General features: G+C 40.4%; 1 protein-coding gene across 3 annotated transcripts; it reads left to right on the top strand.

Moving 5' to 3' along the window:
• Positions 1-20,412: 20,412 nt before the first annotated feature.
• SEPT7 (septin 7) lies at positions 20,413-98,879 on the top strand. 3 transcript variants are annotated; one of them, XM_027665005.1, is made up of 15 exons: positions 20,413-20,700; positions 35,693-35,697; positions 38,363-38,465; positions 72,511-72,617; positions 78,627-78,727; positions 79,345-79,479; positions 82,426-82,543; positions 84,255-84,347; positions 85,540-85,636; positions 87,660-87,711; positions 88,498-88,623; positions 92,776-92,796; positions 95,546-95,681; positions 97,166-97,305; positions 97,857-98,879. In XM_027665005.1, exons 1-15 carry the CDS (start codon positions 20,697-20,699, stop codon positions 97,894-97,896), a joined length of 1,278 nt encoding a protein of 425 aa, XP_027520806.1. In that variant the 5' UTR covers positions 20,413-20,696; the 3' UTR covers positions 97,897-98,879. The 3 variants fall into 3 exon arrangements, with proteins under 3 accessions (XP_027520806.1, XP_027520807.1, XP_027520808.1); XM_027665006.1 differs by lacking the exon at positions 35,693-35,697 and adding an exon at positions 22,624-22,625; XM_027665007.1 differs by lacking the exon at positions 92,776-92,796.
• Positions 98,880-141,330: the final 42,451 nt, after the last annotated feature.

Genomic DNA, 141,330 nt, shown 5'->3' with positions numbered 1-141,330 from the left:
ATATAGAATATAGAATATAGAATATAGAATATAGAATATAGAATATAGAATATAGAAATAGAATATAGAATATAGAATGTAAAATAAAATAGTTCAGCTGGATAAGACCTAAAATGATCATCTAGTCCAACTGCCTGACCACTTCAGGGCTGACCAAATTGAACATGGCGTTAAGGCCTTTGTCCAAATAAATGCCTCTTCAACAGGGACAGGTGTGGGGCATCAACCATCTCTATAGGAAGCCTGTTCCACTGTTTGACTATCCTCTTGGTAAAGAAGTGCTTCCTAATGTCCAGTCTAAACCTTCCCTCCTGTAGTTTTCAACCATTCCCACAAATCCTATCACTGGATCCCAGGGAGAAGAGATCAGCAACTCAAAGGATATGCCTTCCTGCCCTTTCACTGCCTTTGGTGCCCTCCTCTGGAAGCACATTTGGGGCCCAGAACTGCACACGATGCTCAAAACGAGGTTGCACCAGCACTAAATACAGTAGGATAATCATCCATTTTGGCCATGTGGTTGTGCTGTGTGTGATGCACCTCAGGAGTTTTTCCCTCTTGGCTGTCAGGGCACACACTGCTGACTCCTACTGAGCCTCCTGTCAAACAGCACCCCCAGGCCCCTTTCTAGGGGGCTGCTCTCCAACCACTCCTCTTCTAGTTTATACTTGTGCCTGGCATTACTCTGTACTAGGTGCAGAATCTGGCATTTCAGGTGGTTAAATTTCATCCCGTGAATCATTACCCAATGCTCCAATCTATCCATATCCCTCTTCAAGGCCTCTTGTCCTTCAGGACAGTCAATGACACCTTCCAGTTCAGTATCATCAGCAAACTTGCTAATGGTGCATTCAATTCCTGCATGCAGATCACTGATAAATACATTGAACAGAACTATCTCCAGGACTGAGGCCTCAGGAACACTGCTGGTGGCTCGTCTCCATCTAGATGTAGCCTGATTCCCAACAACCCTTTCAATTCTCCCCTTCAGTCAGTTAAAGGTTGAGTAAACAATATGCATGTTGCAATCTTTTTTTTTAAAAACAAGCTTTTTTTTTTTTCTTTGCCAGATGAATTTCTATAGCAAATGTGTGTTCTTCACACTCTGTCTCCTCAAATGATCTGAGTTTCATTTCAGTCATGACAATTACATCATCCCCTCTCAGCCAAGTATCACTGGAGTGTTAGGGAGGGAAATACAGTCATTGATGGAGTTGAACCCTATCCTGTGGAAAGCTGAAAAGAGAAAGATCATTAGTCTGGCTTAAAGCAGCTACTGAATGTGAAATCACTAAAGCTGCAAGGAAGTATGTTCTGAGATGTTCCCATTTGCCTTTGCGGAAATCAAGAGATACATAGCTGCATGGTGAACTGGTTAATGCTCCTGAAGAGTTTTCTGGAGAGTTTAAAAGATAGAATATTCCCATATTCCATCTTAGAAATAGTCATGGGGATGGATGCTGCAGTCCAAGAAGCAGGTTGGATTAAGATGGAAGATGTTCCTTCTATCTTACATCCATACATGGCTTCATGGGTTCAAACACTGATCAGAATTGAGCATTACCTGAATGCTGATATTCTTGATACTCTCTTATATATAGTCTCTCCTTAGCAACTGATGGAAGGAGGGGAAAGTCGTGATTTCCTTGAAGTGCTGTACCATCTGTCAGCTCTACTAATCTTTTCTTCAAACTTATTTTGAGTTAGCTTCTTTTCTCCTTCTGACATTCACTATTCACAGGCTTGGCTATAGTTGGATTATTGTTATGTTCAGTTACAGATTATGAGGTATGTATAACTGTTCACTTTAGAAATCTGAGGTATCTCATCAAGTGACATCCCATTGACGCAAACATTGACAACTAGTTTTCCACAAGGGATGTGAAGCAAGGAAGATAACCAGCATGACCCTCTCAGATATTTCTGCAGGCAGTGCAGATCGTTTTCATCTTTAGCATGACCCCACTGATCCCAGATAGCTTCTGTGAAAAAGCAGCCAGATCTTGAGTTCATTTATGCTGGGAGCTGATGATAAACCTTGCAGACTTCTACCAGAGATTAAGAGGACTATATTGCACAATGGCCATAAACCATGCTAAGAAAAGTTTGTATTCCTGTGAAAGCTGTGAATTACTGAATCTGACATTTTCATATTTTTCTTGCACTTAAAAAAATACAATGCAAAAAATATTATTCTTTTATATTTAAATGTGATTCTTTTATTGAGTAACATCTGGATTATGTTTGGGAAGAAATTATGCAGCTTTTAAAATCTTGTGCCTGTTTTATTAATTTTAGCTTTGTGCAAACTCTTTTTTTGGCTTTTAAATTTTCTTCTTGCTGTCAGTAGGACTTTATTTTAGGGGTTTAATTTTCTGGACTTCCCTTCTGCAGTCTCTCCAACAGAGCACTAATGCTGAAGAGGTTAAAATGACAAAGAAGGCACATCCTCATACAATCAGGATGCTAAACACAGCTGAGCAAAGCAAAGCAAAGTGCAGATGCAAGACAGAAATAAAATATGCATCAAACTGAGAAGGAAAAGAATAAAGAAGCCAGTATGGCAGACAGTGAGAAACTAAACAAACACATTCAAAACACAGCCCACGAGGGAAGCAAACATGCACCAAGTATAATATGGAAGGAGAAGTCAGACTTGGGCCATCCCCACACATTGGCAGCACATGAAGAGAGTCAGCAAATGCAAGCTGTATGGGTTTCTCTGCAAACAAAGGCTTGATTTTCAGAAATGGAATTTTCTTCTTCCCGTGAAGCAGCAGATCGCTTTGTAAAAGTCCACCTCTCTAAAAAGTCAAGACAAATACCAGAATGTGGTTTAGTGTTTTGTCTTCTGGGGAAATATTTATCCACACTAACTGGGGGTAATTGGAAAGGAATCGTTATAAATTATCTGTGGAACTTTGAAATTTATCTTTTTTATTGTGTCATGTTCTGGCAGTCAAGCAAAAGTAAGTTAATGTTGGCAGTTCAGGAGGAAAGCTGGAACAGGAAACATCAGGAACAGCTAATGCAGTGAATAGCTACTCACAGCAAAATTTCTAATACGTGGATGCTACACATGCACCTGGAGCAAGATGTGCACATGTATGTCCATGTGCATGCACACCTCCGCCATGCAGGCACTGAGGAAAGAGGCAGAAAGACTGAAGAAGCAAACAGCCTAAGAGCGCTGAACCCATGTTCACACATGTTAGACCTCTGTACCAAGCCCACCCACAATGAGCCCTTTTTGTTCACTTTGCTAGTCTTGAAAAATGTGACAAAGAGCCCTGGCATGTGGGAAAAAGCTAGTGGTTTGCTAAAGCTCTTAGGAGTTGGTCTGCTTTTTTAATCCTTTGTTAAATGTGCTCGCAGCCCAGACTACATCCCTTTTTATGTTTTGCAAATTGAAATAAAAATAAATAGCTAAAAGGAGCTTGCTGGCAAATTTCTTTTATCTATGTGTTGTTATAATTCTGCTAGCAAACACGGAGTTTCTCAGAGGAGGATAGTCAGGGCTCAGGCCTTAAAAGAAGAAAAAGCAGAAATAAGGGAGCAGGGAGCTACATGGTTTGCCACCAGCCCAACATCTATTACTAATATTGTCATCCAGAGGCAGTGGTGACATATTATGAGCTCAGGAAGATCTCATACATCACATAGATGGAACTAACAAAATTTAAAAAGATGTGTCATTTTAAAGGGTAACGAATAAAGATAAATGTGCCTTGTTCCATGGTCCAGAAATGAGCAGATATTCAGAATGGGGAACTGAATAAACCTATCATTTCACATCACTTTCAATTCTTATACCAGAATTTTCACAGCCAGAGTAACTTAATGGGAAAGTGACACAGGTCACCAATGTAGTATAAAGCTGGATGTCAAATGATAAGGTAAAATCCTCAGTGGCTGTAACATTACAAAGTGTATCAGAGGCTTGCGCTTCCCTGAAGCCAGTGCTATCTACAAACAGCTCTCACAGCATTTGCACTAGGGGAAGTGCTGAGGCAAACAAGGCAAAGCTAAATGAAGTTCAAGTAAAGACCTGTTGCCATGGGGTGGAAAGGTTTAAGCACAACAGACGCCTCAGCTTGACAACATAAATTCTGCAAGGCCTCAAACAGAAATGGGCGATTACTGCCTTATGTTCCAGCTCTAATCTTAAATTATAGGATAGTTTCCTAATGAGGGGGAACATTGCTGGAGACAGCTGTGGTGGATGGAAGGGAACACTGCTATAATTACAGATCCTTGCACATCGGTGACAGAAGTTCCCAAACGCCAAGGGGAAACACCTTCATAATGTTTGTTTTTGCAGAATCAAATAACATTTTCGATTTGCAGTGGAATGGAAACATTTGAGTATGTAAGCCTTTAAACCAGATTGCAGCCCTACATGGTGCATGTTAGGAGCTGGACTACATTGGCAGAGGTGAGTTAGTGTGCTGGGATCTTAACTCAGACTGGAGTATGATAATGGTGGTCAACTAGAGAGAAAACACAGAAAACAAGGAGACAAGTCTTAGGCAGAACATCTGATATGGTAAAATCAAAACAAACTTGTTCTTTTCTTTAAAGATGACTGCTTGCAAGGATGTTGAATGTTTCATACACTTTCTTATAACACAGAGCATGTTAATGGAAAGACTGAGAAAATTATTCTTGATTTAATACATTTTTTTTTGCCTTTGTGAGCTATATAGAGACAGTGGTTTACAACATGTGGTCTGCAAACTGCCAGGGTTCCACAAATGACTTCCAAGGGCTGCAGCAGAGGTAACTAAAGAACAACCTGCTGTCTAGACCCTATCCAAGGATCTGCCTCTCTCTGGCAAAGTTTATAGAAATCTACAGGTGAAGAAAACTCAAACCCACTGCATTTACACTATTACTATTACATGAAAAGAAATGGATACTTTTCCAATTAGTACTTCCATGGATGACTCAGCTCCCACTGGCACGATACATAATTATATTTTCGGAGTATCTTTGCTTCAGCCAGTACACAGAACAAGACCTGGTTATGTAATGAGTAACTGTTCAATGATTTGTGTTCTCCTGGTTGTTTAATGGGGCTTCAGACTTTACTGTGCTGTATACTTTTGCTCTGAAGGAAGAATTGTTTGTTCCAAAGGTATTTATTTATTGGCATTTAACATTACAAAATCTAAGGATTTCACAATTTTTTTAAAAAAAAAACAACCTCTGAGGTGAGTGGACAAAAAAATGGGAGAAAATATAAACTAATTTAATATGTGAGATATTAAAACTTGAACCTTTTAAGCACTTGATGTTTGGGATTTTTTTTGTATATACAGAAAACATAGCCCCCACTGACTTTAGTTATAGCTCTGAACACAGTGCTTGCTCACATCAGGAATCACACTGATCACCAGGGAAATTAGGAGCTTCCAGGTAAACATATACAAAGTTTGCCCGGTATGCAAAGAGTTCTGGAGCAGTGGGACAGAGTCAAGGCAGCATTTAAACCCTGGGGCCATTTATCCGCACCACATCTTCTCCTTGCCCTCAGCTTTAAGTCCTGTACCTCTGATTTATCCAGTCCTCACCTCCACTCAAGTAAACTTCCCACTCAATCATTATCTTTTTGCACAGCAAATCCTAGGCCCTAGCAAATCCAAGATAAATGGACCACAGACATCAGCCCCATGTACAGCTTGTTGCTTGGACCAGCACTGTTACCTCTCTCCCTGTCTCAGCATCACTGTCCCCACTGCCTTTCACCATCCCAGCCAGGTTCAGCCCCAAGTTCTCCTTGCGGGTACTGCCCACAAGGTCCCCCAGCTCTGATGCTCCATTCCAGCTTCTGCCTCGCAGTTTACTTCATCACCAGTGTTCTCCTACTATCTCTGATGCTGGTTTAAACTTTTTGTCCCTCCTCTTGCCACCTCCAGGACCAATTTCTACTGTTCTGAGGCTCCTGCTTTGCAGCAGCTTCTCCTTCCTTCCACAGTGCCAGTCAGGGGATGCTGGTTGGAAACCAAGCTGTACCTCCCTCTCAATTCAGATCTCAATATTAAATGTGACCTGCCACAGAGCCTTGTAAAATCTGTATGGGGGAAAAAGTTATTTTAAATTTGGACTGGAGTGTGCTCAAGACAGACAAATCATCAGGGAGGTTAGCTGCTAAAATTGTGAATGCTTCTGTTGAACATTTGTGAATGACAAACATTCAAGGGCCTCCCTCTGCCTGAGCGATCTGTGGCTGGTTTGCTGAAGGAATGTAAAAGAGAGAGCCCTTTCAGCAAGACCACTTCTCCCTCCTCCACCCAACCCTCCTGACTGCAAAGGCCAAATCCTCATTCCAAACTCCTTTGACCTGAACAAGATAGACATTTGTGCATACACTTTAATCCTGTATCTGAAAAGTACAGCCATGCATATGTAGGTGTACCTAATAGAGCCAGACGGCTCTGAACAGCTCAATTCTAGGAGCTGAATTCAGAAGTTATAACTGGCTGTAAATAAGGCTTTGTGAGGTGTGCAGACAACTTTAATAATACGTGGAGTCACCAGCCTCACCTACAATAACTGATTTCATTTCGAAAAATCTATACAAGAACTGTTTTGGTACAGCCTACAGTAAACAGGCTTTTGTTTTATCCTCGTCCTCCCCATGTTAATTGTGACAGGTACAGCCTGACATCATTGTAATCTGGGAAACAGATAGTTAGAAGAGGAATTGCAGCCACACCAGCACCTAGCTTTCATCTGACTTCTTTTTGCTCTTTGATCTCTTAGCTGGCTAATTAAGAAGCTTGAATCAGCACCCTGCCAAAATATGTTGTGCCTTATTCCCTACCTGTGGTACTCACGTTCAGTAAAAAAGGTATTGCTTATGAGTCTTTTCAGCTCTGTTCATTTAGGTGACCATATAAATGTGTGCTGTGTTCTAATATGGACCCTCCTCTTTTTTCATTTCCTATTTTAAGATGAATTGAGGGGGGAAAAAATATAAGCCTTGACATCACATTTTGCAAAGGAAGCAAATGTGCTCCTCCCTAAATCTAAATGAATGGCCTTTTAAGGTGACTGCTGAATTAAATTCCTGTATGATGAAATCAACAGGCATGAGAAAGTTCTTATTTCCGAAAAAGAAAAAAGCTGCAGGGAAAAAAAAAAGAAAACCAACAAAAACCACCCAGTATGTGATTGCAGGACTGTGAGCTGAATAGGAACTGTTTACACCGACTCCATAAGGATACTTTACTCAGCTTTGGTAGCTTCACAGGCTGAAGGGAAATGGGGATATACATATTCTGAGCCTGTTAAGCTTCCCTAATGTAAGACATGTGCATTTCATTGAAGTCCTGAAATACCTCTCTAAGAAGAAAGATGATTGAAACCCCAAGCACATCTTTCTGTTTATCATACATTACATATTTCTGACATACTTTGAGCAGTACTGTATGCAGCCAACATCAGTCTTTATATATATATATATGCTTGCTTTATATATATATATATATGCTTGCTTTATATATATATATGAAGCTAGAACCTAGTTTCTGTAAAGACCTAAAATACCCTTAAGACAGAGTAAAAATAATCTCATTAGGGGAATGGGACACGTCTGGACACTCTCAGGATAGAAGCTCTACCCAAGCACAGCCTGTCACTTTAGCCTTGCAGGGGGAAATCACAGTGAACCAAACCACCATGAAATACAAAAATTAATCAGTATCCCTGCAACCTCAAAAAAAAAAGAGTCAGAGACCTCCATGAAAGCCATAAATTCCCTTAGAGCTCAGGAGGTCACTAATGGTTGATTAACACTACTGAAGCACTTTTCTATAATTTTTCACAGGGATATTGCAGAAAGACAAGAACATTATGAACATGAAATCTAGCTCCAGGTTTTTTTCCTCTCCTTATACCTGCTGCCCCAGTGTAACTCCAAAACCTGGGTCTGCCTCAGACGTTCCTCCATGTCTTCCATTGTTGGGACTTCTCTTGTGGTTGGATTGTTGATAGGAATATGAGCTTTAGGGCAGGACAGGTCTCGTTAGGTGTTGATATTTTTATTATTATTCCATTACCCAGACTTGCTTTAAGTAAGGTTAGACGAAACAGTGGTAAAACACTGATGTCTTATCTTAATTGTTCTCTGTGTTGTTACAGGCAATGGTGCTACTCCAGAGATAACTGAATATCAGGGCAGGGTGGTTCTTTTAGAGAAGCCTAGATCTGCAGGAAGGAAGGGAATGTGACACCTCAGTACGGATTTAGTTTTAAGATAAATGAAGCAGAAAGCAGTGATTTTCCTTTTTTGAATGTAATTTGTCCTCCTATTACAGATTTACAGGTAGTAAATTAGTTACTTGGACAGTTCAAACAAGGAATGGAGAAGGAGCTGAATGAAGGCTCGAAGACCTTCCAGAGGCTCGTCAATTCTATCACAACAGGCAGGGGAACACTACAGTCAAAGCTACTTTCTATGTCATAATCTGGAGCTAACTCTGAACTGGATGTCTCAGCAGGGGATGTGACAGCATTACATTTCAACTTCTCCTGTCTTCTTTGCTCTCTGTCTACTAAAACAGTGAATTCTGAGTTTTGGGCCCTACATATGTCTTATCCATAGCAACCACAACACTTCCCTCAGATTTGCTAAAGTGCAAGTCTTTAATTTAGATCAAGGAAGATAGATCTTCCCCCGATTCTCTAATTCTGAGGTTGACTGAAATTTAAAAGTAAGCATCTTTGTCAGCATCAGGGCTTCCTGATGGCCCTTCCTATCGTAAAGCCTCCAGACACTGGCTTAGTAACCCATGACCTTTGCTAGTAATCAGTGGGAAAGCGCTGAAGAAAAATTGCTGAGTGATGACTCACTCTACCACAGTTTGGTTGCTTTATCATTTTCTAGCGCTGCTGATGGGAAGATATTTTCTATTGTGAGAGGCTTGTTTTCCTGCTGCATAGAAACAATGATCCATAAGGATTTCCTGAGGAGTGACTTCTCCTTAGAGTAAGATTTCTTGTCTCTTAGCCCCTGGAAGACTAATTAAATTACCCATCACCCAGTCACTTATTACCTTCCTGTTACCTCTTGCCTTTTCAATACCTTCTTTATTGCAGAGGATTCCTCAAAGGACACAGGCACTGGGAAGCAGGGTATGAAAAATCAGAGGACTCGTGGAAGGCAGAGTGGGGGATTGCACATGGAAGGGAGCAATGCTGTGGGTTCAGTCCTGGCTCTGCTGGCCTTTGGTGTGAACTCCAGTTTGGAACAGCTGACCCTGACGAGGGTCATGACAGAGGGCCTCTTCCTTCTCTGATCAGAAACAGTGCTTGGGGCTTCTTAAAAAAGCAAAGACTTCACAGCAGTCGAGGTTTATCTCTTTGGGCAGAAGGCCCAAAGCCACTACATTCTTCTCCTTTTATTTACAGCCTTGGGTGAGGACTCCTCTCTGATGGTCACAGATTGTAATGTTTCACTGCAAGCACAGCTGGCTGTTTTGGGCGGTTTACACGCAGAGCTGCACCTGCTAGACTGGATGCTAAGAAAGGAGATGTGTTCTGAGGGATACAAAGAGATTGTCTGATCTGTGATGGATTGCGTGGCCCGAAGACCATCCTGTGTGACCTCCTGATGGTGAATATTGGTAAATATGTGTGTGTGTCTTTAGGTTGGTGGGGTAGAAGAGATGTCAGTCACACTGCATAGCTAGCTATTGTCCCTTTTTCTGCTCCCAGGAGGCCGGGAGAAGCAGCTGTACTGCAGAGATGCCAACCATCAGGAAAATACAGCAATTGTTTTATGAGTTTAATGCTATTTATCTTCTACTTTATTTACCAGAGACACATGTAATTCTTAGTGAAAGCCAGTTTGCTGAGCAGAAAAGTCTTGAACATTTGCAAATGTGTTTTTCTTATTAAATAGAATTGTTATGTTTTAGAAAATTTAAGCTTTATTAAAAAAAAAAAAAAACAAAACACAAACAAGTGAAGGTGGAGAGTGAAGTATCTCCTCAGCTCATGCTGAGAGAAGACAGAAGCAAGTAATGGAAAGTAGGTCAGCCAGGTCTCATCTTCTTTTTCTAATTACTTGTCCCAGCCAGAGTGGGGCCCCCATTGCCCTGGGAGCGTCTGGTCCCGGCCCCAAGGGCTCACATGCTGAAGGGTGAATGGTCACTTTGTGTAACTGCATCTGAAGGAGTTCAATCGCTGTTTCCACGCAAACGGATGAAAGCTTCTGGCTGGGTATTTGCCAGCACAGGTACTGCAATCTCCTTCGTGTTTAGGTACAGGTATCTTAATGGCTGTGACCTCACAGTGAGCACTGCCAGCCTCTGTAGCAAGTGGAATTAATGGCAGCATAGAGGCCTGCTGTGGAGCAGATAAGAGGGATCTAGAAAAATGACAGAGGCCAGACAGCATTAGATAAATGGTGGTGAGAAAGCCTGTGTTAATAGCAGTAATGCAGCTGTGTTTCCTGAATAGAAAGCAAGAAATTCCCTAGTGTGGACATACTTTTCGTTGGCCAAAATGCATTCCAAATTCCTCAATAGTAAGGCAGGAAGTGGTAAAATCCATCAGACAAAATGAACAATGTGTTATTTTTTCCAATATCAAAAATACATTTTAAGTCATAACTATTACAGAAAAAACATTTTATGGCCAATCAGATTTATTTTTTTCTGCCATACTAAATTTTCAGTCCAGATCAGTACTTTACCTTATAGGTGCATAATTCAAAAGTACTCACTGCTCTTTTGAATATTTGGACAAATAGAAATTGTGTTTTAGCAGTTTTCCAGTCAAGTTGCCAAAGAGAAAAACAGAATTATGATAGGCATGAGTTTTGTTCCTTGTGTAAACAGCTGGATTTATGTAATTTCTGATTTAATTTTGTCACTTTGTGTGATTTTGTTTGGTTTACTCCATGACTGCTGTCAATGTTGACTCTGTACCACAACAAGTCTACAGCTTTTTACCTAGCTTGCCTTGGTTGGCCATTCTGAAAACCTCCTAGCAAGATTTCCTGTTGCCTCCATTTTAAAGGAGTTCTGTCTTTTCTCCAATGAGTGGAAGTTACTAAGACCCACCAGCTGCTGCTGCCTGAGTTCAGTCAGCAGAGTAAACCTGCAATTCCTTCCAGCTTCTTTGCTTGTAGATAGAGAGGAAGGAGGATGCTAACTTAATAACTTCTCCCCATTGTGCCCCAGAGGTTAGGCACCTTGCCATATACAGACGTTATCAAAAATGGAATCATTTTATAAATAAACTGTGAATTAACAACAGTCTGGATAAATGTATGCTTTGGTTCAAGACTGATGTATTCCATTCTTTGAGAACATTCTTTAAATAAACTGAATATTTTCATTTTGTACTTTGTTATGATTTATCACATTGTGGTTTATTTAAGTCTTTCAATGCTCTCTCTTCCATTTGCTGAACTTTAGACATGGAATTAAAACACGCTTGACTGCACAGTCTTCCTTCATATTTGAAGAAGAAGCCATGTAGCTATCACAAAGGATTAAGACAACCTACATTAAAACCCTGTCACTTTTGCAACTGCATTTATGCAACAAGACAACAGTAGCTAATGGGTCCACCTAAGACATTGAGTTGAACGGACAATTTTTTCATAGCTGTGGTAATTATGAATACTCTGAAAAGGGCTGCTTTGCCGGTTGTAGCCCTAGAAAATTGAATACTATTCTCTTGTAGAAAATGCTCTGCAAGTATTCAGCCATCTTATTCAATCGCAAGCCATTACAAAAAACAGTGAATTGTTTATTCATTGGAAGTTTATGCACATACACTACCTCTTTTGAAAGTCTATAAATACTGCTTTAGCCTGCTTTCTGTTGAAGGCACAGGCTCAAGCTAAGAACCTTTCTAAAGGATGACTTCTCCACTTATCCACTATGGACAGCCCATAGCACTAATAGATACATAATCATAAAAACTCAATGATCTCCAGCTCTTTCATATAGGATTCCAACACCTGCCTTTGCTCTCTGGACTTAGGCATAACAGTTATGGGGAGATCCACCCATCTGCAGGAAAGGGTTTCTTTTGGGGGACATCCCCCAAAACATCAGGACCAAACTCTAAAGTCTGTCCAAACCAACTTTTTCAAGAAGTAGGGTTTTCCAGGAAAGAATGTTAATGATATTGAGGTATCTTCACAATAAAACTCCTTCTGGTGTTACCAAACATATCAACTTCCATTTGGTATTTAGTTATGCCTTAAACCATTTATTTACTGTCTAGTAATGATTCATATAACTATATAGGGCTGCCAAATGAATTCCATTACCATGGGGATATTTGCAGACATTTTAAATAGTTGAGATAAATACAATAAACTAGAAAAACACTAAGAAATAAATTGATATAAAATGGGAGATCACTGGCTTGCAAATTGGAATTCAATACACTGAATTTTCAGACCAGTTAGCCAACACAACAGTAACTCCAAAAGCTGCTTAACAATATGCTACAGCTATTCTTTTTGCAATAAATTAGTCAAAACACTTTTTAAAGAGGGGAATGTTGGCAAGTATTTGCTTCCAACAAAACTGAACCCTCTTTTGATAACATTCAGTTCTCCAGCTAGGTATTCAAAGAAATAAAGAACACCCATCAACTAGCATGTAAGTATCATGTCCAATAGACTATTTCTATCACAGTGTCTTTGGTGAAGATGAATAATATCTGAAAAGAGGCATGGAAATAGTAGTAGAAATAGTAGTATATTCGTAAAATGCAATTAGGCATTCCAGGTATAGCTATCTATACATATATATATAAACACACATATATATGAAATGGTTTTATTTAGTCTATTATAAAACAGAGGTGTTCCCATGCACTCCATAGAGCACAAGATTAACTATCAAAAACTGCTATCAGGGTATAACCAAACAGTATATGCTTCCCATATATGTGACCACAGTTTTTAACCATGTTTTCTTACAGGCATTCCATTGGACTGTTAGGGGAAAAAAAAAATGTGTTGGCAAGGGGTTTAGAAACAGCCTGTGTAGGAAGACTCCATGCTGCCAGTTAATCCAAGAAGGACTCTTCATGACCTCATGACCCAGAAGTTGTTTCAAAAAACATATCTACGATACTATAAAAATAACCCCAACCTTAATTTTTCCACACTAATGCAGATTATGTATTTGCATTAAAATTTATACACTGTAAGGAGTGTGTCTAAAATTTGGCTCTGTAACAAGCACATAATTTCTTAAAAAACTCTCTAATACTTTACCTTTCTGTTATTACAACAATACAAGAACTTTCCTTGTCTAGAAGACCAAGGATATGTCTTGGGTTATGCTAATGGATCTACTTTGAAACAAGCTCTTGAAATATTCTTGGCTTATACAGTGGATTCATCATCAAAAAGACCATTATCTTCCATTATGAATCCCAAATGTCTACATAACTGATTCTTTCAGAACTGGGCTCCCTTTCTAGTATTGCTTGCTCATCATAGCAAAATCACTAAGTACTTTACTCCTTATGTAAAATAGAGTTCCTTTCACTCCTGATGTGAAATATGTTCAAAATTATGCAATTCAGAATACAAATACAAAGAAGTAATCTGAATTAATTTTCATCATTTTCCTTGATCTACGTTTTCAGGGGTTTTTTACCTCATTATGCACCAATAATTTAACTGGATTGAACTATAATGTATTTTGAGTATTTCTATACTGTTACATTCATATTTTAGCTCTTTGTGGTTTTTCTTACAAAACATAGTTTCGAGATTTTTTCTGTGTACAGAGAGTTGTCTGTTCGAGATTGTATAATGCTTTAAACCAATTGCAAAATTTCCACTGTCATCAGTGGCAGTAGCCTTCAGCTAGTCCCATGTGTAAACAGATGCTAATCTCACACATGGTTTAAAAAAAATAAAAAAGAGTTTGCGTTTTACTTTTTGATAAGTATTTTATATCACCTTTTGTTTCAAAGGACAAGCGAGTAGCTCTACTGGATTAACTGGAGCTATATGCACAGGTGTGTTCAGCTTAAAGGCTGACACTAGATAAACTATCACCACAGCCCAAATGACAGGTACAAATAAGTCATCCTCCAACAAATGCAGGAGATAATTATAAACAAACGCAGGAGTGAATCATAAAAGATTGCATTCATTGGTTCTAGCAAGGGCTAGGGTTCAGCAACTGGCTTTAGGTTTGAACCTAAAGGTCAAATGCACAAGGAATATCTGAAATTGAAAATGTGATTGAGTATCCAAAGTTACTTTCAGGAGGCATAGGGTTGGTGATCTGGTGCCGAGGCACCAATAATTTTGTTTAGACAGAGTAGCTGCTCAGAAAAAAAACTAGAAGGATGATCTAACTACTTTGGACAAATTATATGTGTTTGTGTGGTAGATTAGAAAGGAGTGGTGGTACAAGTCCTTCTCTCTGTGAAATCCTTTGCTCCTAATGGTTGTGACAAGCAATTCGTTTATGTGCCAGGTGCAGTCTCAAAGAGTGGATCCGGGAGCCAAGTCACATGCCGGTCAGAAGGGTAAGTGCAGTGCTGGTGTCAGGACCTGCCTACCCAGAGGGAGCAGGGTCCAGGCTGGTCCGACTTGCAACACAAAGGGAGAGACTTGTTGCTTTGGAATGAGTTTGGAGAGGACTCCAGACTGTCGGTATCCCAGTAAGCATATCAGAAGCTAGAGTCACATTTTCATAGGTAAAGGAAAGAGAACAAAGTGATAAAGTGATTAAAATGCCAGTAAGTGGCACAGTCTACAACACTTGGGTTCAGTTGTTCAGCATCTTTACCCGAGGCCTTGATATGGCATACTGCTACCTCAAGCCTAATGTCAAGTACTAGATGTACTGTTGCTTTAGTATTTGCAAGAACAAAGCCCAGTTCAATGTTCCTAGGGTGAGGTAGATGTCCTTTAATTGAAAGAGGACAACTGGAATGTGCAAAGCCAGAGTGCTGGGACCACAGTGGCACAGGGTACATAGTACTTCTTTGCCATCAGAACCTGTTATTGACTTTACTTTTTATAGAAACAATGTGCTGATATGAGTGAAGAGAAAAAAGAGCTGACTACTGACTACAGAATTGATGTTTCCATTCATTCTGTAGTATTTTACTATTATTTATTCTGTAATATTTGATTTATTCTGTAATATTTTACATCTGGAATTAAAAAAAAACCCCTTTGTCTATCACTTATGCAGGAAATTAATTTTAAGCTCATTAATTCATTTTAAGAAAAACTATTTTTCTTCTGGAAAGCATAGCTCCTTTCCTGGAAAAAAACCAACAAACCAACTAATAAAATGTCACATGTCTAAGTATTTTTTTTTTCCCAATCTAATATGCAAAGTATGACAGCAGTACCTTATTCTACACTAGGAAGCACTTGCTAATATAAATAGGCAGTAAGCCCAGCTCCCCAAAGGCCTCGCTCTCACAGCTGTGGCAGTGTGAGCAGACCCTTCATGCCCGTCAAGCTCTGCTCAGACACAACCGCTCATCAGGGTATGCTCGTCTGCAGCACTGGTTATTAATGATTACGCATCTGGGAATACGGAAAGCCTCTTAAGGATTTACTGAGACCTGCCCAACCCCAGTGGGGTTTACTTATTAACAAATAAACAAACGGAGAACTGGAATTACAGGACGTGTGCCATACACTATCGCTTTGCTCCTGGCCATCCGATCAGTGGCCGCTACTGCCTGCAAGCAGAGGGCCGGAAGGGCGAGAGGGGCCTTTGCTTAGGGCTCCGACTCCCCGGTGTAGGAAACACATTTTTCGATCTGTCAGCTCGCCGTCTTGCATCTGTGACAGTTGTACAAACAGCGTTGTTAGATAGTGCGTTTTTCAAATAGTTTAACGCTCCTGGAAGCCTACTGTGTTTCCCGACCCATGAGTCTCACATGGGATGAAGGAAACTGCCATAAAGGTTGTATCTCACCTCACTTAAGGAAGTAATCGTTATTGGTGTGAGAGCATGGCTAAGGGTTAGGCTGCCTTCCTGCTTCTGCTGATCCATATTCCCTGCTACACAACTATAACTGCACAAAGCAACCATTTTCTACCTTAAACAATAAGTGCATGTGTGTGCCTCTCACAAGGATCACATCATTGGGTCGTAATCTATCAAAGCCTCTTTCTTTAGATAATTGAAGTAATGGATGTATACCAGGACGATACAGTAAACACACTACAAAACAAGAGATGTTGTATTTTTCCCGTAGCAATTGTTCAATAGAAGCCTGTGTTCATAAGTTTTACAGCGTTTTATAAGCATTTGCTGATGAATGCGTCTCTTTCTTATTGTTGCAGAGCACTTTATTTTTAAAGAGCAAGTGGCAAAACTTAAAAGGGGGCCAAGAGGTGTACATTTTATGTTGCTTCATTTGCATATCTGTAGAATAATCTTGTAGGTGGCAGCCAAAGAAGACAGCCATGATAGCAGCAACAACAATAGTTAGGATAGAATCATAGAATGACCTGGGTTGGAAAGGCCCTTTAAAGATCATCTAGTTCCAACATCCATGCTGTGGGCAGGGACACCTTCCACTGGACAGGGTGGCTCAGAACTCCATTGAACCTGGCTTTGAAGACTTTCAGGGATGAGGCATCCACAACTTCTCTGGGAAACCTGTTCCTGTGCCTCAGCACTCTCACAGTAAATTTTTTTCCTGATATCTAATCTACACCTACTACCTTTCAGTTGAAGCCTTGTCCTGTAACATGCTCTTGTAAAAAGTCCTTCTCTATCTTCCTTGTAGGTTCCCTTCAGGTCCCGGAAAGCTGCAGTCAGGTCACCCCTAAGCCTTCTCTTTTCCAGGGAGAACAAACCCAGTTCTCTTAGCCTTTCCTCCTAGGAGAGGTGCTCCATCCCTCTAGTCGGTTGGTGTGCTGCTTGTGAGTTTGCAAGGGTTTTCTGTTTCATGACAGCCCTCCTCTGAATACGGAAAAGCACCATGAATACAGGCCTGACTCTAGAAACCTTTATGCAAACAAGTGGCCCTACGGACTTGGTATGTCTCCAAATAGGAAAGGGCTGATAGACAAGATGTTGGGACCCAATTAGATGTGACACTAGATGCCTCATACTACTGTTATCATGTGTATTGCTGTTTTGTTAGGCAGTTTCTTGTGCTAGTGAACAAAGTGAAAAGGCAGCATTTACAAAAAAATCATCCAATGTAAGGAGCAACAGATGTCCAAGAGGCAACATAGTACAAGGACTAAAGACATTTCTGGTCAGCATGACAAGCAGTGGTCAAAGAGTGGTCAAGATGGTGGTAGCCATTATTGCAAATCTGAGATTTAAGGGTGGGTTTGAAGGAGGATGCTGTGCTCATTATTCACTGTCGAGCATCCTCAGCCCCCTATCTTGCAAGAGCTACGCTGTTTACAGGAGCGAGAATTTAGGACTTCACCCAGTTGGTGTAATGAAACTGGTCATTTCAGCAAGACATTGCTTGGTACGCACAGATCTGCTACACTTGCACAGCAGCTCCAAAGGACGCTGCATGCATTGGACTCACTGAGCCAGCATGATTCAGTCTGGAGATGTATCACGTGCCCTACAAACCCAGGAGGTATTTGAGTTGCCATGAAGGAGCAAGTCAGCGGGCTACAAGCGCAATAATTCCATTACATCCCATGCTGAAGCTAATGATATGTGCAAATTCACCTAGTGAGTCATGTCTGCTTGCAGTAAAAAAAAATACAAAAACAAAATAGTATTCCTATGTCTCACTGGCAAGAAGAGGCTGAAACTGGCTAGGCTGGTTGGGAACCAACCTGGCCACAACCCTAGTTAGGAGATTTTCTAAATAAGGTGAGTGGGTTTTGTTTCTGTATCTGAAGACAAGAAGGACACAGATGGGGTTGAATTATGGCAGGTAGCATCCTACCTTTAAGTTTGCAAAGCTTTTTATTAATTTCACAAAAAGCAGGCCCAAAATTGTGTCTTCCATCTTTGAATCAAATAAATAGAATCTAAAGAGTCCTGAAATTTACTTTTTGAGTTCGGTTTTTTAAAGTTCAGTGACATACTTTGTGAAGCCTTTTGCTTTTGAAGGAAGAACAGCACATGGCTACAGCAATGGAAGAAGTTTTGATTTATTGTATTGTATACACAGAACGCAGTATTCTTCAAACCTCAGGGACCCATTTGCATTTGCTTTATTTCTCAAAATGAACACAATTTTGCAGAATCTTCCAAACCCTGTGAATTACTGTATGAAAAGAGATACCCCCCCCCCCCCACATACACTGCTATTCACAACACAGAAAAATGGGACATTAACCTCACATAAAACCCACTGGCTTGCATCTTGCTTCCTTATTAAGCCTGTGCCAGTTTTGCAGTAGATTTCAAAGGTGCAAGCTCACTTTTGTTTTTCCAGTGATCAATCCACATAGTAATGTTTTGCTTAAAAGGGAATCCCACAAAAAGCATCACTCCTTTTTTGAAGGTATCCCCATCAGTTACATACTTTTCTCAACATTACATGTGTGAAAACCAAGATAAATGTTTTTGAGCAATTTGAAGCCCTTACTATAATAGAGAAAACAAGTATTATTCATATTGTTTGTTTTCCCACAATGTATTTTTATGGGAGAGCTGTGGGGATCATATTTTGTATTCAGCGAATAACTTCTGTGGTGTAAAATGTCTCTTTCTGGTATTCAAATAACCACGAAAGCTATGTAGCTGTATCTCATTGCCATGGACATTACCACCTAAACCAATTAGAGTGAAAAAAAAAAAGGTTATTTCTTACCTCATCCATTGTGAAAGACTCAGATTTATGAGATAACATTTGGCAGTCCTGTGACCAACCATAACAAAAATCTCTTTCCCTTGGGCACCCAAGAACCACAGTGTATTGTAACAGTTCCAGTTCTGAAACAGTGCTGAACCACATTGTGCAGGACTGCATACCTTTCCGAAAAGTTTATGCATTTTCCTTGTTGTCATAAAAAGTATTTATCAAATGCCCCCCCCCCCCCAAAAAAAAAGTTGGACATTAGATAGGAAAGAATCAGATGGATGGAAATCTATGAGAAATGAAGGCAAACTTAGTGTCTTCATTGTTGCTCCTCTCAGCCTGGCTATGACTACCTACAGAAATATTGCGTTATTGAAAATTGTCCTTTTGCTGCTGAAATGAAAATTGCTTTTTCTGTCCTCCTAGAACCAGGGCACGCTGTTAAGATGTACTTTTAATAATGCCAGCAACAAATTATATAATAAACAATAAATTAATGTATTTTTATCTTTTTGCCAAATATATTTCCTTATTAGAGAAATGCACCGTGCCTCTTGTGAAAGAAAAGGCAAGGAAAGGATCATACTCGAAAATCCCTAGCACAAAAGAAAGTATGTTAAGTTTCAAATCACACATCATAAATACAGGTCTCCAGTATTTCAGTTTGGACATAAAATATCCCAGAGTTTAAAGGCTCCAAAGATACCTGTCCCAAATATAAAAAGGAAATACAGTAGTGAGAGCTGTATTGGAAAAGCCAAAAGGCATTTTTCTGCCTCTTTTGGAGTCCATGTTTTCCAGTGTCATTTCTTTACAGCAGCGGGCGTTTATCCCGGCTTGCAGAAGCATTTCAGAGGAGCAAATTCACGGTCTCAGGGACGTGCTAGACCAGCCCAGGCGGTAGGGCTTGTCCGTGTGACTCCCAGGGCGCCGTGCACATCCCTTTGGCCTCCCAGAAGGATTTTACCTAGTGCCTGCCAACAGCCGCGTTCAAATGGTATTTTATTTTCATATTTTTTTAAGTGAGTTCTCATTCATTGCGAGGAACTTAGGCACCCAAGGGTGACTTTATGAGGGGGAGCAGAGGGACGAGCGCCTGCCTGTGCCCCGCAGTGCCGCAGCCCGAGCGCTCCCCGAGGAACAGGGCGGCTGTGGGGGCCTCAGGGGCCTCGACTCCTCTCCCCAATCCCGCGACCCCCTCTCCCGCTGGCCTCTCCCTACGCCAACCGCGTGAGCGGGCGGGCGCGGGCAGCGCAAGGCGCCGCAGCGCTCAATGGGCCCCGCAAGGCGCGCACGGAGCAGCGACGCTCCGAGAATCGCCCCGGCGCAAGGCGGGGGCGGTGGAACCGCCTCGCCCAGCGCGTCAAACGCGGCCGACATCTTTGTTCCGGGCAAAGCCCGGCCCGGCCGCCGCTGGGATTTCGCGCTGCCTCGGCGTGCGCCCGGTTTCAAAATGGCCTCCGAGCGGTGCCTTTTTTCTCCGACGCGGAGTGCGAGGAAATAAGAGCGAGACCGACCCCGGGCTGGGAGGGGCGGGGGAGAGACGCGGGCACCGCGCTGGGCGGAGGGGCCGAGCCGGAAGCCGCTGCGTGCTCGGGGAGGCGGGCGGGGAGCGTGCGAGGAGCGGGGCGGAGGCGGCGAGGGAGAAGGAGGAGGAGCAGGCGGAGGCGGCGGCGGGAGTGGAGCCGCTAAGTCCGTCCGGCCGCCGGAGCGGGCGCGCGTAGGCGCCGTGTGCGGAAGGGCCGCGGCCCCTCGGCGGAATCGGCGTAGGGGGCGTTGGAGAATCGCCGGCGGGTTGGCCGGCGGGAGGCGCTCGGGGAGGAGGGGGCGGCCCGCTCGGTGCCGCCGCGGCTGAGGGAGGCAGGGCGGGAGGACGAGCAGCCAGCCGGAGCCCAGCGTCAGCAGCGGCAGCCGCACCGCCGCCGGCCAGCGCCATGGGTGAGTCTCCAGCCCGGGGCCGAGGCGCAGCGGGGGGGCCGTGACAGCCCGAGCCCGCGGCTGTGGGGTCTCCGCGATGGGTGGGCTGAGAGGCGGCGTGGGGGGGGGATACAGCGGGCACCGCCGAGCCTCCTATCCCGGCGGCCCCGCCGCGGGGCCCCCCGTCCCTCTGGCCGCCCCCCGCCTCCCTCATCTCCTCCGCTTCAAATGCGGCTCCTGCCCCCCTCCCCGCCGCCTCTCCCCACCATCCCAGCAGTCACTTCCTGCCTCGCCGAAATTGTATAATGCCTGCGCGGGGCTTGGGGAGCCGGGTGGCGAGAATGCCGGAGATATTTCTTCTCCCTCGCTTTTCTCCCCTTCCCCCCTTCTCCAACCCCCCTCCCCCCTTTCTCCTTTTGCGCCCAAATTTGGGAGGGAGGAATTTGCTGCTGCAGGAATTAAAGCAGCCTTCAAATATGCGAGAGAGGAGCGGGTGGGACTGGGATCGCGGGAGGAGGGGGAGGAAGGAAGGGGGCGCCCGTGCGCGGGTGGGAGCGTGTGTGGCAGCGGGAGCCCGCCGGCCGCCTGCCCGCATCGCTGCTGGGCTCTCCTGCTGCTTCTCCCGTGCCCCCCCCCCCCCCCCTTTTTTTTTTTTTTTTTTTTTTTTCTTTTTTTTTTTTTTTTTCCCCCCTCCCCCTAGTGCGTTTTTGGAGGGCTTTATGCCGCTCGGGTCTGGCTTTTATTGGCTGGTGGCCGCCTGCGCGGGGCGGTCGCCCACGCTGCCCCGCCGGCCCAGCCCCTGCCCTTGCAGCCTGGGAGGGGGCCTCGAACGGTCGTTTTTAAAGCAAAACAAAAAGTAAAAATTACGATTTATGAATAGCTGCCCTGGGAGTCTGTATGAAGTGCCTTTTTAAGCGGTTTCTGTGCGATCCCTTCGCTTAGCGAACCGGTCTTGCAGAATAAATTGGAGGGGTGCTTAGCGTTCTTAGTGTTTCAGGAGGGTGACTGGGAAAAAGGGCCTTTATGCAGGAAGATTTTTTTTTTTTTTTTTAAACGGGCGACTTAAGGGAAAGTGGCTAAACTTATTTTAGCATGAAGTTGTTGGCTTCACGCTGAACCAGTTATGTGTAAATGTAATTCCGTGAAAGACAGCGTTCAGGAATCTTCTGCGTGCAGTTTGTGTCGCCTCCTGCAGATGGAATATCGGTGAACTGAAGACTGTCAGAACTGCCCATTCACTGAATGGTTTTTTTTGGCCACTGGACTCTCCCTCTGACTGACAGTGGCTTTAGGTTATGTTCAGTGAAAGGAAGGCTTCCATATACAGATATACCTATGGTCTGTATTTATATCTGGACCAAAAAAATGGGTTTGGTCCATGTGAATATGCAGGCTCAGCTCCCATCAAAGTGAGAAGGGTCACTGCTATATCTCCATTAAAAAGTGGGTTTTTTGTTGTTGTAGTAGCTTTTCAGTGCTAAATGATAATTTCTGACTAGAACTTTACTGAGATACCAAGCTGATATGATTGTGGAGTATTTCTCCTTTATAATTCTGTCTCCTTATATTTTAAAGTTTTTGTGTGCTGAAATGTTAGGAAATAGGAGAAGATGTATTTTTGTGTAATGTTGAACATCTTTCACTTGATACCTGCTTAGTTTGCGGGATTACTCGCGTCTTTGGCTGTTGAGTTGTGAACACAGGAGCAGTAATTGATCCTGGCTTTGGATGACTGCATTCATTTTTTTGAGCTGACTCGTGAATAACAAAAACCAATAAACAGAAATTTTACTTAGGAGAGGAGGTTTCAAGCAGCCATTGCATTAAAGGTGAATTACTGTCTTGTCTGTGTTGAAACCTGAATTGGAATGCAAGAGCATCACCTCTTCCGTGTTTGCTACTGTGTACTTAGTCATTTTGGGATTGATGCAGATGTACCAAGAGCTGTGCTGTCAGTCCGTGCACTGGCAGCAACTCACTGCTTTTCCTTCTGCTTACCCATAAGGACAAGCAACTCGTCTCAGTTAAAACTGTGCCTCAAATGTCTACTCAGTGCAACAAACGAATGTGTGTTTCTGTATTATATACGGACAGAAACTTAATTGTTTATCTTATGCAGAAATAAAAGATCAGTTTTATCTGCTTTATAAGCTAAAATACAATAGACTTGCTTTTTTTTACTTCAGATGTCCAAACATGCTCACTAGAACTCTTCATTTTTTCTTTATCTGGCTTTTAGCTTAGTGGTACTTATTCTCTTTCATGGGGCAGGCTCATGCTTCTTGTACTTTATTTTCTTAACTTCTCGTAGCTCAATGATGCTGCGGTGATGTTTTTAATACTACCTTAAAATACCCATTAAGACAACAAATAGTTATAAAACACAATGGCTGCGGATTCAAAACCTCATTTTAAACACAAAGTCAGTGAAGAAAAATTTGCCTCGGAGAAGGTGCAGGAAAGAGATTTCTCCTCAGAACTGTACTGTGACATACATTTTTAGCTTTAATTTATTGCCAGACTGTTCACTTAACCTGTCTAGACCAGAGATGCGTATGTATGAGCGACATTCTATTTTCTGTAAGTTGGTGCTCCAGCTCCTGAAATAAGCTAGTTAATTGCAAATGTGTTCTCTGTAATTAGAATGGCATTTAGTCACCATTTAAGTAGTTTAGTTAAGCCTCGTTTAAATTAGTAATTCAAATTTGGGGTAGTGTTAAACTGTAGGCGGTCACAAACTATTCCCTAGGAGGGTTTCAACGTCTTGAACTGATGTTTATGGAATAGATGTCTTGCAGAGGTGGGGACGGTGACATAAGTGAGGTAAAGACGTTTCTCAACTGCTGGGGCCAGGAACTCGGTTCACAGAAACCAATGATTTCCTGTTCACCTTGCCAGAGTGAGTTTCACGTATGTCAGGGATGAGTCAAATTGGGCTTTCTTTGCAGCCCAGGTTTGGTGGTTGCATACTGATAGCTCTGTAGTGTCATCAGGTACCTGTTTTCCATTTTGTGGGGGTTTTTAACAGGAAAGAATCGAAACAGCATTTACTTACATAACTTGTAGTTTTGCCTTCTGCTGTAGTTTAATGCAGCTGCCCTGTAAAACCAGGTGTTTGCTGCATTGCATGAACATGGCTGTGAAACTACTGTAAGTTATGGCATCCTTACTTCACATTAAAAATCAAAAAGCAGCCAGTAGGCTCATAAGAACTTCTGAAGACAATATGTATCCACTTTCCCTTTGATAGAGTTTGAGCTAGAGCAATGTCCAACACACGCCTGACTAAACCTCGTTCTGATGTACATCCTGGACCTCCTTCCCACAGAAGCCACTTAATCTTGTGCTTTTTGTGCATCGGTGCCTTTCCACACTTCTACATGTGCCTTACGGGAACCTGCCAGTCGCATGCCGACTTCAGTGCTGGGCTGGTAGGGCTGCTGCTCCGAGCAGTGCACTGCCTGGCAGCCCTTCTTAAAGCCACTTAGGGGGAAGAGAATAGTTCTGTATCGTATTTTCAAACGGCTCTTCGTGTGCCGTTTTCATGCCAGATATCTGTCATTTAACGCAGTGATAGTTCAGCATGCGTTTGCAAATAATTTTGGAAGCAGTGTTGCAGAACAATATCACTGTGGGTGTTACGTTCAGAAGCACTTAAGCAACTAAAATAAAATTGAATTAATTTTTAGTAGCGCAGAAGATTTAGAATTTTTTTTGTCAACATTGGAAATAACATCTCAAGATAGTACTCTTTTTTTATAGCTCTTTTTTTCCTCTCTTTACACTTAATAGTAGTGTGCTTTTTATTTGATTGTTTTTAAAATCTGAATAATAAAGGTGTTGACATAAAACCACGAGAAGAACTGATTAAAATGTTAGAGAGATTTCTTCCTCCTTTGACCCACTGTAGCTTTAGAGGGATCAATATTAAGATACAGCATCATGCTTTGGTGTGACATTTTTAAAATAGAGCTTTCTAAATGGAAAGATTGCATCATACTCACAAAATATGTGAGACCTGAGGAAAGAAAAAAATTTACTTTAGATTGGTCTTTTATTTGACCACAGAAAAGATCTAAGGGTGACAGTGGTCTTAGAAGTGTGTTCTTAAAGCAGAGAATAAGCCATGTGAAGCTTTTTTTCGGTGCTGTGGGGTAAAGCATGACAGGAACAATGACCTGAAAGAAAGAAATACAAACTAGGTATATAAGGTGTGCTCTTTAGCAGTGTTGGTGAGTGTTGAGCTACAAAGTAGTACTTTATCAAATTCCAATCAAAACAATCTTATTGTATGTAGAAATCACTCTATCGTACAGTGATATTATTACAAAGAGACCTTTCAGAAAGGCAGCTGAAGTAATTGATGGCAGGATTTCTGGAGTGACATTTGTCTGAGAAAGCATCGTAGGTCATTGCAGTTGATGCAATGTAAGATGTCACGAATGTGAGATTGTCACTGTGTTATGAGCAGGTAGATTATTAGAAGAATAATGCATGAAATGTTACCTATTTTTATATTTTATACATTAAAAGACCATTCATGTAATGATTCATGTTGAACTCGTAATAAAATGAAACTTGACCTAGTAAGGTGGTCAAAGTTGACAAGAATGCATAAGTTAACATTAACATAAAGTTTAAATCAAACCTTTTTTAATCTCATCTATGTATAATTTTTTCACAGTGTGCAGGAAATTTTAGTGTACCCGGCAGTATCCTCTGCTTTCCATTTTGTTCTTTCTTAAGAACCTTATCATGCAATTTCATAGCTTGCAGTGGTATAACTGGATTGCAGTTGAGAAATCCTGTCTTGATTGTGTGTTTTTTCTACACACAGTATAGAAAAACCTCCAGTGTTCCTATACTGGTGTGATTAGATGAGCTTGCTGATGTAATGGAAAGTTAACCTTATGGTAGTTTTCAGCTGGACATGTGAGCTAATCTCACTTGTTCGATGTACAGTTTTCAGAAATGGTATGAGGGAAGCCTGACCTCACCCCTGATGGTCCAGTTGCTGTGTGAGTCTGTTGGCCAGCTGCTTGAGAGGAGGCAACTCTGCTGCTCTCCTCACCCTCATGGCAGTGCCTCTTCAAGCCAATAGTGAGTCAGTTCATGGAGCTCAACTCATGGGAACTGCCGGCTTTTTCTTCCTCAAGGTTATTTTTCTTTCTATTAGTTGAGCTCCCTGAACCTTTCGTATCATGTGATCACAGAAGTGTTGGCACGGAAAAAGAAATACAAGTGGGCTCTAGGCAAGAGATGGAACTTCAGCCGATCATTTGGGCAGTAGGCACATCCACACAGTCTGAGTTTAGTGTCTGCTTTAGACTGGTGTAACATGGCGCTGCTGTTCCCACCCAGACACTGAATCTTAACACAGGCTGGAAGTTTTTGTTCGTGTGCCCAAGGCAGCAGAGATACGGGGTAGTTAATCTAGTTGTACAACTTGTTTATTTCCACTCTACCAGTGGTTAAGATAGGGAAGGAGGAAAACTGTGTCCTGTTGCAGGAATTAGTGCTAGTGGTTAAGAATGCAGTACTCTCCTCTTGGTGCTGAGCTGGTGACTTATCTAAGGATAAACATAAATGGGCAAAGTTTAATGGCTCTTGTTTCAGCAACTGTGACTCCTTGAGCTCTGAATGGCTGAGGTGACTTGGTTTTTATTATCTGCTGTTGCATCGTTGCCCGTGTCATTTATGGTAATGCTGATATTAGCATTGGGACTTTCCAGAGTGATTTGCAAAATAAAGCACTGACTAGTGATGGCTGCAGAAATCTAGCAGTGCAGAGGGTCTTTTAGTCCTGACCAGATCCTAACTGTTAAGAAATCTTAAGTAAATTGAGATACCAGTTTTAGCTAACTTCCTGTCATTAAAAAAAAAGGCAGTTGTGAGGTCTTAAAAGCTGTTGCTGGAGAAAGGTAATTTTCTGGAAGCTTTCTGATGACAGAGATTTTTCTGGCTGTGTGATCTTACCAATACTCACTATAGTTTTTTAAAACAAGAATGTAGAACTTAGAATATATGACTCAAAATCAGTTCTGGATGCCAGCTTAAAAGTAATTTAATGTCTTCAAGTTTGGGATAGTGAAAATTTCCAGAGTAGAAATGATGCCAAGAAACCCATCTTATTTCTCACCCTCCCCAGTTTATGGAAACAAACACTTCCTAACTGTAGTTAGTAGAGGTGTACTAACAAACTAAGAGATTCAAGATTATATTAGTTTCTTCTTGGGAGGCTTTGCCAGATGGTTCAAAATCAAGATCTGAGTAATCCCTTGATGATAGGTAAAGGGGAGCCATCCTGTTGCCTTCTTCTGTGTTATTTTTTAGCACTTAGTTGAGGGAGAACTTGGAGGAGAATAGTCTGAAAACTGCTGCAGTATGGTACTGGAGTTCACAGTCACCTCCTACTGTTCAGCTGTGCCAAATACTGACCTTCAGTGCTCTTATTTGCAATTCTGGGAGCATCTGCAAACCTGTAAGTTTTCAGAGTGATGGAAAGAACTTGCAGTTTCTAAGTGAGTGACCGAAGCAATGAGGAAAAAGACCTTAGAGAGACAGGGGCAAAAACTAGAGTATGTTGTTGTTCATTGTACAATTGTGGATTGTGAATAAAAGGAATCTCCTTTTCAACCAGTTAAGGGAAAAATGTTCAAATGTTGCAAGTTCAAAACTGTGCTGAAGACTAGATGGTTGAAAGGAAGAGAAGGTGGGGTAATGAGTCCCCATCCTATAAAAGTTTGGTCAGGAAAGCTGAGAATTTCAGCAGGGAGTTTTTCTTTACCAGCAGTTTCAAATTTAGCAAGTTAACCTTTGAGCTGGGTGGTGGTGTTCCTTTTCATGTTTTTAACTGGGACTCTGTAGAAGGTCTTTGAAATTTGTTGTGTTCTGAATCCTGGAACAGTTGAAATTTTCAACTGGTGTGTTCAAAATTGTATCAGTGCTAGGTATTTTATGCAGACCAAGTTAAGTTATTTGAGTGTTAATACCTTGCGAAGGGACACTGACATCTTGTTTGTCCAAACATCTGCAAGAGTTATTTGGAGAAGACTTTGAAAGTGATGAAGACACAGCTTCTGCAAAGAAATGTTCAAGGATGGCCTCTAACATGATTGCTGAATGATTTTCACTTGGCCCTGGCTTTGTCTTTGGCTTCTTGCCTGGCAATATTCCTGCAAGGCATCCAGTCACCTTAGGTAAAGGTGACTCCTTTTTTGGTGCATTCAGTTCTTTGTTGCTGTGGGCAGCAGCAACAATCTGGTTTTCTTCTTGCTTTGAATTGTGTTTCTGGTTGTGAATCTTGGCCATTGAGTACTCTGGTGTGGCAGCTAGGTATGCAGACGATTTAATTCCCACTCTAAAATACAGTAGGGCTAATCGTGCAGTAGAGCTGCTCTGCTGGTATACATATTTGACCATGTAATGCGTGCTCTTCACAGCCAGCTTCCTCACTAATGCCAAAACCAAACGTACTTGGGAAGTTGGGAAGCCAACAGCTTTGGTGCTGTTAATCATTGGGATGGTTTGCTATCCAGCTGTGGTTTCACTCCTCGCACTCCTTGGTTTTGTCATCCAAGGCGATTAGACTGCTGGTGTTCTGGATGCTTTTGGGTTGCCTTCCTCTTTGAGAAATGTATGCAGTAACACCAAGTTAAAAATTAAGTCTTTGACATCGAGTAACTTAAATAAAACCTTAGGGTTTCTGACTGCCAGCATGTAGTACAGATGAATGGTAGTTATACCAATTCTGTATTGTAATAGTCTTAATATTAAACCTGGTTGATAGATTTTATTTTCAATATGGACTGTTCTGTGTATCAGTTGCTATTGCAACCTGCAGGGAAACAATCTTAAGTTTTACTTCCTATCTTCCTTACATAGTAATTAGAATGGAAGCTGTCTTTCTGTGGAATCTCTCTAGCTTAAAAATAAAGGTAATTAAAAACAATGCAGCCAGCCAGCTGTGGTTCAAAACATATAAGTTTAACACATGGAGAGGTTTCTAATACTTGGCATAATTCTTTTATAATAGCACCTGTGTCTTTTTTTAATCTTCTTGATCTCATTAGAATTCTTTATATTCTAAATACAGAACTCATTGTGGAAATAGTTAAAAAGAATTAGCAATTTAGTAATATCCCTAAGGAGGTCTCTCAAGGTTTGATGAACCTTGTAGTAGAAGTATTGAAACATAAAAATAAACATAATTTCAGCATATCATGAAAATTCAGTTTATAATTAAAAAACCTAAATTATGTCTCTTGGTGTCATTAAAATATGCTTTCATGGGGGAAAATGGATGCTGTGGAAAAACACCTACTTTGCTTTGACTTACAATAAATACGGTAACTTAACTTTGAGCTACCACTATGCTTCTTTTAATGAAAAAAGGTGTTTTAACTGATTCATTGGTGACACCTTGTTAATATGAGATAGCCTCAAGAGTTATTTTAATTTTGTCCAAAGAAATTGCTGGTTTGATACCAAAGACTTGTTGTTTTCAGAAGTACTTGTGTTTCACTGTTCTGGGGTACTAGTTTGCTGCAGCACAGAAGGGGCACGTGTCTTAAAATTTTAGCTTAAAACATCTGTCTTGGTGAAACCTGCAGGACTTCTGAAGGTTTCTAGAAGTTGGAGGGTGAGGTGTTGAGCATAGAAACTAGTATAGGAAAATAAGAATATATGGTAAAACAGATGACTTCTGCATTGGAAGGAGTTGCATCCACCATACAGAAATGTATAGTAGAAGCCTAGTTATGTCAATTGAAAATTGCCCATGTTAACAGAAGCACCAGTGATGAAATACTGTAATTTTTCTCTTTAAGGGGAACACGCTTCACTTTGACAACGTCAAACGTTCTTTAGTAATTTTGCATGAGTGATTCACCTTTCATTAGCATTTCTGCACCTACATGTTAAAGAAATTTTACTAGATCTGATAGTAGCCCTTTAGGCTAGAAATGTAATAATGCTATTTCTTGTGCTGCCATCCTTACAGCTGCTTGATGAGGAAGGAGAATGGGATATGCTACTAGGGAGTTCACTTCTGCTGGTATTCAAGGCATCAAACAGAAGGAAATGCAGCGTGCACACCTGCAAATGCCTTTTTCGGAGTCCCTTGGTTGAAATACTGCCAGTTGGATTGCAGGACCAATTACTCTTCCTGAAAAATTCACTCCTGTGCTTCGGCATATATAAGATGCCCTGTTACTGCTGCTTCACCTAGAGACTGGGGGTGGGAGTCAGTTGGTTTGCTTTTGTGGTGGTTTTTGGTGGTTTTTTTGTTTTGTTTGGTTGGTTGGTTGGTTTTTTTAATCACCACCAGCTGACTCTTTGAGTTAACTGATCAACCTGCAAATTCTGAAAAAAATGCAATGTTAAGGTGAGCCTGAAGGAACCGAAAAATGTTCAGCAGGATATGGCAAAGGAACTAAATGATACACTGTTTCTTAATACTTACTGTGCCTTGTTGCTTTTTTTCTACTATGTTTCCAGTGCTAAGTGAGACTCTTGAAAATGGTCTCCATGTAGAGGCACTGACCTGCTTGGGGAGGAATTTCCATTTCCTTAAAAATGTTTTTTCAAACCCATGGTTTAGTTGGTTTCATAGGAGGTGAAATAGTGTGAGATAAAACTGTCTGAAAGATCCCACCATTTTGGTTTTGATTGATAATTTTTTTTTAAATTATTTTAGAATCTTTTATTTACGTGTCTTTTGGAAAACATCCACAAACTAAATTGACAAGAGATATGTTAAATGTGAAGTGGAATACAGATACTTCATTTTAATTTCTGTTGGAGTTTTTTGTTTGTTTGTTTTTACTTTGTAGTGGATTTTTGTTTTTTTCCTTGGAGGCTTTGTACCCGGGAATCTTTCACAGTGTCTTTTAATTTTTTTTTTTTCTTTTCTGTCTGTCATCTTCAACCCTTGGTTCAGTGTTTGTGGTGGAATAAACATTCAGGGATGGCAAAACTGAGGAGGAGGAGTTAGGAAGGAAGATTAACAGTCTTGACAGACACACCAAGTGATGTGTGGCTGATGTGGGATCTGGTTCTGTTCCTGACACGAGGTCCCAGCTGCCATTTCATTTCGACCCCTACTTTATAGAGTGGAAGATAATCGGTCACTTTACTGTCAAATGTGATTTTGAGTTATATGCAAGTTGCTTTGTGATGATGGGTTTGTGTGCTGCTTTCTGCAGGCAGACTGAGGCTTTTTTTGCAAGCCAGAATAAAGGGGAAAATGCACAAAAAAGACAGGCTTGAAAAATTGTATTCCTGTACTTATAGATTTTATTTAAAATGCACAAAAAAGGTTTACTTCATTTTCAAGGAATTGCCTAACTAATTCTAGTGGAGGTTGAACTATGACAAAAAAAATTGTTGATATATGTGGCTGGCCTGAATATTTTGTGGAGTCATCATGGGTAGAACTTTTGATATTGTATGTTTTAGTTATGCAGGCCTGCTTTTATAGTTCAACAACCTTCCCCCCTCCCTGCCCCCTTCCTCCTCCCATCTGTCTATAATTAGTTTTGTTTTTCTAAATAGTTAACTGACTTCTTTTTCCTGTAGTTGTCTGCTTTCTTGCGCTTTGGCTGCTCTAAGAGCTGCAGCACTGGTTGGGTTGGCTGTAGCTGCAGTGGTCTGTGCACAGTTACTGTACACTGGCTCTGAAGGCTGTCAGATCTCTTTTTAACAGACAAGGTTTACTAGTTTGCCTGCTACATCCTCTTTGTTTTTCTTCAGAGTTTTCTGCTTTCCTCCTGGACACGCTGCCTGTAGCTCAACAGGTGGATTATGCTTCTGCTCTTTCTGGTCCTTGCAGTGCAGAATCCTTCTTGCAGAATCCTGTTGCTCTTAGATGTCACTCATGTTTCAGCACTATCTTTAATAAACTAGATGATAGCATCTGGCATGGGAAAAGACCTAAAGCTCACTCTTCACCTATACTCACTATGCCTAGTGACATTTTGAGGAATGGTTAAATTTGAAATCCATTCACTGGATCACTGCTTGAAATTATTGGTTACTGACTTAATCACCTTGGTACTAGAGACTGAAAGAGATCCCCATTTCTTAATTGTGATTATGCATTGAAAGGATTTTCTTTTTTTTTTTCTATCCTTTATGAAAAATATTTTTAATTTTTTCAAATGTAGGCCGGGCCCTAGGTTCACGCTTGGAAGCCAGATTATCTTATAAAAGCAGGCTGCAGCTGATGCCTGTTTGAGGGAATAGGAGTGCTCATTTCCTTTCCATCAGTGCTAGACTTCTACCGTGCAGATTATAGCAGATGTTACTGACCCAGCAGATATTCTTATTGTACTTTGAATAGTGAAAGGACAAACGTATTCACAGATATTCAGTTTAACTTTACAAGTAGGTCTGGTGAGCTTCACCTTTATATTGGTATTTCCATACATTTTAAATGCAAAGTTGAGTGGAGTTTTGTTTGTTTGTTTTCAGGTTTGTTTGTTTGTTTCTGTTTTAAAATATAGATTGTGTATATCCTAATTTTTTTTTTGTTTGTTTTGGTGGAGGAAAGAAACAAAGTTAAGATACTGTGTATTATATTAACAAGTGCTTATGGCTTGTAGTAGAAGCTTGACTACACTAAATACTGCTACCCAAAGCCACTGTTTGAAGAATGCAGTAACAAAAGCTGTCGGTTGTAAGACATGCAGTTGCTGTCTGCCTCTGGGATATGGGAGGACAAGATGGGGATATGCATAAGCTGTTTGTTTTAGGTATTGCCTCGATATTGACAACTGGAAAAAATGCGGAGTTTGTTAAACTGTAGCAAGCTTTAAGGGGTTTTGAAGATGTTGGGAAGGCCTTCTTGGCAAGTTCTGGAGGCTTCTATGTACTGATGTGGAGACTTCAAACAACTAGCACTGTTCAAGACATTAGAAAGGTACCGTGTTAGGTATAGTGCAGGAAATACAAGTACAGTGTTCATAGACTAGTCTTTCTATGTAAAGCTACAAACTGTATCCAACTTATGTCTTACTCAGGCATAATGGTAAGACATTGCATAGAAGTACTGTGGCTGGAGTGTTTGCAGAAATTTAGCTAAAAGTTCCAAAAAGATGGTTTTAATGATTGAAATCATTGTTAGAGCAGGTGCAAATTCTTATATTTTGGCAGCACTGACATCTTTTCAAGGTAAACTATGTATAAAGAAAACTTACCCTGTGTCTAGGTATCTTACCAGATCAAATTGACTCCCTAGCATATGTAAATTCTAGCATATGTAAATAAAATCCCAGTTGCAGCTGTGTGAAATAAGTTAAAAAGATCACCTTTTATTTTCATTGTTGATGACAAGAAACATTGCTGTACTATGCCTAATGCAATGAGTATCTGTGCCCTTTCTAATATTGCTTTATGTTGGGGTCAGATTTCAACAATTTTTGCATTCTATGATGCTTCTGGATATTTTTAAAAATAGTGTTTCCTTGAAGGTAACTAGGGAAAAAAAAGGTGTTGTGTTTCTTTCTCTTAGAGTAAGCTTGGTTGAGAAGCACTAAAGCCAACTTTGATTGGAAAGGACAGTGACTCCCTGATGTCACACTGCTTTTCTGTTTGGTCTTCTTTTTTTCTCTCCAACTGTCTTCATTAATATTTGCTGCTGGTTTGGCTATGTCAGAAATCCTTGAAGAATTTTCGTAACATCATGTTACAGGCTGCTGGCTGCTACCAGTGCACAGCAACTGCACTTACCCGTGTTGAGTGTGAGCTGAGCTCTCAGGTTGCACTTTGTAGAGGTAAAAAATGTCTTTAGCTCACCTTAGACTTCCATCTCCTCTTGATCAGAGGGATCTGATGTCAGGCAGTGGATATTTTATGCCAGAGACTATCATCTTTTGGCCCAGATGGTAATACTTGAAGAATGACTTTAGATTTATCATTCCTGGACACAGTCATGCCAGAATAAAGGAGAGATGTAAATTATGGTCTCTGGGCAAGAACAAAGATGATAGACAGGCTTGAGAGAAAGAAAAAAAAAAGAAAAGAAGACTTTTTTTTTTTTTAAATTTTTTTAAATCAGTATTCTTCCTTAGAACTCCTTGGAAAGCCGCTGATGTTGGCTCCTTTCTCTCATTTGCATAGTTAGAGCAGCTTACTGCTGGCTATTTTTCCATTGATTCAAATGATGGGTCTAAAAACACCAGCTCTGCAGCTGGTTTGTGTGGGCTGTGACATTTTGCTTGAGGGAGATCTACATTAAAATAACTTTGAATGCACAGAATGGATGCATCGAAGGTCAGCTAAGGCCAAATTTGTGATTATTTGTACGGCTTGCTTTCATTTGTGCTAGGTTAAAGCAGAGATGATGGACAACTACAAGAACCAGTAGATGTTAGAAGACTTGATACAAAATGATACTTGAAATGCAGTGTAGTGAATACACCTGATATTATTAAATAAAGTGATACACGTGGACTGCTGTCGTGCTGTATGCTCTGTGATAAGCTGTGAGCATTTTTTAAAGCTCAGGAGCAAGGTCTTAGGCCTGTGTACCATTCCCAGTATGATCAGCTCAGTACTTGGCAGGAGTCAAATAAGTTACATGTTGGGGGTCAGTAAGAAAGGATCAGAGTAAGAGATACCACATGATCCTTCTGTGGATCTGTGAGTGTTTTGCCTCTTGGATGGTGCGTGTGGCTCTCACCCTGGCCTCTCCAGAAGAGTACAACGCTGGAGCAGTGTTATGTAAGAGCAGCAGAAGCAGTCAGAGACACGAAATGGCTCCTTTTGAATGAAGTATGCTACATTATTAAGGCTGTTTTCACCACAGATACTACCGTGCAGCAATAAAGCTAGCAGGAGGTAATTTTGAAATTATTAAGTCCTCCCTTTGGCAATGTACAGAGGGAGTGCTTGCTGCAGGGACTTTTGTGGATGCTCAGTTTTTATGATGCTAAGAAGAGTGTGCATGGAAGAGGAATTGATCAAATTATATTGAAGTGCAAAAATACCCCAATCTTAAATGCTAGAGAGGTGGATTTTTGGTTACTGTGGAGGTGTTTCGAGAAATATAGCTCTCAGTTTATTCTGCATGTACTACCTTAGATATATGTTTTTGGCCACTGTTGAAGACAGGAACTTTGGTGTGGCCCATGTGGCTGTTCTTTGCTGAGATGATGGCTTTGATCTTTGTACCTTTTCCACTCTAAAATAAAAATATTATGCAACAGTGTGGTGAAATGAGATTCCATGTTCTGGTGAGCACCTGTGAAGGAAATAAATACCCTTGAACCCATTACAGATTCAGGTAACATATAGCAGAGAAAAAGCATGCTGAATAATTGAGTAAAAAGAACTATTGAATAATTACCTGTCTTGATCATGAAATGGTACGGAGATCATGTAGTATATTACTATGAAATTAAACTGTTATATGTATAGAACAAACTAAATTAATGTTACTAACAAAGTAAATTCGGGGCCCTACAAGAGAGCTGTAGAGGGACTTTTTACAAGGACGTGGATTGAGAGGACAAGGCGGAATGGCCTTAAACTGACAGAGGGTAGGTTTTCATTGGATATTAGGAAGAAGTTGTTTACTGTGAGAGTAGTGAGGCACTGGAGCAGGTTGCCCAGAGAAATCGTGGATGTCCTGTCCCTGGAAGTGTTGAAGGCCAGGTTGGTTGGGGCTTCGAGCAACCTGGTCTAGTGAAAGGTGTCCCTGCCTGTGCCGGGGGGGCTGGAAGTAGATGACCTTCAAGTTTGCTTCCAACCCAAACCATTCTATGATTCTACCTAAAACACTGTGTCCTGAGCACAGTAGGTGGGAAGTACTGTGGGTTACTTTGGTCAAATGTAAGTAACTTTTCTTTTCTTTTCTTTTTCACCCCACCCGTTTCTCTTTCTGGATCGCGGCTGCACCTGAATGGACTCGTTGCTGCGATGGCTCAAATTCATCGTTTTACTGGACTACTTCTGGATGTGTTCTGTTGATACCTTCCATACTGGAAATGATGGAAACGTGTTGTTTACAAAGTAGCTGTAAGTATTACTTTGATAAAGATGTTTTATAGCTATTGTGGAAATAGAAGCAGCATTAGATTTTTAGTAGGTGAACTAAAATTGAGTTTAAGTGGCAACTACTTGCAAATCAGGAAGGGGTAAAAGTTAAGGGGAAGCTGTTGTAATATTCAAAACATGAGATCTCGCTTGACACTATGATCAATACAGCAGAAGTCAATTCTTTAACAAAAAAAGTACTAAGTTCTAAAAGCTGTTGCAGGAATTGAAGAAACCCAATTCCTAGTTTGTTCTGGTCTGTTTAGAAGTAGCAAGTTATGAAAATATGCAACCATTTAAAAAACAGTATGTTGAAAGCTTCAGTTTTAATTGGTGTGCCAGAAATATGAATCTGATGTCCATCCTCAGTATTTTGAACAGCTCTTTCCTGTGGAGTATAAATGCTCCCGTTAAATACAACATTAATGCCCAGTGTAACGCTTCATACATCTTCATCTTTCTGATTAGTAACATTTATATTTCATTATCTAAAATTGTGGCTGTAATTGCTGTAGACCCACTTAACAGAGCAAACAACCCAAAAGTTGCCATCTATTCTCTTTTACCATTTTATACTCGATCTAAAAGTTCTTAGGAGTAAAACTATCCTAAATGTGGAGCTGTATATGAAGGAGAAGGGAAGAGAAATAACAATAATTCAGAACAATAATTACATGTAAATCAATTCTTTTAAGCGAAAGAAGCATTAGCTAGAGTTAATAAGAGGGTGAGCTGTTTCTGGTAAGCATGACACACATTAAAAGGTATGTAGATGTTAAAAAATGCAGATGGTTGACAAGTAGAACCATAAGGAGTGTCTGACTGTGATTAGATATTTTACATCTGGTAGGATGAATAGCAGTTCCATATCCTTAATAGTTATTAAGGACCTGCATTGTTAAGGAGCTCTTTAATCTTAAAAAGCACCAATCTGCATGTCATGTAATATCTGAAGTACTGGCTGCTCAGAGTTTTAGACTGTGATAGATTCCATTCCTCACATGTAGTTGTAGTAATAGATTGGAAAATTAAAACAAATATTTGGATTTTAAATTCCTGGCTGATTTTTTTTTTTAATGTTTTGAAACCTTTCAGATGAGACTGTTGCTATATTGAAACAAAAAACATCTTTGAAAAAGAGTTTCTTGATGACACCAGGCAAAGATTCCTACATTTAGAGAAATAATAGTGTTTGTTGCATTGTGTGTATTTAAACTTGAAACTATAACTTAGTCTTTGTAGTGGTGTAGCTTTGCTTGCTACGTAGTTTGTTTGCCAAATGGAGAAATCAGTTATGTGACTTTAAGCAGAGAGTCCATTGATTGGCTGCTGGATTGCAAAGAGACTAGTTGTTTTTGCATTCAATGCTTTAAAGGGGACGGTGGATTTATATGCATGCAAGGAAGGTTTGCTTTAATTAAAAAAAAATTATATTTTTTTAATTTAAAGACTATGAGTTATTACTGCATTAAGTTTGTTCTGTCAGTTTTAGGAAAAAAACCCATTGAAATAAGCATGAGTCAACCATGCTTATGCTTAAACATGAGTCAACCAGACTTGAATTAGCTATGCTCTATTGCATACAGTAGAAAAATTTGTTAAAAGTTATTTTTTAGAATTCCTCCATCCTCTTGAAGATAATCTTAGGGAGTGGAATTTCAACTTGAAGACAGCACTTTAGCTGTGTGGATGTATATAACTCTCTTAAACTCTGAAACTGAGGCAGTAGCACCATCACATCACATCCTCTCAACTTTGTGTGGGCATAAAGCCTGAAGGCTGAAATCATTGCTCCATGAGAGGCAATGCCTTATGTTGCTTTAAGTAGACAGTTGTCTCAGAAAGAATCTCTGTAAAATAACTGTCTTGTCTCATAAGACAATCCTGAGACCTGCTGTGATAACAAACACATTTCTAGGACTCTGCTGGAAGAGTGATTTAAAGGTAGCACAGTTGATCTTTGGAAGATCACTGGCTCTAGTACAGTGAGGAGGAGGCATTTTAAGCACTTCCAGCATTTTCATTAATGTGGTGAGAAGAAGTAGCAGCTAACATCCAGAATTCTCCTCCTGTTTCATAGTAGAGGCAGTGTTTTGGGTAACTTCTTCACAGTACAAGGCAAATGAAGTTTGTTGCAGGGCCTACTGCGTTGATGGAGTTCTGGGTTAAGCCTGAAGGCATCTGCTTGTGTGAGCCAGAAGCAGGGGGTGTCAGGTTAGTCCCCATCATACTGGGGCAGTACCACCATGACTAGGAAAGCTTTATTCTTGGTACTTGCCTGTATTTCAAATGGGCATTGGTACAAAGTTGATTATACTTTAATTTGTTTGCACATTCACACTCTTGGGCTTGCACAATTGTAATGTCGTAATTGTACTTGCTCAAAATACTGTTAGAACTACTGTGCCAGTTTTTTGGCTATCCAGTCAAAAAAAATCAATTTTCCTGATTTATTGCTGCAGTTCATTGCACTGTCTTGAATTTAAGCAGCTTAGCTTGTTGCGAGGTTGGGTAGACAGCACTTTTCTACAAATGTGAAAATGAAGTTAGTGTTTAAATAACTAAAAAAACCCAAAACAAGCCAACTAAGAATTCACATGCTTTTCTTTTAACTTTTTTTTTTTTTCCTAAATATTTCTTGCTTTAGCAACAGAAGAACCTTGAAGGATATGTGGGGTTTGCAAACCTTCCAAATCAAGTTTACCGGAAGTCTGTGAAGAGAGGATTTGAATTCACACTCATGGTAGTAGGTAAGTTTTTCTTTGAGTAGTGATCATTGGAAGTATTTTATTGTAGTTCTTAAAATCTGTGATGATAATGTAAATGTGTTTTGCATGGTCTCATGAGAAAACATGGATCTTCCCCTACTAGACTAGAGTGGTTAAAAAGAACATGTTATCTGATGTGCGAGTTGATGAGGAGAAGAATAAATAATGAGAACTGTATAGTTCATACTGTCTTAAGAAAAACATTTGGTGTGGATCTAGTCTAAAATGTGGCTTGCAAGTATGACAGAAGTAATTTGAACTTGGATTTTCATTCTAATAAAAAAAAAAAATTACCTTTTTTTATGATTGAGTGCAACATGGCAAACCTTGTACATAACCAGGCAATAGGATCCTGTATATCCTGCACTTCTGTGGCCACAAAACTGTGCTACAAAATCAAAGCTTTAATTTAAACAAACCTTCCTAGTTTGTATGGTTGCAAAGAAAACCAAATGTAAATAGTTTGTTCCCTACGGACTACAGAAAATGGGAAACTACAGTTAGAATGAATGACTAATACCAACCAGAACAGTTCATTTAGGCTTCAGTGATGACCCAAATTGTCAGATTTCCTGCTAGGACATCTGATTTATTTTTTTTTTCCCTCATTCTTTTGAGTGCTTTTATGATTGTAGACTGTTAGTAAGGTTAGGTACGCTTGTGTGTAACTGATACTACTGGATATGTGACCCATTTTTGACATGGTAATGATCAAAATAATAATAATAATTTTAAAAGTGTTTTGTAATAGCCAATGGTTGCTTTGTTGGTATCTAGCTTTCTCTTTTGTAAATTGGCCAACTTGATAATGCTTCGATGTTTTGTCATCGAGACAATGGATATCTTGTGCAGACACTGTGTACATGTAGCACATAACATAATAGTACTGTTGGCAGAGTTAGAAATAAGGGTCAAATTGGTGAAAACTCGTAGATCAATCAGTGAAAACTCGATGTAGATAATTTATAATTTTCTTTTGATTCCGGAGGTGAGTTAGAATTTTAAAATTTGAGCGTTTCTTTTTTCCTTTGGAACTTGATTACAGGTTCCTTTGTGCTCTGGCATCCAAGTACATAATTCATTATTTGGTACAAAACTCTTTAGTCTTAGATAAAATTTGTGTTTCTGCTATCTGCATGAGAAAAAGAAGAGGAAGGGAGGAAACTGTCTTCATAAGTGGTAGATGTAGTGACGTCTTAGAACGGGAGAAAGTCTGTAAAATTACCTTGGTGTTCTTACGTTTGCCCGTAGCTAAGTTAAAAGCAGTTGCACTTAGGAGAACTGTAGAAGATTATGACTGTCAAGAAGAAAAACGGGTCCAAAGTTAGATTGAAAATGAGATGTTGGTCAGAAAATTTTGTTCCTAGTTTTACTATTTTTGTACTTACTACTAAGATTTCATTCATTTGCATGGAAATGTTAGCCATTGTCTGGAAGTTTCCTCAATTAAAAATGCATCTAACTCTCTTCTTTTAACCCTTAAGTATAGAAATCAGATGCTTGAAAGTGAGTGTTTAAACAAAATGATGGCTAATCTTTTAGTACCCTATCATCTGGAGAGGGGTGGGGTAGAGAAATGATTCTGTTTCAAAGTTACATGCCCTGAAAAAAAAGTCTGTTTTAAATATGAGTATGCAACAGTTTGTGTATTACTGGTCACTTGTGTTGGTAAACGTTGCAGTGTAATCTGCAGTTAGATTCTTAGAATTGTAATTATTTATTACTGCATTTATCCTTTGAGATAGTGTTCTCTGACTTGGTTTGAGGTCTTTAGCTGACATAATGGTACAGTTCTGTACAGTAAATGGAACTACCTGTACTCTATTTGTTAAAACTTGTGTATGGTCAGTGCTGGAATAATAACAATACTGAACGTATTATCTCTTGGAGATAATCTAAAATATTCTCCTGCTCTTTCTACTACCAAGAGACATGTGTGCATGGCTACCTTTTGGGGGTAAATTGCACAGTTACTAAGCTACTGGCTATCTGCTTTATTTGTTGGTCCTTGGGTGTCAGTATGTTACCTGTTTGTCCTGAAAGGAAAAATGAGAAAAACAATGCTTGTGGTTGCTAAATGGGGGTACAAGGAAGAAAACAAATAATAATCAAGATCTGTGATCTCTGTGTCCAACTATTTTCGGGTGTCTGTGAGGCTTGATATTGCAGCTAATGCATTTGTACAGAAACTATTTTCTAGTTGTCAGTTTAGTCTGGAATTGTCAGTTAAACTTCATAGATGTGCATAGCACGATGTCTGGCTTCTTTGTCTTGGAATGTGTAGGATGAAAAGTCACTGGAGCAGTGTTTTGGGGGGACTTGTTGGTGTGGTTGTACTATTGCCTGTGTTTCTGCTATTGCAGAAACAATTCAGTGGTCAGTTTAACAGTGTAAGATATTTGGGACCAAGCGAGTATTAAGTACAGCATCAAACAGATCGGATGTTACTCCCAGCTGGAATTTTTGCAGGGATATTGTTCAGTTTTGCAGAACCTTTCTGGTGCTCAAAGTGTAAATGCACTCTATAAAATGTGCATTTTCCCAGTTATTACCCTGGAGATGATGGGACTGCCCATAGCAGCATGTGGTGGCTTTTTGCACTTCTGTTCTGCCAGTGAAGTTGGAGAGTGGGCTTTCAAATTTGGGGGTGCATAAGGCTGAGCAGTTGTTGAGTAACTTATAGCATAGTTTCTAGAGCAGGTTATCTGCTCCATATCTGGGCTGATCTAAGCTGGTTGGGGGCATTACTCTCAAAGTGACCGCTCTTCAGCCATGTGGCCAGTGTTCTGTCCTGTAACTTACTCTTTGAGCCAGGACTCATTAATTTATTTGAGGCTTGTGATGCTAGTGAGGTCTTTTCTGTAAGTATGGTTGCTAATTTTGAGGTGTTCTGGTGTTTACATTAAATATACCCAAAGGATGAAGTGGTTATGAACTGCACTCATATGTATATGACGTTTAAATACCCTTTTTATATTTAATGTTTTAAGAATCATTGAAAAGTTAATCGTAATAGAAGTGGTGTTACTTTATAGTATTACCCATAATAAGCATTTCAGCATTTGTCTCATTAAACTCTGTTTTCTCTAAGTCATATTGTTTCTTCTGTTAGTGTTCATGAACTTCTCTTAAGAAACTGAAGACTGAAATATCTCTTTGTTTTCCTTATTAATCAGTTGTCACTCTCAGTTATATTCTCAAAGGCTAAGCAGTAGTTTTTGTTGCACTGCTTCTGAAATTACTTGGTTTATTGAATAAAAACTAACAGGCACCTCCTCTCAGAATAAGACATAAAGTAGGCAGAAGTATGCATTAAACTGAGCTTCATTCTTGATGATTTCAAAGTAAGACATTTAAGTAGTGGTTCCACATCTGAAATATTAAAGCTCAACAGTAGAAAAAATATCAGGCTTGCCTTAGTAGGCTGCTTTCTTTATAATCTTGTATAACCTCTTCAAGTATAAGATAGTTGTTGAAACACTTGAGAACCCGACATAAATATTTAGTCTGTTTGAAATCCAAAGTGTATTCTCTGCATTTCTCTGCTGTATGGGTTTTTTTGGAGGACAGTACACGCCTAAGTCCAGATGCTTAAGGAAGGAAGACTTCACAGTTTAAGAAAATCTTAAATGTTGAATTATAGTTCTGTCTGTTTATTAATATAATTACACTTGCTTAAATAGTGGGCGTATATTTTTGTTTTAGAGTAATGAGGTGTAGAAGAAATAGTTACTTTTCAGTGTTTCTTCCTTCTAAACACGGAATCAGGAAATCCCTCTTTTGTTGTTCTTGTGTTGAAATGACGCTGGTAATGTGATTTGAACCAACACCCAAGTAGATGCAAAGTCATAATTTTAAAAAATTCTTTTCTCCTGTGCTTTATGTACTCAATAATAATTATTTGTGGTGACTTTTCCTAGAGCTATATACTTTAAGCTGTTCAGGCTTCATGAGTCTTATTAGAGGTTGGACTTTCAAATTTTATTTTATTTAAAATCATCTGATTTGGAATGTGCAGAACACTTACAGTCAAGTGACTTTTCAGAGGACCTTTCTACGAAGTTCATAATTCTTGAGCAACTGTTTGGTAGCTTTGACTTTGAAAGCTGTTCTGAAACCTGTCCTATAGTAAATTGTCTGTTTTGTTTCCAAATTGTTGCTTTAGCCTTGTAGATCACCTGTGGATTACAACTTCAAGGAAGATGTCACACAGTATTGTCAGAGTGCTTAGTTTGTAATTATATGCACACTCAAGTGTTTTGGTTTAAACATGTTTTTTTGGCGTGGATGCAAAGAAAAGGACTGTATTTTGCAAGACTTGAAGTTATGTTAAAGTAGCAGCACACTGATTTTAAAATGCTTTTATTGTTCACTGAACAAAACTTGGACTGGTTTAATATTGGTGTCTTCTGGTGATGGATCATGTTCTGATTAGAATTACCACTTTCATAAAGCATATGGTAGGTTGGGAAGAGTAAATAAATGAAAAATAACCTGTGGATGGGCAGTACAGTTTAGTAGAAATAGCTGTGGGATGTTCCCAGTTCATGTTGATCTGCTGTGCTTTGAAGGTTTTAGTGGTGTCCCTAGTAGCACCATATCTGTGAGTAGGTGCTTGGCCTTTGGTGCGACCTTCATTATCTGGTTTCTTAGGATCAGGGAACTGTCATTGCTGGGTGTTCAATGCCTAACCTTGACATTATTCTAGAGGCCTCTAAGCTCTACTACCACACAATTGTAGCTTAACTTTCTTTTAAACCTACTGAAGGGGGGAAAAAAAAGTGAGTTTTGACCTTTTGAGTAAGTTCTTAGCTTCCCCATGTTACGTTGTTGCATTGGAGCTTTTCCTTGTGTTTACAGTCAGGAGAGTACACTGATGTACAGCTCTTGCAAAGAAAAAGCATATTATGGAAAAGAACTGGCAAAGTTTCTTGCATGTGTTCTGCCTTCTTTTCCCCTGTGACTTCTCACAATACCTCAATTGCTTCTGTCTCCTACCCCTGCTACATCTTTGGCTGCAGCTCATCTGAAGCAACTTGCTCAGTGACTGCCTGCCTGTCTGGCCAGTACTACTGTACCACTGGGCTGGGGCCGGGTTAGACAGCAGTTTCACTTCTCAGGGTACCTTTTCCATAAAGAAAAATTGAAGTCTGGGTTCAGCTGTTGTGGTGTGGTGGATATAGCTCCTTTAGGAAACTAAATTAAAAAAAAAAAGAAATTAAGCTGCAGGTATTCTGTTGACAGAATTATGATGTTTCCATGAAGCACAGAGTTGTTTTTTAAGGTTACAAAATTTTTCAAAGAAGGAATTTGGGTTCCGGTGATGGTGTCTACAAAGTATTAAGATTGATGGCTTAATACTTACATGTACCTGATGGAGATGCCAAAGCAAAATAGGTTGAATGGAGTAGATAAAACTACTCCAGATAAAAACTAAGGAAATTGAGAACTGGTGGAACTCAAAATGGAGGCAGTGCTTGCTTAGAGATGACATGTTCCTCTGGAGTACTCTCTGTTGTTGTTGGAGTAATGCTTCGCCGATAGCCTATCACTCCTTTTTGTGGAAAGAAGTTGATAAAAATTTTTTGGAAAGACAGAATAGATGAACTCTGAAGATCATTCTGTGAAGAAGTGAGTGTCTGTTCAAGATGGGAAAGATCGGTAACCTAACAGTGAGTTTACTGGCCTGCAGTGCATGATTTTCCACTGAGTTACTTTCAGATGAGAGCATATTCATGTGAGTACTTGGCTTCAATTAGAAAATCTTCTCTCGTACTTTTTTGTTGGTTTATGGGTGGATTTTGTCTTCTTTTTTTTCTCCCTCTTGTAATGCAGTGAACTACAGTTTACAACATGCTTGCTCTTCTTGCCTCTTTTTGTAGTGTTGGAAAGAAACCTGCATGAAGTCTAAAACCTGATGGAGGAAAAGAAAAATTTTACAGTGTGTTATTGTTGAAAGTTTGTCAGGCAAATTCAGTTAATCTACCTATTTGAGCTTATCTAGAAACTATAGCTCTTGAAAGACTCTCACAAATTTCTCCTAATGTAGTGGCTTTTAATCACTCAATATGGGGAAAAAAAAATCATCTTCATTTTTTGTTAGGCTCATTTTAAACATTTTCGTCTGTGCAGTAGCCTAAAGATTCTAATGACCAGAACTAAAGTTGGTATTTAAAAGGATTGATCTTCAATTCTCATTTTTTAATTGTTTGCAATTACGACATTAGCTGGAATTGTGGTGCTTAGTGGATAACTTCTAAAGAGCCTTTGGATTTTTTTTCTCTTATTAAGTGTTTGGATGCAAAGCTTCTTGAGGAGATTATATGAAAGCCAACTCCAGTGAGGTGCCTCTTACTGGATACTTGCAGTTACATGACTCAAATTCTGACAACTAACGTTAAGTACCAAGCACTAGTATTATTAAAATATTACTTTGTAAAATTAAGGTAAGATTTTGTAAGGCGTAGGTTTTTGAATATAGACAAAACTGATCTCTTGTGCAGCAGCATTTTGGTCAGAGCCTAATTTCTCTATTAAAGTTCTTTGTTTCCTGGTAAAGGTTTTCATGGGAACAGACTTTTACTTCTAAATGTGTGGATGTGAATCCATAATTTCTCAAAAATCTGCCTGTAACCTAATTGGCTTTTATTTCTTTTAAAAAGTGATGATTCTGTTGGAAACATTTTCTTTTTTCTATGTCATTACCTTGTCAGTCTCATAAAAAATGGCATTAGTTCTTTTACTGGGTCTCTAATAGATGAATTCAGGAAATTTCATTAGAAATTTCACAGTGTTTTCTAATGTGATACTGTGTTCTGCATTGTGTAGGTGTCATCTTCACTTTCTTAAGCTTTGTGGAGTTTTTTGGTAGTTACCAATATAATTAATCCTGTCACGGTGTTAAGTGCTTTCAGCCCAGTTGTAACTTTTGCTGTGTTTCTAACTACATAAATACTTTTGCTCCAGGTGTTTTTTCTTATCCTAGCTTACCAGTTTTTCATTTTATTTCCAAATAAAAATGTCCATGCTGATTTTATCCACCTGAACGTGCACACACATGCACACAAGCACACGGTTACTTTGTTGATATTTAATTTATTGCAGTACCGTTGTTCGTTATGACGAGATCAGCATTTGAACCTGATTCTTCTTCCCATTGATGACAGTTTTGTAGGTCACAGTTTAACTGAAATGAATGGATCTGGCTTTCTGATATTAGAATAAGGATAGTTAGTCACTGCAGGATGTTCTAGCTGTGCTTTTGTAGATGCTCAGCTATAGTGGCATTTAATGTGTGAACTCGAACATGTCTTAGGGAAGGTACCAAACTAATGGATATATTTTATTTCTTAAATTGGTTATCAGGTGTCCTGGGGGCGTTACATTTATAGGCTTAGGAGGATTCACAGAGTAACCAATTACAGGTTACAGGAAGGGGTTAACAACCAGTAGGAAGGGGTTAAAAGGGGCCAATGAGAACACCTTAGGACATTCCTGCATGGGAGACAGTAGTCCTTCACAGGGGGTGTCAGGAAGAAGAAAGCATGAGTTAGCAAAGAGACTACAAAAAACCATTTTGAAACATGTTTAAACCACAGTTTTCTCATATACTGCAGATTTCCTGCCACAGTGTCCAACACTTGTTTTGATGCTACTCAGCAGATTGTCCTGAGCTCTCATGGTGCACCGGTAGTGTGTGAGCTAAATGTTGCACATCTAGTAAGCAATGACCTGTTAGAAGTTACACTACTACTGTTTTCAGTTCCTCAGCCCTGGATAGTAAGGTGCCACTTTACTCCAGGACTGGTTTTGAGTCCATCTTTGCCATACAAACCTAGAGCATGATTCAAAGTAGAAGCCAGTTTTTTGTACAGATAAATATGCTGTATTAGTTTAAAACTGACTCTTTCTTTTTTGCTGAGCATGTTAGACTTGCCTGCTGTATCAAGAACAGTGGACAGTTTCGTGAAGGAATAGGTTCATATTCTAACCAAAGTGATATTTGTGGATAGAGTATTTCTGATTTAAATATCCAGTTGTTGTAAAGCCACTGTGACCCATTAAATGTGATTCGCTATGGTTGTTTTCCCTCTGATTTTGCAAGTCAGAATCCATTTGAAACTGTTAAATTTTCTTTTTCCGTTGTTTTTCTGTATATAGTACGATTATTGCATGCAACTTCTGTTTTGGGGTTTGGGTGTTTTTCTTTTGAGCTTCTGAGCACATTTACTGATAAGTTAGAGTTTATGCCATACTCTTGTCTAGAATTACTTTTGTTGAAGAGAATGAACATCTAATAATAATTTTAGCTCTCACTTCTATTTAGGTATTGTAGTCTGATGGTTTTTCTAGTCATTTACCGTAATACAGCACTTAAGGCAGAATATGTAGACTTTACCAGTGGTTGGAGGTTTCATCAAAATACTTTTTTCTGTTTGAGTTCTTGTCAGCCTTTATTTTCATCCTGGTTTTTCATTGTAGGTAGTTTACCAGGAGCACAAATGTAAGAACTCTTGCACTCTGTCTTGGAATGGTGCTAAGTTTCCATCAGTGTTGATTTAAACTGTGTTGAGTGTGTAATGATGGCATTCAATGCAGTTCCTTCCCTCTGTTAAGCTTGAAGTGAAAGCTTTCTTTGAGGGTCCTGGCTTCCTAATTTCACAAGAAGTTCTAGCTTTATATCACTGAAGTTTTAACTTCAGTCATTGATGGAACCTTAAGCCAGAAATTATGCTGACAGCTTATAACTGGAGCCACGGGTGTGTCAAAGTTAATGCAAAGTGCATCATTCTGGTCCTTCTGTTCATGAAACTTCTGCTTTGAAGGCTAAACGACTGTTTCATGAGGCAGATGCTTCCTCAGAAGGGCAGAAATGGTCTGTGATTGCAGAAGGCCAAGGGCTTGATTCCCTTAAGAGTGAAAAGCAATGCAGTGGAAGGACATGGATAAACGTGAGCCAGCTAAAGGCGTCAAGTGTTAGTTCTAACAGCATCTGGCCATGGTATTTTACTGCTTGGGAGTGGTGCTATGTAAGGTGACAGCTTGCCTTTTGGAGAAGAATCTGAAACATTCCCAGGTGACATCTGAAACTGCAAACAGCACTGCCATTTGAAATAGCAGTTTTGCAGTCTGAAGTCATTATATGTTAAGTTTTGAATTTATGGGCTAATGCAGAATCTTGGGTTCGCTTTCTGTTTCTAAGGCAGTGAAAACAGTGGTCTGAAAGCAGCTGTTCGATGTCTGTGGAGCACTTTGCAGTACAGGATAATGAGCATTGTGTTAAACTGAAGAAATATGAAACAAACCACTGCTGAAGTATATAATTATCAGATAAGCAGAAGGTGACACTTGATAAACTTGAGTGGCAAAGAGCAACAAAGGGGATTCGTTGCACACATGCATCAGTTGTTATTGCCTGGATCCACATGGTTTATGTTGTCTGTCTTTCGAGATTCAAATACTATGCGTTGTGTTCAAAAGCGTGGTAGGGAACCACATGTTTTAGAAGTGAGTGACATAAATTTTCAGTTTGTTCCGGTGTTTTAGAACTTGCTGTCCTTGATCTATTGTCATTTAAGACCTGTATTTTTTGCCCTTAAATGTTACTTACCAGAGATATAACAAAATGTTATGTTGTTCTACTGGGATGGAAATGCTCATTTTCAAGGCTCTAGTTGTCACCAGTCAGACCAATGGTTCACTGAACTAAGGGGTTTTGAACTGTTGCACCAAATGTAGTTGGATTTGTATTCTTTTGGAATAATCTGGTTTTTGTTACTAGTGAAGGAATCTCAGGAGTATTCTGAGTTTGTCTCATGAAATATCTGAATGGTTTACCCATGATATAATATTCTGGTGAGGAGCTAGTTTAGCTTTCATTTATAAATATCCCCTGTAACCCTGTGATGTAAATCTGTAAAACATTTACTTTGTATCTGTATTAAACTGTGATTCATTAATTTGCCTTCACATCTGCACGATTTTTCTGATGAGGAGATACTGTTAAAGTTTCTGTCTCATGCTGCAGGGGGTTTTCTGTGAGTTAACTTCTTTGTCTTGAAAGTCAGCAATTCTCTTTTACCGTCTGTTCTTCCTTGGTTCAACGTATGAGACAGATTTAATGTCAGTTTCCGGTTATTTTTTGTCCCTCTGTCTTCCTTAATAGCTATTTTTATCTGCCATTGATTGAAGATGGTTTGGTTTGTTTTCTTTTTGCCACCCCAGAAAATGCTTTACATGACAAGTGGCACTGCCTGTCAAAGAGGCCTTTGAGCAACTCATGTAATACCCTGCATTAAAAATATCCTGTCTTTACATAAGACTGCAAGAATAAGTAACAGAAGGGGCTTTTTAAAGGACCTGAAGACAAGCTTGACTCTGTACAAGAGTTTTCTTGGGTCTTGGATGAAGCGTAGTGTTCAAGTTTATGTTTAAGGGTATTTCCCTTCTGAACTTACTACATTTCAGTCACCAGATTTTAACCTTGTATCTCCGGACTTCTGGCAAAAGACCTGGGGAAGGTAGAAACCTTTGAGATGGTTGCATGTGTTTGCAGCTGCCTATTTGCCTGTGCTCTCAGCAATGGAACTTAAGTTATGAGAAGAAATCATATAATCTGTTTATATGTGTTAAGTGTATGACACTCCCTGCTCTGAAGAAGCCAAAGGTAACCTTGTTACTGTGAGTCTTCCAATGCAGGAAGAAGTAGCCTTAAACAAAATCACAACCACCTTGTTTCCTTGTATTCTGAAGCCTCTGGGAGGGAACTAACACAGAAGTTATTTTCAGCAGGAAAAGTGAAGCTTCTTGTCCCACACCCCAGCTGTTTTCCATGGGACCACCACGTGTGACCTGAAACTAGCAAAGTCAGACCTTGAGGAGGATGAACTTGCTTGATAGGCCAAATCCCCTCCCCTATGTAGGTTACTGTATCAATAAAATAGCACTTTATGTTCATTTGTTCTGTAAAGTTGTGCTGGAATTTTTCCATTTTTATTCGGTTATGGTCTGGGATGCTTACAGTACATGCAATTTTTATTTGAATTATTGTTTCAGGATTTTATATTGTCTCTTACTTCCTGAGTAACTGAAGCTAAAAAACGAAACCAATTAACACTGCAAGGCAATGTCTTCTAACAGTGATTTTGCAAAATCAATAGCTACTTCTACTACCATACAGGTAGAGCTTAATCCAATAATGCACGTCTACTTATTAATTCACTTAATAGACTAACACAGTTTGGTGGTTGAAAAACTAAATCCATGTACTTTCTGAAGAAGAAAAACACACTGTTTCTGAGATATAGTCCTTGCTCTGTACATTTTAATCCTTTTACCTGCTGTTGCTGAACTGTTCAGTAATGCAGTCACTCTATGATCAAACATTTTTTAGTGACTGAATGCAGAGAAATGAGTTGAGACCTGGATGATCAGGCCAGATTTTAGCTTTAAGTATTCCTTGAGTTGAAACAATTTGGCTGGAATAATCACAGCTATTTCAGTCTATGTAATAAGTAAAAGGATATGATTTTTATACACTGTTAGACTGTTGTTTGAGCTGAGGACAGTGTCCAAGTTTTAATTTGACTGTAAATTTATCTACTTTGGTTGATTTATGTCAAATGGCAAGCATTCAGATAGCTGAATTAAATAAAGCTGACTCAGAGGAAGTATTTTATGAACTTTGCGGATACTTGGACTGTTTGAGGTTCTGCTCAACAGTTTCTGCTTTTACAATAAACACATTTATTCTATAACTAATTGAAAAACATTTTCATATACCTGTCTAATTAGACAGAAGCTAAGACCTGCAAGTTCAAGACAACAACTGTACTGTGTAATCAACAGACAAACTTCTAGGCATTATATGTATATCTTCTTATCCCCCAGTTTTGGCACTCTTCTAAAGTATACTGTCTGGTCCCTTTTTTTTTTTCTCCTAAAAATAAACTTAATTTCTTAAAGTAATTTGCTTTTGGGGCACAGTGAAGAGTGCTCTAATTGTATTTTCTAATGCCTATTAAATGGTGTTGAGTGGCTGACTGAGACCAGGCAAGGATACAGACAGCAGGATAAGTAGAAAATACAGGAAATCAGGAGGAGGATCATCATTATGGCAGTAGCTGAAATCATGACATGGTACTAATTTGGAGAAAACAGGTATCTGTAAAGATGGATGAAGAGGTCTCCAGTTGCGTGCCTCCTGCAGTTTCTTGACTCTGCTTGGATAGAGCTCTTTTAAACGCTTCAGAACAGCTCTCCTGCTAATAAATGTTAAGCAGCAATTTCTTGCTTCAAGTTTGTGACTAGCTGAAGTCTGTGGCTTTGGTTTTTGAGAAGTAAATTTTGAGTTTAATAGCATCTGGTCCTAACTGTTGATGGTGACTGTTTCATTATTTACTGTTTGTAACTTTTCAAAGACACATGTTGTCAAGAGATCAAAGTAAAAATCTGTCAATTGACACCATGAGCTTTGGGAGATAAGTGATATTTCAAGGCAGTATCACTGCTTGCTTGGATGCCTTTCTACAGAATTGTAGGGTAGTTCTGGTTGCATGGAATCTCAAAAGTCATCTGGTCCAGCCCTTATTCAAAATACTTTCATGTACTTTTTCTTAAGCATCTGCTTTTGTCTTCTCTCAGGAGGAGGATATTGGGTTAGATACAATAAGCAAGATCCTATTTTGGAGTCACAGTTGATGACAGTCTGGTATTGGTCTGGTATTGGTTGCATTCTTGAACTTCTGATGAAACACAGGCTCTCCAGTCTGGTTGTTAAATTTACTTAGTAAATGTTTCTGTCAAATGAGTTTTGTCAAACCAGATAACTTGATAGTCCAAGCCTTCACAGAGATAGTAGTATCATCTAGAGATTCATCGTATGATGAGATGCTGCATAGTAGTCGCTGCCATTCAGCTTTCTCATTTTTCCATGGAGGTGGTTTCATTTTGCCTCAGAAAAGGCTGAATTACAAAAATACTTTTATACCATTTTGACCAGAAGTAGAGCTTGGGAAGATGGTTGTGGATAGTTTGATAGGACTCTGGAATCCTTGTGAAGCTAATACCCTTTAGAATTTGTCTATCGTTAAATTGGTGTCCTGATGTGCCTTGCTGTTGCTAATTAGGTGAAGTTAGGGCACTCACAGTATCAATGAGAAAACGAAAATATTTTTCTGAAAAGTAGATTTTTTTTTTTTTTAGCCAGAGATTAAATAGGATTGCCTCGAAATAGATAAAAATGGATAGAGACTAGAATTTGATTAAACTGCGTATAACGACAGTTTTAATTTGAATATGCAGAGTGTGAGGACCTTTGTCGATGTTTGTCTTTTTAACAAACTGTTACAGAACAGACAATGCAATTAGTGAGTAAACCCATAGTCAATTTTTGTATTCCTCTAGCATTTTTAAAATTGATATGTTATTGCATCTTTTTTTTCCGTGCTACTGAAAAGCAGCACAAGAAAGGCTTCCCTGTTACTGGTAATATGAACTGCTGGCAGATCGGGAACTTTTACTGCTTATTCAAATAAGATTGTTTGTCAGTTTAATGTATTTACCAGTTTCCTTAAATGGCTGCTGCTATCAACTTAAAAAAATAAAAGTAAAATCAATTTAATGCATGTGGAACATGATTAATATTTAAATAAGTAGTTTATTACAATGAAATAATAATAATATAAAAAAGCAATCATGCTTCCCTATAGCTGATGTGTTTTCTACTTGTTTTCATGTTTCTAAGTGGCTTAAGGTAGCTATATAACACTCAGGTTATCTTTGACTTGCAAATGCAAAAATAAACACCCTTGCCTTAGGAAAGACGATACTTTTCTGACTGCATTTAGTGGGTTTGGGGAGTCTTCTCATAACTTTCTCTATGTGCTGTTCATATTTGTGCTTTATGGAATACTCCCTTTTGACAAGGTGCCCTCTCTCCCCAGTAAAGTGGTTAAAGGCTTAATTTGCATTTTCGTCCCTGTCCTTGGCTGCGTAACTTTTAATTCTCCAGAACCACCTTCCCTATCCAGTCAGTAAGAGTGGTGGGATTATTTTTGCTTTGCTTTTTTTCTTGTTATTATTTGTAATTTTTTCATAAGGAGAAGAAAGCTGCTTGCTAATTGTCCAGCTACTGAGAACTACACCTTTGCAGGTATACTAAAAGAGTCAGTACTTTCTAGAAAAACAATCACATCTTAAGCTGTTTTTGTTTGTGTAGACACATTGTTAGTACTTCAGATGAAGCTTGGAGCTGGCTCTTCTTAGTTAAGAATATGAGAGTGTCTCAGCACTTTTAACTCTATGGAAAAGACAAAAGATCAACTTTGACACAGTTAGAAATATTGCACATTTTTGTGTGTTACAGAGGTAGGTGTATGTGCCCAATTTAGTTTGCCAGTAATTGCTGTATATTTCCTCTCCTGAGAATTCTCCCCGTAATCTGTCACGTTAAAACACCTGATTTTTCATTTAAGATATTGCTGGCACATATACTAGTACTGATAGTATTATCTGAGTGGCGTGGACAACTCAATAAATATTACCTATATATTATGAAGAGGCAAAAATGTGCAGCTTCTCTTATTTGTAATGAACTGCAGTGTCAATTTGCTGTCTCCCCCCTTTTTGGTTTTTTATATAAAGCCTCTACATAGATGAAGTTTTATGGTAGATTTTGTTACAAACTCATCTTGGCTTTCTTGATACAGTGAGAAGCCATTAAATGAGGTGTCTGTAAAAAAAAAAAAAAAAAAAATTTAAAAGAAAAAGTGAGCAACTGAGAATTTTTTGTTTCCCAGCTAAGGTAACTAAGAGGAGTGACTATCTTTGTTTCTGTAGATGTTCACATGTGATTTTTTTTTATTGTACCTTGATTACATTTATGCTTCTGAGAATGGAAGATTGAGGGCCATATACTGCATGCCTTTCTACCTGTTTTTTTCAAGCTGCTGTGTCATAGCAGCATCATTGAGTATATTTGGCATCCTTTCATGTCCATTAAATTGTACAGATCTTGTTTCTGATGTTTCTGGCTGCAGTTTTTTTGTTGATGTACTTTGGACTCTCTCCGGAAGGCTTTTTATTGCTTACTGTTCAAAAAAACAGTTTTAGCTCTTTCCACGTATTCTGACAAAGTGACTGCATATGTCAAAACATATGTATAGCTTCAGAGTTATCTGCTTCTAGCAGCAAGCAAAAGCTGTGGTTCTTGGAGCTATTCTGGGAAAAAGTGAGGACTTGATATACTGGGTGTGAAGGTGGGAAAGTACCGAAGGGGAAGGTGAAAACAAGAGCCAAAGGAAACATCTTGTGTTGTTTCTCAGTCTTGAGATGTAAATTTTGATTTGCAAAAATAATTAGTAATTGAATTTCCATGGATAAAAAGGTGGAAAAATGTGACTGGGACAGATATTCCTGCTGTGTGCTGCCATCTTGGTTTGAATTCCACAATTCAGATTTAGTGCTGGATGCTGCTGCAGAAGTGGAAACGATGTGGCTGGCTGGTGATAAGGTAGGCAGAGACAGCAGAGAGCTGTGGCTCATGGAGAACCTTCCTTGCTTGGATCTGCTAGCTAAGGTGAATTTCTGTTCAGCCTCTTGCAGTGTGCCACAAGAGGTTGTCAGACCCATGACCCACAAGGATTTCTGTTATCTCGAATCTGCTGAATACCACAGCTTTTTCTGATCTTTCCTTGAGGTGAGGTTACACTGCAGTAGTGCAGTTGAGTGAAATAGAGGTGGTATACTGTGTTTCCCTAAAAGATTAGGATAAATGAGTTGTCACTTAACACAGTTGGCTACGAAGGGGATTTCTTTTTGTCAAGGGAGGCTCATTGCCTGTCTGCTTGAGTCATGTGTACCCTGGACACTGTGCATAGACACTGCTTAGAATTAATGCAATTGCCTATCTTCTTTAGAAGATAGCTTTTGTAATTGGTCTGAATATTGTATCGTGGGGAATTTTTGAAAGCATAAATTCTCTACCTCTTTCATCGGAAGCTTTTTTTGCTTTTTTTTGTTAATGGGAGTGAGCTCATTGGGTGTTTCCTCTTAAATGTATTTTAGTCTTGCCCTTTCTGTTGTCAAAATATCACTAAACAAATCCAGTAGTCCTCTTGGTATCACTTACTCTGGTTTATATGATTCATGTCTAACAAAGACTGGCACTGTAAAGGTTAAGTGCAGAATTGGTTCTTGCACAGATTTGGTGATCCACTTGCCCTTTGTCTGAATCATGCTGTGGATCTATTGACTGCCAAGGTTTTCTTGCTTTTTACCTTGTAGCTTGGTGGGAAGTTGGGTCAGTTTACTGGTTTCAAAAGGTGCTTGACATAACACTTTAATCTGAGCTCTCCATCTAAAACTGTAGGTCATGATAAATCAGCTGCATCCAGAACAGCAGAGGATACTGTTGGTCCAGAGTGCAGTATGGCTTAAAGAAATGCAAAGGAATATATGGAAGTTATTCCAAAGCTCTTTGCCTTCTGCAGCTCTTTTGAGACATGTAATCTCTCTCTAATGTGGTTATAGAGACCTTGCATATAGGATATGAATTTTGTATTCTTTCTAATAAACAAAGCATGGATATGGAAATTATGATTCTGTGTTTTGGCTGGTTTTTTAAGAGTCTTACAAAGTAGCAAAGAAAATGTTGAATACTTTGTTGGGAACATTTTTTTGATATAAAGTGTAAGTTTTGCTAAAATACAGCAAAATATTAAATTTATTAAAATGTTACCTTTTTTATTTACTTATATAAGTTGTTGTGTAATGCTGTTTTTGAATGGTGTTATGGGGGTTTTGTTGGGGGGTTTTTTTGTTGGTTTTTTTTTTTGATCACGTCTGTATTTGCTCTTGGCCATATTTGAGTTTATGCATGATGACTTTGACTTGTACTATGTTGATAATTTATCTACTCAAGCTTGTCGAAACTACTCTAGCTTGCCTTTCAGAACAGGCTTCTTAATGTCTTAGTTCTAAGCCTGCTAATTAGTAGTCAGCATTGGTCATAAATCACTGTGTATGCTCCGAACAGGATTAATTGAGAAAGCTTTCTGCCTTGTTACAGGCATGTTTTTCTGGTGCTTTTTGTTTGAGGATATATGAAATGTAGTAGTTGTCTAGTGTTGATCCTTCCCACTTAAATGCACCCAAGTTCTAAAATAGTGGTTTATCTATGCTTTGGGTCCAGTAGTGATTTTGGAAAGAAGCCAGTAAAAAAAGATAAGGATGACTTTAAAGCTACAGTGTTGTGGGATTTTTCTGTTTTGTCTTTTCAGTAGTACTAATCTGTTTACTTTTATATAAAACTTGTATGCGAAGAGGTGCTCAAATATGTTGTTTTTTGTGAAGTGTCATGAGATCTGATACATAATGACACATTCCTGGTGGGAGTATCTTTACTGTATACTGTGCTATCTTTCATTTTCGGAACTGTGGGAATAGAGATTGCTTTAAGTTTCCTCTTTTAGGAACCAAAGGTACTTAATTCAATTTCTTTTAAGACATTCATTCATATATACTTGCCAAAATACTATTCAAAATAGCCTAACCGTGTTCCACAGCTTATTGCTGCCTGGGTCAATGGACTAATGTTAGAATTGTAAATAAAATATATTCAGTGGGCTGTGAAATCTCTCGAGAGTAGAAGTGTGGTTGCAAAAATCACATGGTTTTGTGTAGGCTCTTTTAGGTTTGAGTTTTTGAGCGGGATTCATGAATAGAAACGAATAGAACTAATTTCTAGTCCCTCTAATAGTGGAATCAAGGGTTGCTCCCAGTAATTGTATTCCAAGGCACCAAAATTATTACAGTTCTCATCTTTGGCTCTGGGAGGGGGAGAATCTCTGCTATTTTACGGGAATCCTGCTGTCTTGGTTGGCAAACCACCACCATCTTTTTGGTGGGGTCAGTGAAGTGTCTCTTGACTTGCTGGTGGTCCTTTAGTATGAGGAGATGAGGACTAGAAAGTACTGTTCTGCTGTAGAAGAAACAATGCTTCTTTCTGCTCCTGAAGGGAAAAGGAGTAAACAGAGCAACAGCAAGGCTCTGTGTAAGGAAACTGGAGTCCCAAAGCATTAGTACAGATGTATATTAAATATAATATAAGGAAAAAACTGTTTTGGGTGTGTTCCTGTTTGGTTGAATAAAGCTTACTTCCTCACTCCCATCATTGGGTGTGGGAAGACAAACCCTAAAGTTTTGAGGAAAAGGGGAGAAGGGAGGTTTGTTTCCTTTTGGGATTGAATATAAATTATACCCCTATAATTAGATAGTTTATCTAGGAAAAAGCTTTTAGATAACTGAGGCAAACAGCAGTGATCATGGAAAAGAGCCCCTTGAGACTAGGGAAGTATTCTGGATTCAGGTTTTAAAATTAGTGCTTTTATAGCCTAACTCAGGATTGTAGATGTCTGTGTTAACTATCAGTGCTGCTTTTTCCTCCATACCTTTTGTCGGGCACTGGAACACTTGTCCTTCCTTGTGGATAAAAGACAGTAATCAAGCTGCCTGTTGTCAGATCCCTCTTAGTCCACTGCCTCACTAGATGACACTGGGACTTCTTGAATTTCAAAAGGTGCTGAAGACTAGAAATGTCATGTAATTGTATAGACACTTTGCAAAATTCTCATAGGATTGTTGGACTTTTTCCTCCCTGAGGGACAAGATAAATAAGCTTTTTCTGTTCTACAGGTGGTTAGTTGGCTGATCAGTTAGCACAACTGTTACTGGCTAGCAAGTCTCACTTGTGTTTCTGGTCTGGCAAAAAAGTGAGCTGTTCAGTTTTAGCTCTGATCGAAATTTCATTTTTGAAGTGGATCTCCCAGTTGTTCCTGCTTACTGGGTTTTCCTTCACATCATGGGGCAATCCAGCAGCATGTGAACTCAATTTCTTTCAGGAAAAATACTAAATCAGGAGATTATGTCAAGGAATACAGCTAATAGGGTTCATTTGCTGATTAGCATTCAGTCCATCTGCGTTGAGGCTTTTGTTGAGGAAGTTTCTCAGGAAGAGAGAGTCAAGAGGGCTGAAAGAGGAACCTGTGCTAACAGTTTGGTAGGAAGGGAAGGCCAATGGTGTCCAGAAAACCAAACTTGATTCTCCTAGTTGAGGAACAACATGTACAATAATAGAATTTATAAACTTTTTTGTAAGTCTGTACTTGCAATAAAGCCCACATTAGCTGTTTACAAATGAAGGCAATTTTTCTGAGCATAGCTGTTTCCAGTAAAAGTGTAATTGTGGCCTTAGGTGTAGTCAGGTCTTAGTTCTTGTAGTACAACTTTTTAATGCAAATTTTGCAGTGTTTAGTGTTTCTTGGATGTAGGAAGTAAGTTTGTGTTTTCTGTGAAGCGATTGTGATTCTTTTTTTAAAGGATATAAAGAACCAAGGTGTCTAGTAGCAAGCTTTAGAAGTCTGGGGGTTTTTTGTGTGTAGAAACTCTGAGAATCCATAAAAGCTCATGACATATTCAACATGCAGGCTGTACACCGTAACTTAAACATTTCAAGTTAAATTGAACTAGAACAGTTCTAATTGCTCTTTACTGATAGATTACTTTGTCAAGTGTTGCAAACTTCTTGGTGGTAAAAGCTTCAGGCTTATTCATCTTAATTCCATAAATGTCAAGGCACTTAGCATAAACAGGTAGTACTTGAGGATTTGCAGTGGGTTTGCTGCATTTGCTTTTCCTACTGAGGAAATTAGCAGATAATTCTTTTTCCTCTTTGATGGATGGTGGGATTGTAATGATTCCCCCACTGCAGTCTGTTCCCATTTCTGACATTTCAAGATGATCAAATAAGCATGAGGAAGCTTGCAGGAACATAGGTATGGTACATCAGTAGTAGACTTGAGGAGCTTTCAAATATTTGCTGAGTAAAGGCCTATAGTCATCATGATCTTTAAGTTTAGGAAATTGATTCTAACAGCAAAAAGAAACCAGTGAAAAATAATTTTAGAATCTAGTTGGTATTAAAGATGTGAGCAGGTTTTTTACGCTACTTTACAGATGCTGTGAAATCAGTGTAGCTTGGAGCAAATCTGACCTGATTTGAAATGACAAATTTAATTCTTAAGAGTATCTTGTATCTGTTATCAGAGGCACTGTAGCTGAAAATGGCTTTTCTGTTTCTTCCTGTGCTGCTGATGTTACTGTTGTCTGATCACTTTAAAGTAGCTCTTTGTAGGCTATTTATACTTAAATAAGAATTTTAAAAAATATATTCTTTGGGACTGAGAGAAGCCATCCGGGTCACTTTGTGGCCTCCCCCAATCATGAAAATTTTCCCTTTTAATCATTGCAATAAAGATTTTCAAATTAAAACACGCTGGGGGCCTCTCCCCCCAAAAAACAAACAAACAAAACCAAAAACACCAACCAGGGCTTTGCTTTTTGTTGGAGTACCCTCAGGATGCCTGACATCTACAAGGACTGCAGGAGTGGCTAGTTGTAGTACTTTATTTTTCAAAAAAGTTTCGGTTTAAATCTTTGTTGCATATGTTTTTAGATGGCTCCTTTCAGAATCATAGCTAGATATGTCTTAGGAAAAAATTTGACCCAGAAAATATGCAAACTTTATGTCCAGTCCTTCAGGATTGTTTTAAGCAGCAGAAAAGGCACAGCTTATGCTTATGATGGGGAAGTCCTTAAATCTAGGAAGAAACAGGAGTACACATCTCATTGTTTTTACAGGGGCTAAAGGCCCCCTGGATGCTCCTTTTTCAATAATTGAGCAGTTAGCTAAAGAGAAGGATAATTTTTTTTGGTTTTGAATTTACTCATAGGGATGAAAGAAACAGTACAGCATCCTGATAGGGATTGCAGCCCTGCATCTCCAACTGAGGGTTTATGAAATGTAGTAACTCTGGTGTACAAGTAGCAAGTTAGGACCAATTACAAGTAAGTCTGTTGGCCATGAAGCAATTTAGGCATATAATTGAAATGAAGCATTGTTAGAGATGAGTGGGGAGGGAAAAATGCATCTTAATGGAAATTTGTAAGAAAAGATTGTATTTTTCAGGGGTGACAATGCCAACCTTGGTCTTTATTTTACAGTATAGAAGAATTTAGATCAAACTGTAAAAAGTAGTTGACCTGAAACATATGATGTAAAGAGGAAATTTGTTGTGGTTGTTTATGGTGAGTTTATTTTTGGAAGGAATGTTCTTGGGAGAGTAGAGGACTTATTGATGTTACACTGTAACACAGCTCAGCGCAGCAGATTTTTGCTGTTTGAATCTTGCCTAAAACCATTTTCCACAGCTTTCCAATTGATTTTTCTGCAGGACTATTCACTGCAGCATAATTGGATGCTGGGGTGACTAGTGCAGCTTTCTCAGTATCATACTCAATTTAGGACTCTGTCCTTGCTTTCCCTCTGATTAGTTTACATAACTTAAGTGCCTCACTGTTAAGGAGCCTTTTTCAGAAGCACCATGGATTTGGTCTACCTATGTTTTCAGATCTAGTTAGCAGTATATTTTTCAGTTTTATTCAAACTTACTTGTACTTTTTGAAGACTTTCCGACTTTCTCTTCTCCCAGTTCCCCTCCACCCAACTCCAGGTTTTCTGTTGATCCTGGTGTGTGCTTGCATGCTGGTTTACCTTCTGATGGGCACTGATGTTGGAGATGCCTTACAATGCCACACAACTACTGAATCTGTTGTCTTCATACTTTTAATTCCCTCCCTTTTAGGCTGCTTAATTACGTCTTCATTTTTGTGATCTTGTCTGTACATTTGAGAACAGAGTTCCTCATAACACTGTAGGTATTCAACTACAAAAACCAGCCTGTTGTTTTCATCATAGTAAGTTTGAACAACAGCTGATGTTACTGAAATGGGAAAAATCCCCTACTACCTCTCTTTTTACAAGGCAATTATACTACTAGCTGTACCGTTTGGAAATGGCTAGGAAAAATCCAGACTTGCATCTTCCTTTTCAAAAATATTAGAATCAATAGAAATTCCAGTCACAGCCTTAGATATGACTCTGTTTTGGAGCTCTTTACGTCATCTGGCTGCCTCTTTTTTTTTTTCCATATCGATACCGGTGGATTTCTTTGACGTGGCTCTTTTTTCCACCAACCAATCTGATGTGGCAAACTGTCTTTTTCTAGGTCTCCTTAGATCATTTTAGTCTTGGTAGATCTGTAATGTGACCAGCATAAAGTTACCACTGGAAAACAGCCAGAGCTGCTGTCTCCAAGATGACTGGTTCCTTTGAGAGGCTTCTCATCAGAACATGGCAAGGATGATTAGCATCACAGATGTTAATGGATAAAACACTCTGCAGAAAATAATTTTTTTATTGTGGCATTGGCTTAGCTGTTAGACTTGTTTACTTCAAGGTTAGAGTTTCTCTCATTTTCTTCTAGATTTTCAATAATTGCACATCTTCAAAAACTGTAAAACTTGAGTGTGTATTTTCTTTTCAGTATCATGTGCCTCTCAGCTGCTTTTCTCAGAGCAGGTTATGGTGACTTTTAGGAAAATGAGACTCGAGTACTTTTTGTTGCAAAAAACCCCAAAACCAAACTTAAACCCCAAGCAAACAAAAAAACCCCAAAAGACCCCCAAACAAACAAACAAAACCCAAAACAACAACAAAACCCCCCAAAAACCAACCAAAAACTTTAAAGGTTTTCTTGTTTAATGAAAAACAGAACAAAGTGAAAGTGGAAAAAATTAAACTCTGCATTCCACGTGTGGTCACATTTTTGACTAGTTTTTCTGTAGAGCTTTTTTTTTTTCCCCTGAGTCTTTTGTGTTTTTTACAGATGCTAGAATTCTCTTTTCACGCTGTTTATTAATATAGTGGACAACCATTTTTAAAGATGCTTGGATGGGAAAATTTGGTTGATGTAGGGGGTGTACGTGGCGTAAGAGGACGGAAATGACTTTTCATGGTTTTTAAGTACTTGAAAAAGCAAAATGTCCTCAGTGGCATTTATAAAGTGTCCTTCTGATTTAATTAGGAAAAACTGTGATCCAACAGTAGCAGCTGTTCCTCCAGGCTGAAGTTCAGATTTTAACCTGGTATAAGTCTGTGCTGCTGCTGCTGAAAGAATAATAGCTCTTGGTCCAAATTGGATTAGTGTGCAAATCCAGCTGGAGTGTTTTCTGGGAGCTGCAAGGAAGGTTGGTCTTATGTCCATTTGCAGCATAGCAAAAGGAAAATCTCATGTCATTGCAAAGGAAGGGGTGGTTTGTAGGCTGGGATTTAATTTTGTTTTCAGTAGCAGTACTGGTGGATATAGCAGTTGTGAGGCATTTGTTTCAGAAATTTGTCAAAATGAGCCTTGGTTGCATTGGACTAATGTTTGGTCTTTACTAACAATATAATGTGGTTGTAATAAAGGATCTCTGTTTATGTCTGAGATACTTCTCCTTGAAGAATTTTGACTACTGTAGTTGGATACCTTCCTACTAAAACTACTAAATGAGGCTATGCACAAGTCAGTCTTATAGGAAACAGTTAAAACATATTCCTAAATATATGTTTAAATATTGTATTTTGTGAATTCTTTATGTATCTGAAATTTCTGAGAGCTCAGGGGAAGAACACAACACACAGCACTAATCAGCTGAAGTCATGCATGAGGTCAGGTGATGTTAATGCATATACATAACTCTTTGGCAATGTGCTTTTGAGTTGACACTCTTTTTAAAGCACTGGTTGTTGCAGCTGCTGCCCAGTGTGGTGTAGGATGAAGGCAAGTATTTGTCCCTTGTTTTAAAAGTGCAACTTAAATGTTTGTAAATGATACATCCTTTAGCACAGTCTTGGCTTTAAATTAGTTGTGTGTTTCCAAAGCAGGATGTGTGTTTCCAAATGAAACATTTGTGAGGTGTGGAAATCTTATTTGTATGCATTTTCAAATGACTCCCGAAGTTTTTATCAAATGGGGAGTTTTCACATATGCTAAACTGTGAATAATTAAGTACACGCTAATCAGATGTGTCTTACTTGGCCTTCCATGCATTACCAAACCTTAACTTAATTTTTTTTTACAGTCTAATTAGTAGAATTACTATTTCAGGAGGAACATGTATATAATATATCACTTTGAACAACAAACTTGAATAGGAGTATGGTAATTGCTCCAGTGAAAACCACGGTACTGCAAAAGTAGTATCCTCGTATTCTAACTTGGGGAATGTAGAAATTAGACTGTTTCATGTGCTTCTAGAACTATAAAAGCTAGAAACTTTGAAGTCCGCAGTGAAACTCAGCATAAATATTGAAATAGAAGATGAGGTGAGGTTTTGTAATACTTTGTATTAGAAAGGCTGATTTAAAGAGACACCATTACACTGCAGTGGAGGAGAATTGCAAGATTTCTCCGTTTTACGTCTTGGAGACATACTGCTGAAAAGCGTGGAATTTATTTAAAGTTGCTTATTTAGAGGAAGCTGACTGTTGACAAGTATTTATTCACCACTTTTCTGCTACCTCAGTGCCAGGCAGAGCAGAAACCAAAAGCTGCAACTCAGCAGGCATTGAGACAAAAAAGAGCATGTCAGATTTTCACTTGTTTACCCAGTCAGGGTTTTCGGTGGTGTGGGGTTTTTTTGTTGTTTGTTTGTTTGTTTGTTTGAATTGCATTTGACTGAATGATTTAAGAATTTATGTGAAAAAATATTCTAAGAATTATGTTTTATATTTCTTTTAACTAAACTCACAATGCATATCATCCTCACCTTTGGTAAAGGAGAAGCCTATGACTTACCAGATTCTGCATTCTTGGCTCTGTGCTCTGTCCTCTCCAGCTGGCAGGAATTCCAGAAGGAGTCCTGGTCCACCTCCCGTGTCTGTCCTTCAGGCTCATCTGCTGCAAAACATAGCAAGCACGCTAAACAGGTCTTAGGTTATCACCTTATCTTCAGACCTGTCCGCTTCCTTTCAGCTTTGTGAATGTCTGCTTCTGTTGTTGGCTACAAAAGCAGCTCAGTTTTCTTCTAAGTAATTACTAGAAAACTGAATAGTGGTGGCTGTGTTTTGGAAGCAGTGGGTTGGCATTTAAATAAAACAGTTCTTACCATATTAAAAAGAGTGTAGACTTGACAACATGAACTTATCCCAACCTACCTCGACCTTTTTTAGAGAGAAAATACCCATTTTTACAACTCCAGTGGAAGCTGTCTTATGGAAACAAAACCATGTAACCACCCCCAAGTAATTGAGGAATCAGATTTGTGTATCTTGCCAAGGTTACTTAGAATTGGCAGCGGTGTATCCAGTAGAGCACATCCCTGCAATGCTCTTCCTCCTTGTTTGGCTAACACTAGACCAAATATTAAGAAGCGGAATTATCCTAACTTGCAAATAACATTGCCCTAACTTTTCATTCCTTATTACCCCAAAAATCATATCACTGAGGTAGGGTTACAGAATTCTGTCTAGTTTATCTGTATCTTTCTCTTGCCGCTTGTACCAGATAAGAGTTCTGTCATAACATAGTTTCCTTTGTGTTCCCTGCAAGAAAAAGTGTTTCCAAGGACATTAAGGAGAGAAGGCGTCAAGAGGCAAGGTGTAAGGTATTGAAAGAAATTTTGACTAGCACTAGAAATCCTTTAAGTTCAGTCTTCTGACAAATTTTTGTGGATCTGCTTAATAGCAGGATGTGTCACCTGGGATATTGTGAGAGCACTCAACAGTTATTTCCAGTAGTTTTTATTCTGTTTCTATGTTAATTTTCAAGGGAAGAGCTGATGCAGTGTTGATTAAATCATATCTAAGTGCTCTTTGCATTCTTCTGTAGAGAGTCATTAGGTTCCACGTAAATAAAAATCTTATTTTTTGTGCTTTTGGAATTTTTTGTGATATTCATGCCTCAGATGTATTAGTTGAGTGGGGTTTTGAGTAACATGCTGCCTAAAGTACTTCACCTTTCTCTCCTTTTGCTCAAGTTGATGTGTAGTACTTCTTGTTCTTAAGTAAAATGCGAGCTATACAGTCTCAGAGATGTTGACCCTGTATCCGTACCAAGTATTTTAGTCTTTAAGTAAACCCAATCACTCTTTCTTATTTTTTCATTAGCATCTCAGAACCCTGTGTGGGTTTTGTTTCTGTCTAAGTAGTGAAAGCTCCTACTGTGACTAATCTGTGATCTGCTCATTAATACACCTTTCATTCTTTAGTCAGCAAATGTTAGAAATTATGTACTGGAAATGCTGTACAGTTGGTTGTCAACAGTAATGCAGAGATAAAAAATTTTGTTTTCCTGTCATCTTTCTCTTAATTTTTTCATAAGAATTCATATAATCAGGGAATTTAATCAATTATATTTATCCCTGTATTTGCCTCCAGAGAGTAAGTCCAGCTCTGCAGCTTTCTGTAGATGCATAATTCTTCCAAGTGTTGGTCTCAGATGTTTGCTTTCTTGGCCTTAAGCAGAGCGTCCTTCTTTAGCATTTTTCACAACAGTTTTTTGTTCCTCTTGCTTTGATTTTTGAAGCAATGTGGGTTTTTTTTCTTCTCTTGTGAAGGCTCTCTGTTTTGGCTTTGTCAAAGCCTGTGAAAATTCGAGGTATATCCTGGTTACAAGGTTTAACCATAGAAGATCTGTTGTCCTGGAGCTCTGTAGCTTCTGTCACTTCCAGTTGAATTCTTTAACCCAGTTATTTCACAGAGAGCTTGTGCATTCAGATTTTCCATGTAGGTCAGTTTTGACAACTTCTTGTTATTTGTAATGTCTCTGAATCTGCATTGCAGTATGACTACAGCTTAATCAGACACAGGAGTTTTATTTCACCTAACATAGAAAACAAAGCAAGGTGAGCTTTGGCAAGCCTGGACCTCAGCTGCTAATTGTGGGCTTGTAATTCCATGCAAGTTTGGATGCTGAAGCCCAGCTTGTTGCATTTCAGCTGGTTTTGGTACTAGATGTGAGTGGACCAATACCGTGGGATGTTTTTTTCATCTGTAGCAATGTTTAGCAACTAAAAACAAAGTGGGTTTGGTTCCTTGGTTTTACTGGAAGAAAACTTTGTTTCTAAAATGCTGAAAAATTGCTTTATTTGCCTCATGTTAAATTAGGTAACATGTCCTATTTTAAGTGGCTACTTTGCAGACATGCTGCTTATCAAGAGCAAAACCTGTATATGCAATTAGAGAAATTGTGACTTTTGTTATAAGTGCCACAAATTCTTTGACTTATGAATTATTGGTGATTCTTTTGTGACAGAGAAGAGGTCTAGCTTTAAATGCAGATTTTTACACTTGCACTGCTTTGCAAAAAGAAGGGAGAATATTTGACTTTCCTCATCTCTGGTGGTGTCTTTCCCTCATTTTCCCATCCTAAAGCCCCTAGAGCTCTAGATTGCTGGATCACTTCATGTCTCACAGTGCTGCATTATGAATTCTAGTGCAAGAGTTGGATTGGGTGTAGGAACCATTTCTCTTGTCAGTAGCCAAAATTTCACCTGTGAAGTTAAGTCATTGTTTCATGGGTATTTTGATCTGTCAGTTGTAGAAAGCTAGACCTGCTTCTGCTTTGAGGAGAAACAATAGTACTTGGAAAATGTTATGCAGGATCTGTTGCAGTATTCTGAATACTTCCCTTCCCTGCTAATGGCTTTTCTGAACTATTTAAATGTCATCCATGACAAGAACGATATGCCAAGAGTCTGTCCTCAGTTATTGCACTTTAAATTTCACTGTAAGAAAATTGATTGCCTTACTGTATCCTGCATGCTGAAATTTTGTTGAGGCAGTTGCTGATAGGCAGAAGTGAATTTATTACTGCTAGACTTCCCTGTTACTCTCTTCTGCTAGGAGCAGCTTTGTGGCTCTAGCATATGTTGCTTCCATAATTTATGCTTTAGATTCAAGTTGTGAAATGGCGGAGCTTTGGCTTTCTTCCCTTTATAGATGTCTTAAAAATACAAAGTTGATCTTTTTGCAAGATTTCACATGACACCATCCTACATGGAAGATTAGATATGTGGGAGCAGCATGGCCCTGCTCCTACCCTCCTCCTGATGGGTTTCATTTGGATGTTCTTGCATGTTTATTGAAGTGTTGGCTTCTTTTTAGTAAAGCACTGAAGACAGGAACTAGCCTTTACGAAAGCTTCTAAAATCAGACATAAAATTAAAAACATCTTATAGTCTCTGTTTTTGTGGTTGTCTATAATGACATGGCAGAGAATCATTCCCCCTCGGCAAGAGGATGGTTCCTTCATACCATTCAGTGTAGTTCAGGCTCTTTGATTATTTATGTAGCTTCCCTTCTCTATGAAAGCAAAGAAGTGCGTGTTGCAGTACCATCAAAGCCATTGCACATTTGCATAAAGCTGCAGTTGCTGTCATGCACATAAACTGTGAGTTGTACAAGCATGAAAGAAGCTGAAATGCGTTATTTTTTATGTCTTCTGACAAGCTTTTTACCCCTCTTTGCGTCATCAGCATCAAACTAATGGAATTATACTTTAAGCAGCAACTGTCACAATAATTAGAATTTATAAAAAAGAAAAATTCAATAAAAAAACTGACTCACTAGCTAAAAATAAAATATGCTTTGATGTAAACATTCTGTATATGTAGGTTGTGGGGAAGTACAGCATTTTTCAGTTGAATTTGATCCCTTTGTAATAACTCTTCAGGGCTATCAAATGCACCATCAAATGCACTTCATCACAGAAGAAACATTGTTGGATGTCTTCATTCTGAAAAAGAAGCGAAGCAACTGCAGCTTATGTTTGACTGTACCAAGGAACTCTAAATACAGATTACTACTTAGAATGCAGTGGAAGCTTTCAAAAACATTGTGCAATTTGTGGAAAACCTGTGTCTCTAATAAGCTGCAAGTCCCACTGGGATGAGTTACCTTCTCTCATCAGAGTTAGCATCTTCTGAATCTGCAGTTCCTGCAGTTTCCAGTTAATAGATACAGTGACAAAGTCTGGTTCATTTTCTTGGTGACGATACACGGAGCACACCCCTTTGAGCCATTTAACTGAAGTCTTGGTTTCTGTGATCACCAGAAGTCTTTTCCTCGCAGATGGGTGGTTCTTTGGCAGTCTTGTACTCCCATGTGGAGCTCGGGAAAGCATCTTGAAATTCCTACGTACAGATAACACAAGTGGTCGTGTTCCCAGTGGTGCAGTTTTCTCACAGGGCGTAAGTGTGAAATACTCTTTCCCTGGTAGAGAGACAAGTAATTGTTGGTGAAGAATAGAAAAACTTCTGGTGATTTCTTCAAGAGTATCTTATAGTGAAGAAGTAGGAAGTAAAACATGCAGAGAGCACACTGATGAATGTTCAATATTGGTTAGTCACCTTGATCATTTGGTATGTTTGATGAACTCTCACATGGAGTCATAAATCTAAGAATGTAAGTCATGCTTCAGGGCTTGGATTTTAGAAAACAAGATCCTAAAAATATAGAAGAAAACTGATTCTGGATTTCCAGAATTATGTGGTAGCTAGAAGACATAGTGTCATGCATTATCAAGAAAGGTAATGTATGAATCAGGAAATAGCAGCAACAGAAGTTATATATAAAGCTGTAAGCTGGGTTGGACTGGACTTCCTGTCCACTTATATTGGAAATATTTGAGTACGAATGGCAGAAAATGAACAGTCGGAGGAGGTTGAAATATGCTACATTCTCTATGTGCCACAGCAATGAACAGTGAAAAAAGCATCATTAAGATTAGGGATTACAGTTCAGTTCTCTTGTCATGCAGAGGAGATGCTGGCAGTCCAAGTTTCTTCTAAAGTCATAAGAATAGAAGTTGAACTGGAAAAAACCAAACCAAGTTAGCTGTGAGTAGATTTTCTAACTAGTTATCACAGATAAGGATTTCTGGTTCATTTGCTGGGAGTGATTTAGAAATGAAGGTGAAAGATTTATGTAGCTCGGTTGAGAAGAACCTGAGCTAGTTTTTTATTTTTTTTACCTGAGCAATGCTGTCCTCCATTCACATGGATTGTATGTCATCGTTCTAATTTTTTAATTGTTAATTCCCCATATGTACTTGCCTTAGTATTATTCTGGAGACTATTACCATGGTTTGCAAACAATTTTAGTGGTTACCAGTGGTCTCTCTTGATCCCCAGCAATGTATTTGAGATAGGTATGCTTGAGACATAAAAGAGAAAACTGAATGTGTTGGTGTTACTTTTTTTCTTCCTTGATCTCCCTTTTCCTGTTGCTAAGTTGTCTCATTTGTGTAGGAAAAAAGAGTTTTGTTCACAGAAGAAGAAATCTTGCTATCCAGGGTTAATTTTAAATGATGTGCTGCGGGCCATCTGTATAAAGATGCTAATGCTCGACAGTTAATTTTTAACCTAAGTGTATAAGCAAAGTTCCAACCATTTAGAAATCCATGGACTTGAGAAGGGTTGGAACTTTTGCTGGTCCTGTAAGGGCTGACAAAAGATTTTCCTTCACAAGACTGACAGCAGTATGTTCGTAAATGTACGTGCTCATTTCTACCAATAAGAGTGGCCAGCTCCATGTATTTGAATGTGACTGTAAAAACAACTTGATAAAATGTTAACATTTTGAAACACTAAGTTGCTGATAAACATGAGACACAAAATAATGAAGGAAAAGAACACTATTTATTCAGATGAACTTGAAGCCTATGTGAAACATTAAGTGGGAGATCAAGGGCAAGGTAAAAGCAGTACCTGGATACTAAAAAAAATTAACCTTTTGGATTCAGGATTACCCTGCAAAATAAAAGTTTGGTTTTTTTTTTATTTTTAAAACACAGCATAGGATATTTCTAAAAATCATTCACTCTAAATTAGGCAGCTAGATCTAAGTGCAACATGATGCATTGACTGATTAGAAGTTATTACTGCTGAAGAGGTTCTATTACATTGCATCTTTTTGCCAGTTCATGCAATGGTCAAAGGGCAAAATCTCGTCAGAAATGCTTACTGAAAGTGGGGAGATGCACTTCATTTGGGATGTATTTTTTTGTTTGTGTTAAGGCAAATTAAATTTCACTTATTTTCCCTTCTCCCTTCTGGTTTTGTTAATCATATTCACAGCCTGTTGCATCCCTGAAAGGTGGTTTCTCAGCCTTTCCAGAAGGGAAGCCTTTCAGGGGTATTTGGGTTGAGCAAGGTTGTGCGCGTCTGTGGTTTTTGGTTTGTTTGGGGATTTTTTTTTTCATGTTTGTGTTTGTTTGGTTGAGAATTGGGGGAGTGTGGTGTTGGTGATTGTTTGTTTTGATTTGTTTTGGGTGTGATTTTTTTTTTTCTCCTTCTTACCATATTTCTAGCAAAGTTCAGAATATTTTAATATGCCCAAAAAGGCAGCTAGAATTGTTCACTGCTAGAATTGATACACTTGATTTCTGTTTTATTACAGTGGAAGCAGCATTACTCACCATAGTAATAATACTGAATGTTCCAGTTCTGCTTTTTACCTACAATTTCAGTGCAATTGTTTAATTTAATTTTATAGCCTTTTTTTACCATCTTAGGTGTTGACCCTTACGTGTTCTACGGCACAACTGCATCTAGGGTTGGTGTATTGATGAAAACTCTTACATCTAATGCCTCAATTACTGGTAGCAGTTAAGCAGTTTAAAGTGTTATAATCTGCATCGGCTGATTAAAGTTAGCATAGGCAGAAGTGTTTAGGAGACTGGGCACCCTTGGGAACAAACTGGTGCAGACATATCCGTAGCATACTTGTCTTTTCACTAATTTCAGCTCAAAAGTGTCTTCACATCCTTGCAACCCTCAGGGTAGTGGAGGGTGAGTAGGGGAACAAACCCCGAACCTCTTGGGGTGTAATGTTCAGCAGTTCAGAGACTGCTTAGTATGGAGTGCCACAGTTGCAGGAGCCAACTAGGGCAAGCTGCTGATTTTCCATCACATTCTTTCAAAGCTGAAAATCTTATTTTTCCATATGTTGAATTTCAATAGCAACTTGACAGGCACTGATTTTCAGAAGAAGTAGTTCTCAGTGTTTTCCCACTTAAAATTCTTTAGCATGTTAAGATCAGCAATAACCCTAATAGAAGGGAGAAGGGACAATTATTTTTTTATATTGAAGTAGAATCTGATGCACAAATCTTTCTTCAATATTGTAGTAGACAACCTTTTGCAAGATTATGGTCAATTTCAAAAGCAAAGTTCACTGAAAGGATATGAATTGTACCTTGTGAAGTCAGAGCCACCTTCTTGAGGCCTTAAGTAGGGTGAATAAAACCCTTCAGTTAACTGGAATGGTATGTACGTCTTGAGCAAGGTTGTGATATGGAGAAGGTTAAGCTTCAAAATGGCTGCATCTCTAAGATTATAAAGTTGTGCTTTTCAGAAGCTTCTTTCTGTTGCAAACTTAGGGAAACCTCTTGGCTGCAGCTGACCCTGACCTTAAGGTCTTGCAGAGTAGAAAAGGTGTGTCCTTTACAACCAGACCCTTTGAGGCACTGGGTTTACTGCATAATTCATGAGTGTGCATCTGACCACAGAAAAGGGCAAATTATGTAGGGTAGTGATGAAATGCTTGTCGGCAGGCATGTCCCTTCTGGCTTACATGAAGCTGTCCTGTTGGGGTTAGTGTTCCCTGCATTGCTAACTTGAGACCATAACAGGAGCATCTCCTTTTTGGCTGCTACAGCCCATCTTCCTGGGTGTAGCCAGCCCTGCTCTCAGCCGGGGTTAGTTCATCTGCCGAAGAGGGTGGGGTTTGAAGAACAAGCCCTGCTAATAGCGTAGACAGCCGGCAGGAGCTCGGGTTGCAGTGTTTCATCAGCTGCTAATCCGTTTACAGTATAGTTAATCAGATTGCTCTGTTCGGTGCTGCACAGACTTTGTGCCACACTGCTGTAATCGAGATGGCTTGATGTGTATAAACTAGTTGGTGTATGAACTGGAGACAGCTCTTACAGTGGAGACAGGGGCTTCTCTGCTGAGGATCGTAAATGGTTTCTGTTTTGTAACTCTCTTGCCATAACCCAGGGCATTTAGCTCAAGAAAAGTTTTGAAGCTTTCTTAGTCTCTAAATCGACACAATATTTGTTGGGGATGGAGCGATTAGTGTGTTAAGATTTCTCTTTTTCAAGTGTGGGGGCAGTGCAACCCATTCTCCTCCCTCAGTGAAAGTATGGACTTAGCCTCTAAATTCGTTAGCTTACAAGCAAAGTTCTGTTTGACAGTTTCTGTTTAGGTCAATGTACTGACAGACTGAATATGAAACTTAAAAAGAAAGAAAGCATAATTTTTTATACCTTTTTTTTTCCTTAGTTCCTGTACCAGTGTGAATTGTTGTGTTGAAGTAGTTTCTTTACAGCAAAAAAACTAAGCAAAAGACTTGTCTTTTAAAATACTGTAATAAGTAGTTGATCTGACCTTGTCTCTGTAGAGCTGTAAATGGAGGATAATCTTTGCTATGGGAATTGTAACTGTATTTGCTTGGATTTTCATGACAGTAGTGTCTCCAAATTCTTTAGCAAGGCTGTGACTTATTGTTGCTCATGAACAAATTGTGAAAAAAACCAAAATCCACTCTCCCTTCTGTGCCCCAACAAAACCCAAAATCCCAGGCGAACCACATAGTTTGAAATTTCATTTTATCTCTTGTGGGTTTAGTAGTTAGACTAAACTAATCTCAGTCTTTCTCCCTCCCCCCACCTCCCAGCCGTTCCCCTTTCTTTTTTCCCCTCCCTGACAATAAGACTGTCAAATAATATTTGAAATAAAGAAGATAACTTAATCTGCTTTGGCATTATGGTAAGAAGCCATATCATCTTGTTTACAAAATTTAATGTAATATCATCTCTCTGTGTTGTAGTGGAAGCAATGAAGTGCTAAGTGCATTCAGTACTTAATGTGATCAGAAAAATTAATATCTATAGAATGTGACAGTTGGATTTGAAGGGTTTACCTTGAAATTGGAAAAGATGAAATTGGAAAAGATTCTCAAAGCCTTAGAGTGCAGTGCATGTTTTCAGGTGCTATGTTTCGAGAGTGTTTGGAATGTAGATCTAAATGTTTATACTTAATGTGATACTCCTGGTTTTACTGAAACTGTTCTGTTTTCTTCTAGGTGAATCTGGACTGGGAAAATCAACATTAATCAACTCATTATTCTTAACAGAACTGTATTCCCCAGAGTATCCAGGTCCTTCCCACAGAATTAAAAAGACTGTACAGGTATGTCTTGGGCGGGGGGGGGGGAAGATACAGCTTGAACAATGTGATTTGCAATCTAGTAATGTAAGGAGATACAGTTGTTACATAAGCACCTATATTTCAAAATACATCCAGATATGATGTGAACTACTAAGAAATATTCAATGTGTCTCTCAGTGCATCTTAGCAACAAAACTTCCAGGTTCTCAAACTTGTGGCCTGTTGAAATGCAGGAGTCCTGCAGGGCTTTGTGTGCTGCCTGTACATTAGAAAACACATTCATGTGCAGTCCTGTTTGAAAATGTAGTGTTTATTATCAATTAAAATATTGAGTAAATCTGTAGAAGTAGATAGATGTGCATTAAACCCCCTGACTGTTTAAGGTAGGCTTTTAGAGACTGTGTGTATTAAAGGATTTGACTGAAGTGCAAGGACCTCATGGACCAAGTATCCATGAGCCTTCTGCAGACCGTATCCTTTGTGGTACCTCATATGCCTGTTACAAGTTGTTATTCTGAAACATATCAGGGACTGAGGGAAGGGGAACCTGTCTGACCTTAAGGACAAGACTTACATAGGCAAAGATGTTCCTGCGAGTGATGCAACTGAAATATTTAGTCAAAGACTGGAAAACTGAAGTTGATCCATTCATTTTATGTAATAACTTGTTACTAATCAATTATATTTTCTCTCAAGAAAAGGAGCATACTCTTTATATTATAAAAAGGTTATTAAAAATAGCAATTACCTCATACTAAGAAAAAATAATATTATGGGTAGTTTAGGAAATCATTGCATTTCAGTGGTGTATTTTCTGCCTCCACAGCTGAGCAGCTGAATAAGGGTGTGTGAGCTTTGCTTATATCTCTTGATGTGCCCTTGTTTAAGATTTTGGTGAAGATAGCTTGTGACAATCTAACTTTGTACAGATGAGGACTGGAGGTGCTCACCATTGCTGCTGTTGTTCAACAGAGTTCTTCCAGCTGCAAAATTATAGTCTTAGACCACCTCAGCTGTAGCTGAAGTGGCTGGGCAATGACAGAGTTGTCATAAAGTGATTAAGCCCTGTGTTGGGTTAGGAGGGTAGGCAAGGTGCTAAACAGATGTTGTAAAATAGAGTGATTTTTAATTGAGTGGAACCAAATAACTGTGCTCCAGTGCTGTGATCCACTGAACTTACTATTTTGTGGGACCTCTGGGATTTTTTTTGCCTGGGGTTTTGGGTAAGACTTTTTTAATCCAATCTCAGAACACAGAATAATTACCACAGTACTAGGAAAAAGTTAGTTATACTCATATTAGAAAGTTTAAATGGTATTGCTTGTCAGTTAGCTCAACATCAAAGCTTGAATACTATCGCAAAATGCATTCGTTGCAGAATATAATTTTTTTCATTTGGAGGAAAGCTTTTGAACATTCTGAGTTCTATTAACAATATATTAATACTTTCTAAGCTTTAGTCATGTCTATTAGGCTATTTTATCAGTTTAATACATAACCATAGTACTGCGAGAAAATGGACTTAAAAGCTTATTAGCAGGGACATCAGACCATTATCTGAACTAGCAGGGTTGAATTTATGTACTTGGTTCAAAGAGACATTAAGTGGGATGGAAGAGGTTTGCAAATAGTTAAGCTCTGGTATAATATGCTTAGAACTGAAATAATCAGTAACTGTTGGAAAACGAAGTAGAAGGGTGACTTTTTGTTGAAAGAGAAATGTAGTGGGATTTCATTACTGATGATTACAAATTGATTTAGTAGAAGCTAAAAAAAAGCAACCAGGACATCTTTCCAAGATAACTCACCTAGTTAAAGGTGCATCAATGTAAAAAAGAAAAAAAAGAAAAAAAAAATTCTATGTGGAGTTTCTGGAATTTGAGTTAAGTACTTTCATATATTAGGTGGCATGTTATGTTAGATGATCTGTTCATTCTGACCTTCAGAGGGAGGTTGATGTTTATTAATTTACTGGTTGAATAAAAAACCCTATCCTTTTCAGAAAACTTCACTTAATGATTTTTTTTTTTTTTGGCACTGGAGAGGGATAAAGAAAAGGGCTTGAACAGAGATCAGGTTGAAAAGCCATTGCATTTTTTCATACTTCCACTGTGTGGGCTAAAGCTTGAGGGTGACCAAGAGCTAGCCAAAACTTTTTTCAGTAGTGAATTGGAGTCTAATATAACTTAGAAAATAATAGGATTGGGATGGTGTACACTTAAAGACCATCTTCCCCTCTAGAAACTACTGGTTACTTTATCTATTAGATATTTTTTTAAGTATTCTTGCAGTGCAACATTACTGTGCTTTCAGTTATTTAGGATGAATGAAAAATCATTGAGTGTAGCATTTTAAGAAGGAAACTGAAACTATCTTATTTCAGGGTCAATGTTTAAGTGGGGATAAAATTGTTTCCCCCTACAACCTTGAAAATTGTGTGTGCTAGTAATGATGTGTATGATATGGAGGTGTTTCCAGTCAAATCAAAGAATAAACAGTTGGAGCTGCTGTTTGGATCCATTGGATCTGAACTCTTTACCAGTGAAAACCTAAGTTGAGGATTGAAAGGATTTTTGTAGAGTACAGATGAGACAGGCCAACAGAGCAACCTCAAACCTTCGTTGAAATAATCACCTACTCTTATATGGTGGGAATAATTTATTGACCAGGAATTGTATGAGGCTCTCTCCTTAATAAATGTGAGCTGTGGTTTGGGCTGGAAAGCCAATTGCAGTTTGAAGTTGTTTTCTGAGGCAGGTCCTTCATATTGATTTCATGTAAAACACAGAAAAACAGTTAAAAGTAATTTGAAGTCAAATAAATTCAAAGAAAACTTACTCAGAAATGAAGGGGTATGAAATATGTTTTCTCTGATCACTATTTGACTGTATTAAGTGGAGTATGCTAAAAAGCATTTGAGCTGTAACAAACATCAGGTCGTGAATGCTGTGTAGTAACTGCCAAGGAGACCCGTGTGACCCACTTGACTGGAGTGCATGGGAAAATGGCTGTTTGGAGGAGACTTTTCTTGAAAAGTTTTAAATTCCAAGACTTGAACTAATGTTTTCCATGAATCTCTTGGGAATACTTGTAAACCAGATGATAGGATGCAGTTGGATACTTTAACTGTGAATTACACTAGTTTACAGTGATTTTTTGGATCTTTTCCAGATGTTGCTGCTTTCTGTGCCTTTGACCATATATGGGCACATTCATTTGGGTTAGAAAAATGCAACTTTGCAGAGGCTTTATGGCAGATTCTTCATCTACTGTCTCCTACCAGCAGAACTTACCATTTAAAGTATATGGTGGATTTGGTCTGATTGTCCACAGCACAAGCACAGGACACTTCATTTGATCAGCTCATGCTTCTTGTTCTATAGGTTTCTTAAAACCCTGCTCTGATAGCAAGATACCTATGTGAACTTACAAAAAGTAAGAAAAAATGTAAATCCTCACCTCCCAGTGAGGTATTAGCACTGCCTGCAGAGATTCAGTTACTGCAGGCCATTTTTCAGAAAGTGGTTTCACAAATTCAGCCACACTTATATTTTACAAGCACACGGAATCAGGGAAAATGTTTGGTGTGGCATTTCTGAGGATCTCTTGACCTTTGTTTTTAGTTTTTTATAAACATAGGTTCAAGATAATATTTTATTAATTGCTTCTTCTGTAAAAGCATTCCTTCATGACTGCATAATAATTTAATGGTTCTTGCTGGGAATTTTTGGGCTGGAGAATAAAGTTGATACTTTGTAGTGCTTGGCAAGAATACATCTCTTAACATTATCATCTCTAGTATTTTACAAGTGTTTTGGATTTCTTATACTTTCAGAGAGCTTGGTGATAGGAGGGCTATGTGGTTACTATATACAAGATAGCAAAAAGAATGCAAGGAATCAGAAGTTAGTGAGTAGTAAACTCTTGGCTGAGTTGACTGTGGCTGGAGATTACTGTCTTGAGTTCTGGCATTGATTGTGTACAATAAAATTTCTCTATAGAACTCTTGAGGAGGGGGGAAATAGACTCACCACGATTAAAACATAAGTTTCTAAAGCACTGCATGTATTCCTAGGTTCTCATGGCTTTGAACTGTATGCTTTTAGAAGGATAAGAGTTGCGAAAGAGTAACTTGGTGGTGTCTTAGGCTGCTGTGTGCATGGAGTTTTTTTTTGTTTGGTTGGTTGGTTGGGTTTTTTTTACACCTTCCTAACCTGCAATAAGGCCTGCTTAGGTAGGAGCCTGAATTGAGTGGCCTTGAAGTCCAGCCCAACCTGGATTCTTCTGTGACTAGCATTCTGGAAGCCCAGTGCGGGGACTTGTTTCATGAATCTGCCTTACTTGATGTTTTTTTCCCTGTCTTTTTGTTATGTGAGAAGCCAACTCATGATGATTGGTTGCTGTAGGCAGCCATAGTGTAGCTGAGTCAGTTTTTTGAGAACTAACAGTGAAAGGGGTTGATCTGACTTGGGTAGGATCCCTACTGATGAATAGTTAAAAATAGCATCCTGCATACTTAGAGGTTAAATATAAAGCCTTCTTTGCAGTTAGGTACTGTTTTCTGTGTTTGTGTATAGTCTCGTCTGAATTAGACTCAGTGTTTTACTTGGGCAAGAGGGATTTAGTTTGTCTTTCTGCAGGGTGTCACTTTATCTTGTGGATTTACATTGCATCACATAAGCAGCGATTGCAGAGTGTTTGCAATAATATGCAGGTGTGGCTGTGAGTCTGTTTCACTTATATGACAATGAGGGATGTGCAAGAGCTAAAGCAGCATTGATAGGATCTCTCTCAAATCTTGAACTGGTCAAGAGACCATCCAGATAGAATTTATTATCCAAGTTGCCACTCTCTCCAAAAGTTCCTTAGTGAATGTTCTTGCAGGTGTTCATCCAGTTAAATAGAACTTTTTTTTCTCTTCCCCATTAGGGTTTGGGAGAGTTAAAAAATGTTAAGCAATGAGCACCAAGGTGGCATCACTGTATGCCAACTCATGTGTGGCTCTAGACAGATGGCTCACAGTTGATTTCTTGAATCCATATCTAGAAAACAGTGTCATTAGTGGTTTAATAGAAATTACTTTAGTATCAAGGAAAAAACAATGATTAAATGTGTGAGCAGTTGGAAAGAAGCCAACATGCTAACGTGAGTTTGTAATTTCTTACTGCTGTGCATCACTGACTGTTACAACAGTGATACAGCACTTTCTCAGGCAGATACACCTGACGTTGGCATTATCAATAATTACTGTCATATTAGTAGGAAGGAGGTAGCAGTCCATGTGCTGTTTAGCCTAGATTTTTTTTCTGTCATGACATGCTTAATCTGTTTGACATGCTTACTGCAAGGTGACTGAGCTGTGCTGCAGATGGATGATCACAAATGGAGACATGAATTCCCACACCCAGATCTTGCATCAGCCTTGTGCTGATGCAGTTGACTTCTGAGCCAGGTTTCCATCAGTGACTTGGGCTCACAGGAACCCAATCCATTATGGTCACATGAGGTCTAGTTCAGCAGATTGCAGCTAGATTGTATTACTTTCCAATATCAATCTGTTTGTAACAGGAAACCATCACTTTATATTGTTCCGTTCCCAAGCATTATGCTAGCTGAAGAATAAATGTATTCTTAAAAATACATTAACAGGACTAGAAATGTGTTTAAGGTGCTTGGTGGGAGGATCAGTTTTGAAAATGTCATTTTCTTAGAAGTGACTAAAGTTGGCAATTTCATCACGTTTAATGCCTGGTTAAGGTTTTTCCTGTTTAATCAGGAATTAAGATACTAAGATATCCTACATACCTAGAGGGTTCACTGACTTCATTTAAATAATGACCTTTTTCTTTTAAAAAAAAATTATTATAAAAATATTGGGATTTTATAAGCAAAACACAGACCTAGTATACCTCTGAAGCAGAAGAGTCAGCAATTCTTTGCCAGACTTCTTATTCATTGAATACTTTTCCCAGTGTTTCAGATAGGTGACTAAATTGCTAAAAATTTAATCTTATCTTATTCATTTTACAGGTTGAACAGTCAAAAGTTTTAATCAAAGAGGGTGGTGTTCAGTTACTACTCACAATAGTTGACACACCAGGATTTGGAGATGCTGTGGATAATAGTAATTGGTAAGAAATTCTTTGTATGTTCTCTCACAATAATTCTGAATTGTATTTTGTGTATGTGTGAGATATAATACGTTGTGACATCTTTTTAAATGCAAGCTTCAACATTCAGTTAAAATATTGACACTTTTAAACTTTTAGTTGGCTGAAAAGTTTGAACTACTGTAATTCCAAGTACCTTTATAACTTGACTGAAATACTGTCAGCTTTTCCCTTTAAACTGGGTGATGCATTTGGCTCTGTATCCACACATGCAGAGTGCAGAACTGACTTCTGTGTCATCACAAGATGTGATCAGTGAAGCGTATTCCTTTGGCTACGGTTCTTAAGTATTCTGTTTAATGCTATTACAATGAAGGGGATTGTGTTTGAAGGGATTTTTCAGTGAACTCACACTTTACGTCTTCAGAGCTTTGTAACTCAGTTTTGTGTTGAGGAACTAGTCTCTTAAAGTGCAGTGTTGAAGTATCCTAATTTAAAAAAAAAAAATAAAAACAGTAACAACAAAAAGGCAACCCATGGGGAAATTGTGAACATCTACTTCTTAGCCAAGACAGATTTTTTTTTTTTTTTACATAAATAGTGTAACTTACAGGTTTTTATTCATGTAACCTCTGCAGCTGGCAGCCAGTTATCGACTACATTGACAGTAAGTTTGAGGACTACCTGAATGCAGAATCTCGAGTGAACAGGCGTCAGATGCCAGATAATAGAGTGCAGTGTTGTTTATACTTCATTGCTCCTTCAGGACATGGGTTTGTATTACTGTATTTTATGGTTTTTTTTCTGTCTCTTACCTCAGATAAATATACAAATTTGTCAGTCTGACTTACGTAAAGTTCCTAACAGGATTTTCTTAATAGCCTGCAAATCGTGCTTATTTTCAAATATAAGCTTGCTTTGGCAAGCCAAACACCAGAAAACACGATTGCACATTAATTACACAGCAAGAAAAATAGAATTCTAACAGCTAAAAATACATAGATGTTCACAAGTGCCAGGTCTGTTTGTTATCTGTATGTCTTTTGATCACATTAGAAGGAGAAATTGATTCACAGTTCAAGCAACGGGATTTTTCCTTTCTGTTCTTCCTGCCTCCCTTTGAATTTGAATGATAAATTGAAGATGGGAAATTTCATGGATCCTTGTAAGCATACTTTAATTCACCTGGCACATAATATTTTGTCTAGTGACAATTCCAGTATAGGCATTCTGATTTCTTTCAATTATTGTGTGATCTTGCACCCCTGCTTAGTTTTTAACTTGATCAGACTTCTATCTAGTGGTCGAGGGGGAGAACTGCATTTCTAGGGTGTATTAGATACAGATTGACTGTATCTGAAATTAGTTGCCTAGCATTTTATCGTGGCATTATAACTGATTAAATTGATCAGAGACTCTTAAGTTGTACCTTCAAAACTAGAAGGAGAGGGTAAGTAGTCTACTCTATTGTATAAGTCAAAAGTAGTAAAACTTGTTGAAGGGAATGATGAAGGAATTTTGAAGCATATTCCTCAGGCAGTAAAAATTGCTAACTATTACACTTAGCTTCTGTAGCTAGCACTGATATGGGTCTAATAATTTTGAACTGGACAGAGACTTCCGAATTTGGAAAGAAATATTGGAGGGAGTTTTTCTTGCTTAGACTTGCCTTTATTAAATGTTTTGTTGTTGTTCAACATGCATGTTTGTAATGTCAGTTTTGCTCAACATGCACATCAGTTTTAAATGTAATTTAAATAAAGGGATGATGATCCTTTTCTTGTGCTAGATAGTCATTTTTGAGCTAACTTTCAGATTCTGCAAACAGTTCTCTTAACCCCACACCCCCCTTTATCCATTAGAATTTTCTAAACCAGTGGGAGGTACAAATTATTCTTAAGGAAAAAGAAAGGTAATGTTTCCAATAAGCTAAGGTTTGATAATTAAATTTGTGAGGCTAAAAGCTGTGAAAGCATGTTCCTTACACAGGTATTTCATGTTATTCTTAGGGGGAAAAAGTGTGAAGTTGTGCTAGGTTTGCATGATGTTTTTCAATTACTGGAATAAATGCTTAGAATTGTCATGTAAGTAAGAAAAGTAATAGAGAAAATTGGTGCTGCTGTTAGCATTCATTTCCTCTTTTAAGATATTCCCCTCTCTGAAAGGACATAGCTCACTTCCTACCTGGTTTTTGTGGTCATGCAGTCTTTGTTCCTGTTTCCTGTGCGGACAGCAGCGCATGTAACCTGTCAAGTAGTGTCCTCTTCACTCTTAAAGCATGACTATATTTACACCAAATGAAAGCATTTGTAGGTGAACTTACTTCTGCTCACCCCTATGACTTAATACACTTGTAAAAGCCCTCTTGTTATAATTTAGAAATTAAAAAAATTACCAGATTAAGTCCTTCCCTTTAATGCATCCCACTGTTTTTAGCTGGTATCCCCATAAACATCTGAACTGATGAGTTAGTTTGTGTGGGAGCAGGAGAAGAGAGAGGAGGGGCAGGGGGAGGGTTCCAAGTAAGTGACTGGGGTGATAATGAGTTGCACCATCTTTCTGCAATTCTGGAGTCTTTATGTAAAGCCTTACTGCTCAATCTCCACTGTAAACTCAAGTCCTTGAGGTGAGCATTTTTGTTTTGAAAGATTCTGCTTTGGCAGCTGCCCTTCAACCTGGTGTTGCTGCCCTAGGTAGCTTTTTCCAGCTCAGAATATTCTGTGATTGTTTTGGGTTTTTTTTTGAAGAAAGTAGTGGGAAAGCATACGAAGGGGAATGGATAACCAAAAAAGCACTCATAATCTAGACATGCCATTAGCATTGGCTTATTTAATGGAAATGTGTTGGGAAATTAAGTGGCAGGTAGAAAATGTTAAAATGAAGTTAAGTATGTGTTCTTCAACATTTTCTTTATTCATTTTTATATGGTTTGGAGAAGCAGCTGAATTTGAGTACCAAATGAATATGGTTTTAATGTTCCTAATACTAATTTATTTTATATGAGAAATAGTCTTGTTAAATCCTTTAAGTGAATCCTTTAAGCCTGACTAAACTTGCTATAATTTTGAAGTATTAATGTATCAAAAACTCTCTGGTTTTACTTCAGCAAGCAGGAAATATAGATGGTGAACATACTGTCACGCACCTGCTCAACACCCATATGATGGTTGTTTTAGTTTTATATTATTGTCATCCACCTTAATAATTGTCTTTTTGTTTTACATAACAATTTAGAGATGAGATATTTCTACTTCATTTGTACACAGGCCACAGAAGTTATTGTCTTCAGCAATCTAAGGTCTAAAAAAAAAAATAAATCTCCCAGCCCACTCTCAAGAGGAAACACCATAACAAACATGACTTTCAGAGCATAATTCACAGCTGTAAACTCTTATCAGTCAGGCTTTAAATGGGATTATCTTCTGGCTAATGACACGAACTTCACTGCTTTCACAGGAGAGGTCTTATCATTTGCTTAAATGAGTGTAATTTCAGCTTGCAGAAGTCTCGTGACTACTGGTAGTATTAACATATGACTTATTCCTCTGGTATGATACAATTTAGGGGATTTCCTCTAGTAGTTGCAGGTAGTCTTTTGACTTCCATTTAGTCATCAGTCACTCATAAATCAGTGTTTCAAGTTGTCAGGACAAATCTCATCATTTGTACATTCTTGTTTAATTAATAAAAAATTGCAAAACTCTAATGCTGTTTTTCAGACTTAAGCCTTTGGATATAGAGTTTATGAAGCGCCTGCATGAAAAAGTGAATATCATTCCACTTATTGCCAAAGCAGACACACTTACACCTGAGGAATGCCAACAGTTTAAAAAACAGGTGAGTTGAAAAATTAATATTTACAACATAGGATAATTTATTAAGTTGATCCCTGTGGAAATGGTGAGATGTAACCTACATGAAAAGTTTAAACCCTGAAGCAATGACTTGAGACAGCAAAGCCAAGTAATTTATATCTCTAGATTTAATTATAATTCTTGGTGAAATAATCTTGTTTTTGTCCTCAGGGCAAGAGGGTTCAAGTATAGTATGTTTCTTGGCAAGTGAAATAATTCACTGCTGAGATAAAAATCAGTAAGGAAGGAAAGGAACTTTCAAGAGTTAGGTACCTAACAGAAGTTGTGTGTTTAAAAAAAAATGTATTTAGGAGTATGAGAGTATTATTGATTGTGTTATGGTATTCACTTTCATGTTGATGCACTGTATTTATTAAAGAGACCTCAGGTATTAGATGAGAATCAGTATACCTACTCAGTCTTGGGCTGTGGTAATGCATTTTGAAGATGGTGAGATAATTGTAACATTGATACAACTGATGTAGTGTCTTTGTATTTGTAGAATGTATTTGGCATCAGTGTCTGCAAGTGGCTTATGTTTTATTTTCAGCTACATGATCAGAGTAGAAGTAGATTTAAGCTTTTTAGTATTGTATGAAGAGGATGAGGAGGACCCAGAGCAGGACAAGACAAGACAGGAAGTCTTGTCCAGTCCTAGTTTAGAACACAGGTTCTGAAAAGATGTCATTAAGAGGTGTTGTGTGCAAAACTCTTGATTTAAGATTAAAATTCAGAGGACAAAATGAAAGGAAAAAATGGTAGAACACAGAATATTTCTAAATATGTAAGCAGCTTTATCATAAGTTGAGGTTAAATAGGGGAGACTTTCCCAAATCAAACTTTGAAAATAAGTCCTTGCATGAATTGGATACTTATGTTCTTATAAGACTGAAAACTCATGAACCAGAAATATTCCCCAGGGCTTTGCAGTGCAGCTGTCAACTCAATGGTCTAATGTTTTTCCGTTCTAAAATTCTGGAAAACTAATCATCTTGTTTTTAAAAATACCCTTCAGACAAATGAAGCAGCAAAACAGTATGGTCACTTTTTTGATGATGCTGTCAGTTTTTATTAAATTTTTGTTAATGCTTGCAAATGTTTTTCAACACAACTAACTGCTAGAGTCAGTCCATCAGTCATAAGCTCTATTAAAATAGGCAGGTGATCCTGCTTCAAGCAACTGATGCTCAGGTGTGTTAGAAACAGGAAAGGAGTGACAGGAGTAGCTATTGTGGGAACTCAAAGGGGTGAAATGTGCCTGCAGTTATCTATTCAAATATTTTATATTTTGAAGGGACTCAATTGCGAGACTAGTCTGAGAACTTAAGTAGGGTTGTATTAGTTTTTGCACATTCAGGTAGGATTTCCATTAGGGTAAATCTGTTGTTTGTCCCATCATAGAAAACTGGTATTAATTTTGGCTGTCTTTTTATTGGTGGATAATATTCTGTTAGCTGTGAGGCACTGACTCTGATCCTGTCTTCCCCCTGGCTTAAGAAGAAATGGTCATACTAATAACCCATTGGGGTCACCTGGTGGTGTTAAACATGTGCAAGTTTTGTAATGTAACTTAGTCATCTTAATATGCAAGATCTTACATATCAGACATAAGGAGGGAGAATGGGATTGCAGCAAGAAACATTGAGTTACTACAGAGTATGAATTTCTCAAACAGATAACACTTTTCTTTTTAGATAATGAAAGAAATCCAAGAACACAAAATTAAAATATATGAATTTCCAGAAACAGATGATGAAGAAGAAAATAAAATTGTTAAAAAGATAAAGGTAAATTAGTTTTCTTTTGAAAAACTGCTTATGGAGTGGCAAGGGGGGTTGAGTGTGAAAAGCATTCTGTCATTAATGAAGAGCCCACCAGTATGTGTAGGAGATAGAAATCAAATGCAAAGCTGTCCTAAGTGTCACTGTTCCTCAGCAGGGGCAATGAATGACACTGTTAAGTCCTCTGTCTAAGTCCTTTGGCTAAAATTCAGAATGAGAGCTCATTTAATGAACTCTAAAAGATCACTTTTTTAATTTCACGACTGTTTGACTTTTATCCACCTACCACTTTTGTTTGGTTCTGATCTTTGAAGGAGGCCAGGATTGTCTTTCAGACAGAGGTGTGCAGTGGCATAGAGTATGTGCATTGCAGCTAATAGCTGTCTGGCTGATTGATATACTGAAACCTTAATGGAGATTAATGACTAAAGAAAATCAAAAGGACTGTCAGGCTGTTGAAAGGCTTCTTCTTAGTTTACTCATGTTTTTGGTTTGTTCTTTTATGTCGGAGTCCATGTTGTACATGTTTCTTGAGCCTTGCTTCTGTTTGTTCAGTAGCTTTAACAGCCTGCAAGAGCTTTTAAGTTTTTTTGTTACTGTGGGAATCACCTAGGATAGATAAACACAAATATCACAAATGGAAGATGTCCTGGGACTAAGCCTAGAGGAGAAGAGCAGAATAAAAGCAAAGACCAAAGTCTGAAATACTTAGCTTTGTACTCTGTTCCTTTCAGCCACTTGAAGCTGCTCTTGGCTCCTTTGTTGCTTGATACACTGGAGGCATTCTCGGTTCAACTGAAAACAAGAACTTGAAGTAGTTCTTTGCCAAACCTTTGAAAACTGGATATAAGATCCAGCCAAAGTAACAGTCCTTGTAGCCAGTGGGAAAGTGAATTGGTAAATAATTAACTGTGCAATTAAGTAAATAGGAAATGGTTTGCCTGTTGCTTAGCTTACTAAGTAACGTTAATGTCTGTTTCTTAACTAGATTTACAGAATACAACAGTATAAGGAATTTAGAAGGGTGTGTGTGTATATATAAGTCATTAAACTAGGCAGAGGTCAGTAAACATCACTATTCTTGCACTTGGGGTTAGCTGCGCAGCAGTGTTATAGCCCCGAGCTAGCTTATGTCAAGTTTACACATGGGCATGCTTTCAGTATCTTTTGGCAGTAAAAGTCATACTTTATCTTGTAGGACCGTTTACCTCTTGCTGTGGTAGGTAGTAATACGATCATTGAAGTCAATGGCAAGAGAGTTAGAGGAAGGCAGTACCCATGGGGTGTTGCAGAAGGTAAGGCTTTCTTGTGATTCTTTTTTTTTTTTAATCCATTTAAAATTTATTAGCCATTAGTCTATATTTGAAATGTTTGAAATGCTTAATTTGAATGTTATTTGATCTGGAAATTTACTGAATATACCATTTTGTTATTCTGATAATACTGGAACAAAGTAGAGGTTTCAGCAACTTTGCAAGCAGATACCTGTTGAAGCCTCAGTGAGTAGTTGTAAAACCTGTAGTGACTTACGGCAGATAATTATATGACTTAAATTACAACTGTTTTCTAGCTTTCTCATGTTAATTTTTTTCATATAAAATATATGTATTCCTTAGATTTTTCTTTCTAGAGGATACACATTATAAATATTAATTTGACCAGCTCCTTTATCATAAGTTCAGTTTAAAGTTTCTGGAAGAATTTGTTTTTTTCCCAAAACATCTGAGTCTTAATTGCTGGGGAAGGTCCCTGGTAATGAATAGAATACCTTTTTTTTAAATTTATTTAGAACTCACTTTCTATTGCTGTAGAGACTTGAAGATAACTGCATGTTCTTCTGGTAACCATTTCTTGTGCTTTAATGCCATTCACATATTTCAGATGGCAAGACTTGCGCCATGCTCTGCAGTGAAACAATCACTATTAAACTGCTTCTCCATGATCATTGAATTTTTTCCTTGTGATGTGCATGTGTTGGATAAAGAGAATATTTTTCTTTTCCACATTATTTCTGCCTTCCAAGGGCAATGGACTATAAATTGGATGCAGTGTAAAATAGAAAAAAAAAAACCCAACCAACAAGCAGTGTATGGACCAATACTTTAAAGAGAAATGCTGTAACACTTTGAAGTGCATGTCTGGCAGGAAATGAGGTTTGGCAGAAAGTAAAAACCAGCTGCACCAGAGAGGATCAAGCTTTATTTAAGGCTCTTGCGTTGGCATTTGGAGATGTACAAAATGGTGCTGCTTTTCTTTATTTAAAAACAAATCTGTTAAAGGCTTCATGTCCATGATTGTACAACTTTGGGAAGGGAAGAACTAGCCTAACTAAAAGCAACCTCTTTAAGTGGCTTTCAGTCTGTCAGCCAAGGACAGAATACTCAGAAATGATGCTTTTTTGGAAGTATGACTTCATTTACTATCTGAGCGGAATTTACCAGTCTGTAAAACCATGGAATGAAATAATGCAGGAGTGCAGATACAAGGCAAACACACACAGAGTCTATGTTTTGCACTTTTCTGTGGGATTCACTGAACTTACTTGGGCTATTTGAATTCCTTCTTCCTGCTTTTTTTCTCTTCCTTCCCACGAAAATGTATGTCTTTACTTCAGGGACACGTTGGAAACCTGCCTTGTACCTTTCTTTTGTGTGTGCTTTTCTATGTTGCCTTCCCTGTCTGCACACCAGAGAGTTCTGGGGGTGCGCATTTTTCCTCAGTGTCATTTCATTATCTATCAAGGAAATGCCACTCAGAATCAGCCTCTTCTGCATTAGTAGGGTGATAGGCACAGTGGAATAGGTGGCATCTAATGACAGCTGCCCATTCTCTCTTGATTAGGTGCACCAAATTAAATACACAACCTTTCTTTCCTTAGTTAATAAAGAACTAAATCCACATAAAAATTAAAATGAAGACTTCTAGAACTCATTTAGTGGGAAAGGGGGAAATAGATTGCATTAAGTCTGTCTTTTAAAGGGTTTTGGATACAGCTGGATCTAGACTGGGGTCTACAGTTAGTGTCTGATCCGTAGACAACTGTGCTGGCAGGGCCTCCAAAGGATCAAAAAGTTAAACTGACAAAACTGTGTTTCTGTTGTGGTAGCTTATTCTGCTGTACTGACTCAGAGTACAGTTTGTCAGTGTGGCTCAGGGGAGCATAGGAACTCTGCTAGTAAGATTCTGTTAACATGTTTTTTCAGTAAGGAAAGGCTGGAAGTAATCTATTGTTGGAATGAGTGTAGATGGATGACATCTTACCTCTATAAGGCACATATTTTGGTTGGCATCTCAACAAAAGTTTACTTTTTTTTGCAGTTGAAAATGGTGAACACTGTGACTTCACAATTCTGAGGAACATGTTGATAAGGTAAGTAACTTACAGGTAACATTAACACTGGTATGTCTGAGAGCTTGGGAAGTCATATATTGGAGAAAAAAGGATTTGAGATAGTGAGTTCATGTTAATCCCCGTATTTTTAATTGTAAACAGTATCTTACACTTTATGATACCTCGTTTATCGACATATTTGCAAGCAGTAGTGTTGGTAAGGATTTTTTTTTTTTTAATAGTTCTCTTTACCTTGTGATTGCTTGTTCTTGAAAACTGTGATAAACTATAGGAAACTGAGTTGTCTGTTAGTGCTGATGTGTGCTTAGTTGTAGTGATGTGTACTTACTTGTAGTGCTGCAGTTGTCTACAGCAAGATTGCCTGTGCTTCACTGTGTTAGGTGCCAAAGTCCTATACTGACACCAGTTCACTAGGTGACATCTGCTGTAACAACTCTGAGTTTGATTATTAAGTTTTTATTTTCTCCAGGCTGACAACGGAAAATCATGAAAGGAAGCTCATGCTTGTAAATTAGTCTTTAACTTTACATTTAGCTTTTGTAAACTTAAAAGACAGCAAGTAGGAAGTTTGGGCTTGTTGTTTGCCTGACATGCTTTTTCTCACCTACTACAGTAGTAATACACAGTTTTCACATCTGTCCTGATAGCTCTAATTTGATTGTTGGAATGACAACATTGTGTGGAATGGGACATTAATGGAGGGATGTAATTTAATTAAGTCAATCTCCGGAATGAACATGGACTGCTTTTTCAGATAGTATTTTGTATTAGTGCACTAATCTGATAAATTACCCTTATTGACAGAACTCATATGCAGGACCTGAAGGATGTCACTAACAATGTACATTATGAGAACTACAGAAGCAGAAAACTGGCAGCTGTTACATACAACGGTGTTGACAACAACAAAAATAAAGGGCAGCTAACAAAGTAAGTTCCTGTTAAGGTTGTATTGCACTTTAATATTTTTACTCTGCTTTTTTGGTTGTTTGCTTTTGTGAACACGTGGTGTGATTTTTGGTTTTGGGGTTTTTGGGGAGAGGTGGTGGTGGTTTTGTTTGTAAATAGCCTCCAGTCAGTTGCCTCTTTGCTGTGTCTGAACACTGTAGGCCTCTTGTTTATTTACAATTGGGGTTTTTTTTCTATTTCACTAAGGTTTATGCTAGTTTAACTGAATATGTTAAATACTGGCTTTTAGTTAGATTCAGTTCTGAAGAGAATCCTTACATTTACTCTTGCAGTTTTATTGTACTGGTACTTACTGCAAAGTTTTTGTGCATTAGTGTTTCTGTTTTGGTTTATATGATACTTTTGGGATTATTGGTTTTTTTGCATGAATTATCCATACTCTGTGTTAGGAATGTCTTTGAGAAGAATGGGTTAATATTTGTTTGGAAACTTTGAAAATCCAGACCTGCTACTGTCGTCTTTGAAATGCTGCTCTGGCTACTTATATGGCTGCTTATCATGTCAGGGAAGTTATTGCAGCATCATTATCTTTTGTGAGAAGAGTTACAGTGCAGCATTTTGGAACTTTTGTTGCTGTTTTTTTTAACTCTTGTCATTTTAATTACCTCTGACAGCAAGTTATTTGCCAACCTAATGAAGTTATTGGAAGATTTAAAAGTGGGCTCTACTGTATTCTGCATTGCATACTGCTGTTTAAGAACAGCTACGTTCTTAAGTATTTTACCTGCTCTGCATGCACTAATTGCATCAAAGTAATTAGTCGTTAAATAATTAATAATTAGTGATATTCTTACCTTTTGTACTATATTTAAGTACAAATTTCTCAATCAAAATATAGGGTACTATTCTTTTCAGCTAACGGTATGCAAAATTACATCTGTTCTTCCTGAAATTAAATGGCAATATCTGCTATTTCCATTCATATGGCAACTACAAAGCCATTTTTCACTAAAATGTCTATTTTACACCACCTTAATGCTTTGAACGTGGCTGTGAGGGAATGGTTTAAGTGAACATGATTTAGTTTCACCTAGTGTGAGCCTACACAAGACTTCCCTGCTCAGCACTGACAAAAAATGTAATAGTTTATGTCAGTTATATCAACTCTTCAGAAGTGTACTTGAATTTAGGTGAAGTTTATCAAGTCTTAAAAAGACTGCTTTGCAAATATGTGTATCCATAACACTGTGGTTACTACTTCTTACTGTCATGTTTTTTGCCATCCTATTATCCCTGAGTTGTATCTCAAGGCTTCTGAGTACACAGAGCAAGTATGTCAGGTGATAATGTAGTAACAGTAGTGCAGAATAAAAAATTCTGTATTTCCTTCAGGACTTCTAACTTGCTATTACTATGCTTTTTACTGTACTGTGATTTACTATTACTGTACTGAAAAGTGAAACCTTTTTTTTTCCCATTGTCATTTGGGATATCAAAGGAAGTTGTTTAGATTTTTGCGTGTGTGTGTTAATACTGGAGGGTTTTTATATACCTTTCAAAATCTTAATGTTTTCCTTAGACTTTTAAAAATCTGAATTTTGGTGACAACACTTTCACCATTTTTTGTTGTGTGCCTGCTTAGATTGGTGTTAGTCTGCATCTACATACTCAGTCTGGCATTGAAGTAAGGACTGGTTATTCTGCGTTCTTACAAATTTTAAAAATATTTTTTATTCCTGTATTGCAGACATAGCAAGATGTTATTTTATACAAAAATGCATCTGTGAGTAGGTTTCAAAACTCTTTTTGCAATCTTCAGTCCCCCTGCCCCAGTCAGTTGCTGATAGCATTGCTGATACTTCCTTTTGAGGCAGAATATGCACAAAGAGGATCTAGAATTACTGTGCTTTCTGAAGCATGCTTACCTTGCATCTCCTGCCACCTCAGGTCACTGTGCTGTCCCACCTGAGTATTTCCAGGTGACTGTGCCTTCTAGAACAATTTTCTCCTTTAGAAATCTGTTGCTCAGAGCATTGCAGTACTGCAGCTCAGAGATGAATAAATACAACTGGTGCTCTTTGCTATCAGTTTTTGGGTTTGGGGTTTTTTTCAAGCGAGTTTTTGCAGTTTGTTTGATTCAGCCATCTGAAAGATGATGATAAAACCTCTTTTAAATTTGTAAGGAATATTTTGAACCTTTTTCTACAGTTTGTTCCCTGAAACATAGGGTGACTTAATAAGCAAATACATAAAATTCTTGAATGCATGTACTGGTTATGACTCAGCTCATGCTATTCTTGTCTTGTTACATTATCCATATGTTGAGTTGCAGCAATTTTTTTAAGCTTTAACATGCTTTTTTTGGCTTCAGTGGTTTTTTGTGGATTTCAATCTAGAATAGTTGAAGATGAATAGAAGGAATTTTCCTACTAACCATGCACCCCCTGAATTTTCAGGGGGATGAACAGATATTAACAGTTTATCTATGCCTCCCCTCAGGAATTTTACGCTTGCCTGCTTGCCTTTTGAAAGTGTCTGTGTCTCAAAATGGGGCAATATTTGACTTGTCTTCTGGGAATCTGATTGTTTCATGGGAGACAGATCCTCTTTCTCTCTGTGAGAATGGAGACATGCTCTGATGCTATCTGGTGGTATTACAAGCATATGGTTAAACACAGATATAACTAACCTCTGGCTCTGGAAATTCCTAAGCAGTTGTTTATTGGAAATTGGGAGGGTAGGCATAAGAGGAGATGTACATGCACTGGTGCTTGTAGTTTTCCAAAGGTTTCTCCTGCTGGCAGCTGTTCTGAATTGACCTTTTGTACCTTTAAAACAGCTGTATTTTTATGATCTTAATAGATCTTAGTTTTTCATGCAGCTGTTAACATATTTCTTTGAACAAAAATGCACACGTGAAAACAAATAGAAGTATGTGCTACATATTTTATTAATACTGTGTAGATAAATTGAAACAGTTTTTTTTTCTGTCCAGTTAATAATTTTATCTCTGATTTGTCTCCTTTGGTTTGGTGAAACTCTGCTGTTCTGTAAGTAACTTGTTAACCTAAGAGCAGTCCAGAGCATGTATTTTCCATGTTTATATAGGGTTTTTTGTATTTTAGGTTTAGTCTGATTTTTTCAAATTTTCAACATAATCCCAACAATTAAAAAAAATAAAATGTCAAGGGTAGTCTCACATATGTGGATAACTTGTATCTTTAAACTTTGTTGTAATTGTCATTTCACACATGTACTATGTGACGTGAGAAAATGGCATTTGGTCTGAAATTTAAAAGTTGTATTTTGAGAAGTCTTTTTCGTTTGCTGTATGAAGCTGCTATCTTCAGTGGGTTTAAAAGTAAAGTCTTATCTTGTACATCATAAAGATGTGCCTTATCCATCTACTCATCTGTTCAGTGCAGGGTAACAAATACACAGTGCTCAGGTCCTTCTGACTGCTAAGCCCAGACTACTTCTAGCTCCTTTTGCCTGTATTTTTAGTGAATTTCGTGAAATGGTTCCAATGTTATAAGCCCATCTCACAGGATTGGTGAGACTTAATATCAGAACTTGTTTTTTCAGCCCTTTTTTCCCCTCCCGTGGCATCAGTGCTGCGCTGAGCCGAGGCACGCTGGGTGAAGCATCCCGGTGCCCTGGGGAGGTGACTCTGCAGCCGAGCCGGCCCGAGCCGCCGCTGAGACCTCTGCTGGCCGTGCCATCCAAGTGCTCTTCCTGCTGCACCAGAACATTCCTGGGGGCTCAATACAGTGTCCTCTGCTAGCTGACAAATTCTAAATGAAGAGATAAGCCTCGAGATGGCATTGGTTTCCGAAAACTTGGGTAGAGCAAGTGGTTGTTCATGTCACAAAAATATTTAAAATCACTCTAAAAACATAGATATTCTAAGGAAACTAATTCTGAAAGCATCTGCACATCAAGCCTGTGTTAATATTGACATGGTGTAGTGGTTAACTGACTGAACTTGAAATAAATGTAGCAAGCTTTAACTAACAGTCTTTCCTTTTAGTATGAAAAATTTACTTTCTGGGGAGCACATAATCAGCTTTAGGAATCTATTATTAATGAATTTACTTTTTTAATTATTGCTTTTTGGTTTTGTGGTTTTATTTAAGCATGCTAAGCTAAGCCTCTGTATTTTTTGTTTTTTAGATTTGACACAGTTGAAGGCATGTAAGTGGTCATTTAAATTTTTCCAAAAAACGTAAAGACAAAAATTCTATAAACACAAAAAGGATTTAACTGTTTAATGTTTCAAATTTAAAACAGTTTCCTGTTATCCCGCTCTTGGCATTGTTTTTTTCCCCTAGCAGTTGGTTTGGGTTTTTTTTTCTAAAGCTCTGCTATTGTAAACTTTAGGAATTTATAAATACTTTCAGTGGCAAATATCTCTGTAAAACCCCATCCTCTTTAGAAACTTTCTGGCTAAGACTCAAGACAAATTTGGTCAAATTTCAAAAATCAGTAGAAGTGCATAAATTGTGTAATTCCACCAGTTTCTATCCATAGCTCCCTCATCTTTATATAGAATTAGTGGAATTTTCATCTTTATCTGTAAATTTACAACTTTTTATTGAATTGGGGATTTAGTAACTTAAATCTTTTCTGGCTGTGATTTTATATTATTATTGGCTTGCAGAGGTTCCACTTGGGGCATATCTAGAATAATTTTTAATTTTTGAAGAATAACTTAGAGGGCTGTTTTAGCACACATTGTCCTAAATCAGTTCAGTGTTTTACGTCTTTGTTTAGTGGTTTGTTTGGGTTTTTTTGCTTCAGCTCTTTTTTTTTTGTGTGGGTTTTTTTGTTTGTTTGTTTTGTTTAAGTCCCTTGTATAATTTTTTTCCTGAAATACAGGGTGATATGCTTCTACCCCTGTCACATACTTCAGACCTAATAAAAACAGTTGTGACTGTGTTGTAAAGCTCTCAGCTGTAAATGCTTGCTTGTTAGTTCATCAAATTTTCTGTGCAGACTGATTATTTTTTTACCACCTTCTCAAATACAGCTTGTGTGACATCCCCATTAGATTAAGTTGTAAATCAAAGGACAGTTCTGCTCCCCTTTCAAGTCAAGACTGCACCAATGATTCCTCAGTATTCAGTCTCCTTCCTAGATTAATTTTTGAAGAGCAGATACATTTGAGAACTTAACACTTCTAAAAGGTAACAAGAGGAAAATAGTCTTGTTTTGACAGCTGCTTAGCTTCCACAAGTACTGCTATTTACCCCTTCCTTCACTTCCTTATTATTTTTCTGTATTATTCTACTTCACCTGTGTATAACCATTAATTTTTTCCCGGAAAAGATTGCTAGCACTGACCTTTTGAAGGACTAAAGTAAAAATTAGTCTGAGGATCAGACTAATTCAGTGCTGTATATTATACAGCATCTAACTCAGAAGTCCAAGCTTCGCAACTATTAGTTCAGATTCTGTTTAATTTTATTTTTTTTAATGGAGATGCCATTTTCTTCCTCCTCACCCCCACCAATTTTTAACTTTAAAATACTGATGTTTGAGAAAGAAATTGTATGGCCTTGACTTAATAAGGCATTGCTTACTTTCACTGTATGGCTAGTTGGTGAAAATGGGTGAGCAGAAAGGATAAAATGAGTCAATAATAGTCAAACTAAATCTTGGCTATGCTTGATATGAAACTTCCATTCCTTTAAGAATGAGTCGCAAATTCTGAATCAAAAAAGATATTGCTAATTATGTTTCAGTCCTCATTGGAAATTAGTCAAAACTTTTCTCCCTTTAAAATGCCTTTTCTCCATGATTTGAATCAGAACAGGGCTTTTTTTTTTTGTTTTGTTGGTTTGTTGGGGTTTTTTTTAAGAAATGAAAACAAAAATCTTATTTTTAATAGGGCTTAGGCTTGCCACCTCCATTTACAATTTGCTGGTCTGACTGACTTTTGCATACATTACAGTAGGTATTGTCTGCTGGTTGATTGTAACAGTTCTAAATATATTCAGTTCTTCATTTTTACCAACACAGTAGTTAAAACTTTGCCATTTTAAGCTCTACATACTCAAAACTGAAACAAGAGGCCAGTGATTTGTTTTGATTGCTCTTTGTTGAACAGCATAGTCTTACAAGACTCTATGTAGCAATCATCACTAGATCATAATCATCCTGTTTTATTCAGTACTTAATGTGAAACTTGCTATTTAAAACCCCTATCACCATAACATGGATAGCAGGCTTATACAGCTTTCAAAATTCAGTAGAATCCAGAAAGTAGTTACCATAAAGTGTATGGAAAAATTAAAAATAATGTACATTATTTTTAAACATTAAGTTTATTAGTAGCTTTTTAAAGGAAAATCTTCCAACTAACACTTGGGTGAAATACTGATGTTCAGTTGCCCAAAGCTTTGTCTTGAAGCTGATATCTCTTTGAAACCATGACCACAGTATTCAACATAATTGTAATGTTAACTTACTCTTGGGCTCACTTGGAACAGTGAAGATTTAGAGAGAAAATGGGACTTTAGTCTGCAGTGCTCTTAAATTTTTTATTATGTCCATTAATTTTTGTATATATTTGAATGGGAAAGAACAAGATGCCTGAAGATCACTTGGAAGATGCTGATTTTTGTTGTTCTTGTTGTAATATTGATTTCCTCTATTCCCATCACCAGGTGGTTCTACAAATAGAAAGTCAAGAGTTTCTGTTAACTTAGATGTAATGTAAATCAAATGTGGGGGAGGAAAGGATACTGAGATGTTTTTTTGAGTAAAGCTTAATTAAACAGTTAAAATAATAATGTAAATTGAATTTAAACTAGCAGTGCCTACAGCGACGTATTTATGTTAATGCTTCAGCATTTTTATCTTGCTTTTTCCAGATACCCTAATGTAACAGACAGGGAAAAAAGTTCTTATTCACTAACTCCTTCTTCTGGATTTATGGCAGGAGCCCATTGGCACAGATGGAGGAGGAAAGGAGGGAGCATGTAGCCAAAATGAAAAAAATGGAAATGGAAATGGAACAGGTGTTTGAGATGAAAGTCAAAGAAAAAGTTCAGAAACTGAAGGACTCTGAAGCTGAGGTAATCAAAATGTCTTAAACCCCAATATACCTGAGGCTGTACAAGTGTAGAGGTAGCACGTTTTTGTCAAGACTTTCCAACATAATTCATTCCATAGTTGGATTTTATGTGTAAAGATAAACAACACAATTTTTCTTTCTCAGCTTGTTGTCTTTGCTGAAATGGTGTAAACCTGAACTTAAAATATAATTTTAATGTTCACATGCATTCTATTTTTATTTTCACAGTCATAGTATGTTAAAATACTCGTTAACTTTCTTACCTTCTTCTTCTCCCTTTTCTTTGAAATATTTTGGGACTGTTTTATTCCATGTGATTTTAAAAAGTCTTGAGACTTTTAGGGCTTACGTAAGCTAATGCAGTAATGATCATTTGCTGTGCATGTTGCAAAAGCATTTCAGGAATTAGATATGATATTTATAAGGCATTATTTAAATGAGAATTACTAGACTAAGGAAGAGTTAGGGCTATGTTTTTGTTACTGTTCTGGTTATCATTTGAACATATTTAATGGATATTTAATTTCTGTCATCTTCAGGTGAAGTCCTCACAGTGAAGCTTTTTTTACAGATTTCAAGGGACCCTGAAAGATCTTTTCAAGGGACTATTATAAGTAGAAGTTTAAGTAAAACTAATTTCCTAACTTTTGAGAAAGCAGCTTCTCACAAGAATCCTAATAGAGAAGTTCAGAACTGTTGAAGTTCCTAAAGAAAGTTTGGCTCTAAATTTGAGGAAAAGTGAGGAAACTTGGAAGAGTAGTTGAAATGCTTGGCAGCCTAGGTACTGTAAGGAGCCAAGGCATACTGGATCAGAGGGGAAAAAAATCAATCTAATTTTTTTTCTCCTTTTTTTTTGAGAACTAAATAGATAAGGATATAAATACTAAGATATACCAGTCAGGAATTTAAGGATTTTAAAGCTAGATATTTTATCTGGGTCATGGTTTTTGTAGTAACTGGATTTTTCTGTCTCAAATCTTTTTGAACCCATTTATACTTCCGGCCTCCACACTCTCCTTGTTATATGAAAAACAAACAAAAATATTTCTGGTTTTCATGTGCTACCTCATGACTCTTTGACTGAGTGTATCCTGTGATACCAATTTTTAAATATCCATGCAATTAATTCTTTTTTTTTTTTTCTTCACTATTCATGGCTTCATAAACTTCTGTTGTATTTATTTAAATGTAGAAAATTAGGCAGTAGACACTGCTGAGTATAGAGCATGTAAAAAAATGTAGAAATATGTTTTTGGGGTATTTTCTGTTAGCTGTAAAATGAAGCTATGGGATTAACACTCTTTTGGTTTCTGTTATTGGCAGTACCTATGACCTTAGAGTTTTTAGTCTGAGTCACTTTCTCTGAAGAAAAAACATACTGCATTTTCTTGCATTTATAAGTATAGTTGCTGATCTTTGTTATTGCAGCTCCAAAAGTCGCAGTGTTTTCTGCACCTAATGACTCTGTTCATTGCTTCCTTATAGCTGCAGCGACGCCATGAACAAATGAAAAAGAATTTGGAGGCACAACACAAAGAATTAGAGGAAAAGCGTCGCCAGTTTGAGGACGAGAAAGCAAACTGGGAAGCTCAACAACGTATTTTGGAACAACAGAATTCTTCCAGGTAAATTGGAGTCTTGTCCTGCAGTTGAAAGTAGCTTTCTGCTAAAAAGCTAGAAAGTAGCTTTCTGCTAAAAGGCAGTTTCTGAGATAATAATGGTCCGTGGCCATTGACCACTGTGGAAGTGTCACTTAAAAGCCAAGAAGAATCATGAGCTGCTTTTAGCTACAAAGGAGCATATATCAGCAGTATTGGGAAGGTTATTAGCTTCTAAAGCAGATTTTAATCTGCAGAAATGTTATCCACACACAACTATATCTATGTAAAAAAAAAAAAGTCTATATTTGAAAGCTGCATTGGATCAGACTTCTGAGGGATGCAGAATTAAAGCTTTGAGAATTAAAATGTTTAATTCCCCTAGTCCTTGGGAGGGAAAATCTGGTGATTGCTTGACAGTGCAAGGACTGTGTACATAACAAGGTTCATACATTGTGTTGCAACCAATTAAGCTTTATAAAATGCATGTTTTAAAAGTTGAATATTAGTAATTTTAAAAATATCAGAACATGCATGCGTTATTTAACAAACTTTTTTTTTTTTAAATGTCATTTTAGAACCTTGGAAAAGAATAAGAAGAAAGGGAAGATATTTTAAATGCATCATTTTGACCACCAGTTATGTATTAGTTGCCAATATGCCAGCCTGGACATCAGTGTTTGTTGGATCCGTTTGACCAATTTTGCACCAGTTGTATCCATAGTAATGGATTTAACAGCATGACAAATTTTTGTTAATTTTGATGGAGAATGAGATGCCTTGAATTGTCTAGGGTGTTGTGTACTTGGAAAAATAACAGCTCTAAGTACCTTTTTTAACTTTTTTTTTTTTTCAACAGGTGTCATTTTAATGCAAAAGAAAACATTTTACTGTTGTACAATCATGTTCTGGTGGTTTAACGGTTTACAGGATATTAAAAAATGCAGGACTCTAGACGGTTTTTAGTGAGGATAAATTGCCATAATATGATGCAAACAATGCTTCTCTATTATTATTATACATGAATTCCATTCAGTGCAGCATATACAATAATGTAATTTAGTCTAACACAGTTGACCCTATTTTTGACACTTCCATTGTTTAAAAGGACACATGGAAAAACAGAAGTTGTAAGCTTACAGTGCACCTAAGCTTTTTATAACAACCCTTTTATGTTTTGGATTCTTTAAATATATGCTATTCTCATTTAGTAACTTCTTTAGCCAGAAGGATCTCATTACTGCTTCATTTTTTGTAATAACATTTAATTTAGATATTTTTCCATATATTGGCCCTCCTAAATAGAATATAGCTTCTTTCATATGGTAGGAACCAGTGAGTAAAACTTTCCTTTAACTCCCTTTTTACATTTTATGGTAAGTAGCAGGAAAACGCATTTATAGGTCATTTCTAGGCAAAATTGTGGAGTTAACTACCAACCTGTTTCTACCTGTGTGCAGTCTTTCTTTATTTTACTAGAAATGGGAAAATGGCCTCGAGAAAAAAATCACCATTTTGCATTTAGCTGTATTCATATACTGCATTTCTGTATTTTTGTTTGTATTGTAAAAAGTTACATAATAAACAATGTTGTGATGTAACATGCTGCTGCGTCAGAAATTTTAACGGACTTGAACAGCTGAATACTTCCCTGGGAAATGTTTGAACTTTCTCTCTTCTGCCCGGACTTGACTGACTTGTGTCTTTGATTCGTCTGAGGAATCACTTAAATGTGTAGAAAACCCCGTTTCCGTGGCCGTGCTCTGACTTGGCAAAACACGTGTATGTGTCATGCCCAGGAGAGGGCACCCAGTGCCGGCAAACCCTGGGCTGTGTCCCGCCGGCTCCCCTTCTGGCAGTCCTGCTTTTCACACCGTCTTTTACGGCTTCTGCAAGCATTTATGAGCATCTAGTGAGGTGAGTGTGTAACAATACGTTTGCAGCCTCTTCGGGTATTTCTGTTGGGTTAACTGTATCAATTCTGATAAATGCAATAGCTAGGAAGCTGATAGTTAAAATACACCCTGTGCGTTGTTAAAAAGTTGATGGGGATTTCTTATGTCTCTGCCTATGGAATAATGAAGAATGTCTCATTTTTTTCAGATGTCCCTTGTGTTATCCCCACTGTCACTCTGTTTCTGCTCATTTTTCTTTTACATGAGTTATGCTTACAGAAATGTGATTTATTCAGCTAGCTTCCCAAAGAAACGAAGGCATTTTCAGTAGTCTGCTTAAAGGCCTCCTTATAACTCATTTCATATGTACTGCCTATCTCTTGCCAGAGAAGACACTGATTATCAGTAAGTGGAGATCACTCTCCCTTTCAAGTAAACAGAACTGCAAAATCTGATCTTTATTACATCACAGAGGATGTACACTGCCTGCATCTGCCCCTTAGGTTTCAGTTTAATTCAGTAAATTGAATAATGTAATACCCAGACAAGGGTTACTGTCTAGGACAGAAGCTGGAGATTCTGAATTGCTGTTTGGACTCATCAAAACTCAGGGTGAACTCTGTGTGGGTATGCTAGTGCTTTAGCATTCCCATGTTCTCTGAAATAGAGATCTGATTTATCAGGAAACTTGTTTTCACTATTCTTGTCTTCATTCTCCCCACTGCTATTCTCCAGCCTCGCATGCACACACACTCAGGATGATCAGAAACTTATGTAGGCTCTTGTTAGATCTTTTGTATTAACCACAGAATCGTGGAATGGTGTGGGTTGGAAGGGTTCTTAAAGATCACCTGGTTTCAGCCCCCCCATCATAAACAGGGACATCTTCCACTGGCACAGGCTGCTCAAATGCCCATCCAATCTGGCCTTGAACACTTCCAGGGATGGGGCATCCCCAAGTTCTCTGGGCAACATAAGTAGTTTGTTATATTGCATTTGTATTTGAATGAAAATTTAGAGCGTGTGTTCAGAGTTCTCTTCTGAAATGAAGTAGTGCCCTTTTGGGGAAGACTTCTGTCACCTCTTAACTTGTTTCTTAAGTGCTTTGGCTTTTTATGGTAAGTTTGGGCCGCACCAGGGTTTTTTTATTTAAAAAAATAAAATTAAGAATGATGTATGAACCTGTGCAGTTTGCAATACAGTAGCTGTGTAGCCAGTACAAAGTTTATAAGCTACAGAAGTACTGTGATACAGCCCAAGTTGTTTGGATTTTTTTTCTTTCACTGAATAAACCATAAAACCTCACCTACTCTGCTGAGGCACAACACAAGAGGTCTTAGTCTTATGGAGCAGTTCTGTGCATCTGCTGCAGTAGTAGTTGCTACATAGTCCTATCTCTAGGCAGTCCTGAGGCTGGAAATTTTGCTCCTCTTGTTTGCAAATGAAGATCTCCATTCAACTTAGAGTGTGTTCTGTGAAAGACATAGGGAGGGAGAGAAAATAATCCTGGTCCTACCAAGCATGGCACTGCAAACATCCCTGTTGAGTGTGCAACCGTGCTACCCATACATTTATATGGGGTTGTAGATGTACTTTTACATAGAAATAGGTATGAAAAATATATTTTTATATATGAAAAAATGAGTAAAGACTGCAAACTTGGGACTTTCTTCTGACGTAAAACACATTCCTGTATCGAGTAGCTTATCTGGCTAACCACAACAGAGGTTCAGCATCCTTAGTCTCTGGATATTGCTGCTTCCAGCAAGAAATACAAAGTTTTGAAGGAGTGATGTAGTTCTTTTGGCTTTCACTGCAATTTTCCCACTTGGTAGGCAGTGACCTGCTGATGCCCTGACTCCTTGAAAAGCCACATGTTGGACCTGTTTGGTTCCAGTGACATTGTATCACCAGGGTCCTCGTGGCCAGGCTGCCGAAACCAAAGCCATTCCTCAATTTGCGCCCCAGGGAATGAGACAAATGAACATTTTTTTTTTCATTATTTCCAGAATAAGGATAAAAGAAATTCTTAATTGTTTGAGCGTTGGGTTTGTCTTCATTGATTCAGGAAACCCCTCGATCTGATTTAAATATAATTGGCTTAAAATAATGCTTTTAAAGGTTTCAATATAAATAAATCAATATATGGAAGTCAAGAATTGGGCTGGATCACTGGTTCATGATTTGTAAATAAGCACAAAGTGTAGTTGAACTTGTGGAGCAAACCAGTATATTAAGGTTCATCTTCCTGTTTGTGCAGCATTTGTCAGGCTTATTTGGGTAGTGAAGGTAGGATGTGTTAGTTGCCAAGGTAAGGATATATACTTTTCCCTGTGGACTATGTGCTGAGATTGCTTTTGCATACAGTTTCCAACCCATAATGTTTACAAGCCTCTCTTAATGCAGTTTACATTTCTCCACTGCCAACATCTCCATTTCCTGACCTTATGCACTTTAAGGCTCAGGAAAGGCAATTACTCCCTTTCCCACAACACATGCCCACCTCATTCCACATTCTGTTGAGTATCCTCTTCTGCTAGGTGGCTGGGGGTTTTGGTGGCCAGCCATCAGGATAGCCTGCCCCTGACTCTATGATCTGCTGTGCTGCTCTTCCTGGAAATGGGCTGCCTGTTAGCAGCACCTTCAGGAATGGAGCGCACTTCTGGAACTTTGCTCTGTGCTGTGGGTTTGCCCACCCCACTTTCCTGTTGCCACATGGTTAATTCTCCCAGGAACTACTCAGCTGTTGCTCTTGGCAGCTTCTCTTGCTTCTAACTAATCACAAATGTTCATCGTTAGAAATGTGCACAACATCCTGGTAAAAGTGGCAGAGATCTTCTTCAGAGGGTGCGAATGGGATTCCTCCCCCACATCTGGATCTAAACACCTGCTGATGCTGGAAAAAAGTGCTGTTCTTATCCTCTTGAGGTTGTTGGCTATCTTTGGCTATGGGCAGCAATGAGGAAGCACAGTGAATGGAAGGCCTTTCCTTCATATGGTCAGCAGGATATACAGCAGTGAGACTGGAGAGTCTGATCTGTTCAGCAGGTGTCCACAGCTGCCTGAGGCATCCTTACATGAGCAGGAGGGGATGCAGAAAGGCATCTGAGACTATGAGTGGGGACCCAGCAGTAGCACTTGGGGACCTGCAGATGGGCTGGGATGCTAGGTAATGCTGCTGCAGAGGCTGCAGCTGCAAATAATCCCTGCCTGCTGCAACCTGTTTTTTTTCTGCACTATTAAAAGTGCGTGACCATGGGAACAGATCTTTGAGCAATAACATGAGAATAAACTGCTGACTGGCATAGAAAAACAAGTCAAAATCTTGATCCGTTCCCCTCTTGACTGGGAAGGCAGCTCTGGCTCTCTTTCTGTAATATGTCACCTTTGCACTGTCATCTGGAGAGGTCTCTGAGGCAGCCAAGACGCTTTGTGCAGGCAGTGCAATTTTTTAATGAAGGTGATCATATTTCAGCTTGCCCTGGGACAGCTAGACCACATAGGTCAAGATAAAACTTGTGCTTTCACTTTACTAAGGGAATATAATTCCTCTGTCTTCTCTGCCCCCAGCCCTTGGTCTGCTAGCAATAATCTTCACAATGAAAGAAAATGGAAAAAGCAGTCTTGTCACAATGACCAGATTTTTGTAGTTTATCAAGATTACTGAGAGGCAAGAGGAATTCCTTTTCTCTTCTCAAGACCTTCTCATTTGGTAATCTTCCGAATAACTTGTTTCTCTTCTTCTGGAGCTGCCGAGTCACTTCTCCCCAGATTTGACTCATCCAAGGTCCTGCATGTGGGTTGGGGCAATCCCAAGCACAAATACAGGCTGGGCGGAGGAGCAGCCCTAAGGAGAAGGACTTGGGTGTGTGGGTGGATGAGAAGCTTGACATGAGCCAGCAAAGTGCACTGGCAGCCCAGAAAGGCAATCATGTCCTGGGCTGCATCAAAAACAGGGTGTCCAGCAGGGTAAGGGAGGGGATTCTGCCCTTCTACTCTGGTGAGACCCCACCTAGAGTGCTGCATCCAGCTCTGGGTACCCCAACATAGGAAGGACACAGGCCTGTTGGAGCAAGTCCAGAGGAGGCCATACAGATGATCAGAGAGCTGGAGCACCTCCTATGAAGACAGGCTGAGATCACTGGGGATGTTCAGCCTAGAGAAGACTCCACAGAGACCTTAAAGCAGTCTTCTGGTACTTAAAGGGGCCTTACAAGAGAGCTGGAGAGGGAGTTCTTACAAGGGTATGGAGTGATAGGACAAGGGGGAATAATGGTTTTAAACTGACAGTAGGTTTAGATTGGATATTAGGAAGAAATTCTTTACTGTGAGGGTGATGAGGCACTGGAACAGGTTGCCCAGGGAAGTGATGGGTGCCCCATCTCTGGAAATGGATGGAGCTCTGAGCAGGTCTAGTAGAAGGTGTCCCTTCCCATGGCAGAGGAGTTGGAACTAGAGGATCTTTCAAGTTCCTTCCAACCCAAACCATTCTATGGTTCCTCACTAAGAGGAAGGCTTTATTTATATGTGCCAAGCCTGAGAATTGTGCTGACAGCATTCAGGCTTTTAAAGGCCTCTGAGTACTTTGGAAAGTCACCTAAATTGTAGTTTTCCTCAGTTTTCCCTCTGGAAACACTAATTCCTGTCTCCCTGCAGAAGCAAAATTTTATTTTCTTGCAGGAGATGCAGGCAGGAGGAAGGGTCTTGGCAAAATCAATGAAAATGATTTGGCCAGCTTCAGTGACTGAGTGTCCTGCCACCTGGCACGGCGTGAGCTCCCTTCCCTCTCTGCTGCTATTTCAGTGGGTTTAGAGTCCACATGGAATGGATTGAACTCCCAGAAAATTAACCAAGAAAATAAGAAAGGAGCAGAGTAATTTCATTACGTCTGGAAACCTTACAGAAAGTAAGTTCAGACTAACTTAAGTAACCATAATTCCCAAGGTTTTGTGTCTCCATTCCTGTGTGCCAGAGCCTGGTGGGGCTTCTCCCCTGTCCCCACAGCTGGATGTGGCATAGTGCCTATGTGCTGTACCTTCCCAGCCACAGCCCCTGGTCTGGCTGCACAGCCCAATCCCCAGTATCCTGACTGCATCACAGCTGATGCATCTTCCAGATGGTTGTAATTAGTAGATCTTTCCCCAGAGGTATTTCATCAGGGGGAATAGCAATCCAATGCTGCTGTTTCATCAGGTCTGACTGCAGAGTAGCCCAGGCTCATTTTACGTCATTTCTCACTGCCAAGCTCCTGTCTCACAGAAACATGAGCCTTTTTGTTTAATCCTGCACAAAGAGTGTATACTCTAATCCTTGATACTACAACCTAATTCTTTGAATTGCAAATAAGGGCAGCAGTTCCATACCTGTTCCTGGGGTGTTTAGGCTATGCATGCTTTACTGTTCTTTAGAAATAATTTTGAAAGTCCCTTCTGTCTTGAATTTGCTTTTGGGTACCCAAGATTTGTCTATTCCTGAAGGTTTGCACCTCATACTAAGAAGCACCAGGGAAGAAGTGGCAGCTGAGTACACACACAGGCCACTCTGAAGGCTTTTTGGGTGACATTTGCTTGCTGTAGGTGCCCACCTGATTTGCAAACCTGATTACAGTGAAGAAACTGCAGAAAAGAGAGTGTTTAATGGTCTGTTGTGTTTGCCAGCAGTACAGTGGAAGAGGAGTTGCTGACACCTGAGTTATAAGCACAAAAAAAAGTCAACAATTAGTCCCTGGAACGTGCAGTACTCCCCCAAGCCATACTTAATGGTCACAAAGGTTCAAATCCCAGGAATGACACAAACCACGAGGAACTGATGTCTGCCCCTATTTAAGCAGCAGGTGGCAACATCCTCTGCCTGATGAAATTCAACTGAGGGTTTCATGAAGAGTTTACTTTTCCTTCTCTTGGAGCAGGAGAAACCTCAGACTCTGTTTGCAGCCCCTGCCTTTCTCAAGAGCACCTTGGCAGTGCCTTGAAAGGGAAGTCTGCAGAAGCATACTGGGGAAGCATCTTGACTTCAGTACTACAGTTCCTGTTTAGAGAAGGGGTTTTTTAACTCTATTGGTCAAATGACTTTCACTGAACATAACCTCAGGTCAATCAGTGGTGTGCAAGGGCACGCAGGAATGCCTCCACTTATACTTACAAACACTTTCCCTATACTGTGGCTTTAGTAGGTTTGGGAAAGATGCAGGAAAAAAAGCTTTCCCTAAACACAAGGGTGTGCACAGGTGTCTGTTTTAATGGCTTCTCAAATGGGCAGTTGAGAAAAATGTCTTCCCATTCCCAGAATTTCCCTGCAGGGCAGCTAGGTGACCCCTAGGACTTTCCTCCTTATCATCCTGCCCTTGTTTCTCCAGTCTCCTGCTTGCCTTCCACATGTCCATACCCAGATCCTCCAGTCCTGGCCTTTTCTTCTCCTGTTCCTACAATGACTGATGTGTCTATGGAAAAAGACCCCACAGGGTAGCCTCCTCCCCACCCATCCTACCCTTCTCCTCCACCCCCCCATTGTTCCTTCCTGCCATTCACCTCATCTCTCCTCACTGTGCCTGAAACAGCTCCTTGTACTGAGGGTTTTGTTGCTCCAGTGAGCAAGAGGATAATGAGGCAAAGCCGCTCAGGAACTGGTGTGCTGGGCAAGCAGAGTTCAGCCCTCCTGAGCTCCTGTTCATGGCTGTTCCTTGTGTGCTCCAGCTCTCTACCTTCCTTCTCCAGATGTTGGGCACAGGGACTACTCAGCTGTCCTGTCTGAGACTGGCTCTGGCCTGCAGGGAGAGGTGTCCTGATGCTGAGATGGGGTGCAGCAGAGCTGTAGTCCCATGCATTCTGGATGCATCAGATCACAAGCTGGGTATCCATCCTGAATGCCATTTTAAAGCATCTCTCCTGCTTATTCATGCTGTCTTTAATGATGCATCACTTTTCCTGTTTAAAGGGTGTTACTGTTGCTGCTGTTCTTTCTGGCTCCTGCTGCTAAATCTCAGCATCCTCCTGAAGTCTTGTGAGGGCCTTAGTGAGCTGCAAGCAAAACACTTTTAAATATGAATTCAAGCTCTAACTTGAAATATCCTGGCACCCCACTGATATCCCAGTGGCTCTCTGGCTTTTTGCAGTCCTTGGAACCACAAACTCGTAACTGGTCCACAGCTGATAACTCAGGCATCTTTGAACCTCAGCTTCTGAAAAACCTTCTGTAGACCCACTGACCCACCTCACTGTTTATTTCTGTGTGCTTCATCCACCACATTGCTCCATCTTGGACTGGTGGGATGGGGAAGGGCATTTGGGATTCAACTCTAAGGGGGGAAGACTATAGCTAATTTTTAAATGGGAGCTGCTTGAAGAGGCCTAAAATTATGATACTCCTGGCATAGGAGGATACAGGCAAAGGGCCCAGGGCCATACAGAGTGGTTTAATGGTATGATTTCTAAGAGGACACCAGTAATTTCTTCTGTGTGCCTCCTTCACCTTACATCTGTGTTTTTTTGAAGCATACTCAGTCTCTACTCTCCAGCTCTTATTATTGAAGGATAGTCCTGATGGCCAGAGGTAAGGTCACATATTGTTTTAAAGGCAGAAGAACTAGCAAATTAAGTGAGTTTATTATGGAGAAAGAAGCAGCCAGAAAATTAAGTCTGATCACAAGATCACAGTACAACAGAAGGCCTGTAACTCTCTAACTGTGCAGACAGTAAATGCAGCCCAGAAGTTCCTGGAAATTGTGGAAGAGACACACGTGACGCTGATTCAAGAGATACTAAAATATTTTTTTCTGTGCATAAAGAGAGATGGTCAACAGTAGATGCCTGAAAGCCCAGGGAATTTCATTTGATATGGACGAGGAGGCCAGTTTATGAAGTCACAAAGTGATTGTAGGTAGTGAGGATCGCTGTGTGCATTGGAAATAGGCAAGCTTCCACTTTCTGTTTCATCTTCTGCTCTTGTGTTTGCATTTCTGGCATGTGATTCATATTGCTCTTTTCCATTTGCCTCAAATTTTTCCTTTTAAAATCTGCTCTAATCATAGTTCTTCCCAAATTCCAGGTTTGCGTGTCTTCCTGCCTTTCCATCTACAGTGACAATCCCCAGCCACATGAGAAATGTGGCTGCACGGAGAAAGCATGCAAGCAAATGTTTCCATTTACTTAGAAATTTAATTTTCATTAACATAAAAGTCAAGAACTTAACACCTGCTCCTTCCTACTTGATGATATCAATTCCTCTTCTATGTGCTCTTCCTGCAGCAGAATTTGTAATCCACAGGACTCTGTGTGGATGTGGTGGTCCCATTTGGTGAGAGTCTGGAAGAGATGGATTGAGTCTGGGTTTACAGGAGACAGTGTAAACCCATGCATGTCCACCTGAGGGCATGGAGAGAGCTGGCCACCATCTCTATCTGTCACCTTTGGATTGTCCTGGAGGTCTCAGAAAATGCAAAAAGACAAATATCACACCTGGCTTCCGAAAAACACTCAGAACTGTATGCAATTCAGTGAGGACAAATGCCAAGTGCTGCAAGGGGGAAGGACCGACTCCTGAGAGCAAAACTGGCTATCTTGTGACTGAGAAATGAGGAATGCTGACACTGCTTAAGATGCTAAACGAGAGCAATGTTGTATATGTCTGTATTCCTGTGAGTTTTTGTAGAGACACTGTGTCTTTATATACAGGACGTAAAAAGCTGCCCTTGGTTTTGCATGGTAAATAGGAATGTCCCTCAGCAGCTGGTGTCCCCCCTGGCCTTGTCCTTGTCCCATGACTAAGCGGTGCTTCCTGAGCTCCTGGGTAGCTCTCACTCAGCCTTTTTGGATAATGCCTCCTTACTGGCGGTTTCTCTGTTTTCTGGGAATGTTTGCTTATGTTTGCTCATGTTTGCTCCTGCAATTCCTCCCATGGTGCTGCAATGGCTCACAGATGACCGACCCAGCAGCTGACCCTGGGGAGGACAATGCCCTCTGGGGAGCCTGGGGCCGTTGCTGAGATAGGACTATGGGATGAGTGTCCTCTGTGGGCCTCTGGAGCAGCCCCCAAGACCCTTGGCTGCAGGGAGAGCACAGCTGTTCAGAGCCCCCCAGCACCCACAAGCTGCATATTGGGATATTTACATGACAGTGTCTGAGTGGCGCCTGTGCCTAATTCCCACAGAAAGGCAGCTACATGGCCAGATGTTACAACTCCACTGACCTAATTCAGGATCAAGGTTCTGGCGCCTGCCATTCGTGCCGCATCTCCCAGCATCCAGGAGACAGGAGCAATCACCCCAGCTTCAGGCACCTTGTCCCTGGACACTGCTGTTGTGGCTGTGTGGTGCAGCAGCACCTGAATGTGCAGCCAGCATCGTCCAGCCTCTGGTGTCAGCTGTGCTCCAGCCCGGGATGAGCGCCGGCTGTTGGGCACACGCCTTCGTTCTCAGCGTGCTGAGCCGATTTGTTGCACTCTGTGAAAGGATGGCATGCTGGGTTTTCATTGAGAGCTGATTTCCCAGAGGAGGGATTTCTGTCAGGGATATTAACTCCCTGCTGGTTCAAGCTCAGTGCTTTGAGCGGCTCTCACTGATGTTTAAAAATAGAGATATTCTTATTAATATATCAAAAAGACTGAAAAGGTCCTGATTCTCCAGCCAAATACGTCATCACCCATGCACCAAGCACCATCCTTCCTGCCACAGCCTTGCTGGCATTTATCCAGAGGAGAGTCAGGAGGTTGCACCCTTTTCCTCAGGATTGTTACTTTGTGAAAGAAGAGTTTGGGCTCATTAAAACCCCAGGAGTTTTCACAGACCTTGGCTTTATTTTGATGCCTCTCAAGAAAGCCAATGGGTTACGTCCCTCTGAACTTTCCCCTGCACATCAGTCAGAGTGGGCTGGTGGCCAGCCTGGGTCCAGCAGTACTTATGAAGAAAAAGGTGTACAGGAGCACTTTTGAACTTGAGCTACTTACAGATGGCAAAAGGTTGACAAATAAGCTGTGAGTAAAATGCTACCTACCTTGGACATGTAGTGATAGGACAAGGGGTAAACTGAAAGAGGTTAGGTTTAGATTAGATATTAGGAAGAAATTCTTTGCTGTGAGGGGGGTGGGACACTGAACAGATTGCCTATAGAGATTGTGGATGCCTCCATCCCTGGTAGCTATTGCCTTGGCCAAATACCAGTCTCAGTGATGTCTCTCCTGCCCATGTGGGGAGTCATCTGAAGGTATTTTTTCCTTCTTTATTAAGTTGGGGTACTGCTCTCATGTGTCTCACTCTGTTTCAATGGCCGTCTTTTCTGTCACCAAAGCAAGTTATCTCCAGCTAGATTTTCCAGTTTCATAAATGCTGGTGGATAAAAGCGTACTGAAGGCCATGGATTGTCAGTGGAAGGTGTAGCAGCTTCCACATGTGTCCACATGCCTCTTCCAAGCATGAAAAACCCTACTCATTCCTGAATAGTGATGCTGGCATGCCATGGATCCTGTGGAGATTTTTTTGCCTGAAACCTGACTCAGATGAGGGGAATGCACGAGGGTCCCAGTGACTTGCCTAGGAGTTATTGGCCCTGCAGGAATCCACATGATTCATGGTTTTCTCTGTCACATGAAGGGCAGCGGCATGGGGACAGGTAGGCTGGGTTTGGAGTGCTGAGTGTAGGCAGAGGTCCAACCCCTGCCTCTCATTTGCTGTTTTGTTGGCCAGCTCTACATCTGGCAGACCCAATTCCAGGTATGAGGGCTCAGACATGCATGGAAAAGGGCTCTGCACAGCTAGAGAGCTGTGGCCACTCTTCATGTATTGTGTATCTGAAAAAAACCCCATGATTTTGCATTATCTTTGTCCTTAACCCACATTTGCTGTCCCTCCTAATTTCTGCTGTTGTTTACAGAAGCACTGGGGGAGGATTTCAAGCATGTGGCTGTGGCTCTGACCCTGAAGACTAAACCCCATGGAGAAATGCTGTGGTTGGTTCAGCTGGGGTGTCCCAGGCTGGGCTGTTGGGAGCTGGAAGTCAGCAATCCTGGCAGTGGGCCCAGCTGCTGTTCCCGGCTCATGGCACCCACCAGTGACTGGCTCACACTGTGGAGGCACCAACTGTCCCTCCTGGAATGCTGAGGGTGGAAGGTAAAAATACCTCCTTAGTCACACACTTGTGAGATTCCTGGATGGAAGATGCTAAAAACAGCACAATGGTTTTGGACAAGCTGGATTTCTTGGCAGCGCTGTCTGCAATTAGTCTTCCTCCTGGCTTTGCACTGAAATAGAGGTGTAGGGTTAGGGCTGGAGGAAAGCAGTGCTGCCCTGGGGTTACATGCTGGAAGATGCACCAGTAGACCTGCCTTTTTCCAGCTTTCTTTTTGCCTTAATGAATCCATCCAGGAGATCTTCACGGGCAAAAAAAGGATGCCCTGAAATCATGAGGCTGGCTGGGAGCAGAGCAGGGGCAGGGCTGGACCAGCCCCTGCTAGTTAAGGACATCAGCGCTTTATATGAGAAAGGGCATTTTAATAGTAAGAAATGGTCTGAACAGACCCCATGCAGATAACAAACGGAAATTCCAAAGGAAATAACATAGTGGGGAAAAAGCTGGGTTTTTTTTTCTCCATGGGACAAGGTGAGGAGGGGAGCCTCTGCCTTCCCAGACCTGCTGAACTTCCCTGAAGCAGCACATCCATTTGGGACCTACCCATCCAGGAGATGCCTGGAGTGAGGAGGAGCTTGCCCTGCCTGGGAGGAAAGATGCTCAGCAAATGCAAAGGCTGCACATTCCTGGAATGTTCCCTAAAACAAGGAAAAATGAGGGATGCTATGCCCATTATAGGCAAAGAAAAGTAGAAGTTTAGGAAGCTCTTTTACATAGGAAATCCAGAGAGCTGTAGGATATCCTTGCTGTGGTATAAATTGTCTTTTGTAAACCCCAAGTTTCATCGACGTTTATTTTGGTTGTACCCACTTTCTAAAAATACAAAAAATTAAGATGGCATGAGAAGGAAAGCCAATCCCTGAAATAAGCAAGGAGGGAAGAGAAGACAAGAGACTTGTGTACTCCTGTTCCAGTGAGTTGCAGGAGCTGTCTCAGGCAAACAGGTTGTCTGCAGCCTCAGCTCTCCCTCACACATGCCTGTGCCAGGGAGCTTGCAGGAGCCTGGCTGCAGGCAGCATCTTCAGGCAGCTGCCTTTGGCCAGGGCCTGGATGTGACAGGGTGGCTGGGCACCTGCACTGAGGAGGATGAGTCCTGTAAATAGAGCACAAACCCCGCTGTGGCCTTGGCGTCACTTAACCCCGGCTTCCTGCAAATGCTTCCTCTGGCTGCTCAGAGCCCTGCAGCAGCTGGGCTGCTCCCCTGTATAAATGCAGACAAATTTACTGGGTGCTCAGGCTGAAGCAGCTGGGTTGTGCTGAGACCTCAGTGGTTTGGATGTTGACAAGAGGTGCTGTATCTTGCCAGTGCTGCCCCACACTTGTAATGGCTGCTGAAACCCTCAGTGATGCCGGTGCATCTCCTGTGGTCACTTCCCCAGGCCCAACATGGAGTGCAAAACAACAAGAAACATTGGAAGTCTGAGCTATTAGTAGCCAGCTTCTTATTAACTCCTGAAAGAAGATTGTGGCCCTTTCCTCAGCCAGGGAAGGCAGCAGGGCTACAGTGAAGGGAATAGCACGATGAATGCCATGTCCTTGGCAACTCTGGATTTTGAGTTTCTAACTCAGGGAGGCAACAGCCTGTGAAAAATGCCTTTGAAAACCAGTTGCCAGATAACCATCGGGTGAAGCAAGATGTAGCTTGGGTCATCAACCTTTGGGCTGAGTACCATGGCTGCTCTCCACTGCTGACGATCACCCAGCAGGCACCCAGCAGGCATGCAGCTCCCCTTCAGTGAGCTGTGGGCATAGCTGGTGCTGCAGCAGGATGCCCAGCTCCCGATGGTGCTGCTGCTGCTCTCCATCACCTCCTCAGGAGCCGAGCTGCCTATTCCTCACGCAGGGAAAAAGGTCTCTACCCAGCGGAGACAGATGATATACAGGGTGAGGGCAAGAGAGCAGCACAGCCTTGCCCTGTGAGGTCTCTCAGCAGTGCTCATCCATGTTATCTTAACTAGCATGCATGGACAGGGGAAGCCAAATAACTTTAAAAATATCCATCTACGTGCTGTGCAATGTCAGGTGACTGTTCTCTGGGAACAGCTGCTGTGGAAAGCTGTCCATCCCAGGGAACCACTCTCACAGTGCAGGCATGAGCCCAGCGGATGGGAAGTCACAGGAAGGAATAGTAAATTAGGAACCAGAACCCTTCCCATTTATTTTTAGCAGCAGCAGCAGCCAGTAGTGTTTACAGGAATTTCTTCTTCTTCCTCTGTGTTCCTGTTGACTTCCTTCTTGGTGATGTTACAGCTTCGGTCAGCATGACATGCAAGCAGATGCAAAGCAATGAATAAGCCCTTGCCTGGCCATGGGGAGGTGTGGGATAAGGGGCTCTGGCATGGTTACTGATGTGGGATGTTTCAGTCTTTTGTGTGCCCATGCTTAGCCTGAATGGCTTAATCCTCAGTGCCATCGATCACAGCTTTCCTCAAGTCAGACCTTGCTTAGAGCTCAAATCATCCTCCTGAAACTATAAACGTCCCCAAATCTCCATTGTCACCTACCTGCAAGAGGCAGTGAGTCAAAACAGCACTGGTGGCAGGAGCCACTTGTGCACTGCCCCTCAGTCACTGGTGGCAGGCAGCAGCAGGGGATGCTCCATGAGGATACTCTCTTTGGGGAGAAGTGGGAAAGCAATTGCAATTTTATGATGTGTTGGGCCCTGCTGGGAGCCCATCGGGCTGCTCTGGATCATGCAATTTCATTACCCTTTAACAGCACATCCTGTTTAATTAGCCCACCCCTCAGCAGTGGGAAAGAATAGTATTCCAAAGCCTTCTACATCAGCTTTTCTGATCTGAGTGAGGCAGAGGTTCCACAAAACCTTTGGACATGAGAGCTGGTAGGGAGCACACCAAGCAGCATCTCACAGCAGGATAAGGTTCCTGCTTTCCCTTCACTGGCAGGCGATAGCAAGCCTTGCATTCCCCCTCTGCCAGTACCCCCTGCTTCCCCTCTCCCTTTCTGGGGGGGCCTTGTCCCATTAGAAAACCCATGTACACCCATCCCTGGCATGACAGGGGATTCAAATACCTCCTCAGCCATGAGGGCAGTGGTAGAGAAGCCCTGCTCCCAGCCTAGCCCAGCTTCTGAGTGTCGTGATGTGTAATTCATGATTTACCATTGCATCTACCTGATTTTACTGATCAGGTAATGCAGGCTAACCTTGCCTCCTGATGGGCTTTGTTCCAGGGGCTACAGATGGGATGGGCAGAATTATGGCATGGAGAAACCCCATCCCATCCCATCTCATCCCAGCTGTGGTGCTCCCCTGCTGCATTCTAGCTCACGGCATCCAATCTCCCCTGACACAGAGTCCTCAGCACCTTCCTGGAGCAGTAATAGTGAGTTACTGCTGACCTCCATCAGCTGGCGCTTAATCCCCAGAAGCTGTCAGCTGTGGAGGCAGGTTTTACAGGGACCTGAAGGCCCTCTCCTAGGTAAGAGGGAAAGAGTTTGAGGTTGTTTTGGTGCTTTGGGCAAGTTTCCAGTCTGTTGAGCATGCTGTTGTGTGGGGGACTTCAGAAGAGATGTTTCAGCATCCAAGACCAGGGATGGCACATAATTCATGCTGCAGAGAGTGGGGGGAAAAAACCTGAGGTTTTAAACGAAAAATGTTGCTTCCTGTTTTTATTTCTTATAGAATAAACCCTAAAATTTTAGGTACCTCTGTTCTTGCTTTAAGTGCTTTTTTGTGAATGGTTTGGACTGTAAGCTGTTCTGTAAAAGCTCCTCACATAGCATGTTTTACCTCCTAAATGTGCCTGGGTGTTGTTATCCCTGCAATGGAAACCAAAACGGAAGCAGATTATAGGGTCCAGTGGTAAAATGAAGCATCGAGGGCTCCCTGCCATGGAGCAGCTGGCTTGCAGCTCTGCAGGAACAAAAGAGTTTGTCTGGACAGCTATCAGGAGGAGGGATGGTGTGGTGAGGTGCTTTGTGGTTTGCCTGGAAACCATTTCAGAAAGATGTAAAGAGTGACAATTTTCTGCCTGTAAAAGAGGCTGGAAGTAATTATTCGGAAAACAGCCTTTGGAAATGAACAGGAGCCTAGGAATGCAGTTTGGCTTCAGGAGCATTTGAAGAGGGTTTGCTAGCAGTCCTGAGTGAGGGGTGTGCAAGGAGCTGTGTACCTGGATGAATATTTATGTGCAGCTGAACAGGAAGCCACCAGTTCACCTGGACCTGGCCCAGCTGGTTCATGTGGCTGTGCAAACTCCTGGTGGTTTTCTGTCTTCTGGAGGCTTTCTTATTTCTTTCTACTCATTAAACCAGAAAAAGAACAGCTTCCAGCATAGTGGTTTGAATGGTGAGATTTTGGGGTGAAAGTCATCTGTGTTCCTTACCTCTTATTTCTAGATAGGTTGTATGGGGAAGGCATGATCATGTCTTCATGCCATACATTACATGACCCTTGTGTAAATCATAAGAGATGCCTGCCGTGTTTAGCAGAAGACATTCTCTTACTGAATTGAGCTTTTGGACACAAGAAGTTGTGCTGGTGTTAATGGCTGTGATCTTTCAGCTACCAGGGTTTTCACTTGCTAGGCTTGTGCACAACTCCTAGACACTGTGTTTGAGTGATGGTTTTAAGCTGCTTTTGGAACAGCAACAACTACCAGCTATTTGTGATGTTGTGAAGAGAGAAAAAAAATTCCTCTTTTCCAGCCTTCATGGAGAAAAAAGGGAACAGCAGTTTGTCTTTTATCTAGAATTGCAATGGCAAAGCTTGCTGCTGCAGTAGGCAATGCTCCTGTACCCGCCCGCTGGGGAATGAGGGCATGTACAGGTTGTTTTGATGGGAGATACTGGCTGGGTTACTGGCCCTTTGCTTGAAGTGGTTTGGGATCACTGCGTGGGAAGTTGCTACTGATTTGAGGTCAAGGCACTTTGAAAGCCCCCATGCCAAGGTGAGTCACTTCTTGACCAAGCAGGTGATGAAATGAGCTGCCCTTCAACCTGCTCAGTGAGGCTGTGATCAAACATTGCCTCACCTGTTGTGCCCAGGGGACCTCTGCTGTTCCTCTCCTACAAATATGTGCAGGGCTGGAGGTGACCCTGCATATGTTCTTAGAAACAATAACAGCAAAACAAGCCCCTGCCCCTAAAAGTCTTGTCTGGGCAAGAACAAGAGTCTTTCCACATCTGCTGTGCTCGCTGGCTCCTGCCATCTTGTCGTCTCTCTTGGGAATGAGCTGCACAGAGCTGCTCTTCAGAAAACACTGCTGTTTTGTAATTTTCTTTGGCGAGACAAGTTCTTTGCAGTTGTCTGAATTTTCCATTTGTTTAAGCAGTTTACAGCCATGTTGCTCAGAGAGGTCGTTTGTACAAAGCTGAATAGCTGCAAGGTTGGAGAATAAATGTCAGACTCTCTACTCTTGCCTCCACCCGGTATTGGCCAGCTGTGGGTGACGCAAGATGAGCTTAGGTTCACCCTGTTTAATGAGTCAATGAACCCTGTATCTCTCCTGATATATGGGATGACTTCTAAAATAAAAGCTGGTCTCCCAGGCCTGCCTGTCCCTGGGCAGCAAGAACCATGCCTCCATGTGTGCCCTGCAGCAGTGGGGAAAACAGAGAGCTTGGTTTTCTAGCCCATTGGCTCTGTAACAGTTGTTTTTTTATTCTAAATAAAGCTGCTTTGGAGATGGTAACAAACAGCACCATTGGGCACTTGCAGGCAGGGGAGGCTTGTGCCAAAGCCATGACCAGAGGATCTCTCTCGTTATTCCCCAACCAAGGCTGATTTCTTCTGGGTCTTGTGACCCTCCTTGTCTCACCCAGCAGTCTTTAAACTCTGGAGGAAATCTCTCTTATCCCATCATCCAGGATAGAAATAAAATCTCTGCCAAGTGTGTAGGGATACTCTGGTCAGGGCTTTTTCTGAGACCTATGATGAGAGACCAAGTGAAACATCTTTATCCATGATATGGAAATATCAGCTAGCACAGAGTTGCATTCACTCTTTATATATGCTTAATGTTGAGCACTTGTACTACGTCCTAGAGGAGGCAGCTTTAGGACCAGTGAGGTATCCTGCTGTTTCACCCCAAAAAGAGCTCAACAGCATCTCTCAGATAATGTAGGTAAGATTCCTGTTTGCTTCCAGTTTATAACGTGCAGAGCCCTCATGAAAAAAAGGAACCACCTGAAGCTAGCAGACTCTACTAGGCAGTGATTCCCACAGCTTTGATGGTGCAATACAGCTTGCTGGCTAGCAAGAGACATGTTTGCCAGGTTGGCAGCCCCTGTGCATCCCAGCCCTGCTGCAGAGTCCAATTTGGGGGTTATGCTCTGTGCCTGAAAAGTGAAAGACTGAACATTGCCAGGCTGCTCAACTGATTTGCATGACAAGGGGATGCTGGGTTTCCCAAAAATATCTTCAGTGCATCTCTTAGGTTTCACTTCCCTGTGGTGGCTGCTTTCTCAGACGCCTACACTTCCACATCCATATGCACACATCTCCTGCCTGCTGCAACAAGCGTCCCAGCAGCCCAGGCTGTGTGAAAACTGGATACAGACTTTTTGCTTTCTGTTGGAGTAAGCCAGAATTTCTGCTTTACACTGTGTCAGGTGGTGCTGCTCCCCTGTCCTGCTCAGGGACCCAAAACCTGTGGTGCATGGCAGGGGAGAAACAAACCCAAAGCCTGTAAAAACCTCCCAGCCAGATGACACTCTTTGCTCACAGTTCAGCTTCTTTTTGGGTTCATGAAGCAGTGCAGTGGCAGCATCTTTGTAGGCTCCTCTTTGTGCTGTCTGCAGTGCTATGCCCTGTATGTTTTTAGGTTTCCCACATGGAGCAAAACAAAATCAGGGGCACAACTTCCTTATGGATGTGCCAAAACATGGTAGAAGCTGCACCCCTTTGCTCCCTGGAAGTGCCTGTGAGATGCCTGTGATGGGCAAAGAAGAATTTGGGAAATGTTGCTGGCTTCTGTAGGATAGCCTTGACAGTGCTGGGAAGTGCACAGAGCTCCCATGCCACCAGTGGCAGGATCAGAACCTCCACCATGACTCAGGGCTGTGGAAACAGCCCAAACCACTGTCTGCGTGGGAGCTCAGACTGCGCTGCTACTGGCTGGAGCAAGAAGGACGTGAACTGAACACTCGCCTCACTAAAAACCCCAGAAAAAGCCCTGGATTTTTTTCTAGCAAGACTGAAACCCCAGTATGCAGAGCACAACCCCAGCCTGGCACGTTGCCCAGCAGTGTATTAGCAGGCCCTGAAGCAGCAGGAGAGACCCACTTCCCCAGAGCATCCTTCTGTGCAGGTGAGAAGGTCCAGCCAGGCAGCCTTCCTGCAGTCTCCATACCACGTGCATGTACCTGCAGCACCTGACTCCAGACCTCCAGCCTCTCATGTGCCACAAACAGGAACCCTTGGCTTTGCCAAAGAAAGGATGCTCTTGTAAACTGGGGTTTCTGTTCCAGCCTTGATGGGGCTGGTGACTCATGGTCCTACCTCGAATACTGTGACTAGATTAGCAGCTAGTTGTTCTTCTTCCCTTTGAGGCTCCTTTGTGCCTCATTATCCAGTTTAGTCTATAATCTGAGGTTTTCTCTTTATTCCCTCCTCTTTCCATCCAGAGCCCTTTGTTCCTGTCTTCCTGCTTTGGCTTTGCCTTGACAAATCTCATTTACTTCTTTCATTTGTTGACTCACATTGTACCCTTGGTCATTCCAGGCAAAACCCAGTTTGAGGGCTTCCAGAAATGCTTCTAGGAAAAGAGAGAGGGAGCTGGAGTGCACCTGTTCACCTCCAGCCCCACATAGGGACACACATGCACCACCCCACAGGAAGTCCTGGCAGGGAATGTGGGGCGCTGTATGTGGTGATGCACCGGCAGGACTCTTGGCAAGGCTGGTTTGATCATGTGGGGTTTACTAACAAGCACCACCAGGCTTACTGTGCTGAGGAAAAATTGCTATTTTTGCTCCCACCTGCCCCCCTTGCCACCACCTCTGTGGCAGTGGTGGTGAAAAGAACTGTCATCTAGTCTTTCAAATTTTCCTGAGTGTAAGGATATGGCAAAACCACACTGTGATGGGGAAGAGGAATCAGGTTTTTCTCAAGGGAGTATTACAACCCCCCCTCATGAGCAGAGCTGCTGGTGTCCAGCCAGCACTGTGATGTGTGGTTTACTAGTTGAGCAGAGTAGGAAAGGGAATGGGATCCCAAAGTGCTGTTTCAGAGAGGAAAAACTTGCATGATTTTAAGAGAATGAAAAAAAAAGTTAAATGCAATGATGCATCTCGTGGTCTGGTACCCGCAGAGACAGGAGCAAGACTCAGCCCATGCTGTCCCTTCTCTCCAGGAACAAAGACTCCAGGTGTTGGACCATGTTCCCATCAAGGGCTAAGGCAGGGAGCATGGAGATGGTTGCTCAGGACATCCTTAGCACCCTGAGACTTGGCAGGAATGTGCTTCCTACCTCCTACATACTCATGCTTGAGGTACCCTACAGTAAAGAGAGAATTGATACCCTTGCAATAACCTGAGAGTTTGTTGTACGTGGTGTGAAGAAGAGTTGAATTAGTGTTCAGCTGCAGCTGATGAATGAGCTGTTCATGAGATAAACATGCCATTTTTTGACTAGCCAGAGCATTAGTTAGGATTTATGTAGGGAAAGTTCAATCTTGCAGAAGTCGGTGCATGACTGGCATAACCAAAAGTGCAGGGACAGCCAGACCCCAAAAGTGTAGCTGTTGGCTATTTTTCTGAGTGCAGCTGGCAGAGTTTGGACAGCTTGTGCTTCCCAAGGGACTGGATCAGAAGCAGTGAGATCCTGGATTTGCAAACATGACAGGGAAGCAAAGGCCCTTCTAAGCTGACTAAAGCTCTGACAGAAGCCAGATGCCCGTGGCAAGGTTTAGCAAGCTTGCGTTTAAGGAGCCCTTATTTCAAAAAACATACACTGTCTGAGAAATAAGTTAGGGACTCACCAGACCCACTTGTATTATCACCACCTCTATGGTGAACCTCTGTAGTTACTAGCTGTGTGTAGCTCTGCAGCAGCAGAGCTCAGAGATGCTGCAGAAGAGGATAGGAGCATTTCACAGATGGGGAAGCCGAAGCAGGCAGGAATGCTGGTGCTCAAGGGTCACTAAACCCATCTTTCCCATGTCTCTCTACTCCGCTGGATGGGCCCCTCTGCTGGCAGCTGCTCTAAAGCCAGAGCAGCTGTTGCCTGTCATGGGAGCAGGAGAGTCGGGCAGGGTATTAATGCTTCTTAATTAACAGGATTGTCCAAGTTTCTTTGCTGGTATTGAAATGTATTCTTCACATAGCTATGCTCTATGCATTGCAAAATGGCCACTGCTGCTATTTTTATATGTGTTTTCTGAACTCTTTTTCATTTTTCTGTGCATCTCTTCCTTGCATGATCTTGCTGGGTAGCCAGCGAGGATGAAGTAAGAAAAGGGGAAATGCTGCAGTTTTCCATTTGGGCAGCTTTCTCCAAACATTAAGAACCCTCCTGAAACTTTGATCTTTTTGCTGTGTTTGTGCTGGGCACCCCCCAAAATGGCATCATCTTAAATCACTACTCTCTTTGAAACGTGAAGGCTAAGCTGTTGGTGGTTGGCAGAGACGGCAGGCATGGTAACCAGTGCCAACCTCCCTCCAGAGCCCCCACAGCCGCTCTGCATCTCCCACTTTCTCCTTGCTCTTCTCCGCCAACTGCTGCATGGAGGGGTAGAGGTGGGGGGAATTGGATGTAATCCATTTAATACTACCTCCTTACTCTGAGTAACTCTTTAGTGTGATGATTTACTCTTGGCAAAAGGAAGAGCTGTGCCATGAAGGGCCTTTCTGCCCACACACCATGTCCCTGCATGGTTGGAACCAGGCTTGTGCCGGGCAGGAGATGCCACCTTGCAAAGCCCTTGAGCTGCTGCTCATGGGGATAAGTAACCCTAGGAGCAAGGCTGTACTGCCTCTTTCTGTACAGAATGGCAAAACAGATGGGCCTTCTCCCTCCCTATCTGGTTTTTCTCCTTGTGAAGGATTTAGATATCTCGGGAACAAACAGTATATATGACATTTCTTCAGTGTGATGGTGTTTTGTGGCTGGAATATCTTGACACCTTAGATGCAGTATGAGTGAATCTAGCTGTTGCTCATTCTGTGCAAACATTTACCTGACAAATATTTCTGTCTCAGGCTGACTTCAGGTACGGGTCATACCCAGGTCCCCTCTGCAGCCTGTGGAGAGACGTTCCTTCTGAACATGATTCCTGCTCAAAATCACACTCTGGTCTTTTTTTCTCGTCACAAATTATGACCTTTTATAATAACAATAATAACGACTAAAACCAATGTCTGACAAGAGTGATTAAATCATTGCCTTGGTCTCCTAGGCTAGATTCAACCTCCATATGTCCAGGAAGTGCCCTTCAGTAATTCCATCCCAGTGACCGGCTGGTTGGAAGTCATCACTGCAGAAGCTGTGGCACAGAGTGGGGCCTCTTAGCTCCTCTCATATGGGGTGGCAGAAATATTGCTGTGCAAATATAACTGCATGGTAAGAAAGACTGAAGAAGCTGGAGATAGGTTGTATGGCAGTAAACTCCAAAAATGGTTTGTAGGGTACCTGGAAGATTTGTTTTAAGGCAGCAGTGATAATACGTGGAGAGAAAGCACTGGACTCTTCTGTACAATTCTGTCACTGTCTGACATCTGATGAGGAAGCTATTTCTTCATCCTGTATTGCCATCCAGGCTTGGACTTCCAACTTAGAGCAAGCAGGAAACCTAAACAAAATGCTGAGAGGTGCCTTAGCATAACCCCCATCTCAGGTAAGCCCAGAGACAGCCTTTTCCCCCTCGCTCTGCCTGTTAGGTATTTTGCCTGTTAGGTTCTGCCCTGTGGGCAGAACACCAGTGTGCTCAGGTTACATTCTTCCCTTGTCTCTTCAGAGCTGTGCACATAGTCTGTCTTGCTCCCTTAAGACAGAAGGGCAGAGGAGCTAAGGTCCCTCAGCCACAGATTTTATACAGTCTCTGTCAAACTCAGCTTTTCCCTTGCTGGTATTTTATATTATATTAATGGGTTTGGGTTGGTTCACAAGCCAAAGCTTCAATCTAGGCCTTGGTCCCAGAGGAATTCAGCAATTTAACTTCTCCCTGCCTTGGAGGGAGGGAATAAATCCCTGTCCTCTGAGTGCCATGCTGTGCAGAGTTCCCCATATTTGATGGTGTTAAGACAGGTGGGTTGCATATTTCTAAGCTGAAGGAAAGAGTTTGGAAACCACAAAGCATTGGCTGCTCCCATCAGAGTCAGGTGTATAACTCCAGCTGACCTTCCAGGAGACAGTGTTAGGACAATGTCCAACGCCCAACAGTTTTGAAAAATCCCACTGCCTTAAAATTGTCTTCATTGTGGGCATCTCTGATCATCACAGAAAGTAATTCAAGCCTTCCCAGTCTTAGAGCAGTGAGTAACCTGTGGTCCCCACAGTTGTGTGAATGCTTGGGGCTGGTGGGCTTCTGTGCTCATCTTCATGCAGTGTGGCAAGAGCTCAGTCCTGGGGGCTACAAAGCTGGTGAAGCTGAACAGGCTCCACACAGAACTGCTGCTGAGGTTTTTTTGTGTCCAAAAGAGCATGGAGAGCTCACTGGCCAAAAGCTTCCCAAAAAGTATCAGGCTGTCACAGCAGTGGGTTACCCTGTGCAGTTGCTGAACCTGCCTGCCTTCATGTGGGGTGGGGATGGTCTGAAGCTGTCCTTTAGCATGGCACTTGTATCGCTAGGAAACCAACCCAACTGTGCAACATCTAGAGCAGAAAGTTTGCTGCTTTGCAAAGAAGGCAGAGTTTTGCTGGGCTTTATTTAATTGGAAATGATTAATATTCCCCTGTTGCTATAGCTCCTCTGGGGCTATTCCTCTCTTCCACGATTTTTGTTCAACATGTTTATAACACACTCTGCATATCTTCTATTCACATCTGAAAGCAACCCCTGCAATATATAAAAGGCAAGCGGAGGAGGAGGATGGAAAGTCAGGAGACAGATAACTTTTCAGGATGCACTGAGAAGCTGTGTCTGGAGAGGACCTGCTGGCAGGTAGTGCTGGGAAGCTGGTTAAAGGCTGTGCCATAAGCCAGCAGGCAGGGAGTTGGGAGGTTGGCAAGCATTTTGACATGTCCCAGTTGACATCTGGTGCAAAGAACGAGTGGGAGGGGAGGAGGGGAAAAGGCAGCCTGATTTCTCAGAGTTAGCTGCCAGCTTCTTCACCTTCGCCGCCTTGCCAGCTCCTAGAGTTCAAAGTCGTGAGACAGCCCATCCTTTGCTTGAAACTGTGAGTTGTTATTACACCATGGAAACATCTTAATCTCCTCAGCAAAAAAGCAATATTAAATGCCTGGCTCTTTCTAGGGTGGTGGTAAAGGCATTTTTTCAAACTCTGTTCTGCAAGCAGGAGGGCCAGGAACACAGAGGTGATGACTAAGAGCTGATGCTCTCTCATAGTGGTCATGGGGACCAAGCTCCCACTGCTGGGATGCTGCCCAGCAGAGATTTCAGGCAGTATGTGTTGCCTTGGTATATGGATCTTCCACACTTCCTATGGATTTCTTGTGTTTGGATGGCCCCAACCCAAAAGTCTGACATAGTAAAACTCCTGTCATGTCACTCCTAGCTGAGCTGAGTGGAGAAATGTGGCCTCCCTTCTGTGCTAGTAACACCAACACAAAATCTGACTGGGTTGTGGGTTTTTCTTTGTTAAAATTTATCTTTGCTCTAAATGAAAGTTAAAGAGGATTGGGGTTTTCACATGTTTAGATCTACCTACCCTGTTGTATTTTGTTTCTTAGCAGTAAACACTGCAGTTGGTCAATTATTCCTGCCTTCTGCCACCTCCTCATCTTATGTTTCTAGCACCTGTCAACTCAGACAAAATCTGTCAGCAGAAGTCCAAGTGCACTTCCTGACCTGCCAGCTCACCCAAAAAAATCCTAGCCATCCCAGCTGGCTTTTCTCAACCTTCACACAGTGCTTACCAGATCAGATAAATCTTTTTCTGTTGATGAAGGGGCACCTGTGTCTATATGGGGCATTTGTGCACACATTAAAATTCTTAGGGAAAAACCCTTAAACATGTTGGTCACTGGGAGAACAGGTAATTCCAGGAACAGTCTAACACTGCAACACTTGCCATTTGGAAAAGGCATGAATGGTCAAATTTATGACCCCAGCAGAGGGTTGTTAACAGTGTCTGTTGGCACCTTTCCCCCTCTCTGCCTGCAGAGACAAGTCAGGAGGGCTCTCAAACCTCATATGGAATCTGTGTCCCACCTCCACCTAAAATTTTTTTGATGTTAGAACTATTTCTCTATGGGTTTTTTTACTCTTCACCTCCTTACATATGTGCTGTGTTTTAGCAGATGCTTGTGTATTTTACAGACACCTTTGTATATGGAACCAAGCTACAGACAATATAACAGATCTGTTAGGCAGACACTCATACCACTGGAGTATAAGGGAGCTTTAAGAGGAGAAACACCAAGAATATCTCAGTGATAAACCTCCTTTGTAAAGGATTTGCAGACATGTGTAAGAAAATCACCAGTAGCCTTACCTTTGTCATCAATTTCTGGACTGAAATACAGAGAGCAAAGACTTGATTCAAGATGACTGTAGTTTTTGGTTGCATACTGAAAAACAAGCCTATTTGGTCATTCATTAACCAGAAAGAAGCAAACAAAATAGAAGATTGTTCATTCAAGAGGCAGTTTATGCTCACTGAGTTGAAACAAATGTCCTTATTTCATTTTGTGAAGTAATTTTCTAAGCAATTAGTTTCATCTTTAGCCCTTGTAGTTACGATATGCTGACAAATGTTTTTCCACAGCTCAGGTAATGGCAAATGACTTTTCCATAAAAACTCAGCTGGTCTTCTGGGAATTTTGTTTTGGGAAGAGATGGCAGTTGAGTGAAATGGGCTTGCCCAAACCCTTTTTCCAGTTTTACCCTGGTTGGACACCATCACTGGAGACAAGAAATTTGATCATTGCAGTTTTAAGAATACCTGCAGACATATAAGCCTGTGGGGTAATGAGTCAGCAGTTACCTACTGCTACTCTTGTCAGCCCTTTGAGATATGAGAAAAAATTTGGGGGTTGTTAACCTGTGTGTAACTCCTTCACGAATAAGAATAAGGTTGTGGAATGCTGAAGCACTAGAGCACATTCATATACCCAAGTCTTATTAGTCAAAATAGGTAAGGTTGTGTTTGATGTCAAGAATGGGCTCCAAGAAACATTTATTTTTAAGAAACCTGATTAGGGACCTTTGAAACCCAGAGTCTGTCTTTGTAGGGAGGCCACTTCAGTCCTCTTGCTTTCAGTCTCTTTATCACAGGCATCCTTGAACACATCCACTTGTGTTCAACTGTTGTGTTGGTTCAAGAAAACGCAAAGGAAAGAATATTTTTATTACTGAAGATCCATTGCAGGAGCTGTTATTGGGAAGATGCTTACAGGGAGCAATATCTGTTGTGTGAAGCTCATGGTTATGGCAAGGAAAATGCTAGTTCTTGCAGGCCAGACACTGGTGCCACCTAAGGGATGGTGGCCTTGTCACAGACAGTCTGTTGAATATTGACTGTATAATACCAGAGGCTTCCTGTAGATCACATGTCTCTGTCTTTTAAAGAAGATTATATGTGGGCAACTTTTGACAGAGGAAAGCAAAAAAGAAAGGTTGGATCCAACCAATCAAGTAAATTTTAATTTACTTGATTCTGGGAAGCTGCTAGTGCTTTAACTGTTGCCTAGAAGCTGGCAAAGACGGTACTTATTTCTGAGAGGTTTGCAGGATCCCTGTCTGATTTGTTTGTTTGTTTGTTTGTTTAAGGAGAAAAATTTATAAATATTACAGCTAGCTATTTCTTAAGTTTGAACCAATATAAGTAGCAGTCAGACAAATCTTGGTCTCTTGCTGACATTTTGTGGTGAAGAGTTACCTAATGAATGGACCAGCCCCATGTCCACTAATCCTGCAAGGGCAGGTAACTGCTGAGAGCCAGCCAGGATGGATTTAATCCAATGGTATGATGAGAGGAGGTAACACAGACAGTGAGGTTTGGGGTGAGGACCCCTTCCCACACATCTTGGCTTCAAATGTGTGTCTCCCAGGTTCATTCCCTGGCCTTTGCCTCTGGACCTGCCAACTACAACCATCAAGTTGCCTGTCCCATGTTTCCTCATACCTGGGAAACTGTAATCAGAAAATGATGGCTCTGTATGGGTAATGAAGATCTATTTTGGGGAAGCAGGTCAGATTTGAGTGCAAGCATGTTGGTTCTCTGCATGTGTCTGCCACAGCAGAGCTGTGGATGGGCTGACATTTCAGTGCATCCTGTTTACACTGCAGCCCAGACAGCAGGAGAAGTATTTTTAAACAAAAATGCAGATTGCATTGTAATCACTCTATGTTAAGGAAACAAACATTTTTGCTACAATGCAAAACCAAACATTTGCTCAAGATTTAGGATTCCTTTCCCTTCAGCTATCTACAAAACATAAACTCTGACTTTTCCCCTTCTCTTCCACTGATTTCCTCACCACAGTCCTGTGGTACATTAAATGGAGAAATGTTTGCCATAGGTAACAGTTTCACATTTTTGCATTTTATAGTCTGCCAGGAATTTGATTGCTGAGCATTTTTTGTTTTGAAATGTCAGGCGCATCTGTCTGAATCGACTGGCTGCAGCTTGCACTAAGAGCAATGCCTGTATTTTGACAACATCTTTACACTGAAAGAGAGGGGGAAAAAAAATCCAACAAAAAAAACACAGGCTAAAAATTACCCTGGTTGCTAAAAATACTGCAGACAGGAATAGAGAATTCACCATGCTGTTTTTCAGACTCACGTGTGCTTTGAGTTTATTATAGGATTAGAGCTGCCAAACTATGCTGAAGGCTGTGGTTGAGTTTCTATTATAATTCTGCTTTTTGGCTTCTCCCCCAAACTGTAAAAGACTTCATAATGTTCCAAAATCCATAGGTAGGTAGCCTTTAGGATGAAAGTGTAGATATAAGGCAGTTGCTTTGCTTTCTCCAGCAAATTTTGAAGTGGGGTGCCTGGAGCAGCCTGGCTATCAGGAGCACTGCACCCTGATCTGTGCCTTCCTGGTGGCTGCTGGACTGAGGATCAACTGCTGTTGGAAAGACCTTGTTGTCACTGTAATGAGGGATGGATTTTACCTGTCCCACATTACACCCCTCACTGTGCAGAACCATAATGGCAGAAAAGCTTGGCTGAAAACTGGGCTTTGTCCTACCAAAGTGTTTTGTCCTACCTTTGTCCTCCTAATACTGAAGAAGAGGATTAAGAGGCATGTGGGACAAAAGAGCTTTTTGTAGAAGGCACTTACTTGGGAATAGAAGTCAGTGACAGGTTTTGACCAAAGGCATATAGCAAAATAACCCACTCAACCCATTGTGCCTTTCCATGTGATAGGAATTTGAAAGAGGAAAAGTTTCAAGATAGCTTTCAAGCAGGGATTGATCCCCTTGAGGTACTACATTGGGCTGATGCAAGTCATCACCCTTCCTGCTTTCCCTTCTTTTTCTTTTATTTCTTTTTTTTTTTTTAATGCAGTTTTATTATTCAACATGCAGAACACATTATTTTGCAAGAACTCAATCTATAAAAAGCAACAAGTACATTAGAACCTTGCCTCTGCTGGGAGCAGCTCTGCCACTCTGAGTTACCAAACTCCGTTTGCAGAGTGTGTGCTGAGAAGGGCAGGAAAAATACCTGAGGGGACTAACCCAGATAATTTGAACAGCACTGTCTCTTTTGCTGCTAGCAACAAAGAATGGCTGCTGTGGGTCATTACTGTAAAGAGCCAAGTGGGCAGACCACCAGCCATCAACTTTCCAAGTGCTAAAACTGCACAAAGAGTCCAGCTCGTCACCCGCGCCCACACCATTGTGTCTCTTGGTCAGGCCACATCTGCAACATACAGGGGATTTGAAATACCTTGCAGCTGGTGGTAATGATAATAAGGCTAATAAATAGACTGGTTGGTTGTGAAATGATCATTTGTTCTAAAATAGTCTTTATTAATAGCCCATGGATGGCAGTGGCCATCTGGGGCCTCAGCTATGCAAATTGTTACAAGAATTTGCTCAGGCTCTGCTTTACTCTGCAGCTGATGGGGAGCTACGAGTGCTGCTGATTTAGACCTAGGTCAAATGGGTGCTAAAATTGGGAAATGTTTCCTTGGTGAAATCTATTTCCAGTCAAAACATCTATTTGTTGCTCTGCATATTTCATAACATGGTCACAAAAAGCAGGAAGGAGAATATTGACCCCTTGAGTACAGTATGTCTGGCTCTATGATACTTACCCACTTGATGAACTTGGCCTGCTTCATTTCTTAATGACATTTTGGAGCTAATTAAAACCCTCCCATGCAGATAAGCAAGAAGGAAAAGAAGAAAAAAGAAAGAAAGAAAGAAAATTCCCTCAAGTCTCCCCCAAAGGTCAAGCAATGCCACAAGCTGTGATGAATGTGCCCATTTGTCTCCTCCGGTGTGAGGCTGTCCAGAGCCATGACATTTCCCTGGTAAAAGTCCTAGGCTTGTAATGTGGTGTGCAATTTGCCTGCTTTTCCTTTTTCCTTCTCCCATTCCCAGTTTAACAACGAGATGGCCTATAGCAATCCCCATCTTGGAACCAGTGATGTCAGTTGGTCTCATGCAGGCAAGGAACTGCAGAGCCATCCCGATAAGATCTGCTCTATCTGGGAGATAATGAGCCCAAGGGACCAGCTCCTGGGAGAGGGCAGGTCCAAATCCACACTTTAATTGTGGATGCAGGCACCATTAGCTGCCCAAGCTGCATATTAGCAAAAGAACAGAGCCAGGACTGCTGTCTTCATACTTTTGATTCTCGTTTTCAGATTGAGATTCAGAAATGCAAGTCTGAGAGCCTGAGACTGCACCTCCCACTCACCCGGTGGTTCAGAACAGTTGTGTGTTGGGATGTGAGGGCTGGATGCTCCTTCAGGGTGCTTTGGCATATGTGACCCAAGCACCTGAGGAGGAAAACAAACCAGTAGCTGCCTCCACACACATGTCAAAGCCAGTCTGCCCCATCTGGGGTGGCCCAGACCAATTCTTGGCCCTTGTGACAGGGACACTCAGTCTTGGGGACCAGACCAGACCTCATCTGAAATAAAACCTTTGAACTACTTATAGTGTAGAGGCACCAGCTGCTTTGGTCCACTGACCCATTCCTATCATGCTGAATTACTTGCTAATTATAGCCATGAGGCAGACCTTTTCCTCCTGCCCTGCTGAGCTATGCCAGCCCTCCCAGCAAGGTTTACTGGTGCCTGTTACCATCAAGTGCCAGGACTTCATCCTAGCACACAGCTGGCTCTGGCTGCACTCTGCCAGCAAGGGCCTGTTACATTTAAAGCTTGCCAAGTTTTAGTTTTAGAAGCAAAGGCTGAAGCTCTATTGTCCTCCTACACACCCTGCTTCTCCCTGGCATGTGGCTTTTGTGATGTCTGAAGAGAATCACAGGGAAGTGATGGCAGAAGGCAAGACCACATATCCCCACCACTGGTGCAGACTGGGGAACAGCAGAAATCCCACGGCAAGTAGGTCATATGCAAGCAAATCCAGAGCTGTTTCACTGCACCCTCAGTGATTGTTTTGGAAGATATTAAGAGACGCAAGCTCTTCTATAGTTGAAGTCAAAGCTGTCTGCCAATAATAGACATGTTCTTTCTCTTTAGTTCACCCACGCAGGTTGATCTATGTTTTTTATTAAAAATTATGGAAGGCACTTTAAAGTTATAATGATTGAAAAAATAAAAATATAGCTGTTCCTTCCTTATGCTGTTGTTGGATTTGGGGATTTATTTGGCTCTACTCTATTTTTGGCTTGGCTTAGGAACTCCATACTTGCCTGGTCTGGTTTTGTTGGCCTTTCTATGAATATATGCTTGGTACACAGAGGGAAAAATTAAGAGCAAAATGTAATTTTCCCTGGGGTTTCTGAGGCAGGTGGAAGAGCCTTTGTTTTGTCCCTCCTGGTGAGAAGCGGGTTAGCTGCTGCAGTGAGCTGGTAGGAGGCAATATCTTTATTTTCCCTTTCTCTTTTGGCTGCCACCCCTGCCACAGGTGTAGAGAGCTCCTTTTGGGCACACAGCACTCCAGAGAGTTGTATGCAAAGGGGTACGAGAGGTGAATAGATAGGAACCTAGGCAGGGTGGAAGGGAATGAGAGACTGGGGAACAAGGACAGATAGGTGAAGCAAAAGGGAAGGAGATGTGGGTAGGAGGATAAACAAAAGGGGAGTCTGGAGCTGCATACCATGCTTTTAAGGTGAGGCTAATGGAGGTGCTAAGTAGACAAATACATGCAGAGAACTATATATAGACACACCTACAGATGCACACAGATAAAAATATCTCATAAGAATTTATAAACTATTTGAGCAAAACGCATCTGTGTATGGACACATCATCTAACAACAATTGACTTCTGAATTTGGTACTCCTCAGTGCATATATCAGTACTGATCTATAAATTCAGCACAGACCCAACAGATCCATTGTTCTGTAAATAGCCTCTTATTTTGACCCTGTATAGTGTTTGCAAAAGTCAGGAGGCAAAATACAATGTAGGTAAGTGAAGTAAATTGCATAGAAAGAGAGATGAGTGATGTCCTACAGGGCACGTGTTGGAGTAAACTTGGTGCTTGCAATTCTTTGTCTCTGGACACTCTGAAGATAAGGTCCCTAATTGCAATAAACACTTTGTGAGGGAAGGGCCCATTTGGACATTAGCTGGGCACTTTAGTCTTCCTCACTGATGTCTGTTCTCTGGCAGCACACCTTGTTCACCTGAGCATCCCTAGTACCTAGCACCCCTTAATTAGAGAAATTAGAATCACTGGGGGAGGTGGGGGATGGAGAATATCAAAAAAGGAAAAAAAATGTTCAGCTACCTATGCTGAACACACTTTTCAGATATTCTCCAGTGTTTGCTGATAAGGAGTTATGTTAGAAAAAGGTGAAACAAGGAGCTCCAATACTGGTGTGGGGCATAAGACTCTGAGGAGATCCCCACAGCAGAGGCAAAGACATCTCTCATGGGACAAGCATACTACACTGAAGCAGGCATTCATTTGTAATCAAACAACAGCAAATTCAGTCGGATTTGAGTCCTTTTCACAAGATCCAAGGAAACTCCCAAGCCAGTACTAAATTACTCCTTGAAAATTCCAAGGTTTAGTATTTATTGCGCGTGTCACAGCAGGATGTCAGAACTGTGCCAGGGCCCTCAGCAAGCAGGCAAAAATGACAGCTTATATCTTATACGAGGTTCTGATCTGGGGGTAAAAACTTATTGGCTTATGCAATGTCACTTGCAGAGAGACACGAACCCCCGAGAAGTTTAATCCCAGTAAGTGCAGAGTGAGATGCTATAGGAAATGGAAAATTTTTCTGTAAGTTTTCCATAAGTCCCACTTTCTGGATTATAGAATTTATGTGCCCTGGGGATTTGGATTCTTGGTTTTGACCAAACGGTCTCACAGCAGTGCCTGAGGCAGGGGTTGGGGCTTGAGGGATGCCCCTGATCAAGCCCCCTGCAGACAGAGAAGCCAATACAGTGGCGGAGGTATCATCTGCAGTGGGGTATGCACCACAAATACCATTGGTTTTGCTTTGTCGGCTTTGTTTCTTTTCAAAGAAACACTCTGATTGAGGACCTTTTGTCTTGTTTTGTTACAAACCTGAGTTCTGGTCCAATATCCACTTCCGTAGAGAACAGTCCCAGTGCTTGGCTGACGCCTTTATCTCTTTACCGGCTGAAGGCAGCAGTAAAACACTGAAATTAGACTGGAAATCACAGGGTAGTCCTGACCCAACATCTGCCTGTTTATCACTGAGAAAGTATAGAAGCACTTCAATTAAATATGAAAGCCCCCAGTCTCTTTAATCCAGTACTTTAAGACAGTTTTAATTTTTTTTTTTAAAATACATGTCCAAATCAATCTGTCCCACGGTTTTTGCTTTCTGACCATGGGTCAGCATTTCCCTTCTGGCTCAAAAGACATATAAGATATCAAAAGCTGGGCTGCAGCCAGGTAATCAGGTCACCAAGGCAAAATTCAATCAAATGTTTTTTTGGCCAGTGTCACTGTGGTCCAAACAGACCCCGGAGCCACAGCTGCCTGACAGCTCTTGTTCCTCGATAAGCTCAGGGCTGATCTGCACACAGTTTTGGCACACATTTAACCATTTACATCTTGCTGTGTTCATTCCAGTGATGAGCTTGCCTTGTTTTCCCTGTGCCCATGCCAGTGGCTGGCTCCCAGCACGGTTCCCATTTGTGTGCTGCCCCACCTCTGGTGTGAGTGCCTATCAACAAGTCTAAGGATAGGGTATGCACAGGTGTTTTCTGGGTGGTTCATGCCTCTCATCTGCTCTGTCTTATGGACTACTGGGCCATCCTTGGAGTCCTTGTGAACTGATGGGGTCTGTACCATTTGGTACTATGAGGTAACACAGCTTTTTCTTCATTTTAAACCTGCTACCTTCAGTTAAAATCCAGGAAAAAAAGATAGGGAAGGGGCTGCAAGGATCACGTAGCTCAACAGGTTTCAAAGTGATGCTTTCTTCTGCTGCCAGCAACCAAGTTATGCTGTCCAGACTGGCCCTGTCAGGAAAATTAGCTTCTCCTGCTAGCATCTAATCTGGACTCAAAGCTGAAAGATGAGACAAGTTGATTTTCCGCTGAGTGTGTCTTAATATTCCATTGCCAGCATTGCACAAGCAGCACTTCCCCTGCATTATAAAATGCCATAAGAAGGATTCAGAATCCCAGAAACAGCCATTGTTAATTTATATCTTACAAGTGTTGTTTGTCAAATACAATTGCTGTAATTGGTTGCTTTCCATTTCTGAAATGTGCTAGCAATAAACTGAAAAAAATAATAGCATACACATATTTGGTAAGCTCTTTCCAAGGTTTTGTATCAGTCCACTTCTGCATTCAATTATAGATGATTTGAATTTTTCATGCAACATCTTGCTTCTTAAAAATATCTCCTTTCAAAATCAAAACCATCAAAATAATTTGTGAAAACATTCAAGTTGTTTTAAATTTTATTCCAAAATTTTTCATGTAGTGTGAAATAGGATTTTTTTGGTAAATGGAAAATGTTGTGCTTGTTGAATTAAAACTTCTCCAGCATTTCTGGTTAAATGAATACATACTGAACTAGAGCAAAATGGATTTATTTTTTCTTAACATCCTTCTCCTCAGATGCATTGGAATAAAATAGCCAGTTGGTATCCAACTGCCCTGCTCATCACAGCTTGATCAGTGTCCAGGCAGATACTTTCCCAAATTAATTCCCATGGCACCCAGTGGCGAATATAGAAAACCAGGAGCCCATGATTATAGGACAGCTTTTCTAAGACTTGAGGATCTTTCACTTACACAAAACCCGGTGGCTGCTGGGATTCTCAAAAGCATTAAAACTTCTACTGAAATAAATGATACCATTGGGAATTGCACATTGGGCTGTGTGGCTGTTTATCACAATTCCCTGAGTGTGTCTTGGAGGACATCAGAAGCGTTATGGTCTGCTTATCCTTCTGTTTTCCCTCCTTAGGCAGTCTTTGAATTAAGTTTCTTTCCTAAAAACTGTTGTTTTAAGTGAATGAAGCAGTTGTTGCTCATCCTAATTGATTTTAGCTGAAGTTAACAGTGCTAATTAGCTCTCTTACACTTCTTCCTGTTTTTTATCTGCTGCTGTTGAACACAAACCCCCTCAACATGGTGGATTTCTCTGCTAAAACCTCTCCTGTGCAGCGAGGGGATTAATAGTAGGTGATGTTATTAGCTGTAAATCCAGGTCCCCAGGCTGGCTCCGCTTCAGTATGTGATTGAATGTTCCCTCTTCCTGCTCAGTAATTTCTGTCTAATGCCACCCTGACCATTGCTGATCCTCTTTTATAACGGGGCCGTCAATCACAGCAGATCTGGCCAGCGACCTGCATGATGCGGAAGGCAATGAAGGTGTTTGTGCTCTGCACCCTCAGGCCCTGCTTCAGGTGTCTCTCCAGCTGTGGACACGCAGCACTGCTGTCCTTGTCACTTGCCTCGGTAGCCCTTCCATTATCAGTCACCACTAAGTGTACCCCACAAAGGCTGTGCTGTATGAAAAACCTGTGCTTCAAGTTGAACACAGCCCTCCTTTACCTTTTTCCCATCACTGGCAAGTTACATTTTGAAAGGTCACATAGGCACAGAGTGAAATACAAGCATCCTGCCTCTCGCAGCTCTGGGCTGCTGCTGGAGATGTGTAATTTCTCTCTGGGAAAGGGAGGGAAAGGGGAGGCCTGCAAACTTCCCCTCTAGAAGTGCAGCCGCCTGGGAGAGAAAGTGCAGGGAAAAGAAAATAAAAATAACATAGCAGCATGGCAAAATACAGCAGTCCTGCAGAGACAGTCAGTTCTTGTTCAGCCTTCATTTGCTGATTGATTCCACTAGTGTTTCCCTGATGGGATATTTCAGTTTCCTACAGCTCTCTGTGTTCATATGCCATGTGTTTCTTTACCATTTATCTTTGCAGATGTGGACACAGAGGTAATAAAAGGTGGAATGCCTTTGCTAAAGTCATGGAGCAGATGTAGGAATTGGGAACAGGTGTTTTCTCTGATATCTTCTCTTTTTAAGCAGGACAAGGCAATGAATTTTGACCAAGGCTTTCCAGATGGTTTTAGTGGGGCCCACAGCTGTGTTAGGTTCTTCTTACTTCCATTGTGCAGATTTCTGAGACACTGAAAGAAGGGTGAGAGTAAGGACAGTCCCACAGACACAAAAAGGACTATCACATGCACGTGGAAAACATAACCTTGGCCCAAATGTTGGCAGGGCTTATTGGTTCCACCTCGCCCCCATGCTGAGCAGGATACAGGATCCCATATGGTATATGGAGGCTCTGGGCATAGGCTGCATCCAGAGTACACTAAAATACTCCAATGGACAGTTTCAGAGAGGAAAAGCTTTGAGATTGCAGGCTGATAAAAGCAGCAGTTCGCCACGTCAGCCTCTGACCCTTGGTCCATGAACTTAGGTACCTAAATAGCCTTACTTTGGTATGTAATTGAGATGGCTTTTTTTCAGTCCATGCTGTTCCCCTGCTGCTCTAAAACAGATAGAATAAGTTATTCTTCCATGGTAACAAGAGTCAAAGGTTTATTATTAAAATTAAAACTATTTAATATAAACCTATTCAATAATATCTACTCAGAGAGCAGAGCCTTTGGTGTATTCCCCCATGATTCTGCCTCTCAGTTCAGGGTTTGTTTTTTTCTGTGTGATTTTTTTGTGGTGGTTTGTTTGTTTGTTTGTTTGAATTCAGGGCTGACACCTGAATGTTTTTGGCCACCAGCAAAACTATGATGAAAAGAAGAACATGGAGAAACTCTGTTATCAGACTGACCTTTGCTGGCAGAGATTTGGATTGACAGAAGCTGGAAGAACAAACCCCATGACTTCGACTGGCTAAGCTCAATGGCTTGAAACTAGACTTTTTGCACCAATTAGGGGAGTAAACTTGAGTGCAGTGATGCCAGCAAATACTTTTCAGTTCTGATGGGAAAGCAGCATTCAGGCATCTCATTAAGCATTGGGATATTTTTTGTGTAGTTTCTGTAAGGGAATCTGTAAAATCTAGTTCATGGATGCATGAGGTAGTACTCAGGAGATTAAAGACAAAAAAATTGTAGTTTTTTTGTCCTGTATCTCTTGTGACTACAAAAATGTGCACAGGAGAGCAGAGAGAGAGTTGAAAAATTCACCCAGGGCTGGGGGGTTGATGCTGGAGCATCTGCCCCTCAGTGTTGACATCAGTGACCAAATTATTTTTCCCCCTTCTTGTCCAGCTGCTGTAGTAGTACAAAGGGACCAATATCTGCCTTCATGTGGTTTCATAGAAAAAAAGGGCTGTAAAGATGTCAGCAGTTTAGGACTTTCCAGCTTTTGGCACATTTCTGAGTCCGGGCCTTGGAGCTGCAGAAGTGAGAAATCCATGGTTGGCAATCTTCATCTGCACATATCTTCACCTGGGCTATCTTTGGTCCCTGCATGCTGTGCCTTGAGTTTAAGGTCTACAGGCTAAACATGAGCAATTGCACAGCTTGTAGAACAACTTCCCTTTAAAACAGTATAAGCCATAAAGAGTTTAAAAAAGGAGAAAATCTGCCAGATTGGGTAAAGGCAGCAAAGATTTATAACCCAGTGACTTTTTTTTCTTTAATTTCCCTTTGTCCCTACGTTAAATATTTTCCCTTTCAGCCACTTTCACTGGTCTACCAGTGCCAAGAAAAAGGAATAGGAGCACTCCAGAAAAATAACTGGCAGTAGTTGGAGTCTTCCTTCACCTGACACATGCTGAGCTTAAGAAGTGGTGACTTTCCATCATGGACCTCTTGGGTCTTTCAGCCGGGTTCAGAAACCCATGTAATGCTCCAAGAAGAACGCATGTCTGGAAGATATAAAACAAGCTGTGGAAAAACGGGAGTGAGGTGGAAGATACCCAGCTTCTATATTTGGAAGTCAGAGTATGTGTGCTCCCAGCAGCTGTGAGTAATTATATTTTAAGGGAAAAAAAGAGACCTAATGGGTTCCAGCCTGCCTGTGGTGGTACCATGCTTTTGAACAGCCAGAGTACTAATCACAGCGGCTCCAAAATTTCATTTACAACCCAGGGACCAGGAAATTAGCAGGATGTACTAAAGATGTACAGTCACATGTTGCCAAAAGTGTCTACCCCTGCCCAGTGTATAACTGTTGGAAAGGCTCCATTCGTCTCTGGAGCAGGGACATCAGCAGTGCTTGCTGCTGCCACCGCTGCAGCTCTGTATTTAACCCATTCTCATATCTGCCATTAATGACTTCTAGGATAACTTTAGTAGTGTTGGGGGTTTTTCCTCTTTTTGAAAGCAGGTTTTCTGTTCCCACAGCGACCTTCCATATCTTATAAGTTCAGGAGGCAATATTAAGAAGAACGGGAGCAATGTCTATTTTTGGGGAATGTCAATCAGGCAGGTTGAGGTGCCACTCATGGAGCCAGATCTGCCATGATCTCATGACATCTACCATGCTTGATATGACTGTGAATTCTGGGATGCTGAACAGCATTAGGAGCACAAGAACTCTGAGGAACCAAACCCTAGTTACAGAGGAATGGCTCTGGAGTGGGGGGGGAAGAAATTAAGAAATCCCACTGAGCAGATCACCAACCGCAAAAAAGTGCTGAATTTTATGGCTCTCCATAAAATATAATCTTTTATAACATGATAAATTTTATTTCAGTAGGATTCCTGGAGCTGAAGCAGCATCAGGAGCCCTTGGGCATGCATAAGGGTTGCTGCAGGTGTTAGCCATCAGAACATCTTGGGTCATTAGAAAAGCAAGTAGGACTTTAAATATAGTAGATCACAAATACTGTATGGCTTAAAATTAAAAGGTATGCTTTTACCTAGGAAAGGGGTAAGCCCTGGGGAAATTAGCTGTGTGAAAAGGAAAGTATTTAGGACAATCAGTACTGGGAGGGGATCTGGAGAGGAGAATTTCCTACCTGCCTAAATTAAACTTTATATATTGACATCTGCCCAGGTAGACCTCTATTTCAGGCAACTGTTAGAGGCCAGACAGATCTCCCTTCTAACTTCACTCTAATTCTTTCATCAGAAACACAAGGCTCAAACAAAATATATTTTGGAGAAAAAGATCTTTTGCATGGCAGAATTGAAGCAAAATTACTTCAATTTTTTATGGCCTATGTTTCTAAAAATATAGACGACTAATAGAAATCATAAAATATTCACAAAGTCAGTAATCCATGTTTACAGATAATGCTGAATTACATCCAAAGACATTTTTAAATGGGAATTTAATGGATGTCTTTGAACAGAATGAGAAGTTTCTTCTCAGTTCAATCCTCAGGGAAGGAGCTTTAGAGAACCACTAAAGACCATCATTGTAGCCTTGCCAAAATCCACCATGCAATCCTGAGCAGAACGTTCCTCTGTGTCCACAGAGCACCTTCCCTGTTAGGAGCTGGTTGCCTACCTTGGTGCTGTACCATACTGGTGATTTTGGCAGCATGCTAATCTCCTGATATACAGGAATGTAAAATAGCATTTTTTCCTTTTTTTTTTTGGTGGATGAGAGGGTTTTTGTGCCAGGGAGTCACTGAAAGCTAGATTGTGGGTTTGGGAGAAAGAAGCAGGTCTGAGGTCCTCTCCCTCCCTGTGTGGGCTCTGTGGCCCTGGGATTGGGGTGAGATGGGAAGGGTTGTGCTGCTGAAGGATCCCAAGCAGAGGGATGAGTATGGCTGGCTCTCCTGAAACAAGTTCTATTTCATAGCAGAAAACACTGACATGGTCTTGAAAAGCCTGGGATTTGACATCTGATTCTGTTCCTGACCAGCTGAATATCTTTAGGCAAGATGTTTCACTTCCCCACAGCTCAGTTTTGCATTTGAAAAACCTACCTGCCTGAGTTTTGCATCCCATGGTGGGGGTGAAGAACTGCCCAGAAGGTATGTGTGACTTGGGAGCAGGTAAGCAGCCAGCATTCCCCTCGGTCAGGAACACCTTGAGGAAGCAATCTGGCCCAGAACTGCAGATGTTCCTGGGTAATAATCTCAGGAAGACTCTAAAAAATAACATTAAAAAAAAAAAAGGCGTCTTCTATGGTGAGAACATGGTTTCGTTTGCTGCAGTCTCCCAAAATTCTGGTAGTAAAAGTAGATATGGAGGAACAGAGGACTTTAGAAACTCAGTATGCTTTTTGAAGAGGTTTGCAAATCTACCTACCTTTTAAAATGTTATGCTAGGGTTTCTATGGTGGTCCATTAATCTAGATTAAAGCATGCTCTACCTAGAGAACAGATGATGATCCAGGGATGAAGTAATCTTCCCTTTTCCGTCTGAAAGTCAATATATTTTCCACAAGATGTAGGCTGTTAGGGGTTTATTAGGCTGTTTCTCTTTCCCCTCTCAACTTCTAATTTCAAAATAATTTTATATTGTTTGCTTCATAGACTGACTATCATTTTCCTCTGCATTATTTTCTTCCTGTTTACCTTTTTTTATTCCATAAGTAGAAATGCATGAATCTAAGCCAAACTTTCAATCCATAATACCTGAGGGGATCTGAAATGAGGTCAGAGAAATTCACCCATCCCTATGGGATAATCCTGCTTCTCTACAACATTGCTGGATGTACGGCAAATGCTATTGGCTCCTATTGGAGAGGTGGCATGCTTGCAGTACTGATGAGAGAACTGTGGATATGTTAAACGGAGGCAGTTCATGCACAGGAAAATCAGCAGCAGTCCTGCTTTGGCCATTCCCCTCTCTGGGAAAAATGCCTTGTTGGACTTCTCTGATTTCCTTGCAGTAAATCTGGAAACGACATTGCTGTAGCAAACCAGTCAGCCAGGTCTTAATAGCTGTCACCCTGCTGAATGCCAAGGTCATCCAGAAAGTCACCAGTGACAGACGGGGAAAAGCAGACCTCAACACTTCAAAGGCACAGGCTGCCACTACTGGAGCTAGTTTCTCCTCTTCACGCTGGGCCTCAGTGCTTTCTGCCAAGCATGAAGGAAAATCTGCAAAGTGAGTTGATATTTGCAGTTTCAGAACATGAAGAATAATTTCCTTCACAGCTGGCAGGGCAGGACCGAAGGCAAGGAGCTGGGCAGCACTGACTCCCCCACACCAAGGGCAGCAGGTTCTTGCCCCTCTTGTTCCTTTGCGAGATAAGCCATTCCAACTCTTGATGCTGGGTGTTAAAACCTTCTGGAAACACAGTGCCAAAAGACAACTGCAGTAGGCTAACAAGGTCCAATCCTTCCCTCAAATAAAAACGTGGCATTGAACAGAACTTCACATTGCACCCACAGACACGTGCACTGGCTCAAACAGACCTTGATGTTGCAGACTCGCAGAGTTAGGGCTGAGGCTGTATCAAGGGATCCTTGCAGTTCCTAAAAACTTTCTGAAAGAAGCCTTTCCATCCTCTTTTGCTCACCCCTCCTGATGACTCAGCCTGCTTAAGCCAAGCTCAGCAGAAATCACTATCCTGTCTTCATCTTCTGGGTTACACTTCCCCTGTGCCCTCTTAGTGGGGCTGCTAGAGCTGCTTGCAAGGACGTGGGTTATCCATTCGTAACAGTGAAGGGTGTTAAAAATAACGTCCCAGAAAAACCTCTGTGGAGAGGGATGCCGAGGGAAGATTTGGCTTTGAGACTGATTTTTATAAACCAGTTCTTATTCCCTCTTGGGAGCTGGAGGGGTCTCCCAGGCTTTTTTTTGTCCACTCCCCAATTTTTTCTTCATCTTTTTCTCCTTCATCCACTGATTTGGATCTGAAGTGTTCACAAGAGATAAGGCAGTTGCCATTTGACAGGTCAAAAAGTCCTGATGGGCTCCCAAAATTCACGTTGTTCCTGTCTGGGAGACATCAGTGAGATCAGATAGGAAGTTCCCCCTTCTTGCACAGTTCCCGAAACATCCTGGCTTCTCTGGTAAGGGCCATGCTTATAAACAAGATAAACACATGGACAACTTGAGAAATTTGAGCAAAGTTTGCAGCTCCATACATGCATCTAGTCTGGGTGAAACCAGAGATATTTTCCCTATTTTGTAGCTGATCTGTGGACCCTGATGCTCAATCTCCTCTGGTGCATGGCCCTTTACAGGTTCAGTCTCAGCACCTGGCTCATGTGCTGGGCTCAGGCATGCACAGAGGTCACTGGAGCTTGCCAAAGTGTAACTTAAATGACATAGACTTGAATGTCAAGCAGAGGAAGGATGGTGGCTTCCAGTTGATTGAAAAAGCAAGATTCTGGAACAGCCATTCCCCATTGTTGCTCTGATGAGTTAAATGGGAGTGCATGAGGCAGGAGGAGGAATATACAACTCTTTCCTGAGTAAGGAAAGCTCTTAAGCTCTGAAATGCAGTTCTGGGTCAAGCAGAAGAAGGATTTTAGCTTTACAGCTGAGCTGAAGATATAATTCTAAACCAGTTCAGTCCAACATACTGCAGCTGAGGAAATTGCATCCACCAAGTTTATATGGAGACATTTTTTTTAAAGAAGCAGCTGTATTTACATACCAGCGAGCATCTCCCTTCCTAACAGGAGGATAAAGTCACCTTTCTTTGTCTCAAATGTTCATGGATCCATCAGCCAAAGAAGACTCCCTTAGCAAATGAACTGAGTGACACTTAGTCTTTCAAGTGTCTTGCCTGTGAAGCTGAATGGAGAACAAATGACAACCTCATAAGCCAGGGAATGCTGTGGGTGATGGAAAAACACCCTGTGGTGGATGACAACTGTGTTTTCATATCCAAGCAAAAACCTTGGGGTTATGGGAGAGGACAGATGAGACGTTGCAGTGAAATCACAGTGAGGAAGAGCTCTGTGCTCTCACCCTCAGAGGTGTACCACTGTGATTGTACCTCTGGTCACAGCAAATCCACAAACATGACAGGTGCTGTTCAGCCTCTGTGGAGCAGCCCAGCTAATTTTTGCCCCAAGAAGAAGAAAGCTGACCTCAGCCAGAAACTCCAGCCTTACGTGACTGTTTTGCAGCATTGATATTTCTGGTAGGAAGACTTGTAAACATGGGATCTACGTTTCTGCCTCCTACTTCCATTGCTACAGCAAAGAGCACCAAAACCTGGTTTATAGTTCAAAGCATTTGCTTTGACGCAGTCTTGAGTCTTCACGGATTTGGGTATTAAAGTATCTTGGTTTCCAGTAATAGGTCACATCATGTTTGCAGATTTTATTAACTTGGATAAAATAAGATAAATCTTATTTAGCTTTCACAGTGTATGTACCCTGCAAATGCCAGCTGATCTGAGTTTAAAAACAATCTAAACCTACAAAAAACAAAGGAAGATAATTATTTTTAGCTCTAATTCAATGCACAGCAGCAAAGCCCCTGTATATCATAATGAGGAGGGAGGAATGAGGAAGGA

This window comes from Corapipo altera, unplaced genomic scaffold (genome assembly GCF_003945725.1).
Source record: "Corapipo altera isolate COAL_440 unplaced genomic scaffold, ASM394572v1 89, whole genome shotgun sequence".
NCBI lineage: Eukaryota > Metazoa > Chordata > Aves > Passeriformes > Pipridae > Corapipo > Corapipo altera.
Note: the sequence above shows the minus strand (reverse complement) of the source record. Positions and strands in the feature narration are given on the sequence as shown.

What these genes read in the sequence shown, in the direction of transcription:
- SEPT7 (XM_027665005.1), top strand. An exon ending in GCTGTGGATAATAGTAATTG is followed by an intron (nt 78,728 to 79,344) that starts GTAAGAAATTCT and finishes TAACCTCTGCAG; the next exon opens with CTGGCAGCCAGTTATCGACT. An exon ending in GAACAACAGAATTCTTCCAG is followed by an intron (nt 97,306 to 97,856) that starts GTAAATTGGAGT and finishes ATGTCATTTTAG; the next exon opens with AACCTTGGAAAAGAATAAGA.